The sequence below is a fragment of the Mercurialis annua genome, linkage group LG3 (genome assembly GCF_937616625.2).
Source record: "Mercurialis annua linkage group LG3, ddMerAnnu1.2, whole genome shotgun sequence".
NCBI lineage: Eukaryota > Viridiplantae > Streptophyta > Magnoliopsida > Malpighiales > Euphorbiaceae > Mercurialis > Mercurialis annua.
This window is the reverse complement of record NC_065572.1, coordinates 67,478,789-67,622,064: the sequence shown is the minus strand read 5'-3', so window position 1 is coordinate 67,622,064 and position 143,276 is coordinate 67,478,789. Positions and strand designations below refer to the sequence as shown.

At 32.4% G+C, this 143,276-nt stretch overlaps 13 protein-coding genes and 3 long non-coding RNA genes across 22 annotated transcripts in view; 10 read left to right on the top strand and 6 right to left on the bottom strand.

The window, feature by feature from the left end:
• Positions 1-3,548: 3,548 nt before the first annotated feature.
• LOC126675354 (uncharacterized) lies at positions 3,549-6,400 on the top strand. Of its 2 annotated transcripts, XR_007639736.1 has the most exons (3): positions 3,549-3,724; positions 5,261-5,345; positions 6,083-6,400. It is a non-coding gene; the product is annotated as an uncharacterized LOC126675354 (long non-coding RNA). The 2 variants fall into 2 exon arrangements; XR_007639735.1 differs by lacking the exon at positions 5,261-5,345.
• Positions 6,401-9,568: 3,168 nt separating this feature from the next.
• Positions 9,569-13,933, top strand: LOC126675356 (uncharacterized). Of its 2 annotated transcripts, XR_007639738.2 has the most exons (3): positions 9,579-11,257; positions 12,794-12,878; positions 13,616-13,933. It is a non-coding gene; the product is annotated as an uncharacterized LOC126675356 (long non-coding RNA). The 2 variants fall into 2 exon arrangements; XR_007639737.2 differs by lacking the exon at positions 12,794-12,878 and having other exon boundaries at positions 9,569-11,257.
• Positions 13,934-18,965: 5,032 nt separating this feature from the next.
• On the top strand, positions 18,966-22,391 carry LOC126675076 (polyamine oxidase 1-like). The gene is made up of 10 exons (XM_050369652.2): positions 18,966-19,147; positions 19,457-19,703; positions 19,795-19,944; positions 20,026-20,260; positions 20,350-20,493; positions 21,028-21,177; positions 21,269-21,523; positions 21,608-21,689; positions 21,779-21,895; positions 22,164-22,391. The coding sequence occupies exons 1-9, from the start codon at positions 19,039-19,041 to the stop codon at positions 21,847-21,849; spliced, it is 1,443 nt and encodes a 480-aa protein (XP_050225609.1). The 5' UTR covers positions 18,966-19,038; the 3' UTR covers positions 21,850-21,895; positions 22,164-22,391.
• Positions 22,392-46,037: 23,646 nt separating this feature from the next.
• LOC126674565 (uncharacterized) lies at positions 46,038-46,975 on the bottom strand. The gene is made up of 3 exons (XR_007639567.1): positions 46,655-46,975; positions 46,436-46,523; positions 46,038-46,259 (listed from the first exon to the last, which is right to left on the bottom strand). It is a non-coding gene; the product is annotated as an uncharacterized LOC126674565 (long non-coding RNA).
• A 3,925-nt stretch (positions 46,976-50,900) lies between these two features.
• LOC126671247 (uncharacterized) lies at positions 50,901-52,893 on the top strand. Its single transcript, XM_050365004.2, has 5 exons — positions 50,901-51,204; positions 51,277-51,522; positions 51,922-52,003; positions 52,224-52,438; positions 52,517-52,893. The coding sequence occupies exons 1-5, from the start codon at positions 50,966-50,968 to the stop codon at positions 52,635-52,637; spliced, it is 903 nt and encodes a 300-aa protein (XP_050220961.1). The 5' UTR covers positions 50,901-50,965; the 3' UTR covers positions 52,638-52,893.
• Positions 52,894-53,478: 585 nt separating this feature from the next.
• Positions 53,479-56,933, top strand: LOC126675070 (E3 ubiquitin-protein ligase SIS3). The gene is made up of 10 exons (XM_050369645.1): positions 53,479-53,775; positions 53,862-53,900; positions 53,975-54,041; positions 54,132-54,205; positions 54,692-54,830; positions 54,926-55,018; positions 55,223-55,288; positions 55,371-55,490; positions 55,973-56,086; positions 56,340-56,933. The coding sequence occupies exons 1-10, from the start codon at positions 53,747-53,749 to the stop codon at positions 56,709-56,711; spliced, it is 1,113 nt and encodes a 370-aa protein (XP_050225602.1). The 5' UTR covers positions 53,479-53,746; the 3' UTR covers positions 56,712-56,933.
• A 1,049-nt stretch (positions 56,934-57,982) lies between these two features.
• On the top strand, positions 57,983-63,659 carry LOC126673375 (protein EXECUTER 2, chloroplastic). The gene is made up of 11 exons (XM_050367498.2): positions 57,983-58,498; positions 58,861-58,977; positions 59,088-59,153; positions 60,796-60,902; positions 60,979-61,060; positions 61,348-62,052; positions 62,435-62,561; positions 62,647-62,810; positions 62,900-62,974; positions 63,109-63,201; positions 63,291-63,659. The coding sequence occupies exons 1-11, from the start codon at positions 58,175-58,177 to the stop codon at positions 63,390-63,392; spliced, it is 1,962 nt and encodes a 653-aa protein (XP_050223455.1). The 5' UTR covers positions 57,983-58,174; the 3' UTR covers positions 63,393-63,659.
• A 2,955-nt stretch (positions 63,660-66,614) lies between these two features.
• Positions 66,615-69,059, top strand: LOC126675149 (CASP-like protein 4A3). The gene is made up of 3 exons (XM_050369752.2): positions 66,615-67,218; positions 67,312-67,447; positions 68,575-69,059. The coding sequence occupies exons 1-3, from the start codon at positions 66,644-66,646 to the stop codon at positions 68,767-68,769; spliced, it is 906 nt and encodes a 301-aa protein (XP_050225709.1). The 5' UTR covers positions 66,615-66,643; the 3' UTR covers positions 68,770-69,059.
• A 12,001-nt stretch (positions 69,060-81,060) lies between these two features.
• On the top strand, positions 81,061-81,516 carry LOC126672897 (transcription elongation factor TFIIS-like). The gene has a single exon (XM_050366848.1). It carries the CDS (start codon positions 81,061-81,063, stop codon positions 81,514-81,516), a length of 456 nt encoding a protein of 151 aa, XP_050222805.1.
• A 324-nt stretch (positions 81,517-81,840) lies between these two features.
• LOC126673701 (protease Do-like 9) lies at positions 81,841-84,297 on the bottom strand. The gene is made up of 8 exons (XM_050367935.2): positions 83,740-84,297; positions 83,268-83,648; positions 82,994-83,185; positions 82,680-82,909; positions 82,498-82,590; positions 82,360-82,410; positions 82,180-82,284; positions 81,841-82,101 (listed from the first exon to the last, which is right to left on the bottom strand). Exons 1-8 carry the CDS (start codon positions 84,134-84,136, stop codon positions 81,994-81,996), a joined length of 1,557 nt encoding a protein of 518 aa, XP_050223892.1. The 5' UTR covers positions 84,137-84,297; the 3' UTR covers positions 81,841-81,993.
• A 432-nt stretch (positions 84,298-84,729) lies between these two features.
• Positions 84,730-88,786, bottom strand: LOC126673700 (protease Do-like 9). The gene is made up of 9 exons (XM_050367933.2): positions 88,116-88,786; positions 87,800-87,999; positions 87,532-87,712; positions 86,763-86,954; positions 86,398-86,630; positions 85,690-85,791; positions 85,557-85,607; positions 85,365-85,469; positions 84,730-85,242 (listed from the first exon to the last, which is right to left on the bottom strand). The coding sequence occupies exons 1-9, from the start codon at positions 88,624-88,626 to the stop codon at positions 85,144-85,146; spliced, it is 1,674 nt and encodes a 557-aa protein (XP_050223890.1). The 5' UTR covers positions 88,627-88,786; the 3' UTR covers positions 84,730-85,143.
• Positions 88,787-94,071: 5,285 nt separating this feature from the next.
• On the top strand, positions 94,072-97,999 carry LOC126674762 (rac-like GTP-binding protein ARAC8). Its single transcript, XM_050369267.2, has 8 exons — positions 94,072-94,478; positions 94,853-94,940; positions 95,055-95,164; positions 95,244-95,307; positions 96,762-96,826; positions 96,908-96,973; positions 97,242-97,339; positions 97,687-97,999. The coding sequence occupies exons 1-8, from the start codon at positions 94,374-94,376 to the stop codon at positions 97,724-97,726; spliced, it is 636 nt and encodes a 211-aa protein (XP_050225224.1). The 5' UTR covers positions 94,072-94,373; the 3' UTR covers positions 97,727-97,999.
• Positions 98,000-102,661: 4,662 nt separating this feature from the next.
• On the bottom strand, positions 102,662-108,848 carry LOC126674760 (uncharacterized). 2 transcript variants are annotated; one of them, XM_050369262.2, is made up of 4 exons: positions 108,365-108,848; positions 107,920-108,291; positions 103,460-107,843; positions 102,662-103,270 (listed from the first exon to the last, which is right to left on the bottom strand). In XM_050369262.2, exons 1-3 carry the CDS (start codon positions 108,503-108,505, stop codon positions 103,500-103,502), a joined length of 4,857 nt encoding a protein of 1,618 aa, XP_050225219.1. In that variant the 5' UTR covers positions 108,506-108,848; the 3' UTR covers positions 102,662-103,270; positions 103,460-103,499. The 2 variants fall into 2 exon arrangements, with proteins under 2 accessions (XP_050225219.1, XP_050225220.1); XM_050369263.2 differs by lacking the exon at positions 108,365-108,848 and having other exon boundaries at positions 107,981-108,072.
• A 5,893-nt stretch (positions 108,849-114,741) lies between these two features.
• On the bottom strand, positions 114,742-116,957 carry LOC126674763 (uncharacterized). Of its 2 annotated transcripts, none has more exons than XM_050369268.2 (4): positions 116,827-116,957; positions 116,449-116,668; positions 116,192-116,349; positions 114,742-115,039 (listed from the first exon to the last, which is right to left on the bottom strand). In XM_050369268.2, exons 2-4 carry the CDS (start codon positions 116,618-116,620, stop codon positions 114,932-114,934), a joined length of 438 nt encoding a protein of 145 aa, XP_050225225.1. In that variant the 5' UTR covers positions 116,621-116,668; positions 116,827-116,957; the 3' UTR covers positions 114,742-114,931. The 2 variants fall into 2 exon arrangements, with proteins under 2 accessions (XP_050225225.1, XP_050225226.1); XM_050369269.2 differs by having other exon boundaries at positions 116,449-116,636; positions 116,827-116,933.
• A 4,439-nt stretch (positions 116,958-121,396) lies between these two features.
• On the bottom strand, positions 121,397-127,895 carry LOC126674759 (uncharacterized). Its single transcript, XM_050369260.2, has 4 exons — positions 127,349-127,895; positions 126,666-127,037; positions 122,174-126,589; positions 121,397-121,974 (listed from the first exon to the last, which is right to left on the bottom strand). Exons 1-3 carry the CDS (start codon positions 127,520-127,522, stop codon positions 122,204-122,206), a joined length of 4,932 nt encoding a protein of 1,643 aa, XP_050225217.1. The 5' UTR covers positions 127,523-127,895; the 3' UTR covers positions 121,397-121,974; positions 122,174-122,203.
• A 14,640-nt stretch (positions 127,896-142,535) lies between these two features.
• LOC126674761 (nucleobase-ascorbate transporter 6) overlaps positions 142,536-143,276 on the top strand; it is a 6,015-nt gene continuing 5,274 nt past the window's right edge. Inside the window, exons 1-2 of one of the 3 annotated variants that reach the window (XM_050369266.1) lie at positions 142,536-142,628; positions 143,243-143,276. The exon at positions 143,243-143,276 is cut by the window's right edge and continues 113 nt beyond it. The gene's annotated coding sequence lies outside the window, so the exon portion shown is untranslated. Of the gene's footprint in view, positions 142,629-142,772; positions 142,906-143,006; positions 143,113-143,242 lie in introns of those variants that run through there. The other 2 variants (XM_050369264.2, XM_050369265.2) reach the window with 2 other exon arrangements.

Here is a 143,276-nt window from a genome sequence, read left to right as displayed (position 1 = left end):
TAATTATTTTTAGTTTTTTCATCCTTTAATTTATTATATTGTAAATTATATTTTTATTGGATAGAAATGAAATCTAAAAACCCAAAATTGGGTACAAATGATTTTTTTACAAGGTCAGGGTAAATAAAAAAAAGTTTAAGATGAGTTTTTTTAAATAATTAGGCTTTTTCTTTATAAAAAAATTAATCTTTTAAAAAGACTTCCTCAAACTCATTAGACAGGGGACTAAAATATTCCAAGAAATTATTAATTTAATCTCGAAGTTTTCTTGACGTAATCTTGAGGTTAAGTCATCGTAATTGTCCACTATTTTCTTTTGAGAAAATTAGGAAAAATACTCTCTTTTTAAAAATAATAGGATTTCCTACCTCAAAAAGAAAAAGATAGAGAAAATACCTCACCCTTTTACTATAATTATTTTTTTACTCTAAGACATATTTATATTATGATTATACCTATTTTTTATTATTATTTTACTCTAATCATATTTCTTTTACTCTAATCATATAATATCTGTCACTTTTTTTTCTCTTTCTCTTTCCTTTCTCTTTCTTCTTCTTTCTCTTCTCTGCTTTCTTTTTTTTTTTCGCCATTTTTCTTCTTCTTCTTCTTCTTCTTTATTCTTCTTTTCTTCTCCATTTTTCTTCTTTTTTTCGTCATCGTTCCTTCATCGATCCGTTGTCGCTCCGCCATCGTTTCGTCGTCGCTCCGCCGTTCTTTCATATTTGATTTTAGCCATTTTTTTCTTAATTCGTGGTGATAAATACAATTCATTTTAACTTTCAGATCTAAATAAATTAATCTTTATTTTTTTCAATTTTAGATCTAAAAAGCTGCATGAAAAACACTTTTATGATGAAAAAAACGATTTTCTGCAGAAAAAACGATTTTCTGCAAACAAAACAGCATCTGATTATCATATGAGTATCACTGCATTATCATCACATTATCATAACACTGCAGAAAAAATTATTTTTTTTATAAAAAAACAGCCTCTGATTATCATATGAGTATCACTGTATTATCATGTAGTTATCATAACATTGCGGGGAAAAAAATTCTGCATAAAATAATGTTTGATTATAAAATCGTTATCATAATATTATCATATTTCGTTATCATAACATTATCATATGATACCGAGATGATGATGTTTATGGTATCAAGATGATAATGTTATGATAATATCTATGATTATGTTATGATAAAACCATAATTGATTATCATGTCAGTATCAGTATATTATCATGTTGTTATCATAACACTGCAGTAAGATAACTAGATGATAATGAAATATGATAATGTTATGATAATATCTATGATTATGTTATGATAAAACAATATCTGATTATCATCTCAGTATCAGTATATTATCATGTTGTTATCATAACACTGCAGTAAGATAACTAGATGATAATGAAATATGATAAGATTATGATAATTGGATGATAACGTGCGCAAAAATATAATTACGGAAGGATTAATGATAATCAGATGATAACGGAGTAAAATCATAAATATTTTTAAACCCAGAGTAAAAACATAAATCTGAAAAAAACGTGAGGTATTTTCTGCAACTTTTCTGTGTTGAGGTAAAATGTGCAAATATTTTTATTTTTGGAGTAAATACCTAAACTTCCCTTTTCTTTTTCAATTCCCACACTCCAAAACAATGAAATTATTTTGATATTTTTTTTAATCACAAATATTTATAACACCAGCGGCATGATGTTTTTTTATTTTATTGTGAACGGCATGATGTTGAAAGATACATTATACTAATTAATTAGGTGTCTATTTACATATGCCTGCGGCCGTTTAGCCTCTACTTATTGAATTTTAGTATATAAATAATGTTATAAAATACGTGTAGTGACCATATGAAAACTAATAAAAATCGATTAACTTTTTAACTATTACTATCAAACTATTATCAAGTTAGCAAATCAGGTGATTTAATATTTAGATTAAATTTAAATTGATTCAAGTAGGTCGAATTTGATATCAATGATTAATTAGTATTGAGTTGATTTTGAATATTTTTTTTAAATTAATCATAAATAGTTAAACGGTTGGCTAGAATAGGTAGACTAGTTTGTGACGATTGAAATTGCACCATATCTTATATTTTTACGTTGTAATAGCACCCTAAATTGAAAAAATTAGACAATTTTATTATTATAAAGATGAAAATATTTAAAACAACTAAAATTAAGGGTTGTATTATACTTTTTTCTATATGGACAAATTTAAACAAGTATTTTAACTTAAAACATATTTAAATAAGCTCTTTTCTTTACTAATTAAAAAAAATATCAAAACTTATTCAACCCACCTCGCTCTAGCCGCCATCTTCCCCGACCCGTCACCACCACCTCGCTCAAGCTGACACCGACGAGCTGCTCATCTTCCCCATGGGGAAGACGAGCTCAGCCGTCCGGCGGCGGGTCGTGGTGTCGATGTCCAACGAAAGCGACGGAGTTTAATTATTTATATTTAATAATTTGTTGATTATTTTTTTTTCAATTTATAAAGAAGATTGTTTATTTGTGTTATATATAACATTAAATGTTATCTAGAATATATATTAAATATGAAGGATTACTTTTTGAATTTTATTCAAGTGAAAAAAATTCAATTTGATGTTTTAGGATACTATTGGGTGCAATTGACGATTTTATAAGGTCATCATGCTATCAAAAAAAAGAATAAAGATCGGTGGTTTGTGAGTCTATTAGCCATAATTAAAATGTTCATTTAATTGGGAATGAATTGTATTTTTTATCAAATGAAATTGATAAAGACAACATAAAACGCAAAATTACAATTAATTTAATTGTGTTAATTTTTCAATTCAATGCAATACGTATGTGCTTTTTCTTTATATTTTGTTTTGGGATTGGGATTCCCTCAAGTTTATTTTCAATTTGAGGGGGCCGTGTTCATGTAATACCCCGTATTTTTAAAAGTACCGAGTAAGATGCCACGCAGTATAAGTGTGAGAACTTAATCAAGGACGTCGGAATTAAGTTCGAGAAATAAGAATTTAGACCGAAGCGGGTTTATTAAAATTATCGTAAAATAATAAATTAAGTGGAATTTATTATTTGATAAATTGGAATTTAGCGGGACTAAGAAAAATAAATAAATTAGAATAAAATAAATGGTAAGTCCCGAGTTAATAAATTTTACGATAAAGTTCGTAAAATAAGTTTAAGGAGCTAAGATAAAATTTTATAGAAATTGGACGAAAGGACTTTAATTAAACGGGATTCGATTATCGGCAAAGGAAAAGGATATAAATAAATGGACCCGGATAAATAAATAATACGACGGAGTCCATTATTTATCGATAAAGAATAATCGTCAAGGTTCCGTTAGATTATGAAATACAAATTGGAGTGAAATTGGGAAATAGAAAGTTGAGGAATTAAGCTTTAAGAGGTGCTTAATTTAAGCACTTTAATGGGTATTTTTCCCATCAATTCAATGAAAATAAGACACATATTTCTCCACCTCTTAAATATTTCTCTAGCAAAAACTAAAGATCAAAATCTGAGATCAAAAGGAAATGAGAAACCCTTCTTCTTCACATCACCGAAACCTCCATCACCCTCAACATTCATCTTGCGCACCCACCACGGCGGAAGCCATATCTCGACAATCCGACCACCAAATTCAGCGATTCAAACTCGGATACGAAGCTAACACACCAAGGAACAAGGTAACCTCTTAATTTTGGGATTTGGTATTGATTTGGTTGATGTTTGCTGAGTTTAAATAACATGAATATTCTGCTCTATTTTTGTTGGAATTAAGTTGAGATTTAAGCTATTGTTTTAAGTTGTTTTTGGGTGATTCTTGAAGCTTAAGGTTCGGTGTTGTGAGGGAGTCGAAGCTATTATGTTGGGGTGTGTTTGTGAGGCTCGGAGTGAGCGTGTTCTGCTCAAAATGAGCAGAACCATTTCTGCTCTACAAGAGCAGAATACGTTCTGCTCATGAAGAGCAGAACGCATCTGCTCAAGGGAGCAGATGCAGGCCTGCTCTTAAGAGCAGAATGTTCTGCTCTTAAGGAGCAGATGGTGACCAGCCCTGCTCTTAAGAGCAGAGCTGGAAATGCAGTCCAAAGGGGACTGCAAAACGCAGTCCCCGGGCAGCCATAAGGGCTCTTTTGCGAATGAAACTGGACCCGAATTCGCGATTAAATTTACTCGGTTTTAGTTATCATAATTAGGTGGTGTTACATAGATGGAATATAAATAATTTAGTTTGAATTTTGCTGATGTTTGACGGTTGTTTGGTATGTTTGAAAGTTGGGTGAAAAACAGAAAATGAATTTCCAGAATTGGGTATGATGAAGGGCTGACTTTGAGGGCAAATTTGGGCATAAAGGATATGTCGGTTTTAGTTCGAGTCTTAATGAAAAATATAGACGATGTTATAGAGTATACGTATATCAATTTTGTTTGGGATTTATAAATGTAGAAAGTGTTAGTTTTTATTGATGAAAGTAGTAAGAAAAATAAAACAAATCTGAAAATATATTTTATCAAGCCATGAAGGCTGTTTTGAGTTTAAAAACGGACCTCGATCCGTAATAAGTTTTACTCGGGAATGAGTAGAATATAAAGATGGAGTTACATAGATTAGTTTGGAACAAATTAATTGTGGTGTTGTTAAGATAAATTAAAAAGTTGTTTAAGCTTGAAGTTGTGAGAAAAAAACAAAATTTTGCAGAAAATGAATAAAACTTATCAAGGGGCAAACTTTGGATTTTTATTGTGAGCAAACTATAAGTCGAAACAAGGCGAAGTCTTCACGGAAGTTGTAGACGGGGTTACAGATTATAAGAATGTCAAGTTTAATCGGGAGTCGGGCTGTTTTAAATAAACATTTTAATAGCCCGAAGTTGGTTAGTTAGCTAATTTTGGGAAAACTAGTTTAAGCTAACAAAATGTTAGCTCGTTAATTATTTGGTTAATCAATTAACGGATTGAGCTAAGATAAATTTTAAATTATGGAAAAGTTATTTATTAAATTATTTATCGATTTATCTCGATAATTAATTTAATTTAACTAAATTGGATAACTAATAAATAACATTTAGATTATTATTATTTATTAAAAGGAGTTATATTTTAAAAGGTTATCAATTTATTCCAAGGCAAAATAAATTGATTTATTCGCTAAGTAGTCTATAGCTAGAACACCTTTGGATTAGGATCCATTTTAATTACGATTTATTATCGTATTTTCGTAGACTCGGCGAGGCGACTACCAATAGGACGCGGAACGTAAAGAACGCGACATCGCTTTGCTATGACCGTAGTTTTGGATAGAAAACAGTGAGTTTTGCAATTTACTTTCGTATATTATTACTATAAGTTGTTAATTGTGTGGTAATCCATTAATTGCATTGCATATACATTATTACTTCATACTTGGGCAATTCATGTGAATGCTTTGTTCATAATATCGCTTGGATGCATTATTTGACATATTGTTGTTATTTGTAAGTTGTGATGTTTGCTTTAATGATCCGAGGAAACGAGCTACCTATTGGGCGTCAATAGGCTGTGTGATCACCAGTGTCCAGGTCAGTCATAGAATTAGTGTAGAGAGACGTTTGTATTTGAAAATGTTTGATATGAGCTCAATATACGCTAATCATGTTTGGGTATCGGAAAGGAGGATTATAATTTTGGTAGATACGAGGTAACTCGGTCGAACTATCTCGGGACCCGTATCTAGTGAGTAACTCGGTTGAACTATCTCGGGACTCACACCTTGGGATTAAGTAGTGACATGATGTAACTCGGTTGAACTATCTCGGGACTATGTCACGTGGTAACGGTAACTCGGTTGAACTATCTCGGGACCGTACCACTTGGATTAAAATGATTTGATATAATATTAATGGATACAATATGAGTATGATACGAATAGGAAATAGTATTAATTTAAGATTAGGGTTTCATCGGATCAAATATTGTTGTTTGTTTTAATATATGTTTATGCAATTTATATTTATAATATCTTAAGTAAATGCGAACTCACTCAGCGTTGTCTGACCCCCCAATAGTGTTATGTTTCAGGTGTATAGTATCAGATGTAACGGACTTCTATCCTTGTTCCAGAAGTCCGCGAGTACAGAAAGAAGGAACCAATCAGTAGTGCTGCAGTAGTCGAGTCCTAGAGTGTAATTATGTTTTGTCAAACGGTTTTAAATATTTTGTTTATACTCTGATATGTATAAAGGCTTTAGACTGCGCTTTTAAACCGTTTGCATATATGTGAGAAACAGGGCATTGCTTGATATGAGATATCGCTTTGTAAGACCCTGATTTCTAAAGATCGTCTTGTATCGTTTAAAAGAAGTTTTATAAAAACGTTTTGTGAATGTTTCGCGAAAAATTTATAGTGATTTCTAGGCTTGCTACGGGTTTCGGAGCTACCACTCCCATTCCCTAGCGCCGGTCGCGGCCCTCAATTTTGGGTCGTGACAAAGGTGGTATCAGAGCAATGGTTAGATTCATAGGCCATTGCTTATAGGTGATCATCTATACCTAGGTTTGACATTGTCACTAGGTTAAGATAGGAACTACTGCAGCTATAGGATTCGAGTCATGTCATTGATAAGTTCTTGTTTGTTTTCAAATCTTCTAACTCTCCTCGATAGGATGCGAGTCCATATGATCGATTGTTTTTTCAAACGTTGTTTTTTTTATAGAATATGTGTATGCGATAAGGACGCGTGTTTCATTTATGATAGAGTATGCATACGCAATGTGAATACGGAGAAGGACATGTGACAAATGGACTCTCACAAGCATGTATGGGCAAGAGGAGGCTCAGCCATATGTATTGGTCCTCGTATGCCTTGTCCTATCACATTTCTTTTAGTAGCTATGGTTTGGCCAATAAGGCAAGCCATTATGGCATAGCTGTATCGTATCAGATATAGATCGTTATCGAATAGACGATGCACTAGAAAGAATGAGAACCTAGGTGCATAACCTAAGATATTCCTTTAGGAAGGAAATAAAACGTAGAGAACATACATTGAAAGAGTTCGACATACTCTACAAAATGTCAAATATGCACAAATAACCTTAGCTATGCCCTGAACATAGCTTGATAGTATGTGATAGAAAGATAGAGAACGAGAATAAAATACACCAATAAGACAGATAAAAAGCCATATAAAGAAAAGTTAAAATGTCACAGAAGTTCCGATCTGAGTTGACTTATGGTGTTTACAAAAGAAATAAAGTTTTGAGATTTCCTTTAAAAGTATAATTGTGCACAGACCCAACATGTAGTATGCCATAGGAAGCATGAAAGACATGATTGAAAACACATTGCAGTATCAGCATATATGTATAAATATTTTGATATAAAACCATAATTTTACTCTGCATCATGCATTCGCTGATACGAGCAATTCAAAGAATTTTAAATAGCAACTCTTTAGTGATGAGAGGTGTCATCACTCTGATGCGCAATTATACTAAAGGTTTTGAAACTATATGATTGAAATTGTATTTGATTTGAAAAGAAATTGTTTTGAAAGTCCCGCGGGCAAAGTCAAATTGATTTGAAACGTAAGAAAACCAGATGGAATTTCCTGTGACACCAATATATAAACTTTAATAAAGAGCAATAACAAATATAAAAGATTGTACAAAGATAGTTTAATGGTGAACATAGTTCACACCTCATAGGTAGAACCTATGAAAGTAAGAATCGTATAAGGCAAGTAAGCCACCTCAAGAGTAAGAGGTGCAGTGATGATCAAAAATAACGACATCGGGATATATGATCGATATGGATAATAAACACGATGGTGCGAACTCATGGTACGCGAGTATATAAGCTCTAAAGGAAAACAAGGATATATACCGATAAATCTTAGAGGAAGCAAATAAAGTAAGAAATCTTTAAGGCTAGTAAGCTATATAGGCATCAAGGGATGTAAGGAAATAGGAAGGAAGGACTCAACAAAGGGGTTGAGCTATAACACGAAGATGTTATCGGACAGCTCGAAACAAAAGGCAATAAAGAAGGACACCCATAAAAGCTTGAACTAAGATACCTACAAAGAGCCATTCAAGTGTAAGGATGTATAAGAATTAAAAAATAATGGACGAAGAATATGAAGAGATCGATTAAGTTAATCGACATAGATAAGACTTAAACAACCTACGTATATTGTGTGACACTCGATAAAGGTAATCGAGGGATGGAATTAAAGACGTTATATAGAAAATAACAAGAAGATAAAAGAAATCGACTTCTATGTAGTCATAGACACATGGTGTCAAGAAGGATAGAGCTGATCTAAGTATAGGATCAACCTTACTAGTAGATGAGATGTCGGTAGGAAGATGAGAATTAGATATGCACAAGACCAAGGGTACAATCTGTCGATGAACACGAAAGAGTAACCTCCAACTCTTATAGATAGTAGAGGTGGGAGATATTAAAGAAAGAAGTACACGATGATCGCAAAACGTATTAGACGATCGCGAGGTACAATAAGACAAAGATAAGAACTTCACCGGACCATGGTAAAAGATTACAAGTCCTAAATTCACTAAAAATTGAAGGATCCAAAGGTAGTGTATAAAATAGAATAAGATGTATAAAAAGGATCAGAAAGCAAGATGTACATTGAGACGAGAAGTATAAAATGATCAAGAATCATAGTAAAGGAAAGGTAAGGATTTCATTGGACACTGGTAAAGGATACTACCAGTCTGCTATATACAGTTAAAATGAAGAATCTAGAGCTACGATATATCGTGGATAAGGACTCGATTCATATCGAGTAATGCCAGGCGGGCATTCCACTTCATGAGATTCATGAAGCTATGAAGTGCATGATTATTAGTGAAGGAAAGGAAATTCCTAACCACCATAAGACATGAATAAGAGTGTTGTACGAAAGGCCCTATAAATCTAACTATAAAGACAATAGTTAGTAAATGAATATTCAGGAGTATCGCAACAGAAGCGAAAGAGGAGAAGGTAAACATGTACGTGATTAAATACAAGGAGAAAGGAAATGCCAAGAAAGACGACGTCGGATGTCGATAGGCTCAAAAGTTAATAAGAAGCGGGAATGGAACAGAAGCTCATTAAGGAATAGTACAACTTAATGAATAAGAGCTAGGACTAAAATTAAGGTCTTGAGAAGCAAGCGAAAGAGAATCGATAGTACTATTATGGAATGATAGTTTTTGATGAATATTGAGAGAAGTAAAGAACTAAAGAACATAAGACAAGAAAAGACTCTAGTCCGGAATAAGGAATATGTATTAAGTAACAATTCGTCACAAAATAAGAAATTTACGGAAGAATGAGCTTTGAGATAAGGTAAAGGATTAACATTATACTCAATAAGAAGAGAAAAATTTAAGTAAATATTTCAGGAGATTAATGATCTTGCCAAGCAAGGCAACTTTGGTAAATATATTTGACAACGACTAGAGAGATAAATTCAGATATTAAGGATATGTTGAAAGAAGTTCAACTCTAAACGGAAGATGTAGACATGAAAATGAAGTATAAGAATACCAAGTTTAATTCTGACAATGATTGACTGGTTCTTAGTTCATAGGCCCAAACCACCGCCTACGTAAGTAATTAACGATAGCCCAGGAAGAGATTTCCGGGCCAATTTTTGACGCTTTCAGGTTTCAATTTCAACCCGAAATACAAAGGGAAGTTGTAAAAGATATTGTGAACTATACGAATACCATTTTCGTTCAGTGAACAAACATTTCTGAATAAGCAATTTGGACAGCCAAAGAGAACAAAAAAAAAAATCATCTTTTGGACAAGTTTAGGATAACTTGAAAAGCGTAAGTCAAAGTTAATATCGACAAGTGGTGGACAAAAGAAAAAGTTCAAAGTTGATATCTAGAATGACACAACCTGTATGGTATTAAGGAGCGAAAAACAGAGATAGGTTGATGAATGCCAACGCTTAGAAGTGAAAGGATATAAACTTATCAAGGCAAGAAGTTAGTAGACAATGAGATTAACATCTCGATGAGAATAATATATGAAATAGCTACGCGAGAACTAAGAAAGTTCGTGAAGGGATTAGTCATCTCTTTTATAACAAACGTTAAACATTGCCATATGATTAAGCAAGATACAAAAGAACGGAAGAACAAGACTATCTTTAAGGATGTTAGCAACTATTGTAAGATAAATCAAACACTTGATAATAAAGACGAGTAACTAGAAAACTGTCAAGAAATGACGATATAAGAAACTTTAAGGAACACAGTGGATTACAACGACGAAGTTGTTAGAACTTTATGATCCAGATAACGATAGTATAAGAAGTAAGATGTTAAATCTTTATGAGGAGCAATAAGAATTGCTAAGAAATGTAATATTTGATGGATAAGAGTATTGTTATAATTATGAAAATTCGAGGGCGAATTTTTATAAGGGGGGAAGAATGTAATACCCCGTATTTTTAAAAGTACCGAGTAAGATGCCACGCAGTATAAGTGTGAGAACTTAATCAAGGACGTCGGAATTAAGTTCGAGAAATAAGAATTTAGACCGAAGCGGGTTTATTAAAATTATCGTAAAATAATAAATTAAGTGGAATTTATTATTTGATAAATTGGAATTTAGCGGGACTAAGAAAAATAAATAAATTAGAATAAAATAAATGGTAAGTCCCGAGTTAATAAATTTTACGATAAAGTTCGTAAAATAAGTTTAAGGAGCTAAGATAAAATTTTATAGAAATTGGACGAAAGGACTTTAATTAAACGGGATTCGATTATCGGCAAAGGAAAAGGATATAAATAAATGGACCCGGATAAATAAATAATACGACGGAGTCCATTATTTATCGATAAAGAATAATCGTCAAGGTTCCGTTAGATTATGAAATACAAATTGGAGTGAAATTGGGAAATAGAAAGTTGAGGAATTAAGCTTTAAGAGGTGCTTAATTTAAGCACTTTAATGGGTATTTTTCCCATCAATTCAATGAAAATAAGACACATATTTCTCCACCTCTTAAATATTTCTCTAGCAAAAATTAAAGATCAAAATCTGAGATCAAAAGGAAATGAGAAACCCTTCTTCTTCACATCACCGAAACCTCCATCACCCTCAACATTCATCTTGCGCACCCACCACGGCGGAAGCCATATCTCGACAATCCGACCACCAAATTCAGCGATTCAAACTCGGATACGAAGCTAACACACCAAGGAACAAGGTAACCTCTTAATTTTGGGATTTGGTATTGATTTGGTTGATGTTTGCTGAGTTTAAATAACATGAATATTCTGCTCTATTTTTGTTGGAATTAAGTTGAGATTTAAGCTATTGTTTTAAGTTGTTTTTGGGTGATTCTTGAAGCTTAAGGTTCGGTGTTGTGAGGGAGTCGAAGCTATTATGTTGGGGTGTGTTTGTGAGGCTCGGAGTGAGCGTGTTCTGCTCAAAATGAGCAGAACCATTTCTGCTCTACAAGAGCAGAATACGTTCTGCTCATGAAGAGCAGAACGCATCTGCTCAAGGGAGCAGATGCAGGCCTGCTCTTAAGAGCAGAATGTTCTGCTCTTAAGGAGCAGATGGTGACCAGCCCTGCTCTTAAGAGCAGAGCTGGAAATGCAGTCCAAAGGGGACTGCAAAACGCAGTCCCCGGGCAGCCATAAGGGCTCTTTTGCGAATGAAACTGGACCCGAATTCGCGATTAAATTTACTCGGTTTTAGTTATCATAATTAGGTGGTGTTACATAGATGGAATATAAATAATTTAGTTTGAATTTTGCTGATGTTTGACGGTTGTTTGGTATGTTTGAAAGTTGGGTGAAAAACAGAAAATGAATTTCCAGAATTGGGTATGATGAAGGGCTGACTTTGAGGGCAAATTTGGGCATAAAGGATATGTCGGTTTTAGTTCGAGTCTTAATGAAAAATATAGACGATGTTATAGAGTATACGTATATCAATTTTGTTTGGGATTTATAAATGTAGAAAGTGTTAGTTTTTATTGATGAAAGTAGTAAGAAAAATAAAACAAATCTGAAAATATATTTTATCAAGCCATGAAGGCTGTTTTGAGTTTAAAAACGGACCTCGATCCGTAATAAGTTTTACTCGGGAATGAGTAGAATATAAAGATGGAGTTACATAGATTAGTTTGGAACAAATTAATTGTGGTGTTGTTAAGATAAATTAAAAAGTTGTTTAAGCTTGAAGTTGTGAGAAAAAAACAAAATTTTGCAGAAAATGAATAAAACTTATCAAGGGGCAAACTTTGGATTTTTATTGTGAGCAAACTATAAGTCGAAACAAGGCGAAGTCTTCACGGAAGTTGTAGACGGGGTTACAGATTATAAGAATGTCAAGTTTAATCGGGAGTCGGGCTGTTTTAAATAAACATTTTAATAGCCCGAAGTTGGTTAGTTAGCTAATTTTGGAAAAACTAGTTTAAGCTAACAAAATGTTAGCTCGTTAATTATTTGGTTAATCAATTAACGGATTGAGCTAAGATAAATTTTAAATTATGGAAAAGTTATTTATTAAATTATTTATCGATTTATCTCGATAATTAATTTAATTTAACTAAATTGGATAACTAATAAATAACATTTAGATTATTGTTATTTATTAAAAGGAGTTATATTTTAAAAGGTTATCAATTTATTCCAAGGCAAAATAAATTGATTTATTCGCTAAGTAGTCTATAGCTAGAACACCTTTGGATTAGGATCCATTTTAATTACGATTTATTATCGTATTTTCGTAGACTCGGCGAGGCGACTACCAATAGGACGCGGAACGTAAAGAACGCGACATCGCTTTGCTATGACCGTAGTTTTGGATAGAAAACAGTGAGTTTTGCAATTTACTTTCGTATATTATTACTATAAGTTGTTAATTGTGTGGTAATCCATTAATTGCATTGCATATACATTATTACTTCATACTTGGGCAATTCATGTGAATGCTTTGTTCATAATATCGCTTGGATGCATTATTTGACATATTGTTGTTATTTGTAAGTTGTGATGTTTGCTTTAATGATCCGAGGAAACGAGCTACCTATTGGGCGTCAATAGGCTGTGTGATCACCAGTGTCCAGGTCAGTCATAGAATTAGTGTAGAGAGACGTTTGTATTTGAAAATGTTTGATATGAGCTCAATATACGCTAATCATGTTTGGGTATCGGAAAGGAGGATTATAATTTTGGTAGATACGAGGTAACTCGGTCGAACTATCTCGGGACCCGTATCTAGTGAGTAACTCGGTTGAACTATCTCGGGACTCACACCTTGGGATTAAGTAGTGACATGATGTAACTCGGTTGAACTATCTCGGGACTATGTCACGTGGTAACGGTAACTCGGTTGAACTATCTCGGGACCGTACCACTTGGATTAAAATGATTTGATATAATATTAATGGATACAATATGAGTATGATACGAATAGGAAATAGTATTAATTTAAGATTAGGGTTTCATCGGATCAAATATTGTTGTTTGTTTTAATATATGTTTATGCAATTTATATTTATAATATCTTAAGTAAATGCGAACTCACTCAGCGTTGTCTGACCCCCCAATAGTGTTATGTTTCAGGTGTATAGTATCAGATGTAACGGACTTCTATCCTTGTTCCAGAAGTCCGCGAGTACAGAAAGAAGGAACCAATCAGTAGTGCTGCAGTAGTCGAGTCCTAGAGTGTAATTATGTTTTGTCAAACGGTTTTAAATATTTTGTTTATACTCTGATATGTATAAAGGCTTTAGACTGCGCTTTTAAACCGTTTGCATATATGTGAGAAACAGGGCATTGCTTGATATGAGATATCGCTTTGTAAGACCCTGATTTCTAAAGATCGTCTTGTATCGTTTAAAAGAAGTTTTATAAAAACGTTTTGTGAATGTTTCGCGAAAAATTTATAGTGATTTCTAGGCTTGCTACGGGTTTCGGAGCTACCACTCCCATTCCCTAGCGCCGGTCGCGGCCCTCAATTTTGGGTCGTGACAGTTCACGATCTATACCGTTCATTATAAAATGAACGGTGTAGATAAAAAAAGTACAATTTTAATCAAATTGATTCATTTTACAATAAACGGTGTAGATCGTGAACATGACCCCAATCTTTTATTTTGTATTTTCAATGAAATATTGGAAGGTAGAAAATTTAAAATTTAGTTTGTTAATAATTTTGAATTTTTCAGACCCGGATTTAAAAATTGAATTGAATATTAGACTTTAGAAGCTGAAAGATCAGTACAATTGAATCGATTATGTAAAATTGAATAAATTTCCAAACAAAATTATCAAATTAAGATAAATTTATAAATTTTGAAAGATATAAATAAATTTCCAAAAAGTTAAAAATATTTGACTTTTTTAAACCATTACGCTTTATTAATTGGGATGAACTAAATTGTAATTTTATGTTTTTGCAAACTTGGAACTGCCACGTAGGCATAACTAAATTGATCCTAAAAAATGGATAGAATTATAGCAAATTTATAAAATTGGGATAGATTAGTCAATTTTAAAAAATTTGGTTAAATTTATAAAAAAAAAAAAATTAAAACTTAACATTTTAGCATATTAGACTTATTATAAATTTTCAAAAGTTGAACATTTATTGTATATGTTAATTAGGAATTGAAAACATTTAGATTAAGATTAATGTTTTTTATATATTTTAAAATTTTGTCTTTTTTAATGTTTAGGAACTAGATATATAGAACCCTTTACAAAGTGAATTCAGTTTCGTTAAAATTAAAATGTTTTAGAAAATTAGTAATATATTCTTAAAAATATAGTGGTATATATAATAATAATTTTGATTTAAACTCTAAGTGTTGATTATCTATCTATACTATATATAAAAGCACGGATGGGGGGGGGACAGACAAATTTACCGAATAATCCTTTCTAATTTATTACTAAATAATGGTTGTATGGTCATTAACTAATTATTTATTTAATTTATTACTAAAGACATAATATGATTAGAATCCTAACTATAATAGAATTAGAGACCCAATTAGAATTAGAGTCCTAAATATAATAGAATAGAGTTCTAATTAAAAAATAACTATATTATTGGTTTAATAAAATATTAATATGCCTAATATAATTTCATTAATGAAGTTCAGTGTTCTCACAATCTTTACAAAAAATGGCCAATTTATGAACTTATCATTAATAGGTTTTCTTTTGTTCTCTATTGCTTTTATTTGGTTTTAAGGTTTATTTCTAGATAAAAATGTAGCCGATTTGTTTGTTAATCAAGAAAAAAATTACACAATTTTATATGGTGATTTCCCCAATTTTATTAATAATTGATTATGTGCCGTCTTCCTAATTGAATATGTGCCGTATTCCTAATTGATGAAGATTTTGTATATTATGATATCTTATTTGGTATATGATTAAAGGATATAAATTCTAAAATTATAGTATGTTATAGAATTTGTAGTGATATGATGCTATATTATCTCTCGGACATAAGTCTATAATTATCACAATATTATTTCTAATAAAAATATATTATACTGTAAAATAAACTATTTATAATATTTATAATTACTATTTTAATTATTTAATCATCTACAATTCTAATTAAAATAAATTATTTTAATAAAGTAATGTATAAATTATTATTTAATATTTATATTATAAGTAATTATAATTGATTATTTTTTATTTTATTTTTATAGTAAATAATTAATAAGTAATAAGTAATAAGTAATAAAATGTAAATTGACGAGTCAAATTATGAGCCACGTGTGAAACACGTAAAGCGACACTAGTTCTTAAAAACGTTACTATCACAATTTGTATATATAAATAAGCTGAAACATTGTAAATTACAACGGCTATATAAAGTGATTTATTATGATGGATTCTATGTAAATTCAATTGACAATTATATATAATGAAGTATGCACAGTTAGAAGGCGTACGGACTTATAGAAAACATTGGACAAAGGATCACTTCACTCCCTCAACTTGACAAAAAAATTCAAAAAAATCACTTCGAGGAAACTAGATCATTTCAACTCAAAAATTGACGAAACCAAATCAAAATTTTTCCTTTGACGAAAAGAGAGTGAGATTCTTAATTAAACACAATTAATCCTAATTAAACCTAGTCAATCTTAATTAGTTATAATTAGATCTAATTAGCCCTAATTAGATAAAATAAGAATTAAACCTAATCAAACCCTATAATAAGAAATTAAATTAAACCTTATTCTCTTCTCTCACCGTCGGCCTGTCTTCTTACTGTTGACGTCATCATACCACTGCTCTTTAAGACTGCTGCGATGAACAGTTCCAGCCGAGAACGACAAATCTAGGAATAATTACAGAAAAGGACGACAGAGAGAAACAATTAACAACAACAACCAGTCATGACAGAAGAAGAAAAGAAGAAGACAACAACATGATTAATGATGAGAAGAAGAAAAAGAAAAAAATGAGAAAAAGCGCTAAAAAGATTATAATTTAAAAAAGATAAAATTAATGAACTTTTAAAATTATAAAACTAATTGAAAGTTGGAAAGGATTATGTGCCAATTTGAGAAATAAACTAAATATAAGGGTCTTTATAATTATATTTTTATTTTATAATGGAGAGTGTAACACATGCAGGGAGGTGAGAGTGGAGGAAGGTCTTTTTGATACGACTTTACCAATTTCTAATTATCACTTAGCTTTTATTTTTTTTATTTCAGTTATCAAATTTTTATTTTTTTTCTTTTAATCACGAAACTTCAATTTATTTAATTTTTGTTTTTTTTAGCTAAAAATATTTAAGTAATTGCCATAATTTTTTTTATCTAAAAACTTATCATGTATACATAATTTGGTCTAAAACTCTCTTTCAAAATTAACTAATATATTGTGATAAGTTTTTAAAATAAAGGGTTTTCCAAATACCTGTTTTGGGTAAAGTATTTACACCATTTTAACTCATCTTTTTCTCTTATCCTACATTACCTAATAAGCTAACTTATTTATCAAAAATACTCACTATATAAAGAAGGCTTATCTTATTTTAGGTTAAATTTTTACATAACCACCTTTTTTCTCTCTTTCTTATCTTTCTTCTTCTCTCTTTTTTTCTTCTTTTTTTTTTTCATTTGATTTTCAGTTTATCTCCTCCGATTACTTTTCCGTTCGTCTTTTCCGTTCGTCTTTCCGTTCGCGCTACTGTTCGTCTATTTCCGATAGATTTTTCGTCGTTTCCGGTCGATTTTTCGTTCGTCTTTTCTGTTCGCGCTAGTCCGTTCGTCTTTTCCGTTCGCTATGGATTTCTCCACTCGTTTTTAGATTTGTGTAATTTTTTAGGTTTTTTTTAATGATTTAAATATTTTATAAATAAATTATTGTAGATCTATAATTTTTTGTTTATAAAATTGTTCTATTATTCATATAATTATTTATTTTGTCTTCTCTTATTCATAAATTTGTTTATTGCTACTGATTTTGTAAAGAAAATATTGATTTATGGTGCATTTGTAATAATTTTATAATATCTTTACGTTTTAGTGTATTTTTAGTGTATTAATGGTGTATTTCTGCCGTTTTTTAGTATATTTATGGTGCATTTACAGTGTTTATGGTGTATTTGCAGTGTTTCATGGTTAAACCACAAAAAACACTACAAAATGTAATAAATACACTACTTATACACTAATTTTACACTATATAAACACCATAAAAACATTATATATACACTACTGTTACACTATAAAAAATAAAATAAAAAATTCCAGGAAAAAAATCTATAAAAAATAAAAATTAACACTATATATACACTAATCTTACACTATATGAAAAAACTGCCGGTCGGTTCGGTTCAGTTGACCAAACCGAAAAAACTGAAACCGAAATCGAAAATCGAAAAAGGTATTTATGAAATTAAAAAAAAAAGGTATTTTTCGTAAATGAAAAAAGTCAGAAAAGAAAAGTCAAAACTTGCAATGTAAAGTTGTAAATAAAATGGCAAAACATGTATTTTGGAAAATTACCACTAAAATAAAATTAGCAAAATTTAGTTATTATATGTCAAAATCCGACTACCACTTAGATATTTTTGGCCTAAAGAACCCATTTGAAAAATATAAAGTTCATTGACCAAAAAAACGTTCATTGACCAAAAAAAATTTTCAATAACTGAAATTAAAAAAATAAAATTCAGTGACCTTCAAACATAATTATTCATAGTGCCGTCTAATATTTTATCGGCTTAATTACTTAAAAACCACTCACCTTGGACATATTTTTCGTTTATACCCTGACCTAGAAAAAAAATTCATTTATACCCTAACGTATGTGTTTATGTTTTACCTCTACCCAAGACACTAAATTAACCTTTTTTCATTAAGAAAAAAGTTTAAAATAGTTCTTCATTTTTAACCTAAACTAATTAGAGTTTATTTAGAAATGAATTTTTCTCTAAATGAAGGACTATTTTAAACTTTTTTTTAAATGAAAAGAGGTTAATTTAGTGTCTCGGGGTAGAGGTGAAACATAAACACATACGTCAGGGTATAAATGAATTTTTTCCTAGGTCAGGGTATAAACGAAAAAAAAGTTCAAGGTGGGTGGTTTTTAAGTAATTAAGCCTATTTTATAAATTAAACTGACATTGTAAAAATTGAAACCCACAACGTTTTTGGAATTGGCAGTCATGTATAATTATATATGCACCCCACCAGTCCTATTCCCTAATATTTCTTTTGAAAAGGTGTTGGACTTTTTTGAGATAACGTTATTGAAAAATTATTGTGTTAGAACAATATCGTTTGAACAAGTGATAATATATTTTAAATGGAAACGTGAAAGAGGAAATATTAAAATATGATTAGTCCTTTGGCAGGTGAATTACGAAATGTGATGAATTAAAAAAAGAGACATGTGAATATTTTCGGTTTCTTCATTTTGCTATTATAAATAGCAAACAATACATTGTAGCTAGCTACACATAACTATTTCAATTTACCATTTCAAAATGAAGACTTTGATAATGCTTCTTCCCCTTCTTTTCCATTTACTTTTGTCTGTAGCTTCAGCTTCATCGCCGTCTCCGACGGTCATTATAGTCGGAGCTGGAATGTCAGGTGACTATGAACTATGCAACATGCAAATTTATCGAGTTTTATGTTCCAACATTTTATTTAATCAACTCAAAATATTTTTGAAACTTCAAATTTATAACTCATTCGTATTTGATCAATATTTCTATTTCTGTGCAAGCTTATGAAGAAAATAAACATGAGTAGCTATTTTTGGTCTAATATGGCACATATTGATGTGACTGTGATTTAAGAATCTATATCTTGCAAATGTTGAAAATAAAAGATTCAAAATGATTTTAGTATGATTGTAATTTTAGTGGGCAATTTTGGATATTTGTACATTTTTTTCAGGAATATCAGCAGCAAAAACACTGCATGAAGCAGGAATTAAAGACATTTTAATACTGGAGGCAACTCCAAGGATTGGTGGGCGTCTCATGAAAACAAAGTTCAGCGGAAGCACGGTGGAGATGGGCGGAAACTGGCTGTTCACCGGAGGACCTGTCGCAAATCCTTTGATTGACATTGCCAATAAACTCAAGCTCAGAACCTTTTATAGTGATTATGAAAACATCACAGCAAATACTTACAAACAAGAGTAATTATTTATAAAATATAGTGCTCTAATTAGTTCTTTTTAAGCCCATCTTTCTTAATTGATGAAGCAAATTGTTTCGGATTTGTGGCAGAGGTGGACTATACCCAAAGAAGGAGGTGGATGAAGCATACCAAGTAGCAAGTGACAGGGATGACTTCTCCGAAAAGTTGTCCGAAAAATTATCTGCCAAAAAGAAAGATGTTGATATCTCAATTCTAGCAGCTCAGCGAATTTACAAACGGTATATAATAGCAAAAAGAAATTCATTTTTTTACTCAGAAAAATGTTAGAATCTTCAGCATAGTTGAATTTACGAATGCAGGGTACCGACAACTCCGCTTGAAATGGTGATAGACTTCTATTATAACGATTTTGAAGATGCAGAACCACCAAAATACACAAGTTTGAAGCATACGATTCCTAGAAATGAGTTAGTAGACCACGGGGAAGATTCATACTTTGTCGCGGATCCAAGAGGATTCGAGGTTTTGGTTCAGTATCTTGCCAAGCAGTTTCTTTCCTCTTTGACTAGTGATCCCAGGCTTAAGCTCAATAAGGTCAATTTCTTAACTTATTCTTCAGCTATAAATGTTCCTTCTTTTTCCTATTTTTTTTTTATTAAACTCGGGATTGACCGAATTTGAAGGTAGTAAGAGACATAAGCTATTCAGACAGTGGAGTTACTGTAAAAACAGAAGATGGTTCCACCTATAATTCAAAGTATGTTATTATCTCTGCCAGCCTTGGAGTTCTCCAGAGTGACCTTATTCAGTTCAATCCTACGTTTCCTGTAAGTTCAATTCGTTGTACTATCATTTTTCTTTTCTAGTTGATACGGAACATATGCATAACGTAAACAAAACTCTCAAACAGAACCGAAATAGAAAATTACAAAGTTATATCTTTTATAAGACTAAGTTAAAAATAGTATGCATGCATGGGTTTGATCTAGTGGTCTAAACTTCAGCCATCTGAGCGCTATGGTTGCGGGTTCAAACTCCAGCTACGCCTTTTCTAATAAATGAAGTGGTTGAGATTGAATTGCTGGCTATTATAGCCGGAACTGCCATATATGTAAGCTTGCAGGTGGTTCACATCCCGAAGTTTTACAGTCATCATGGGCTTGCGTTTGGGGGGGGAGTGAGTTCTCTTCACGAAAAAAAAGTTATAAATTTTAATATAATTATGAATCATATTTAAGCCGTTTGAGACTTATCTTTGAAATTGAAGAACCAACAAAACCACATTGATTTTTTTTTTAATAAGTTCCCGTGCAGCATAGCGCGAAACTAATTCCACTTTCTCACTCTTTGGAAATAATCAGATATGGAAAAGAATTGCAATATCAGATTTCAGCATGACCATATACACCAAGATATTCATCAAGTTTCCTTACAAGTTCTGGCCTACCGGCCATGGAACTGAATTCTTTCTCTACAGTCATGTGAGGCGGGGATACTACCCAATCTGGCAGGTACGTATCAGAAACGGAAAAAGAACACCATTTCGGGCTCAAATTTATACTATGAACTAAATAACACCAATTTGTTTTAATTTTTTAACAGCATCTGGAGAATGAGTATCCAGGATCCAACACTTTAATGGTGACAGTAACATCCGATGAGTCGAAGAGAGTTGAGCAACTATCAGATGGTGAAGTTGAAGCAGAAGTTATGGAGATTTTAAAGAACATGTTCGGACCGCACATTCCTAGGCCAGAATCAATACTAGTACCCAGATGGGGCATGAACAAGTTTTATAAAGGCAGCTATTCAAATTGGCCTGCTAATTATAACCAGAAGCGGAAAGACCAATTAGCGGTGAGTAGAATTATAATAAGTTCATAATTTTTAGCAGAAGTTATTGTTTAAAAAATATTTAATACTATGTTTTTAATTTTTCAGGCTCCTGTTGGTCCAGTATACTTTACCGGGGAACATATTAGTAATAAGTATATAGGATATGCTACTGGTGCTTATTTTGCAGGTTCATTTAATTCCCTCTACCAAACCTCTGCAATTTTACAATTTTAGTAGGTTTTAATTGTTTTTTGACAATGAAATTGGTATTGTCAGGTATTGATACTGCAAATGATTTATTAGACTGCATTAAGAAGAAATCTTGCAAAAGCAATCACCACATATGAGTAAAAGAAAAAAGTACAAAATGCTCGCAGCAAGCGTATTTTGAAGGTGAAACACTATTCATCTATATATTCTATGTAGCACGGAAACAGAAAACGCTGAAACGAACAAAAATGGAATAGCTGCATCTTTTTTTTTATAAAAACAGATTAAAAATATAGAGTTTTGGAGTTTCATAATCATTTTTTAAAACAGAAATACAATGCTGAGAAGTAGAACTCAAAAAGTTTCCGTGCAATTGTGTTCATGTAATTCGAAATAGAAATAGCACAGCTATGAAGATCCTAACTTGTGATCGTACTTAACTGTCATGCAGGTGAAATATCAGGGATCATAATCAGCAGAAGCAGGGATCTTATGATTTGCACATTTTATTTTTGTCAAATTATGTGCTAGGATTTTAGAATTTGCACCATTTTGTAATAATTTCCTGATACTTTTGCACGATTTCTTGTCAAATTATGTGCTAGGATTTTAGATTTTGGAAATGTAGATTGGATTTAAGAACTTCATGAAGCAGATTTGGCTTGGCTGAGTGCTTAAATTGTTTTGGTGGCAAAAACTTGTGATTTTTACCATTTACTTCTTCATTAACCATTTTAAGAATCATAACAGTTTATTTAAGGTACCATGAAAATAAATGAACAATAATTGTGCATCAGGAACAAGAATTGAATTTCGAAACATGTAATTGAGTAATTGGACAATCTGAAACAGCTTCTTATTCATAGATATATGATGCTATAGCTGAGCATTAGTGAGCAAGTCCATGTGTAGCAAAAATTCCCTTACGCATCCCGAAAGTTCCAAGCCGCCTACGAATAAGCGGGGGTGGGGGTGGAGAATACCTACTAGGACCGGATGGAGGAATCGGAACACCCTTAGGCAGGACACCGAAATTCCAATGGCTCGGCGGAGGTGGCGGCGTTTGATCTGAGGTACGTCTGCTGGGTCCTGACGGAGGAATAGGGACACCCTTGGGCAGCATGCCATATTTTATACGTTGAGCATTCTGAATGGAAGATTGAGCAGAACAAATGAAGAACAAAAGCACAGAAAATATACTTAGTGGACTAATTATTTTCATGATTGTATTGAATCTCGAATATTAGTGATTTAAGATTATTTATAGGCTAATAATTAACAAAATAAATAAGCCTATAAGGACATAAAATTTGAAAATATCTTAATTCAGAAATGCATTCAAAATATTATTTGGTCAATTGATTCATTCAGACAGAAAAGAAAAGGAATCAATTGATCATATTTTCTTACTTCACGGATCTCATGCTTAGTTGGTTTCTAAAATTAAATTTATGTTTCAGATTATCATTAATTAAGGTTACATTTTTGACAAAAGTTTACTAAATTTGTCTTCCCTCTATTGACCAAAAAAATATATGTATTCTTTCTTTCTAGTATTGTTTTTTGAATAATTCTTTCTATATATATATTCTTACCATTTGATTTTAAGTTAGGGTATTGAGTTAGAGTTCAATTTAATTCACAACTTAACTAATGAATTATAACTCAAATGTTATAAACGTTAACAATATTTCGTCAAGGTCGTGAATTCATTTCCAGACTCGCTCCCCCATTCTAATAATAAAAAAAAAATCACAACTACGGTTGTGGCCCTGATTTGTAGTCAAATAATTTTCCGAATTAATTTAAATGTTACCCTTGCATAAATTAAGCCAGTTTACTTTTTAGTTTTAGTATAAAATATAAAAATTAAGTCCATTTCTATTTATTTCTCAATCGTAAAAATTAATTTTATATAAAAAAATTAAATATCTAATCGTTTGCAAAACCATTGGTAGTCCACTGGAATTAAGGTTTTTATGATGTTGCGTGAACAACGCAATAGCTCAAGTATTTGGACTAGCCGAAAATGCTTAAAAAGTGCAAATGCCTAATACTTACACTAATATCTTTTTCATTTTATAATATAACATATAATTTTAAAATTATTGAAAATAATTAATTTAAAATACCAATGAAAATAACCTACTTGTAAATAAATTACTACTTCAATTACTAAATAGAGACTATAGTATAAATAAATTAAGAACTAAAATAACTTCCATATCTTATTAAAATAATTGATAAAAATACAACCAAAGATAAGCTATTTTTTTATTAATTATATATTATTTTAATTATTATTTGATAAATTTATGTATAAAATAATTTACAAAATAAAAATAACAAAATAGCTTCCATAACCAAGCAGTTACTTTTTATTCTTTTTACCATGAGAAAAATTTGAATCTATATAAATATTGTTCATATGCACAATTAGAAGATTGCAAATAAAATTCTCAAGGTGAGACGGTAAGACAGTTTTCTTAATTGAAGTGAGGACGTGAGTTCAAAACATACCCATCTATGCAGCCGTTTACAATTTAAGATTACGTGTCTATAAAAAAAATTGTAAAATAGTGCACCAACTTTTTATTCTTTAATTGAATTGAATATGCTCTGAGGTGCTATGCCATGATATGTTTTTTTTTTCTTCTGTAATTCCTGCTATAATTTTTTTCTTTTCTTTTTGGCAAATTTTGAGAATGTAGTGAAAGTGAAACTTTTTACCTATGTTTTGATTACTCTTCATATCTATATCCTAACATATAGTATAATTTAAATGTTAGTTTCTTATTTTATAGACTTATAAAAAAATCAAATATTTATTTTTGTAAATATTTAATTTTTATAAAAAATATTAATATATCTTCAATTTTGTTGTATATAACAAATTGACAAATTAATTGTCTAATATGTTTTTTTTTATAATTAATTGTTACATACCAAAAAATACAAGTTAATTTTAATTTTCATCAACATATGATCGTATATTTCATCATATTATTATATGCTAAGTTTCAAAAGGTCAATGTCAAATCTATGATCCATCCTTATAAAGAAGGAATACAATATAGCATATGATCGTGTGTCATTATTCGATTAGCGTATTTACAATGCCATGTTATTTTCACATGCTAATGTTATAATTTAATACTGACTTCTAAACTCCAAATATAATACTATATTCAATACTAAATTTAGCATATGCTATATTTTATGTAAATTTAAAATCAATTATAATATATGCTAAAAAAATTAGGCTAAAACCATTTAGAGGTCCTTGTATTATATCATTTTTGTTCAAAAAGTCCTTATACTATTTTTTTATTTTTCAGGTCCCTATACTTGGCAAAATTTCGATTTTTAGGTCCTTTTGAGGGACTGAAAGAACAAAAAAATTGTAAGTAAAGGGACTGGAAAAAACTAAAAAAGGACCTAAAAATCAAAAATTATGTAAGTAGAGGGACCTGAAGAACAAAAAAATAGTACAGGGGCTTTTTGAACAAAAATAATATAGTACAAGGGCCTCTAGATGGGTTTAGCCAAAAAATTATTATTACTTTTTTTTATATTATTCATCTTAAATTTTATGCTATTTTTTTATTTTTACGATCTCAATTGATTATGTATTTTAATAATAGACAACACCCGTATGTTAAAATAATTTATTTTCATATAACTCATTAACACTTTTAATAAATATTTTGAAAGAGCTCATTATTATATTAAATAAAAATAAAAATGTATATTAATAAAAAATATAAAATATACGATTGATTTTTATAAAATAATAAAAAAGTTAATAGATAATTATCCCAATAAATAATTATAACATTTTTTTTAACATTTTACATTGGAGATAAAATTAAAATGTTATACTAAATATAGCATTTTGTTATTTCTACATGCCAAATTTAGCATATAAAATAGCATTGCATTGTGTATGTTTTTAGAGCATCTCCAATAGTTTTTTTAAAATTGACAAACTCTTTAATTAAAGAATTTTATCAATAAATTAAAGTTCAATGGACTCTCTAAAATTTAAATTTAAAAAAGAGAGTGAAAATTGGCTCTTTACATGTGGAGAGCCATTTTCACTCTCTACTTCATTTTGAAAAAGACAAACTTTCAAATTTTAAAATAAGTTGATTATTTTTCATTCAAAATATAATATTTTAATTTTTTGAATTTAAAAACTGATTAAAATAAATCAATATTTTTAACATTTTTTAATTTTTAATATCATTTATAAAAAAGGGTTAATATTAATTAAACAGTCTATTGGAGTAAATTTAAATATATATCTCTTTATATTAAAGATATTTTTTATTTTACTAAATATGTCCTTTAAAATAAAGAGCACCATTAGAACTAAAAACACTAGAATAGCTAATCCCAAGGCATATATGTGTTGGTAAAACGCTCTTCTAGTTTAAGTGAGGTCGCGGGTTTAAACCGTACTCATGTATGCAGCCGTTTAAAATTTAGGGTCAGAATTTACCTTTCGCAGGAGATCTATACGGTTCGAGTGGAGAATAATCTGAATGTGAAAGGTTTAAAGATGTCGTCTCATAGTTGAGACCTGTTCAAAAAACCTCATGAATTCCGTAACAAAAAAAAAATAGCTGGCAAATCTTTTCAGCAATTATGTATCTATATACAACTAATTTTAACATAAATGAAAGTAAAAAAAAATGCTTTCAGTCTTTTTTTTTTTGTAAAATTGGACATTACTTAACTTTAAATAGGCTTAATCACAAAAAAAACGACATTTTAATCCCTTTTCACTTGCACCCTGACGTTGCAATTTTGTCTATATCACTCTAATTCGCACCTTTCGTTTCCAATTACACCCTAAAAAACTAAATTAACATTTTTTCACTATAAAAAATGTCAATTTGATCCTTCATTTTTAATTTATTTTCAAAAAAATATTTAATATACTAAAAGTGAAGGGTCAAATTGACATTTTATACAAAAAGTGAAGGGTCAAATTTGCTTTTTTTATGTGAAAAAGGGTCAATCCTGTTTTTAGGGTGTAATTGGAAACGAAATGTGCGAATTAGGGTGATATAGACAACGTCAGGGTGCAAGTGAAAAGGGCTAAAATATCGGGGGGTTTTGGGTGATTAAACCTTTAAAATAATAGTATTCCAAAAAACAAAATAAAAAAATAATATAATACATATTATAGACGTTTGATTCAAGTTTTCACTGCAGCTTTTATCTATATGCTTTTTGAAAAGTTATTTTTATATATTTGGTGAAGTGTCTTTAACATTTGTTATTAGCTTTTTGAATCTTAAACAAGTGTTCTTACGAAAAGCTCTGTGTTAAAGCTACATATATTAAAATATATTATTTTACAATGTATAAAATCATTTAGACTATTTTCATATGAACTAATTATTTAAAAATTATATGAAATTAAGTTATTTATGTTATAGTATCGATAATTAATTAATTTTTATATTAATTAAAAATTGATTACCTTTTTATATAAAATAGTTTTAAAATTAAAATTTTTTTTTCATAAAATAATTTAAATAATTTACTTATAATATAAAAAATACACATGCATTATTTAGCATATCAACATTAAAAATTCATCAGATTTCACTAAATAAGTATATTTATCAACTACAAGCTATCAATATTTGATAAAAGCTAAAAAGCTATCGATTATTAGCAACAACTGAATTTTTTTTTTAATTCATCAAATTTTATTAAATCAAATATGAAATAGTTATATTCGTAAGAAATATATAAAATGTTAAAAATCAAATCTGATGACCTGACATGGAACAAACATTTTACACTAACACGTGTTATGTCTGGTTCTCATATTTATTTACAAAAACAAAAAAATATTATTAAATTGTTTCGCTAATTAAAAGAAATACAGTCTTCCACCAAAACATCTTCATCACCCGCAAACCGATTTTTAATATTAGACAGTCATGATATTCGATTCAATTTCTGAAAAACCTTTCATAAAAATATCCCTTCATACAAAGGGGACAAACAAACTTTTCAAAAAAAGGACAAATAAAACTATCATAAAGATAATAAAATAAAATATTTTAAAAAACCATTATAATCGATAAACAAATCCATCTTTATTGTGGAAAAGTCTTGATCCATTTGCGGTTCTTAATTCACATCAAAATGGATTCGATATTGTAGACATCTTCGATAAATTTTAACCAATCAAATAAAGAATGTTTGACTATTTATTATAATTAATGAAAATAAAGCGATAAAAATAGTAAATGACTACCGTCAAGCAAAAATAATTCTTTAACGGTAGCCGAAAGAAAAATATGAAGAAAACTATAAACGTTTAGGGATTTGAAGTTGAGAAAGAAAGAGAGAGAGAGTTGTAATTTAGCAACAGCTGAATCTATTATGTGATTTAGTGGTTATAATGAATAATTATTTAGTTAAAATTAAGATCAAAAATGAAATTTGTGAATGTTATTGCTTACACCTTAGTTATTCGTTTTTACGAATTATAACATTTCTTTCTGATGCCAAACTGCCTCTTATTTATGTGTAAATGATGCTATATCCGAGCTTTAGTGAGCACATTCATATTTTAATGCCATTACGCATCATCTGAAAAACACCAAGCCGTCTTCCATTAACCCGAGGTGGCGGCGGTGACGGATGAGAGGTACGTCTGCTAGGACCAGATGGAGGAATTGGAACAGCCTTAGGCAGGTAACCATAATTCAAACGCGGCATCGGTGGCGCAGGTGATGGGTGTGAGGTACGTTTGCTAGGTCCTGAAGGAGGAATCGAACCACCCTTAGGCAAGTAACCGAAATGCAAATTCTTCCGCGGTGGCGGCGGTGACGGATTAGTGGCGGTACCTGTGCTGGGTCCCCTACTAATAGGGGCCCTGGCAGATTGAGCAGAACAAATGAAGAAGATCAAAAGCACAGAAAATATCGATAATGGACTCATTCTAGTCATTTTTTTTGTAGTTTGTGTAATGTTATTGATTTAAGACTATTTATAAGTTAACAACAGACTATGATTAGGAATTTGGATATTAGAATTTAGAATATTATCTTAATCCACAAAATGTATTCAAATTAATCTGTTCTCGGAGATATTTGCTCCCTCAAATATTTGTGTTGGACAGAAAAAGAATCAATGTTGGAATTCTTATCATTAATTAAGGCTAAAAAAAAGGGCTAATCTAACAATATTTGGTTATGACAGTTAAGGCAAATAAAATTATTCTCATCTCAAAATAGGGAACGGATTTTGGCGCTCCGCTCCAAACTATGCCCTCATGCGGAATGATTACGCAGTAATACCAATTTTAGAATTTGGAGATTCATAAAGGATCCAATAATTTTTTATATGAAATTATATTATTCTTTTTATTCTAAAATTGGTAGACACCATTTTAAATTTTTTTATTTCAAATTATAAGCACTATATTATTATTTATTCAAGTAATTGTCAAGTATACCATTATTAATTATAGTGAATATTCTAAAAAAATAAGAAAAATAAAAAAATTGTTATCTATACTATATATAAAAGCACGGATGGGAGGGGGGGGGGGACAGGCACATTTACGTTAATGTCCTTAATACTATTTAAATTATTAATCAATATTGACTATTCTACCTAAATATTAGCTAATTGAAACTACTTTCAATACAATTAAAATACTCACCTATTTTATAGAATTTTATACCATATCTACAACTACAAGCTTTTGAGTAATTAATTATTTTTTCCTATTACAACTTGAACAATTAGTAAATTGGTAATAATATCAAATATTCAGCATTGTCGTCCCATTAGTTTTATATATCTATCTATATTTGCAACAATACAAGAAAAATTACTAAAAATATAAGTACACACAATATTGATTAATGTAATTGTAGTGTATTAGTAAATTTTTAAAATATTAGTTGCTTTATTCAAATCAAATTCATGAACTCCTAATTCATCTCAAATTTCAGCTATATTATATTTTTAATGATTAATAATTATTTTATTCATAATTAATTAATCAATGACCATAAATTTTTTATAGTTAATCAATTAATAATAAATTAAAAAAATTATTAACATGAACATTTAATAGATGCAACAAATTTAAAGTATAATAACTAATGGTTTGAATTAATATGATAAATTGACAAATCACGTTACGAGCCACGTGCGTAGCACGTAATGCGAAACTAGTTATATTAAATGAGGTCAAACATAATATTTTTTTATATATTAACTTAGTTTATCTGGAAAACATAAATTTTTTAATATTTATTTATGTCTTAAATTGTCTATCAATTTACAACGGAGAAATTACTTATTTTTATCAATTATAATTTTTTTGTTATTACATAAATTTTGATTATGTATTACTCTTAGCATTCTACAATAGTTATTTTCTTGACAGGTTCTACAATACAGTCGACCCTCTAATAGTTAATATTCTATAAATTAATAATTCTAATAATTAATAGAAAATTGAGAGAACCAACTTCGTTCCACGTCGGATAATTAATAATTCTATTATTTAATAATTAATAAAATTTTAAATATAATTTGTAATACCCCAAAATATTTAAGTATTTAATTGGACCACGTGTCCAGTTTTGAGTCGCCAGAGTGACGATAACGGAAAGTCTTCCGATAAAAATAAGATAAATAAGTTTTAGTAGATCGGCTTTGAAAGAGATTATAGCAAAGACTTAACATTATATTTCAGTTCTAAAGTTGGAATTGAAATTCGAAAAGAAAAATGTCAAGAAAAGCTCGAAATGAGGTACAGGGACTAAAGTGGTAATTTAGCCACTATGACTTAAAATGGAAATTATTTCGCCAAGGTCCGCGAAATGTTTTATAGTATATGTGGTAAAAGTTTCGGGTCAATCGGAGACCTTTTAAAATTTGGACGCGGATACGTTTTGGGCTAAATTGTAACTTTTGAAAAGTTCAAGGACCAAAACGTAAATTAGCCAAGTTAGTCTCAAGAATAGAAATTCTAAGATTATTGACGGAAAATAATAATTTTTGGTTAGTATTATTTATTTGAATATAAATAATACATAAGTAATTAAGTTAAAAGGATAATTTAACCGTTAGGTTAAATTAGAAAGCTTAAAAGAGAATTGGTTGGAGTTAAAGAAATGAAGGATCAAAGTGGCTAATTAGCCATGATATATTAAGGAAGCCAAATGAATTAAGAAAAGAAGAAGAAGGAGCAGAAGGTTACAGAAGAAGGAAATGGCGATCGTTACGTTCCGTCGCCGTTTCGCCGTTTCTCGTCCAAATCGCGAGTTCTTTATATCGATTCGTCCAGAATTCGATTCTCTATAATCGTTAAGCTTTAAATCGAGGTAAGCTTGACGTTTTTATTGTGAGAATTAGTAAATTAGGGTTATTTCGTTTAAACGAATTAAATGAATTGTAATCGCGTTTCTATACTCGTTTTTGGTGAGATTTAGATTGGATTATATGTTAAAATGAAGCGTAAGCATGTCGGGAGTGTCGGAAAGCGGCGCAGCGCCCGGAAAATGACTTTTCCGGGGGCTGTCAAGGGTGTGCGTTCGCACACATTGAGTGTGCGATCGCACACTCCTTGAATTTTGGGGTGTGCGTTCGCACACTCATTGTGTGCGTTCGCACACTACCCAAATGTTGCCAAATTCAGAAACCCTACGGTCAGTTTATAGATTTGCCTCTTAGGAACGCCTCTGTCCAATTTTATCTCGATCCAACGGTTCAATTGGGAGAGATCGTCGTTTTACTAAACAGTGTCAGTGCGCAGGCAGCACCTGCGCATTGTCCTGAAAACTACTTGAAACTTCATCGGAATGAAACTAAACCCTAAAGTTTGAAGGTATCATACGTATTGGAATACGATTAAGAGATATAACAAGTATCTCGACTAAGTATTAGAATACGATTAAGGTTAAAAGTCGTATTTGAACTACGATTATATTAATCTAAGTTTATAACTTAGGGTTTTGATATTGAGCCTACGTTTATGGATTAAACGAACAGGTAACTCGACTAAGTAACTGACGTATCGACGAGCTACCAAGCCATTGGGCCGGAGTGGTTACGTGATTGGACAATGCATGGAGCTTACGCTTGCGGGATTATAATAATGCAGTTTTGGATAGCGGTCACTGTGAGTGGCAAATTTACTTTCGTGTATTATTAGTATAAAAGTTATTTTCTTATATTATGAGTATTGTTATTAAATATCTCGTGTCTATATGATTTGCTCGTATAAGCTGTTTTGTTTGATAGATTTGATTATATGAATGTTGTTGTATTCGTTATTTTGGAGATAAGTGTCTATGTGCGGTCGGAAGAGACCAACTACCTATTGGGTGTCAATAGGCTACATGATCATTGGTGAGTCAGTCTAGAGTACCTGACTTTATGATTAAGAGTTAATATATGTTTATGCATAATATGTTATGAGTTCGATACGAGAGTGAACTCGGCTACGGTGTAGTCTGGAAGTCCCCGTATCTAGTGGGCTGGGCCCACCAGTGGCTGGGCCACCAGTGAGTTGGACTCACACTTTATGATTTCGATACGAGTGAGCACTCGGCTACGGTGTAGTCTGGAAGTCCCCGTATCTAGTGAGTTGGACTCACACTTTTAAAATTAATAATGTTTGCTTATATCATAAATTTATATATGTATTAAGCGTATAACGCTATATTTTGATAATACTATAAGTAACTTGCAAACTCACTCAGTATTTTCCCAAATACTGACCCCTCACTCTGATGTTTGCAGGTAAGCAGAGTCGGATCAGACAAACCATCTCCATTGTGCCAGAAGTCATTGGACTTGCACAAGTATGAGTTCCTAGAGCTGCAGTAGTCAGTAGATATCAGTATTAGATAAACATTTGGATTTCAAATAGTTAGTTTTGAATGTAAACTATAATATGATATTTTAATATCTTCAATTATATTATGTAAAAGAGTTTTCTAAAAAGGTTTATATATGATATTATAATTTTAAATGCAAAAAAAAAAAATTAAATTAATAGTGGTTTTAGGCTTGCTACGGGTTTCGGAGCTACCACTCCCATTCCCTAGCGCCGGTCTCGGCTCAATAATTTGGGTCGTGACAATTGTGGTATCACAGCAGTTGGTCCAGTTACCTCTGCTATGATTTGTTTGTCGGTTAAGTAATCTAGGAACTACTGCAGCTATAGAGTTGAGCTTTGTCTGATCCCAGTTGTTTACGTTAAGTGTTTTGTGATAAGTATAATAGATTAACTTGTGAAATGTTTGGTTGACTTTCGTGACACGTATATACGAGATAAATATACGTATAATTTTGTTTTCGATAAGATGTGCTTGCATGATATGAGATTGATTTGTATGAATTGAATCGGATACATCGGTTGGCTTTGCTATCGATGTCAGACATATCCGATACATCGGTTGGCTTTACTATCGATGTCAGACGTATGAGATACATCGGTTGGCTTTGCTATCGATGTCAGACGTATGAGATACATCAGTTGGCTTCGCTATCGATGTCAGACAGATAGGATACATCGGTTGGCTTTGCTATCGATGTCAGGTATATAGGATACATCGGTTGGCTTCGCTATCGATGTCAGGCAAATAGGGTACATCGGTTGGCTTTGCTATCGATGTTAGACAAAAGAGATTAAGAATAATATGCTTTTTGAAAGGAAGTTTCTAGGAGAGGTATTGCCTCCTATGAATAGAATATAATTGATGTGAATGTGATTTGATATGGGTATTTAGCATCAGATAGCAGGAGAGATGTTATTGGATTCGATCGATCGAAATTTCAGAAAGAGTGAGAAGAAAGACTACAAAGTTATAGAAGTTGAGGAACTTTCCAGAAGCAGAGTTTAAAGGTCTAGAGAACTTACAAAACTCGAAGTTTATAACTTTTAAAAGTTATTTGTTTAACGATTCTAAAAGCATAATTGTGCCTAGACCCGTAATAGCCATTGATAATTGCCACGACATTGATAGGAATGCATCACTACATACATCAATTCATGCATTAATAGAACATGCATCATATGCATTATGTTCAGACGAAGAGGTGAGATGTGGCAACTCTTTGGGGATGAGAGACGTCATCACCCTAGTGCACAATTTTGCTAAGATTTAAATGAAATTTTTAAATGAGTCGTTTTATTTGAAAGAGTTTTCAAAGAGTTTTGTTTTTAATGTGAGTATACCTAGACCAAAACTCTGTAAAGGAAGTAGAGTGCTCGCGAGCAAGCTGTGATCTAGGCTATGAGGCGAATGAATATGTATAGTTGTGACAACATAAGATTTGTACCTCTAGCTAATGAACTTAGCCTTGATTAGACAGACTAGTATATGACTAGGATAATAGATATGTGTTCGGATAGTAAAACATATCTGATTAACAATGTATGATATGTATGCTATGTTTTTAATACTCTTGATGTTTGATTAAGTCCATGTGAGCGGAATGCTCACAAGACTTAAGTGATGATACGTAATCAAGGAAATCTAGGGAACACTGATTTTCTTGAATCCTGACCACGTAAATGCTTATAGCTATGATGATATATGTGTGTAACATATACAATGCGAGTATATGTTTTAGTAAATTGCTAAGTCTACAATGAGTTAGAATACTCAGAAGACTAGCAATAAACGACGTAATCGTAAAAGGTAAAAAGGGAAGGAGATATTCCTAAAGTCCAACGTACGTGGACAGCGATTAGTGGTGATGATTAGTAAGTGTTATATTTAAGGAATTTATAAGTATTCCTTTATATAATCGCTATACTATGAGCGAAGAACTGCGCAAACGCGTGCTGTTGCACAGCAAGTGTATAAGACGCGAGAAGAAGATCGAGGTAACAAAAGTGAATGCAACCCAGTCCAGTTGACCGGTAAAGGTCAGAAACGAAATGAAGGTCAAAGGAATACCTATAGAAACTTAATAGTGATAGATGTAAGTTAAGACTAAAGGAGTTTGACGGATCACGCGATATGCTAGATCCTCTAAGAGAAGTAAAGTAAGATGTTCATATACATCGAGCGAATGAAGGACAAATAGTATTGTTGATTAAGATGTGATGAAAGGTTTAAATCCATGATTAGTTTGACAAGCAATTAGAGCAGTAATAGATCAGATAGTATGAATTAAGTTTATGACCCGATTTGGGAAATCCTTTTTACTATTAGTTCTGATTAAAGATGATCGTGAAAGATCAAGATACTTAGATCAGAGGATATGACGAAAATGAATAAGTAAAGTATATAATAAGAAAAAATCAAGAGTTAAATAACAAGAACTGCAATCAGTGGATTAAGAGATGAAACTTCCACTTCAAGGTATCGATTACGAAATAAAATAGTAGACTGTGAAAGGTACAAAAGCAATGAATACTTGTGAAAATGCTAAACCTTGAACTTCAAGTTAAATCAAATAAAGAGTAAAGTGTATAATGTGATCGATAAAGGAGATGAAAGTAAAGTATGCCAAAGGTATGCAACGTGTATGATAAAGTATAAGGATGTAAAAGTAGATTATGGATAGGAAGAAACCAGTCAAGGTAATTAGAGTTAAGGAAAGTACGAACAACCTGCGTATGACGCAAGGGACTCGATAAGAGTGATCGAGGAAAAGAAAAAGAGAGAAGTCATATGGAGAATTGACAAGGAGATCAGAGGAATAGAACTCTATATAGTCACAGACATATAAAGATAAAGAAAGATAAAGAGGGCAAAGACATAGGATCGAATCCACTTACAGTTAAGATGTCAGTAAAGGTACAATAGTACAATATTGATCGACGTTCAGAGTACTGAAATAAGAAATATTAGATATGCGAGACATGATAAGGACGATATCAGCATAGGATCGGCTTTACAGATGGCCATGATGACAGTACAAATATGATAAGACGATACGTATATGACTGAGAGCATATTACATCGAGGAATTCAGATGAAGAAGGGCACAACTCTCTATTAATGATTGATGTTGTGAATATTAAACGCAAGTAGTACATGAGGTGCAAGATACGCTGAAGGGGAAAGTATAGAATGCAAGGAAAGATAATGAAGAAACCCGATAATAGCATAAATAAAGAACGCAAGAGAACACCAAAGGATCATAGCATTTAGACTATGAATCCTATTGGTTGACTAAGGACAAGAAGTCAAAGGAAAATTTCCAAGAAGTACATCTACGATATGAATAAAAGTAGGAATAACAAGTGAAGTGGAAAGAGCATGGATAGTAATGAGGAGTAAGCTTAACGCCATGTGATAATAAAGAGAAAGGATTTGGAAGTTAAGATCCAAACTAAGATTGAAAATTTGAAAGAAGATACAGATAAGAAAGAGTTAGTTTATGACAATAGATGCTAAAAGCATCTTTGAAAGTCAAAAGACGAACAATGTCAAGAAAACGACGGAGAAAAGAAAGGCGTAGGTGAAATGAGAAAGGATGATGAATAAAAGGGTCAAGTTTGAAGTAAGTAACGACGTCATCAGAGTACATTCTGATGTAAGTATATGATTGAAAAAGGATTAAGGCCTTCATTTGAGGTTTATAAGCAAAGAAAGCTTACCTGAGTATTGGTCACGCGCTGTCTTATTACAATAACGATTCAACGATCAATATGACCATCCTATCTGGCTGAAAACCAGATTGATGAAACAGATCGATGTAAGGTAAGAAGAGACAGGGAGTTTTAAAGAATAGTACGTCATGCATAAAGGAAATAAATCAATGGATATGCAGACAAATAAAAAGGTATGCGACATATCTAGATGCAAGAAGAAGGTTAAGTAAGTTTTACAAGAAAAGTGAAGACCTCATAAGGATACGTCCTGAGGATTCACCTCATGGATAACCATGATTAGTGATGATAGCGAAAGAATCTGCATACGAGAAATGAAGTAACGAGATAAAAAGAGATAACAGAAAGTGGAATAAGCTCCTAGCGCTACTATAGATAATAATCAGACAACGGCAATAGCCATACAAGAAAGACTACGTAAGTAATGAAACACGAGTTGTTTGAGTGTCCATATCACTCAACAAGGAATGATGATAAGATTAGACGATATCGGAAAACAAGATCAAGTCGTGACAACGACCAAATAGAGAAGATTAACGGATCATCTAAACGAGGAAGCCTAGTGACAAAGATTATCATCTTTGATAATAAGACGTCATTAAGACGCACTATTATTGGACATCAGTAAGAAGCTGAAAGTTCATTTACAATTATAAAAGTTTATAGCAATGAAGGTTAGATAAAGGACGAACACAAGGATTGTGTTATAGAATAAAGAAGAAAAGATCAAAGATAAGGTTGTCAGTGATAACTGACGTTAAAGTGTAAGAAGTACAGAAATTGAAATGATGATTTCATGCACCGACAAGTGTCAGTAAGACGAACACGGTATTCCTATTATGAATAAGAATTCTAGATGTAGATGGGATTAAAGTAAGAAAAGAATAAGAAAATTCGAGGACGAATTTTTATAAGGGGGGAAGAATGTAATACCCCAAAATATTTAAGTATTTAATTGGACCACGTGTCCAGTTTTGAGTCGCCAGAGTGACGATAACGGAAAGTCTTCCGATAAAAATAAGATAAATAAGTTTTAGTAGATCGGCTTTGAAAGAGATTATAGCAAAGACTTAACATTATATTTCAGTTCTAAAGTTGGAATTGAAATTCGAAAAGAAAAATGTCAAGAAAAGCTCGAAATGAGGTACAGGGACTAAAGTGGTAATTTAGCCACTATGACTTAAAATGGAAATTATTTCGCCAAGGTCCGCGAAATGTTTTATAGTATATGTGGTAAAAGTTTCGGGTCAATCGGAGACCTTTTAAAATTTGGACGCGGATACGTTTTGGGCTAAATTGTAACTTTTGAAAAGTTCAAGGACCAAAACGTAAATTAGCCAAGTTAGTCTCAAGAATAGAAATTCTAAGATTATTGACGGAAAATAATAATTTTTGGTTAGTATTATTTATTTGAATATAAATAATACATAAGTAATTAAGTTAAAAGGATAATTTAACCGTTAGGTTAAATTAGAAAGCTTAAAAGAGAATTGGTTGGAGTTAAAGAAATGAAGGATCAAAGTGGCTAATTAGCCATGATATATTAAGGAAGCCAAATGAATTAAGAAAAGAAGAAGAAGGAGCAGAAGGTTACAGAAGAAGGAAATGGCGATCGTTACGTTCCGTCGCCGTTTCGCCGTTTCTCGTCCAAATCGCGAGTTCTTTATATCGATTCGTCCAGAATTCGATTCTCTATCATCGTTAAGCTTTAAATCGAGGTAAGCTTGACGTTTTTATTGTGAGAATTAGTAAATTAGGGTTATTTCGTTTAAACGAATTAAATGAATTGTAATCGCGTTTCTATACTCGTTTTTGGTGAGATTTAGATTGGATTATATGTTAAAATGAAGCGTAAGCATGTCGGGAGTGTCGGAAAGCGGCGCAGCGCCCGGAAAATGACTTTTCCGGGGGCTGTCAAGGGTGTGCGTTCGCACACATTGAGTGTGCGATCGCACACTCCTTGAATTTTGGGGTGTGCGTTCGCACACTCATTGTGTGCGTTCGCACACTACCCAAATGTTGCCAAATTCAGAAACCCTACGGTCAGTTTATAGATTTGCCTCTTAGGAACGCCTCTGTCCAATTTTATCTCGATCCAACGGTTCAATTGGGAGAGATCGTCGTTTTACTAAACAGTGTCAGTGCGCAGGCAGCACCTGCGCATTGTCCTGAAAACTACTTGAAACTTCATCGGAATGAAACTAAACCCTAAAGTTTGAAGGTATCATACGTATTGGAATACGATTAAGAGATATAACAAGTATCTCGACTAAGTATTAGAATACGATTAAGGTTAAAAGTCGTATTTGAACTACGATTATATTAATCTAAGTTTATAACTTAGGGTTTTGATATTGAGCCTACGTTTATGGATTAAACGAACAGGTAACTCGACTAAGTAACTGACGTATCGACGAGCTACCAAGCCATTGGGCCGGAGTGGTTACGTGATTGGACAATGCATGGAGCTTACGCTTGCGGGATTATAATAATGCAGTTTTGGATAGCGGTCACTGTGAGTGGCAAATTTACTTTCGTGTATTATTAGTATAAAAGTTATTTTCTTATATTATGAGTATTGTTATTAAATATCTCGTGTCTATATGATTTGCTCGTATAAGCTGTTTTGTTTGATAGATTTGATTATATGAATGTTGTTGTATTCGTTATTTTGGAGATAAGTGTCTATGTGCGGTCCGAAGAGACCAACTACCTATTGGGTGTCAATAGGCTACATGATCATTGGTGAGTCAGTCTAGAGTACCTGACTTTATGATTAAGAGTTAATATATGTTTATGCATAATATGTTATGAGTTCGATACGAGAGTGAACTCGGCTACGGTGTAGTCTGGAAGTCCCCGTATCTAGTGGGCTGGGCCCACCAGTGGCTGGGCCACCAGTGAGTTGGACTCACACTTTATGATTTCGATACGAGTGAGCACTCGGCTACGGTGTAGTCTGGAAGTCCCTGTATCTGGTGAGTTGGACTCACACTTTTAAAATTAATAATGTTTGCTTATATCATAAATTTATATATGTATTAAGCGTATAACGCTATATTTTGATAATACTATAAGTAACTTGCAAACTCACTCAGTATTTTCCCAAATACTGACCCCTCACTCTGATGTTTGCAGGTAAGCAGAGTCGGATCAGACAAACCATCTCCATTGTGCTAGAAGTCATTGGACTTGCACAAGTATGAGTTCCTAGAGCTGCAGTAGTCAGTAGATATCAGTATTAGATAAACATTTGGATTTCAAATAGTTAGTTTTGAATGTAAACTATAATATGATATTTTAATATCTTCAATTATATTATGTAAAAGAGTTTTCTAAAAAGGTTTATATATGATATTATAATTTTAAATGCAAAAAAAAAAAATTAAATTAATAGTGGTTTTAGGCTTGCTACGGGTTTCGGAGCTACCACTCCCATTCCCTAGCGCCGGTCTCGGCTCAATAATTTGGGTCGTGACATAATTCTACATGAATATTAATTATTAGAGAGATTTTTCAAAAAAATATATAACAATTGATTATTTATTTGAAGTAATACTAACCTTAATTCATAAAGTGGAAGTTAAAAAACAATCAAATTATGATCTTTTATTGTTTTGAGAAATTTTAAAAGAAGATATTAGATAAATAAATTAAAATAAGTAAAGTATCTCTAGTATAAAAAATATTAAAAATTATTTTACTTTATAAATATAACTTTTTAATAATTGTTTTTTAGTTTGATATCAATTGATATTTTTTAAATTGAATATAAAATTATTTTTATTTTAAATTAAGTGATTGTAAAATATATTTAGTTAGTTTTTTTATAATATAATATTAATATTAGGTCTGTTAATATAGATATTTTAAAATATCTTCTATAATTTTTTTTATACAAATTCAATAAATTAATAATTCTAATAATTAATAAATTTTTGATCCACCATGTGTATTAATTACCAGAGGGTTGACTGTAGTTCTTTGTTCATGTTAATTAAATATATATTTTAAAAATTAAATGGTACATTTTTATTATGATATTTTAATTAAAATAAATTGACGATATTTTAAAGTTTAATTGTATTTCATATAATTAACATAAATACGGATATATATTTGTAAAATAATTTTAAAGTAATTTTAAAAAAACAAATAACTTATATTTTCAAATGTATAAACATAGAATATTCTTATACGACGAAGAAAATTATTATTTTAATTTTATTGTATACAAATAATTTGCAATAATTAAATAATTGTCATTTGCTCTTTAGGTGGCACTACTAGAAACAATGTAATTATCGACAGAAAAATATGTCGATTATTCATAAAAGAAATTACAGTTTTCTTGTATACTGAATTATCATGAAATTAAAAGTCGTTGAAATTTCATGTCAACAAATAACTACAAACATATTATTAACGACATTCACCAACATATATAACATATGTCAGAAAATATCGCAAATCGCACTGTTAGCAATAAGAGATATTATTAATGAACTTGGTCTGTTGGTAATGGGACTAAAGCTACTAACGTATTATAGTAGGAAATTAGATTTATTATTAAAATAACATAAAAAATATCTAAAAAAAAACATGATACTCCGTATTTTTAATACTAAGATGTAAATCATTAATTTTGAGTTATTATTTGTGATACCTTCAATGCATTATTGATAGATGTGCGAATTTACAGAGGTTTATTATAAGTTTTAATACAGAGTCGGACCGAAGATATGAGCTTCGTGTCTTGTTATGTGGTTCGGATTATAGTTAGATGCTCTTATTGAATCTGAATCCTCTTTTGATGGCTTGAGAATGACTTCTTTATAGGCGAGCGTGTGTTTGTTGTTCTTTTTAGACGTTGTGGAATTTATGTTCCTTGTGGGTTTGCACACGAGAAGATGGATCTGAAAGTAAGAAAGCTCAAGGAGAAAATACCAAAAGAAGTAGAAGAAAATAACAAAATGAGAAGTATTTATTTATAATCTTTTCTTCAAAAGTAAAGAAAAGGAAACTAAAAGGGCAAAATAGGTAGAAGAAGATGTAATAAATAGCAATAAAATAACTGCAACTACTACCAACGCTAGAAACGAGGAGGCACAAACAACCCAACCGTCAAAATGCAATCTAATAACAAGAGCAGAATACGTGAGAAAAGAGCAGAATTCAAAAAAAAACAAGACAATTGTAACGCATTGCCGGAAACTCCATAAATACAAATGACGGAAAAAATAACATACACAAGAAGAAAAAAAGAGAGGAAGGGGTCGTTCCAACTACTTTTGTGGCTTCTTTTGGTTCAGTTTAAACAAAAATGCACAATTAAAACACGCCACAAAATGGATGAAACGAGCCACAAAGGATCTCCAAAATCCTGACGATCACAAGATAAATATCAAAACCACGCTAACACATAAATGGAACGACAAAGCGATAGAGAAGCGGTAAAAGCAAAGACTGAGAAAGTAAAAGAAGAAACTGGACATACAAAAGTTATGCTGGAAAACCTAGGCATAAATACCTAGCCAACAAAATACTAAAAGGGGGAATTAATAATATAATAACATAAAAAACAAAGTAGTAGAGCGCCTAAGAGAAATCTCACATCGTACAAGAGAAGACAGACATGTTGGGAAGGCTAAAATAAGGCGCGAACCTGTCTGCCCAAAAGTACGACTAATCCTAACCAATACACACTATTCACCTTACCAATAACATCTACTAACTTAAGCTTCAGAGTGGTTACAGGGTCCGGAGACCCGCCACTTTCCTATTCTCTTTATGTTTATCTGATTTGCAGGGTTAAAGATATATGTTCAACGTCAGAATCTCATCCTTCTGTCATTTGATTTTTTATATATGTTTTTTAAATCTAAATTTTATTAGTTTGTTTAATAGGACCGTTACATTTTACGGTTAATATATATAATAAAAATTGGTAAATTTTATAATTACCTAAATACTATTTTAATCATATCATTTTATATCATTTTTAAATTTAATTAAAATATTGTGTTTTAATATTTGAATTTTGCACTTTAAATTTTAATTTAATATAAAATGTATATATAATAACAAAAGAATTATTATTAATTGGCAACTAATGGGTTTTAAATTTAATAAACTTAATAATGTTTTACTAAAGCAAATTGATTTCATAATTAGTGAATGTAAATCCTTTTTTTAATAATTTCATAAAAATTCACTAATTTTACACGTTTTTTTTTAAAAAAAATTTAGTCACGTCTTTTAAAACATGTCATAAAGATACACCAATTTTTTTTAAAAAAATCTATATACAGTGTGGAGATGACACTCATTCAATGGTGTAATTTGCTGAGGCGGAGGTTATTTTTAACCAATGAATGAGTGTTACATTAACACCGTATATGGATTTGAAAATAAAAATAAAAATTGGTGTATATTTATGATAAGTTTTAAAAGGCGTGATTAATTTGAGAAAACGTGTAAAGTTGGTAAACTTTTATGACATTACCTTTTTTTATAAATAACGATAACTTTAAATAATTTATATATATAAAATTTATATTTAAACTAATGCAATTTGTATGGTGAAGTTTTCATTTAAAACTAAAACACACACACACGTATATATATAAAAATAAACTAAAGCATAATTCAGTACTAAAAATAAATAAATATATGGTTTATTCAATTTGAAAACTCATGAGAAGCCTCCTTAAAAATAAGTAAATAATTAATTTATTTAACTTGAAAACTTGTGAGAATACTGAATACGTTAGAGAATTATAGATAGTTTGTTGAAATTGAAAATCAAAGCGAATTGTCTATTAACAAAATAAAAATAAATAAATAGGTGGTTTTGGAAATTTGAGAGAAGCTTCATTTTGTCCTTTCAATTATATAAGTGTATTGATATTATTATTTTTATTCCAAACTTATATGCATTCAATTAGTATTTATTAAAGGTTAAATTCATCTATAATGTCTTTGTATTATATCGTTTTTGTTCAGAAAATCTTTCTACTATTTTTTTATTTTTTCAGTCCCTCTATTTACTTAATTTTTAATTTTTAGGTTCTTTTATATTTTTTCAGGCTCTTTACTTATAATTTTTTTTGGCTTCCAATCATACAAAAAATCAAAAAAATCAAAAATTAGGTAAATATAAGAATTGAAAGAATAAAAAATAGTATAAAAACTTTCTGAAAAAAAATGGTATGATACAAGAACCTCCATATAAGTTTTATCTTTATAAAATAAGGGTCAGACATTACCCTTACTAGTTATAGTGTAATGTTTTGAAAAGAAGACAAAAAAAAAAAAACTATTGTCACATTAAATAATGATTTGTCTGATATATTTGTACAAATAAATTTGTTTTTCTAAAATAGTTTAAATTTTTTAGTATCTGTATTTTTCTTAAAGTTACTATCAATTTGAAACAAAATACCAATTCAGTAACAATTGAAGTACATATATGTGATTATAGTAATACATTAAACAATAAACTTGTGATTGTTACCACTTACATCTTTATTATCCATTCTTAAGAATTGTAACAAATTTTTTTTTCTGATATTATGGGAACAAATAGAAATAAATAAAGTTACATAAGGAAAAAAAAATATGAATATCAAAGCATGTATTGCAAGTATTGGACAATCCCAAATTGCTTCTTATTTATGTATAAATATTAAGTAATGCTATATCGAGCTTTAGGGTGCACGTTCATGTTGTAATGCCCTTATGCATCATCCGAAAAAATTCCAAGCCGCCTTCCGTTAACGAGGTGGTGGGGGTGATGGATCTGAGGTACGTTTACTAGGTCCTGATGGAGGAATAGGAACAAACTTAGGCAGGTAACCAAAATGTAATTTTGGCAACGGTGCCGACGGTGACGGATCAGCGCCAGAACCCGTGCTGGGTCCGGACGTAACAGGACCCCTGGCAGATTGAGCAGAACAAATGAAAAAGATCAAAAGTACAGAGAATATCCATAATCGGTTCATTCTGCTAGTTTCTTTTGGTTTATGTAATGTTATTGATTTAAGATTATTTATAGGTTAACAACAAACTATGATTAGGAATTTTGGATATTATCTTAATCCACAAATGTAGTCAAATTGCATGTCGTCGGAGATATTCGCTCCATTCAATATTTCATTCGGACAGGAAAAGAATCGATGCTGGACTTCTTATCATTAATTAAGGCTAAAAAAGGCTAAATCTTTGACAGTTAGTAATCTTACTATATTTGGTTATGACAATTAATCTTGTTCTCATCTGAAAATATATTTTTACTGTTTGTTGAATTGCTAATTTTAAACCTGTTATCCTAGTTTAGACTTTAGAGTACAATTTTTTCAATTTGTAGCCCTGTTTTCGTAATAAATCAATTTTGGATTGCCATAAGGCATAACCATATTTCTAAGTAAAAACCGAGATCAATATAAAGGTTAAAATTGTATTTTTGTCATTAATTTGTGTCCTGATAAAAAAATTCTAATGGTGCCAAAAAATCAAACTATTCGACTTTTTCATATATCTAAACATTTTAAAAATTATAAATTTATACAAATTTGATAAATTTGCTCCTACAATAGCAATTGAATATATAAAACTTTTTCAAAATTGAAAAGAAAAAGAATTATTAATTGAGAAGTCACATAATTCGAACAAATCAATTTAAAAAAATATCGAATCGATTTAAAATTAAATAGATTTTCAACGAATTAGCCAAATTGAAATATATTTACAACCTTTGAAAATTTTGAATATATCTTTTGAAAGTCAAAAACGTTTGGAATTTTAATACTGTTACACAAAAAAAAAATTAGAGCAAATTACTTAAAGGCCCCTGAGGTATATTATAATTAACAGTTTGATACCCTTTATTTCAAAAATCTACTTAATGGTCCCTCAATTTAAATTACGTTAACTAAGAGATCCTTCTGTTAATTTGAGGGACCAAATCGTTTAACGGATTGAAACTCGATACTAAATCATTTAAAAGTGAGAGATCAAATTGTTTAATCTATCTATAACTATCTTATATGTGGGAAGGGGGGGGACAGGCAAAATTACGATAATAGACTTCATTAAGGGTATAATTTATTATTAAAAAAATAAAGTTAATATAAAGTTAATTTAAATAAAACATACTAAATTAACTAAGAGATAAGGAGTTTAAATTTAAGTAGGAATGTAATTCTTATAATTTTCGAAAGCTCATTCTTTTATATGCCAATCCTTTGAAAGTGGGGCTATTTGCTTGGATTAGGGGTGTAAATGAACCGAGCCGAGCCGAGCTTTGGAGTGTTCATGTTCAGCTCGTTTAGCGAATAAGGTGTTCATGTTCGGTTCATGTTCGTTCGAGCTTTAAACAGGGTGTTCATGTTCGGTTCGTTTAAATTTTATAGTGTTCATGTTCAGTTCGTGTTCGGCTCGTGTTCGTTCGTTTAGCCGCTAAACGAACGAGCTCGCGAACAGGCTCGCGAACGAGCTCGATAAGAAATAAACGAGCTCGTTCGCGAGCTTGTTTGCGAGCCTGATTGATAAGCCTGTTCGCGAGCCTGATCGATAAGCTTGTTTGCGAGCTCGTTCGTTTAGTGGCTAAACGAACGAACACGAGTTCAACTCGTTCGCAAAACACGAATACAAGCTGAATTAGTTTTACCTAATAATGATTTTTTTTCAAACACATAATAAAATTTAAAGTACAACTGATAAATCCAACAAAAAATTATCTAAACATAAATTACAAAATACATAAACAACATAAAATTCTAAAGACAAAATAATGTAATAGATGCATTTCCTTCTTTTTCAACATCTTCATTTTCAGCAATATTATCCCAAACTGGACTTGTTTGTGAGTCTTGAGTCAATTGAATTTGAATGACACCCTCATTTATATTCGACATTCTGTTATCAAAAATCCATATTCAACTTTCAAACTCTATAACAGTTAAATTACAGGTATTAAAGAACAGATATTAAATAACAACATCTACCCTAATTAATGATATTATACAAATGAAGTTTTGATTTAAGTGTGGCTGAAAAGGGCATACTATAATAATTTTTTGCTGTGACATTACCTTGGAGAAAGGTAGTAATTATTCTCGTCTCTTTATGGACTTTCATTATAGGCATTTCAGTGTCCTTTTTTGCATTTGATGAACAGCCCTATTAAATGTAATGAATGAGTTATTGTTGATTTGTTTAGGACGAGTGGGTGATTTGTTTAAAAAGCTATTATAAATAAACAAGAAAACAAAGTAACAAAGGATTTCAAACTCAGCTTTCAAATTACTAACCTCAGGGAAGCAGATGTGGTCGGCGATGGAGTAGGGGATGACGAACACCAGAATTGCCGAGTAGAAGCAGATCGACACGAACAAAAGAGGCGGCCAAAGAGCAGGTTGTTGAAGGGGCAGAGACGACGAAGACCAGATCGTTGAAGGAGCAAAGGCAACAAAGAGCAGATCGTTGTGGTGACGTGAAGAGTCACCGGCGTGAAGCGTTATTGGCTTGAAGAAATTGAAGAAGAAACTGAATATTGGAGAAGCGGCGTGAAGAAACTGAATATAGGAGAGACATTAGGGTTTAGAATTGTAAAGTCTGTTTAGGTTATTAGTTTTCTTAGCATTTTAGGTTATTAGTTTCAAAACTACGTAGTTTTGATGTTTTGTTAAATATTAATAATTTTAAAATTTTAAAATATATTTATATAAATAAATTTAAATATGAGTTAATTCACGAACACTTTATCGAGTTTAAATGAGCTTGTTTACGAACTCTTAATCGAGCTCGTTCACGAACACTTAATCGAGCTCGTTCACGAACACTTAATCGAGCTCGTTCACGAACACTTAATCGAGCTCGTTCACGAACTTGTTCACGAACACTTAATCGAGCTGTTCGCGAACGTAAACGAGCCGAACGCCACCATGTTCATGTTCGGCTCGTTTATATTAACGAACGAAAAATTGAGCTCGAGCTCGGTTCGTTTAGAATCCGAACGAACATGAACCGAGCTCTTATCGAGCCGAACACCGAGCTTCTCGCGAACGGCTCGGTTCGTTTACACCCCTAGCTTGGATCAACAAACTATGGACGAAAAAAAAAATTGTAGTTTGTTTAGCAAATCTTGTCCATCTAATGAATTTAAAAAGGGTGTTACCGCATGCACTTAGCAACTAATTAATTAATTTGCATTTAATTAGTATTTTTTATTTCATAATAATGTAAATTAAATTTACTTATCACAAAATTGTTGTTTCCTAATTTATCAAGATAACTGGCATAACAATAAAATAATATCATTAATTTTAAGTACTCACTCAGCAGTTAAAAAATATAGTTAATAAGAGGTTAGTTTAAATAATACTAATATAAAGAGTAATTAATTAAGAGGTAACTTTACAGGGAAAAGAAGTCTAATTATACTAGATACATTGAGTTAATTTTAATTTAATTTAAACAAGAGTTTAGTTTTAACAAGGGACTATGTCTAATCTAATTGATTTTAGTGTTTATTAGAGTTTATAAATACCAAATAACCCCAGTGAAATACTATAATAGTAGTTGGAAAAAATCTTATCGTAATAACTTACAAAGAATTTAAGTTGAATAAAAATACCAAAATTCTATAAAATTGCAATTATATGTTAAGAAAAAGCACACATAACAAGAGTAAATATTTCATTACAACAGCTAGATGGGTTTGATATTTCGTTGGCTTACATAATTGGAGTATAACAGTCTTAAATTAATAGTTATCAGTTTTAAAACTTTACCTAGAAATTGATTAAATTAAATTCCATAATAAAAATATACAAACATAATAATTCGGAAAAAAATATTAAAGAAAATCTAGACTGATACTTAATTATAAATTTTTTAATTTTTTTAAAAACATAAATCTAATATTAAATTACATTTAAAATAATTTCAGTTTTAATAAACAAATTTAATTAAAAACAAAAACATTAGATTCAATAATTTAATTAATATTTAATATATATACAACGGGTCATATAAATATCACTTAGGTACTACACTTTAAATTTAAATAAATAAATCGTAATAATTTATTAAAAATCAAGGATTTAATTATTGTTTAATATATAATGGGTTTAATTTAAATATAAAAACATTTTATAATAATTAATAATAACTAAACTATTTTATTTAATTTCCTCAAAAAAAAAACTATTTTATTTAATAATTGAATTAAAAAATAATACATACAACGGGTCATATAATTGTCGCTCACGTGCGTAGTACGTGGCGAAACGCTAGTACTATATATAAAAGCACAGATGGGGGGGGACAGACAAATTTACCAAATATTCCTTTCTAATATATTACTAAATAACGGTTATATGGTCATTAACTAATTATTTATTTAATTTATTACTAAAAATATAGTATGATTAGAATCCTAAATATAATTCATCAAAAAAAAATCCTAAATATAATAGAATTAGAGTCCTAATTAGAATTAAAATCCTAAATATAATAGAACGGAGTCCTAATTAAAAACTAGCTACATTGCTGGTTTAATAAAATGTTAATATCTTTAATACAATTTCTTAGAACTCGGTGTCCTCACAATCTTTGCAAAAAATGGGTGCCAATTTATGTTTCTTCTCATTTATAGGTTTTGTTTTGTAATCTATTGTTTTTATTTGGTTTTGTTGTTTTTTTTTATTAATTTGTTTTGTTTGGTTCTTTTTTATGTGCTGCAAAGACCTTCTGAATTCGGAAAAAATAGATGTGGTGCAACAACTGAACAAAGATAAGGGCATAACACTTGATGATTTTAAGGTCATTTAAAATACATATGGCTAACTTTTATTTAAAATATTAATAGCTATCAAGTCTATTCTATATATCTACATTATTTATATATAAAATACGAAGAGAAGCATGTATTTTTAAATTTATATTATTAATATTTTTTTGATAATTGGTCATATTTTTAATGTTATTTTAACTATTAATATTATTAATCAATTAAATTAAAATCCTTATCCAACTCATAAATTAAATAAAACCTTCAAATAATTTCTAACTAATTTAATATTGATTATGAATCAAACACAATGATATTATTATAATATATTTAATTCAACTCTCATGAGATATTTTTTAATCCAACAAAACACTAACTAATTTAATTTTAATTATAATTTAAAATATAGTAATATAATTATAATTCATTTAATTTAGTATAATATTACACTTAATACTACTTTAAATATTAGTAGAATAAAATTAATAGCACCAATAAAATTATATTTATCTCTAATAAAAACTATAACTAATTTAATATTGATTATAAATAAAATAAATTATTATAACTATAATAAATTAAATTAACATGACGAGTTACGTTACGAGCCATGTGTGTAGCTAAATAATTTAATATTTATCATATATAAATATGTTGGTACAATTATAATAAATTTTAATTATATCATAAATTATAAATAAACGTCAATTAATATATCAATAAATGTTTGACGAGTCACACTACGAGCCACGTGTGAAACATATTAAATAATTATTAATTTATCTAAATATTAGCTAACTTAAACTACTTTTGATTCAATTAAAATACTCACATATTTTGTAGAATTCGTCTATTATATCTACCACTATACCATGATATTTATTAATTTTCTTTTACAAATAGAGTAAATCACTAAGTTTTTTGTTTTGAGAATAGAGTCAATTACTAAGTTTTTTTGAGAATAAGTCAATTACTAAGTTAATTACCTTGTATTATGTTTTTTTTACATTTGATCATTTTATGATACAATATGTTGTTTATACATATGATTTGAACAAATTGATTTGCAAATATTTATGATTAGAAAATATTTATAGTTTATGAAAGCATATGTGTTAAATCTGACTGGTTTTTTCTTCAAATAATCGATTGAAAGGAAAAAAGTTAGCTAAATAGAAAAACTTAACCTACATGCTTTATAACTCTAACCCTATAATAATTACTATCTTAATCTAATGAGAAAACTCTTAACTACTAACAAATTTGATGTTGATTATCAGTAAAATAATAAAAATAAATTTATTAATATACTATTTATTGGTATAATTAATAGTTTTAATCCAACTAATAAAAATATCTTATGATCCGACAAAACTATAACTACTTTAAATTGATTATAAATAAATATATTGGTATAATTATAGTAATAATTTTAAAAATTAATAAACTGAGGTATAATATTTATTACGAGTCACATAACGAGCCACGTGCATAGCACGTAATGCGAAACTAGTAAAATTAAAAAATGAGGAATCAAATCGTTCACAAAATTAAAGGTGGGGTACCAAATCGTTTGAAATTAAATGTTGAAATTAACGGAGGGACCTAATAGTTAACAGAATTAAAACAGAGGGATCATTAAATAGACTTTTTAAATAAAGGTTACCAAACTGTCAATTATAGTAGTATTTAAGGGACTTTAGCGTAATTTGTTCAAAAAAGTATGTTGATTTTTTCAGACTTCAAAACGACATGACATTTCTGTTTACGAATAAAGAATGGTCAGAATGTAGTCTCCCAAATAACAGCTAACCACCACCCGCCAAAAATGTTAACCACAGCGACCCAACCTCCACCCAACTTATCTCCACCTCCTCCTCCGTCGTCAATAACCACCGCCGCCACCACCACTTTTCAGAACTCTCATCATGGCCTTACTAAACCCATTGACCGCCGCCACCTCATCGCTGCACTATCCATCTCAATCTCTACCTCTCCACTATTCACACCAACGGTGGCCAGTGCCCGTGGCCTCTTCCAAATGCCACCTGTCCGTCTCAGCAATCGGTAATTGCTAATATGCTAATTAAATTTGGTAGCCAAATTGTTTGACTGATTTATTTGTGTGGGTGAGTGAAGGTACTACTTAGTGAGAGCTGGGGAATCTGAATTTGAAACTCGGGGGATTATTAATACGAACCCGGTTGCTAAAACTTCAGTTGATAATGGTTTGTCTAAAAATGGAAAGAAACAGAGTTTGAAAGCTGCATTACAGCTTAAGACAATGGGAGCTTGTGATAATGGCTGTTGGATTTGGCCTTCTATTACCCAGAGAGCTTATCAGGCTGCTGAGATTATTGCTGCTGTTAATGGAATCAGTAGGAGGTATTATTTTATTTAATCCATTAGTATGATCATTTTTTTATATTTATAATTGGGGAACGGAAGCATTCAGAATAGCAGAATTCTGCCTAGCGCTTATACCATTTGATTAATATGACCTTATTTGGTGTTTATTGTTCTTAGGTGATGTAGTATCTATATTACATGTAAACGAAAACATTAGAATTTAGAAATGATGTAACGGGAAAGGGCGAAATGCTATTTCTTATTAGAATAGTTTATGGGTATAAAGTTTAATTAAGAGGTGTTTGATAAGTTTTTGTGCAATATAGTGTAGTATTAAGAGTTTTTTTATTCATTTTAGTAAGAATCTTCTTTGAAGACTTGAATGGTCTTTGTTTTTCTTGATATTTTGTTTCAATGGTTTCGTGTTGATGGCAGTTATATAGTTCCGGAGTATAGCTTTCTCGATGCTCGTGGATTGGGAGCTTATGAAGGCAGGAGTTTGGAAGCTCTCTCGGAAGTAAGATTCCTTTGTCTTCGTTTTTGTAGGAACTTATTGAGACTTCTGAATTTTAGGTTTTAGTTTTTCCTTAGAAGTATTCTGTTCAACATTTGGCACTTGTAGATGTAGTGTAGATAAGATAACGGAATTGTGAGCTTTAGTTGTTACCGACAAATTAACAATTATGAAATTTGTTTTGTGAACATTATTTGAGGAGTTGCATGTCTGGATGGTTCAGGTGTATGAATCAGACACAATTTCTCCAAGAAACAAGCCTCCTCCCATAGATGACGGGACCCCAAACGAGAGTGTGTCAGATGTATTCGTTCGCGTGACGCAGCTTATGTCAATTCTAGAGACTCAATACTCTGAATCAACAGTCGTTATTGTCTCTCCAGATTCTGACAATTTAACCGTTCTACAGGCTGGTTTAGTAGGACTGGACTTTCGACGGTAATCAAGCGATCTTTACTTGCTAGCATAGTGTCTGCAAAGAAACATCATAATAGTATTCTTCTTCTGCTGTTTCAGGCATAGAGATCTCGCCTTCGGCCCTGGTGAAGTTAGATTTGTAGATCCTGGTAGTATACCAGCTTACAAGCAACCCGCATCTGCTTTATATAAATGCCTAAACCCACCAGTTTGTAGCTGAACTGTGTAATCTCCAGGCCTTCCATTTTAAGTAAAGCTGCTTCATCTGTGTCATTCAGAATCAGAAGTAAATGCAGATTATATTTAGGTTTGTAGTTTTTTACATTTGAAGATCTTTCTCGTATCCTGACAGATGCTGAATATCATTTCTGAAGTATTTCTGAAGTATAATCATGTGACAAATCAATAAATTAGCAAAAATTACCAATTTTGTACTACCATATTTTAGCCCTTCACTAAAGTGTCATTTGAACTAAGATTAGACTTTATTTGGTTGGGTCATTCCATTCCGGTTTCTAATCGTCCGGTTTAAAATGATTCGGTTTAGTTTGACTCAATCCGAGTTTGTTTAACTTGGTTATAAGCTTAATAATAAAAAAATCATTTATATGGCGGGCATCGACATGCCACGTCTTCGCCACATCAGCAAAATCGTGTCTCTTTTCAGGCATGGACATTTTTAAAACGATAAAATAAGATTCAGGCTAAAATCAGGACGTTTTTAAACGTTGGAATAAATTAATGAATTTTCACCAAACATTTAGCATTTTTTAGTCATTTGGCCTTTCAAAAATTTAAATTTTTTTTTTAAATCATAACTTTTTTTATATTTAATTAATAGAAATTTAATATTCAAATATTATTTGATGTAATAGTACCCAGTGACCGACCAATGACCGACCACCGCACTTTCCCGAACCTAATTACGGCACACATCAGCATTTTTATCTGACGTGGTATCCACAGTGAATCAAAAGCGATGCAATAAAAATTATCTAACGCCGTCAATTAACGAACCAAATTCCCAAAGAACATGACCAATTTTTTTTAACTGTTTTCACTTCACGTCACTGATCACCATTCTGTACAAAAAGCTTCGTTCTTTACAATTACATCCCCCTAAAAACGTTTCAATCCTTCAATTAAAAAAAACGTTTCTTTTCTTTACTTCTTTCCCCCAAAATCTTTAAATTCAGCAAAACAAATACATGAAAAAGACTTGGATTCGGGTCTTTTGGGTATCTGATTCGGAGCATCTTTTTTGTGAAATGAGGAGGAGGTTTTTCAGTGCTTACTGACACTCCTTTTAGGGTTTTTTCTTACTTAGTTATGGCTTTGAGAGGTGTTGATTTCAAATGGTAAATTGTAATTCTGAATCCTTACTTGAATTAGAATTGGTTTGATTTGTTTGTTTTTTCTTGAAATTAGTTTAATTTGTTTGCAGGTATGATGGGTTTTTCTTGTCCATGCTTGCAACTAGCGTGTATCCTTTTCTTAATTTCAATTGAACATTTACATTTTTTTGGGTAATTTTGTTGCCTTACATTCATGGATTAGAATAATTGTTGCAATCAATTGGAAAAGATATCATCTTTGTACTCACCCTTTGCATATATGGATCGTTGTAAGTCTTAACTTATTGTTTAGTTTTGTAGTTGAATGCCTATTATGTTTATCATTTATATAATTGGTTTCTACTGTTTTTGTTTTTCAGGTGGATTATACAACTGTTTTTATTTTTCGGCTTTTGATGTTCATTGATAATGGACTTGCTGCTGGAATGGGTTTGTAAGTTCTCTTTTTTAAGCAAAAATTCTACTAAAATATGTCTAGGTAGCACGTACATTTCATTCAATCGACTTCTCTTGTTTCAGAAACGAATCTCATTTTTAACATAGAAAACTTTAAAATAACAATGTTTCGCCGTGTGTATGCCCTAGTGTCTCGTTTCTCCATGTCTGTGTCCGAGCTACCTAGAAATATTGTATTGGTCAAGTTCTACATTAGCATTGTTGTAACTGAAAATGGGTTATGTGCAAGACTTCCATTTTATTGCTTTGCATAATGTCTGCCGTCTTACTTAAAGATATAGTGAAGTAGTTGGAAATGAATTTCCTTTATTTTGAATTGCTGCATCTTATTTGTGAAGTGAGCTTTTGGTTAGAAATTGAACTTTCAAACAAAGAAAATTCGTTTCTTTTACTTCCTCTAAAAGTTAATCTGGCTAGGTTTAGACAATTTTGCATACTAAGCTGTTCATGTCGTTTTTTTTAGGGATTTTGGTTGGCAACAGAGATATGCCCGTTTTTGTGGTAGAATTGTGGTTCTCTCAATTCTATCCATCCTGCTCTATCCGTTTCTTTGGGCTTGGACTATAATTGGTACAATGTGGTTCACAAGTGCAAAAAATTGTGTAAGTTCATTTCTTCTTTTACCTGATTATTTGAGAGGTTTGTCATAATTGCTGACATTATTAACAAAATAGATGGTGCAAATAACTTCTTGCAGTTGCCAGAAGAAGGTCAAAAATGGGGTTTTCTTATTTGGTTGTTGTTCAGCTACTGCGGACTCATTTGTATTGCCTGCATGTCCTTGGGAAAGGTTAGCATATCACCTTTAACATGTAGAACAGTATCCATTAGTCTTAGCTTAGAACTTGCAATTGCTCGTTGATTTTTTTAATAATTCTTTTTCTTTTTAATCTTTGCATCTATATTATCTTACCTTGGGAAATGGAAAATATGGTGATTCTTTCTTATTGCTGCTACTCATTCTTATCCTTGCTGTTTGAATTTTTTAAATCAGTGGCTCATGCGAAGACAAGCTCATCTGTTGCGTGCTCAGCAGGGAATTCCTATTTCAGAATATGGGGTAACATTTCACACAGCTGCAATACTTGAAAGTTGGTTCCCATTTGTTGTTTTGTTTAAGTAGCCTTCGTATGGTAATCCAGGTTTTGGTTGATATGGTCCGGGTACCAGATTGGGCATTTGAAGCTGCTGGTCAAGAAATGAGAAGCATGGGTCAAGATGCTGCAGCATACCATCCTGGACTCTATTTGACTAATACTCAGGTCAGTGCTGGTTATTATGAGGCCAAGAAAGTGCCAATTTTTCCCATTATTTCTGAGTGTTGACAATGTTGGTGTCCATTCTTGTAGCCACAAGTAATAAAATGTATGCTAAGGTTTTCCAAAATACATTTTACAGTTTCTTTATTATCATTACTCAAAGCTACAGCTTAGTTAGAGATAGTTGGCATAGAGTCTTGAAATGAATTAAATTTAGGCCTAATCACTCAAAAACCCCTCAGCTTTAGACTTTTTTTCAATTCCACCCCGACGTTGAAAAATTGTCAATTTTACCCACTTTTCGTGTCGAATCCAATGAACATTGGCTAGGTTTTGTTCCTTTAAGAATTTAGTAGTAATTATTTATTGTGTCATGCTTGATGGCATATGCTTTTGTTTTTTAGTTGAATTTAATGTTACACTTACTGTGAAATCATTATCAAGTCCAAATTCCCATGCTGTGTTCTGGTTTTGTTTTTTCATAGCGAGAAGCAGTTGAGGCACTTATTCAGGAACTCCCAAAGTTCAGGCTAAAGGCTGTTCCAACTGATTGCAGTGAATGTCCCATCTGCCTTGAGGAGTTCCACGTCGGGAATGAGGTAATGATTTATATTATCGAATTTTTTAGTAAAAGCATGCCATCTTTCCCATTGCTTCTTCATTTGCCTACTTCTCTGCATATGTTTATTCTAATCGGCTGCCTAAAATGAGGCATTATTTAACAAGGGAGAAGCAGTACAATGTAATCACTAATCACTGAAAATCTGCACAAAGGCACATGGAAGCTAAGTTTGAGTATTAGCCTCTTAAAAATTATAGTTTTGTGGAAATTTAGAAGTGGTAATTGTACAGGTCCGAGGCCTGCCTTGTGCTCATAATTTCCATGTAGAATGCATTGACGAGTGGCTTCGACTGAATGTGAAATGTCCACGGTGTCGGTGTTCAGTTTTCCCAAACCTCGACCTCAGTGCATTATCCGGTATTCGCACTGATCCTGAACGGCCTTCTGCGGCAGATGTGACTACCAACCGATATGTCAGAACCCAACCTTCCAGCCAGAGCTATCTGTTGAGACTGCAGGGTCTTCTCAGGCCAGTACGTAGCGAGAATACAGATGTAGATATTGACTTGGAAGCTGTTGAGCATGAACATGAAGCTGTGGCAGCTAGAGAATCTTCAGCAGGGAGCACAGTCGTTGGTCGGTCCCCTTCATCGCAGCACTAACCTTGTAGAAAAGGTAAAAGGATATTTGTCAATGGTCAATAGATTCTGACTGCAATTTTTGCAAACTTTAACTCATTGATTAAAAGGCATATGAACAGGAAGGGGATATTGACAGTTAACATGTAAAATGTGATATTAATGTTACTTTTAGCATATGGATTTTGTGTTGTACGAGTAGCAGAGAATGAAAAGGGTAAGAAAAATGAGCCCATATTAACAACATGTCTTCATATTGTCGATTTTAATCATTTTTTTCAACCACACCACTCATTTCATTTGACTCCTGGCACTAAAATGGAATTAATTATGCAATTTCTGTACTTGGTTGGCAATATGCACTTGCAAGTTGGGTCTCTTTGATAAGAATTCTCCAACCAACGGTCTCACCCTTTATTTTCATGTGAATTTAAAAACATATTTTAAACGAAAGTATTTTCATTTTTTTTAAGAGGTAGGAAGAATGTTTATCAACTAACATGGAGTAATATTACTCACTTCACTTGATAAAATCACAAATAGCTCTCAAGATTTCCAAGTCCAATTCAAATACCAACAAATTAATGAAAAAGTATCTTAATATATAACTCTCAGAATAAAACTTTAAATGGTATTATCTTTAAATAAAGAGTATATTTTATAAAAGGCTTAATTGCTTTAAATTTATGAATTTTAGAGTGTTTTTTAATTTTAATATTACAAATTTTTAGTTTTGACAATGTTGGACATTAACTTTTTAATTTTTTTAATTTAAAACACCGAACAACTTTTCGTAAAAAATTGCTAATATAGACATCAAAACAATGTATATTCCGGTGCGTACATTATTATTTTTTAAACAGAAAATTGCTAAAAAATAAAATGATAGTTCATATACTAAATTGGTAGAACTTAAAGTTCGTGTTAAAATTATAAAACCTGCTAAAGTTTGTGATTTTTAAAGCAATTAAGCTTTTATAAAATAAAAAATATCATATATATAAATAATATTTTTTAACATAAGCTTAATAAATTCTTAAATTACCACACATTATTTTAATTATTAGTAATTATTAAATAATATTAATTTTTATAATTAAGCTTCTCTTTTTTGTGTAAAAAATATATTAAAAAAATTGAAATAAAATATTAATAAAATAAAAAGTGAAGTTTGCCTCCTTAAAGAGTTCAACTAATATTTTATAAAAATTGAATATAATAGTGTTTTTATTTATTTAAAATCCATGGCACATGGAGTAATATGTTATTATAATATGAGAAGAAAAAAGAAAAAAAGAATTTGGTTGCTATCATTGAGATTGAAAATCCACATGCGCTTGTGGATATCCTAAGTCCCTCCTCCTGTTCTCCATCTTTATCCTCTTCTTCTTTAAAACCCCAAAATAGAACCCATCACCACTCCCACTAAATTTATCCAAAACCACCTCTCTTCTACACTAAAATTCAAAGATTTAATAACGGAAGGGATGACCGGAGCAAACGGATTGGGACTGGGTTTAGGGCAAGCTCAACACAGGCCCTTTTGCTGCATAGATTTCTCAGCTGCCATCAAGAAATCCAGCTTTGTTTTTGACACCAAGAAGCCTTCTTTTTCACTCGCTAATAATTTTAATCATAAGACCCGTAATCATAATTTGCATTGCTGCCGTTGTGTTAACAGTAATTCTTCTAGTAATACCACCTCTAATCTCGCTGCCACGTCCTCTTCTTCGTTGGGATGGGATTGGAATAGATGGACCCGCCATTTTTCTGAGATTGAACAAGCTGAGTCTTTCTCCTCTGTTCTTAAGGTACCATTTTGTCCTTTTTTTCCTTTTCTTGTTTTTGGGTTCTTTTTAAATTTCTTGTATTGTCTTGAAATAAGCAAGTTTTAATGTAAAGATGTAAACTTTTTGTTTGACTCTCTATAGCCACCAAAAAATTACAGAATTTGACTTCTGGGTTGTTAATATCAGTATGATTTATCCCAATTTGAATAACAACATAATCAGTGTGTTCTGATTGCTTATTAGCTCTTGGAAAATCTGAGTTCTTTGCATTATTTGTTGGAATTGGCCATGGTGATTTGGTTCAAGTGCATTTCGAATAATTTATGGCTTGTAAATTGCGTATTTGTTTATACTGACCAAGTTAATGTTTTTTTTTATAACAGTTCCAACTTGAAGAAGCAATTGAAAAGGAAGACTTCCAAGAAGCTGCAAAGTTGAAATCGGCTATTTTAGAAGCTACTTCTAAGGATAGTGTTGCTGAAATAATGTCTGAGTTGCAGGTCCAAAATCTATATTTTTCGCTAGAAATGTTGGTTTGGAACTTCAGTTGACACTTTAAGACATGTATGCGTAATATGGGCAGTTAATTTATTCTGTATTTTATATGCAGAATGCGATAGATGAGGAGCGATACCATGATGCTTCGAGGTTGTGTAAATACACTGGAAGTGGATTGGTAAGTGTTGTAAACCATGCTCACGGTCATCTCAAATACCTCTTTTCTTTTTGAGTTAATATCTGCTCCAAATTTGTTTCAAATGAATTTCTTGGTTTTCTGTTCTCGGCCATGATGGTTGAAATTGATAGCATTGAGCATGAAGTAAAATTAGGTCTCAAAATGTAGCGAGGACTTCACATTTTTCATGGTTCTGCCTATTTTGGCTTGCCACAGGGGTCAAAATACTGGTTTGTTTAAGGGAATCGCCAACAATGCACTAAATCCTCAATTTGGTGTGGAAAATCATCTCCAACAATCGTAGTTGTTAAACCCTATTTCTTTGTATTTGTTATACTATTGGGCCTTTAAAAATAGAATAAAAACAAAATTAAAACCCATAGAATCCTTACTAATAAATTACTAAAACCAACTCCTACACTCTTGTATTCAGAAAGATGTAGAGACCCTATATTTTGTATTCTATGTGAGACTTTTGCGCTTTAGGTGCGCCTGGTGTCTTTAACAACTATGTCAACAACACACTAAATTGCACAATATTTTAGCGTAACGCTATTTTTCACACTATTTGTTGTGTGAAGATTAGTGTTACCCTAAATAATGTGCAATATAGTGTATTATTGGAGATAAAAAATAGTTACACTAGTTTACTTTTTAAATTTTAATATGAAATTTTATGTTATTTTAGTAAATTTAATTTAATGTCTTTTAGTATTTAATAAATATATTTATTTTTTATTAATTTAAAATATATGGGCATATTGATATTTTTAAAATTTATTATTTATTTTATTATAAATAAATGGATGTATCTTGTAAGTATTGAATAAATCATGGGTGTAAAACTGTAATGTGTAAAATGTTTAAATAATTTATTGGATAGGAATATGCTGAGAATAATTTTTCGGTTGTAAAAATAGTGCAAACTGTTGGAGAATAAACATTGTGACAGATGAATTTTAGTGTAAAATTTACCTGATTTTAGTGTTAAAATTGGAGATGGCCTAAGTTGCCTAATTGGAGATGGCCTAAGTTGCCAAAATTGAAGACTAACTTATGACCTATATCGGAATTTGGTGATATGATATAGCTTTCATGAGCTTCCAAGTAACAAAACAGCAAGAGATGGATGGGAAACATGTTATTTTCTGGTTATTTTGTCAAGAAAAGGATCCTAGACTGGGACAGTGGATGAAAAGGGTCCATACTCAAGTCTCAACTAAGTTAAGGCCTACATTGAGTTTTTAAGACTCCTAAGTCCTAAGTAACTGCCAGACGAAAGGACATCTGCGACTTAATTTATTTGTCTAAGCCAGTATAAGAGAATGCAGTTGAGATGAATTAACCAGGCTCACATGTGTTATAACTATTAGAAAGTGGAACAATAGTACATATGAAACTTTTATTCCTTTATTGAAATGACTGACAGTTTAGAATCATGATTGGCACTCAGCTCGGCTATTTGACAAGTTTTACCGAGAGGGAGACTGATCTCATTGTCTTCCAACTATGTATGGTTACAATTTCGTTGAATTTTGTTTTGAGACTTATTTAGGTATATGAACTCGAAGTGTGGTTAGTTCTAACTGTAGAATCAAATGTTTGAAGTTTTGGTGAAAAAATATTTTCTTTCTGTTGACAGGTAGGTTGGTGGGTGGGCTACTCAACAGACTCTGACGATCCCTTTGGTAGACTGGTACGAATAACACCTGGAGTTGGCAGATTCACTGGAAGGAGTTTCAGTCCAAGGTGAGAGAATCTTTGCGGCTCTGATTGGTTTATTATGCATTTTACTTAGGTGTGCACTAAATACTGTTTGCTTCAGGCAGTTGGCTACTGCATCTCCAGGAACTCCAGTGTTTGAAATTTTTGTGGTTAAAGATGCCGATGAAAGTTATGTTATGCAGGTGAGCCATAAGTACTCATTTTGAGATGCAAATACAAATAAATTATGCATCTATCAAGCGTGTCCATAAATCTGAAATACATCTAATGTCATTCAAGGAGTACATCTGACATCGAATCAAAATTATGCCAAATATATTATGGGAATGACCAGCAGTAAAAATGTGATAGAGGTGTTAATGTTTTTAGCTTTGGATAGAAAGCCATCCTCCTATTAGCACAGAGTGTATTTCTATCATCTGTAGTTCTCAGTTTTTTTTTTTGTGGTCTTGTTTCTTACTGTTGACAGGTTGTATGTCTGCAACGAGCTAAAGGCACTACAACACTCTCTGCAAATTCACCTTCTAAATCTAGTAAAAACCCATCAACTTCTGAACTAGAGAAGCCATCTGCAGTAAATGCTCCGGAAAATGAAGTCAAGATAGAGAAAAGTGAGGAGAAAGGCATAAATATTGAGGGAGCAACTGAGGAAGGTATAAAAAATGTGATAAATTTTCTGAAAGATAAGATCCCGGGCTTGAAAGTTAAAGTCATGAATGTGAATGCTTCTGAGGAAGTCGTAGAGGATAATGATACTTCAAACCAGCTCACTCGAGATGATGAGAAGATAGCATCTAGTGATAATCCTGATCCTGAAGATGAATTGGGTGAGTTGGAAGAGATTCAGCCTGATGGGGTTTCCCTTGAAGGCGGTACTGATCCTACAGAAGATGGAAAAGATTTGGATATGAAACTTTATATTGGTGGAGTTGTTCACAATGATGAAGATATGCCTAATAAGGATGAATATGTTCGTCTTCCAGCAGAAATAACTAACGTAGAGAGAGATTCATTTGCACTAGAAGTTTCTGAGAAAAGTCTAGAGTACGACCGCAATGAACGTAAAGCATCAAAGATAAAAGTGGCAGCTATAGCAGCTAAGGGTGTCTCTGAGCTGATGCCTTCAGATATTGCAAGGGCATTTTGGAGTGGGGGTGATAAGGTTTCTTCAAAGGTGAGATCTTCTCTAGATTATTCCAATAAATTTAGGAAGTTGATAGAACTCATGTTGCCTTTTCAAAAGTTTATTTATATTTCAATTTTATAGATGTTGGGACTAAAATTGTCTACCGTCCACTTTTCTTGTATTATATCACATCATTACATGCACGAGAATCTCTGTTCTGGTGGTAGTAGTTATTTGGACTTGCTGGAATTTGGTAGATTACGATTTTGTTTTATCGTGTGTAAAAGCTCACCTGATTGATACCACAACTAATATATGGGAGCTATTTGATGTTTAAAAAAGATGTATACCGGTCAATTTCTATTCATATTTATCTAAGTAATATGTTTCTCTCGAGTGGAAGTTGATCAAATTTTTATTTTTATCTCAGGTTTCTAGGGATGTTCGTGAGATCGTCAAACTTGCTGTTAATCAAGCTCAGAAACAAACTCGTTTAGCAAAGTTTACAAATTTCAGTAGAATCACCACTTCCAGTAACAATTTTGATCCGTTTGACGGTCAGTTAATACTTTCTTGTTCCCCTTTTGATTTAAGCTATAAAGATGTATTGCTTGATGGCTTACCTTGTTGGTTGGGTTATAGGCCTATATGTCGGTGCTTTTGGGCCTTATGGAACAGAGGTAGTGCAATTGAGGCGTAAATTTGGTCACTGGAACGATTCTGATGATAAGTCCTCTGAAATGGATTTCTTTGAGTATGTTGAGGCAGTAAAATTAACCGGGGATCTTAATGTTCCTGCTGGCCAGGTTTGCATTTTCTTACGTGCTTCTCGGTTATAAAGTCATATGGAACTTAAATAAAATGCGTAATAATTGCTTACCATTTTCTCACTTAGGTGACTTTTCGTGCCAAAATTGGGAAAGCTAGTCGTAATCCTAACCGCGGGTTGTATCCAGATGAACTGGGAGTGGTAATTCATACTCATTCTTGTTCACTAATTTACTCTGAGCAAAAGTAGCCTTATGTTGGTTAATCTTTTGGCATAAGATATGAGCACTGCGTATCTCAAAGGCATTCATATATAGAACTTTTATTTCTGTCCAGGTTGCAAGTTACAAAGGTCAAGGCAGAATAGCAGAATTCGGGTTTCGTAATCCACAGTGGGTTGATGGTGAACTCCTCCAATTAAGTGGGAGGGTAAAAACATTTATCAATAAATTTTCCAAATATTACTATTTCTTTTGAACATTTGGATACGTTCTTACTCAATCGTCTATTTTGTTTAGGGCATCGGACCATACGTCAAAGGTGCAGATCTCGGATTCCTGTACGTCATCCCCGAGCAAAGTTTCTTGGTACTATTTAACCGGTTGAAACTACCAGAATAAGAAAATTGTGTCTCCAGTCTGATACGGCAAGAGGTGAGGCATCTAATAGTGAGGAGAGTAGTCTGTGTATATCATGTTTGAGAAATGCATGCAGATCTCTGTAAGCGCTTGTACTTTATTTAATTTTATTATTTTATGGGAGGCATTTTTTCTTCTATGCCTTTCATATATATAACCTCTGTATGTAAATCATATTTACAGATTTAGTTAAATATAAGGTTACTATAATAAAACATCATCTAGTGCATTTGTGGGTGTTTTAGCTAATTTTTTTGTCTTTCTATCAAACAATAATGGAATGATTTTCCTCGAATGAATCCAGTAACTCAGTTTGTCATGTAGAATTATGAATCACTTCATTGTTATCACGTAGAATTATGAATCACTATATATATGTAAGATATGGGTGCAGAGAAACTAAATATTTGGACACGAATACGGTGAAATGCTTTTATTTTAAGGGTTCTTATGTTAAAAACGAAATTTTATGGCAGAATCATGTCACCATGCAATTCCTTGCCGAAAAAGGCATTAATTATGAAAGAAAAGCAGAGATGAAGATTTTTGTGATGGCATCAAAAGTTTTTAAAGCACAAAATGTTGCTTGTTTCTTTTGGTTAAATTAAGGGACAGTGTTGTTGCTTTGTTGGTGTATGATGGAGATTGAAAGAGAATGATTTTATGCTTTTTCTCTTAGATATATTCTTAATCTTGAAATTAAAACCAATAGCAACAATGTTTAAAGCAGGGGGAGTGGGTGGGATTAGGATATGTTTCTTCTCATGTGGTTCTTCAAACATGCTAAGGAATTTAGGGTTGGCAATTCCAACACGGTTTCAATTATATATCTTGAATAAATTAAGTGCCCATTAATAAAAAAAAATAGATTTTATCCAAAATTTTGTTTAACTTGTTTAAAATAAAATATATTATTATAAGGTTACTAAAATTTGGTAAATAATAGATTAAATATTATTTAAATATGATCTTTAAAAATGTTGCAACATTAAAAACGATTCAACTTTTACCTTGAAAAAGTTTAATTTTCTAATGTAGTTGATATTATGTATATAAAAATAAAATTAGACACAATTTAAATGAAAAATACTAAAGTTTTAGATTTTATAAAAATTGTATATATTTAGATGTATTTATATGAGTATATTCAATTAACTAAATGAGTAAACGTTTCATACTCGACATTAGGCTAGTTAAACCTAATGAAATTGATTCTTTTATATATTTTAAACGGATTGATTTATTTATAATTTATATCAATATAAATTCATTTAACTTAATATCGAGTACTTTGGTTTAGAAGTTGACATCCCCAAAGGAATGTGTGCATTGTGGAGAAAAAAATTGCAAAAGTTAAAAAAGAGAGAATTATAGGCTTTGAGCTAAAAATAGAAGAGATTCTTAAATAGACTCGGTCTACCACGTTAACCAAAACTAGCCTATTATATTATGGCACGTTATTAAAATAGTGGCATTATTGTAATTTTGTTTATTATTATTTTACACTTTTAAATAGTAATATTACGATAGTGCCATTATTTTAATGACGTGTCATAATGTGATAGATTTAGTCTATAAATGACTGGTGACCGAATCTAATTAAAAATTTCTCCTAAAAATAAATAAAGAATTAGAATACCCTACCCACCTGAGCCATAAATATAAAGAAGCTAACTTTGATTATAAAGTTGTCTCTCCACTCAACCCTTTGCTCTGCTAATTAGTTTTGTGTTTGTTCCCTTTTTCTTTGCTCTCTTGCTTAACTTTCTTTACTTGTTAATCGACTAAAAAGCCAATGTGAACTTTAAGTTTGTGATTCAGATAAAATAATGCTCTTCATTTTTAGGTCAATTAATAATAAAATTTTATAATATGAATAAGTTTAGAAACTGAAATAATTTAATCTTATCTTTAATTTACTTAGAAATAGACGATATTGCCCTTAATTAACTAAAAAATAGAATTTATTATCCTTTCTTTGATTAAAATTGCTGAAAGTGAATTTTTTTTAATTCGCTAATTATGGTTTAGAGATCAAAATGATCCTTATAACATATGCTTTGCTATTCAGATATTAGGGTGTGACCGAGTTGAGTTGAGTGGGAACACTGCCAAACTCGAACTCGATTCAACTCTAAAATCTGAAGCTCGAAACTCAACCCGAACTTGATCGGGTTTCATTTTAGGAGTTCGAATTCGAATTCGATATAAAAATTGAGACTCGAACTTGACTCGATTAGCTATATAAATATTGAAAATTAAATTGTAATATAAAAATAAAGATATTATTATAAATATATAAATATAAAGGGTAAAAGGTGAATTAATTAAAGCTCTATTAGGCTCGTGAGCGTATCGAATCAAGTATTTTGGAGTTCGAATTTAACTCGAGTAGTTCGAATTAGAGCTTGAATGATATGGCTCAAGTTGATTTCGAATATTTTTCAAGCCAATTTCGAATAGCTTGTGAGTTGACTCGACTCGGTTACACTCTTATTCGTATAGTCCTTATAATTTCAAAAATATGCCTACATATATCAGTTTAGATCAAAATGGGCACTGTTGTAAATATAGAGAAAATATAGGGGCAAACATATAATTTGCATGAAATTAGTCCAACTTCCAAGTCTTATTAGTAGCGTGACAATATGCCCCCTCAACTTATAAGCAATGGCAATTAACACATAAATTAACTTTGTGGGCAAATTAGTACACGAATTTGGTGATTATGGGCAATTTGCCCCATTTTGGAATTTGCCCCTTTAATTTATGAATTAATTGTATCTTAAATTGGCAATTTGCCCCCTTAACTTGTAAATTAATTTGCCAATGAGCTATTTGCCATAATCACCAAGTTCGTATATTGATTTGCCAACAAAATTAATTTATGTGTTAATTGCCCATTGTTTACAAGTTGAAGGGGTAAATTGCTACTTAAGTCCTAGCAGCGTTGTATTATCTACGTGGAATCTTAGTCCTGTAAGTAAAGAGTATACTCTCCTGCACCATAACCCACATCTTCACACCAGAAGTCCAATAAAGTCCTGCCACGTCATGAAAGTTGTACTCTCTTAGACTAATCGTAGGGCAAGATGGACAGATTTACAGTAAATACATAGTAGACAAAAATATCCCCTGACTTTAATTATGCCACGTAGGTAAATGGTCCAACCAGTCAAAATAAATTCTTCCCATTAAATTCCACGACAAATCAGAAAAATATCAAAAAAAAAATGGAATTCAAATCTAAACCGAGAATTCAAATTCCGACCACCAACATGAAACGATCATCATCATCAAACTCCGATTACTCACACTTCGAGTCACCGCACTCACCGCTCCGCCTCAGTTCACCGCTCCCCTCCGACCAAGGCGACCTCCACGACTCCCCTCCCTTCGTTTCTCCAATGAACTCGCCACAAAAATCCCCGCCGCCGGTCAACAACTCAATGGCCATCATCGCAGTCGATAAGTTCACTCAGTGTACTCCTCAACCATCACCTAAACCGCCAGAACATGCTAACGGAAAAAGTAAAGCTCAGGCGCCTCCTCCGGTGACTGTTAATAGGGCAGTGAAGGAGGAGGGACCGACGGTGATGGGGAAGTATAAGGCGGACGGGAGATCGACGGTGGGAGTGGTGCAGAAGCCGGCGGGACGAAGCTCGAGAGGAGAGGAGAAGATGAAAGTGGGGGAGTTAGGGTTTAGAATTAGTGAGATTGTTTTGTGTTTGATTTCATTTTCGGTTATGGCGGCTGATAAGACTCAAGGTTGGAGTGGTGATTCGTATGATCGATATAGAGAATACAGGTTAATTAATTTAGGTTATTTGTTTTGTAATTGATTAAAATTAAATTAACTGAAGATAAAAATGAAGTGAAGTTGGTTGTTTTTTGTGGGCAGGTATTGTTTGTCTGTGAATGTTATTGGATTTGTGTATTCTGGATTCCAAGCTTATGATTTAAGTTATCATTTGGTCACCGGGAAACATGTGATTCGCCATCATCTCCGTCGGCATTTCACTTTCTTCATGGATCAAGTAAGCTAATTGTACTTTTTTATGGGCCTTCTTCATCCATTAGATGATGTAATTCGGCTTAATTAGACTGCGATTGACTGCCACAGACACTTCATTCAATTAATCTTTCCCGTTTCTGAAACATGTTAGAAACTTGGTGTTGCGGACACGAAATTTCATTTTTAACATAGAGACCTTAAATTAAGATTGCCGTGTCTCAGTATCCTGTTTCCCCATAGCTGTGTCCGTGCTACCTAGTCTTCATTGTCACAACTATATTTTGCTAGATGCTGTTATGGACTATATGTGATCATTCCTGATATGGAAATGATTTTGGAAATTTTTGTTTTGGCTAATTGCTTCATTTGAGTCTTACATGACATGAGAGAGCACAGCTTTTCAGTGTTAGGGGCTTACTGATTGTTTGGAAGTAGGATGGACCTGCATTTCAGCTATTTGAGGGTTAAATTAATAGCCTTTCATCTAAGCTCGGATAATTTCCTTATGGTTTTGGAGTTAAGCATAATAAAGCTTATAGTTAAATAAAACTTTCCTATCGCATGAAGAAATTTAGACTGACTGTTGGTCATAATGCCTATTGAATTTGTAAGGCGCTTGCCTGGTCTAGGGTTTAAAAGGCACTTGTATCACCTAATGTAGATGACAGCAATTTTCTGTTGCTGTAATTGCTCCATAAATCATGAGGCGGTTTGACCAGAGTTGTCATTTTGCATTATACAGAATTTGGTTAATATGTTAGTGAATTTTACCGAGTATTAGCAAGCCTTTCTAAAATATGGCTGTTCTTTGTGGTCCTTAAATTCTGGATTTTTATTAGATGCCCCTGGTGCTGATCATCAGACTTGTAATCACCTATTAGCTATTTAGGGGACTGAACAGTCTTTGATCTGTCGATCAAGGTTCTGAATGCATAGAAAGTCCGTCATATCCACATCCATTTGCCAATTAGGCTGCTATATATTTACTTGTCCAGTCACCAATTCACGGTTATATTGTACAAAGATGTTGGGGTTGTGAATTTCCATGGTTTAGACAAAATTAGCATTAATACTACATACATAATAATGATTATACATTTTTTCTTATGTATTTAAAATGGAAGCCTCCATTTGTTGGATGATCTGCAGATACTAGCATATCTTCTGATATCAGCATCGTCATCAGCAGCTACCCGCGTAGATGACTGGCAATCTAACTGGGGCAAAGATGAGTTCACAGAGATGGCTACAGCTTCAGTTGCGATGGCGTTACTAGCTTTTATTGCCTTTGCTGTTAGCTCCCTTATATCCGGTTATAACCTATATAACAATGGGTCAACTTGATTTATGAAACAATTTCATGTTGTAATTTATAGTGTTGTGGGGAAAGGAATCAAGAAAATGTCCAAATGGAAAATAATTTCTAAATGTTGTATAGATATATAGGTAAATTTCTTTTACAACTATTGTATTATTTTGATTTTAAATTTAGATAAAATTGTAAAATTTTGGATTTTTATAGGCTTTTTAGCAGTTACTGGTTTGGTGTAGAAGTAGAACATATATAATGTAACCTATCAAATCTCTTGTAATGTCATTAAAAAATAAAATAAATGAGATTTTTTAGCATTTTATTCGGTAGTTAATCTCGAAACCAAAAGGAAATCCCAGTTGTGTAAGGATTATAAAAGTATGAACCGCCTCACTTTCGCTTGGAAGAATTTAAAGAAACTACAAACGCTACTTACTCTAGTCTGACTGTCAACTCTCAAGGACATTCATCAATTTGCTTCATTTGTTTCTAAATTACAGAGCAAATTGTAGTGGAAAAATCAAGAATCAAAAGATATGATAGATTTGTTTCAAGTAGCATTGTCTGATTTCTTAGTCAGTTCTATATTTTTACTTGTCAGTCAAGTTAAATATTAGCGCTACTGTAATGGATAGTTAACTAATCTGCTAGTTTTTCAATTGAATTGTAATGTATAGTTGATTTATAATGTGTTAGTTTTTTCAATTGTATTATAACTATTTCTTGGTATATCATTCAATGTCCAAACTAGCTATATGACTAAAAAGCAATTGAGAAAATATCTGATGCCAAACGAAATCCGACTGACTATGTTCTGCTACCAATAAACAGCAGTAATTATGAAAACTACTCGGGTTACAAAAAGAATAAACAACAGATTCCGATATTTTTTCTCTTGCATCGGCAAGCACCTGCAAGAAGGGATCGACGATGATGATCAAATTTCAAAAGTTCATTGTAGTTTCTACTATGTTGGCCAAGCTCTAAAGGTTCTTCACTGGCTTGATACTGAAAGCAAGAGCCTGCATATAGGCACACACAAATGAATAGAAAGACTTGAACTAATTCAGCCATTACAGACTGCATTAATATGTAACATGCCAGGATACAAGCATTCCTGCTGATCGAGTCCCTGACATGGATAAGAGGGAGAGCTCATGGATCGATCTGCTTTTTCGGACGGAAGGAGCAATATCGAGTCCGCATTTACATTTTTAAACAAAAAGTTACCCGGTTTTTTAAATTACCAATGTCGCTTTACGTATTTCACACGTGGCTCGTAGTATTATATTTATATTGAACCAATAATTATTTTTATAATTATAAATTGTATTTAAGTATAAAATATCAAATGATTTAACATATTTATAGAGAATATAGATAGTTGAATATATTGAATAATAATTAAATTAGTAATTTATTAGACCTAGTTTATCTTAATTAGAATTTTAAATGATTAAATAATTATTATTAAATATTTAAAATAGTTTATTTTAATTAGTACTCTATACAAATTTTCTTGACATAGTATTATATATAGTTTATTTTAATTAGTACTCTATATAATTATCTTGACATAGTATTAATTATAAGTAGTTTATTTTAGTTAGTATATAACTCTAATAATTATTTCAATAGTTTTCTAATTAATAATTATATTTTATAAAGTAAACAGGACATTAATGTAAATGTGCTTTTCTTCCCTTCATCCGTGCTTTTATATATAGTATAGATAAAAAAAATAGTGGAGAAAACCCGCTGCTCTAGGATGAAGTTCGATATAGCCAGTGTCACGACCCAAATTATTGAGCCGAGACCGGCGCTAGGGAATGGGAGTGGTAGCTCCGAAACCCGTAGCAAGCCTAAAACCATTAATAATTTTTCGCAATTGAAAACATATTATTATATATAAAACGTTTTCAGAAAACTCTTTAAATAATATAATATAGATATTAAAATATCATATTAGAGTTTACATTCAAAACTAACTATTTGAAATCAATTTACCAATCTTAGATTGACAACTACTGACTACTGCAGCTCATGTAACTCATATTTGTGCAAGTCCAATGACTTCTGGCACAATGGAGATGGTTTGTCTGATCCGACTTCTACTACCTGCAAACATCAAAGTGAGGGGTCAGTATTTGGGAAAATACTGAGTGAGTTTGCAAGTTACTTATAGTATTATCAAAATATAGCGTCACACGCTTAATACGTATGCAAATTCCATACATAATATAAGCACACAGTAAACGTTCCTAATTAACAGACTCTATCAAAACTCTAATCCTTGATTCGCTAAACTTGTATAATCGAATCAACTTAATCCAAATGGTCCAACCCGGGAGTGTTCACACTCGACCACGTCAGTCGCAACCAATCTCTTAATCCCAAAGTGTGAGTCCAACTCACTGGTGGGTCCAACCCACTAGATACGGGGCTCAGGTTACTTAACCCAGTTCACTCTCGTGGGGCTCAGGTTATTTTAACCGAGTTCACTCTCGTATCGCACTCTTATCGTATGCGCATTTCGTAATCTCATAGACAATCTAGACACGCTAGAATGACTTACTGATAATCTCATAGCCTATTGACACTCAATAGGTATTGACTTCTATAGATCTCATACTAGCTATTCATATTTAAACAATGAATACAAGAACGTGCATAATCAAACTCATCAAGCACAATATCTTATATGAACAAATCATATAGATACAATGTATATAATAATAACATTCATAATATAAGAAAATGACTTTTATAATAATACGTGAAAGTAAATTGCCACTCACAGTGACCGCTATCCAAAAACTGCATTATTATAATTCCGCAAGCGTAAGCTCCTTTCGTTGTCCAATCACATAACCACTCCAGCTAACTGGCTTGGTAGCTCGTCGGTACGTCAGTTACTTAATCGAGTTACCTATACGTTTAATCCATAAACGTGGGCTTAGTATTCAAATTCCTAAGTTATAAACTTAGGTTAACATAATCGTATTTCAAATACGATTCTTAACTTTGATAGTATTCTAATACTTACTCGAGATATTCGTCATATCTCTTATTCATCAATTCTTAAACTTAGATTCCTTATATCTCGGAACCTTAATCGAACTCATTATGTTCGATATCCAAATTTCTTATTTTCGGGGTCCGTGATACACTTTTAATGTCCGACGTACTTAAAGTCGGAAAACGGGGTCATAGCGGGGCGAAATTATCGTATAAGTGCTTCACGTAAACTATGCGCCCGCATAGTCTACTTGCGCGCCCGCGCAAAGTACTTGCGCGCCCGCGCAAAGTACTTGCGCGCCCGCGCAAAGTACTTGCGCGCCCGCGCAAGTTTGTTACGCGCCCGCGTAACTTTGTTACGCGCCCGCGTAACACTCGCTCTTGGCCATTCCGACGTGCTTCCGGCGTGAAAACGTTCCAAACACATCCGAAACGCTTAATCTAAGCCCAAAACACTATAATCCAATTCTAATATCGATTAAAACGATATAATCGTTTCGTGGCCTAAAACTTTGAATCGATATAACTTAAAATATATCCGTTTAAACGGTAAAACGACAAGCTTACCGTGATTCGCCATTGAAATACGATCAATTCGAGCTATAGAACGTCGGAAACGGACGAGAAACGGCGAAGCGGCGACGGATCGTCACTTTTCCTCGCTCTCTCTCTTTTCTCTCTGGAACTATCTGTTCCTTTCTTTTCCTTTCCTTATGCCTAAGGAAATGTATATATGTTTTGGCAAATTTGCCCTTTTGATCCCTCTCTTCTTTAACTTAAACCATTTCTCTTTTAAACTTTTTATTTTAACCAAATAGCTAAATTATCCTTTTAACTCACTTTCATACGTATTATTTATATTCCAATAAATAATACTAACCCAATATTATTATTTTCCGTCAATAATCCTTTAATTGCTATTCTCGAGACTTAGTTGGCTAATTTACACTTTAGCCCCTAAACTTTTCAAAAGTTGCAATTTAGCCCAAAACGTATCCGCGTCCAAATTTTAAAAGGTCTCCGATTGACCCGAAACTTTTACCACATATACTATAAAACAATTCGCGGACCTTGGCGAAATAATTTCCATTTTAAGTCGTAGTGGCTAAATTACCACTTTAGTCCCTGTACCTTATTTCGAGCTTTTCTTGACATTTCTCCTTCTAATTCCAATTCTAACTTTAGAATTGAAATATAATATTAAGTTTCTCGAAATAATCTTTTTCAAAACCGTCCTGCTAATATTTTATACTTATCTTAATTTCTCGGAAATCCTTCCGATATCGCTACTCCGGCGATGCAACACTGGACACGTGGTCCAATTAAATACTTAAATATTTTGGGATATTACATTCTTTCCCCCTTATAAAAATTCGTCCTCGAATTTTCATATACTTTTCTTACTTTAATCCCATCTACATCTAGAATTCTTATTCATAGTAGGAATACCGTGTTCGTCTTTTAATGCTGGTCAGCGCAAGGAATCGTCATTCCAATTTCTGTACTTCTTGCACTTTGATGTCAGTTATCACTGACAACCTCACTTTTAATTTTATCTTTTTTGAACTTTTAGTTTCTTACTGCAATCCATTGGCAGTTCGTCTTAATGACGTCTTATTACTAAAGACGATAATCTTTGTCATTCAACATTTCCCTTATATGACGACATTAGTCGTATTCATATGTATCTACGATTCGCCGTTCTTAATTCTTTACTTTTGTAGTCTCTTCCATATGGTCGTCATCACGGTCTGATTCTTATTTGTCATTATGTTGGGATCTTTATCCCATTATCCACTATTCTCTTTTTGTCTCGTCATTTTACTTCTCGTATGAAGATTCTTTTGTTATCGTCGTTAATCATGGTTATCCATGAGGTGAATCCTCAGGACATATCCTTATGAGGTCTTCACTATTCTTGTAAGGCATGCTTAACCTTCTTCTTGCATCTTGATATCTCGTATACCTCTTTATTCGTTTGCATATCCATTGATCTATTTGCTTTTTCTTAAGCATGACGTACTATTCTTTGAAATTCCTCGTCTCTTCCTATCTCACGTCGATCTGTTTCATCAATCTGGTCTTCAACCAGATAGGATTGTCATATAAGTCGCTGAATTTTTATTTTAATAAGACAGCGTGTGACCAATGCCCATGCAAGCTTCCTTTGCTTCTAATCCTTAAGTGAAGATCTTAATCCCTTTTTAATCATATACTTACATCTGAAGGTCCTCTGATGACGTTGTTACTTACTCCGTCTTTGATCTTTTTATTCATCATTCTTTCTTGTTTTCCTTCTCAGCGCATCTTGTACATCGTGTACTATTTGCTTTTAATATCCACAACATCAATCATTAATTGAGAGTTGTGGCCTTCTTCATCTGAATTTCCCGACGTAGTGCGTTCTTAATTGTATATATATCATCTTATCGTATTTGTATTATCATCATGGCCGTCTGTAAAGCCGATCATATGCGGGTATTACCTCTATCGCATCTCGTATTCCTGATATTTCTTGTTTCGGCACTCTGAACGTCGATTACCAATTTAATAATGGGTCGCAATTCTTTTGCCTGAATTATCGACGTAGTGCATTCTCCATTACTTACATATCGTCCTATTGTACCCTTACTGACATCTTAACTGTCAGTGGACCCATTCATATGACTCTATCATCTCTATCCCCTTTTTATTTCTATGCGTTGACGACTACATAGAATTTAATTCATATAATCCTCTCGTCATCTTTCCACGTGACTTTCTCTTTTTCATTTTTCAATAACTCTTATCAAGTTCTTTGCGATATACGCAGGTTATCCGTACTTTCCTTATCTCTGTTTACTTTAACAAATTTCTTATTATCCACAATCTACTTTTGCGTCTTTATACTTTATCATATACGTCATGTACCTTTGGCAATCTCTTGACCGTACGCAGGAAGTCGGTAGAATACTGTCCCACTGGTAGTATTCCTTGTGGAAATGAGCGCATTCGCCTTCTAATCCGATCCAGAGCCACTTATGTCCAACCGTTGGCTATCTCTGCATCCTTCCTCAGATTGCGACATTTCCGTACATTGGACCAGAAATACTCGCTCTGGTACTTCTCGACATCGAGCTCGTCTGATAACTTTTATTTTAATGACCAATAGCCTTCATTAGACATTCTTTATCTAATGATACTTTACTGTATCCTGATTTTTATTCTTTGCGTTGTTATACTTCTATATCGTTAGCCATCTTGTGGTTCTTGAATTCTCTTGATTCGATCCTTCATACAGTTTATTAATCCCGAAGTGTATCAAGTTTAACTAATTAAACTTTATTATCCTCTTAACTATCATTTTTAATGGATACTATACTTCTTTCTGTATACATCCTTAACAACTCGTTCTACGTTGGTCTATGAACCCGTAGATAACTTATACTTGGAGTTATTAAAGTAATGTCTTTAAATTTCTATAATAACTCTTCTTCCTCGAAGTCCTCTTCCTGAGGATCTTTTTCTAGAAATGTATCAAACAAGTTTAATCATGTCTAACACATTTTAATCCTTCAAGGATCATAATCAATCTTCTACATCTATCACATTATGCACTTTACTTTTCATTTGATCTACTTTGAAGTTCAAGGTTTAACACTTCACAAACATTCATTACGTCTGTACCTTTCTCAGCCTATTATTTCGCTTCATAATTGATACCTTGAGGTGGAAGTTTCAACTCTCAATCCACCAATTGCAGTTCTTGTTGTTTATCTCTCGATCTTTCTTACCATATACTTCCATTATTCATTTTCATCATCTCTTGATCTAAGTACCTTGATCTTTCCCGACTATCCTTAACCGGAACTAATAGTCGAAAGAATTCCCCAAATCGGGTCATAAACTTAGTTCATGTTATTTGGTCTTTCACCGCTCTAATTGCATGTCGGAACTAATCATAGGTTGAACCTTTCATCGACATCTTCATCGACATTACTGTTGGTCCTTCATCCGCTCGATGTGTACGAGCATCTTACTTTACTTTCCTAGTGGATTTAGCATACCACTTGATCCGTCAAATTTTTTTAGTCTTCACTTAAGTATACTAACATCAAATCTCTATAGGTGTTCCTTTCTTCACGTTGATACTATCTTTATATCCATTGTCCTATCATTGGCACACAATTCCTTATATCAGTTGCTTTTACGGCCAACTGATTTATAATGACGTGGGGTTACTGCGGCACTCCCGATGCCTGTACATTCCCACTTTATCTTGTTAGGTTCCTATTGACCTTCATCGTATTTCTGGCCTTTGCAGGCCAATTAGACTAGGTTGCATTCGCTTCTGTTACTTCAATCTTCTTCTCGCACCTCATATACTTGCTGTGCAACAGCACGCGTTCGCCCAGTTCTTTGTTCATAGTATGGCGATTATAAAGAATATTAATGAATTCCTTAAATATATCATTTACTATTCATCACAAATACTCGCTGTCCACGTAAGTTGGACTCTAGGGACGTCTCCTTCCTTTAAGCCTTCTATGATTACGTCTCTTATTGGAAGTCTTCCGAGTGTTCTGACTCATCGTAGACTAGCCAATTGCCAAAACATATACTTGCGTTGTATATGTTAAACGCATATTACTATCGTAACTATAAGCATCTATGTTGACCGGATTCAAGAAAATCAGTGTCCCCTAGATTTTCTTGATTACGTAACGCATCTTAAGTCTTGCGAGTATTCCGCTCACATGGACTTAATCAAACATCATCAGGATCAAATCACATCATACATGTTCTATACATTATTAATCGAACACATATATCATTCTAACTGTGTCCTAGCCTTTTTAGTCAAGGCTAAGTTTATTAACTAGAGACACAAATCCTATGTTCTCACAATTATACTTATTCATTCGCCTCGTGGCCTTGATTGTAGCTTGCTCGCGAGCACTTCACTTCTGTAACAGAGTTCTGGTCTAGGTATACTCACATTAAAAACAAAACTCTTTGAAAACTTTTTCAAATAAAACGACTCATTTGAAAATTTCATTTAAATCTTAGCAAAATTGTGCACTAGGGTGATGACGTCTCTCATCCCCAAAGAGTTGCCACATCTCACCTCTTCGTCTGAACATAATGCATATGATGCATGTCCTATTAATGCATGTATTGATGTATGTAGTGATGCATTTTCTATCGATGTTGTGGCAATTATCAATGGCTATTACGGGTCTAGGCACAATTATGCTTTCAGAATCGTTAAACAAATAACTTTTAAAAGTTATAAACTTTACGTTTTGTAAGTTCTCTAGACCTTTAAACTCTGTACCTGGAAAGTTCTTCAACTTCTGGAACTTTCCATACCTTCTTCTCACTCTTTCTAAAATTTCGATCGATCGAATTCTATAGCATCTATCACGTTATCTGATGCTAAGCACACATATATATGACATCAAATCACAATCATACCAATAGTATTCTATTTATAGGAGGCAATACCTCTCCTAAAAGCTTCATCTCAAAAAGCATATCATGTATGCCTGTCTCATCAAACAACATATACGTATATACCTCGTATATACGTGTCACAAAAACAAATAAGCATTTCACAAATCAATCTGTCATACCGATCACAAAGTAAATCACACTAACAACTTGGATCAGACAAACCTCAACTCTAAAGCTGCAGTAGTTCCTAGGTTACTTAACCGACAAACACATCTTAGCAGAGGTAACTGGACCAACTGCTCTGATACCACAATTGTCACGACCCAAATTATTGAGCCGAGACCGGCGCTAGGGAATGGGAGTGGTAGCTCCGAAACCCGTAGCAAGCCTAAAACCATTAATAATTTTTCGCAATTGAAAACATATTATTATATATAAAACGTTTTCAGAAAACTCTTTAAATAATATAATATAGATATTAAAATATCATATTAGAGTTTACATTCAAAACTAACTATTTGAAATCAATTTACCAATCTTAGATTGACAACTACTGACTACTGCAGCTCATGTAACTCATATTTGTGCAAGTCCAATGACTTCTGGCACAATGGAGATGGTTTGTCTGATCCGACTTCTACTACCTGCAAACATCAAAGTGAGGGGTCAGTATTTGGGAAAATACTGAGTGAGTTTGCAAGTTACTTATAGTATTATCAAAATATAGCGTCACACGCTTAATACGTATGCAAATTCCATACATAATATAAGCACACAGTAAACGTTCCTAATTAACAGACTCTATCAAAACTCTAATCCTTGATTCGCTAAACTTGTATAATCGAATCAACTTAATCCAAATGGTCCAACCCGGGAGTGTTCACACTCGACCACGTCAGTCGCAACCAATCTCTTAATCCCAAAGTGTGAGTCCAACTCACTGGTGGGTCCAACCCACTAGATACGGGGCTCAGGTTACTTAACCGAGTTCACTCTCGTGGGGCTCAGGTTATTTTAACCGAGTTCACTCTCGTATCGCACTCTTATCGTATGCGCATTTCGTAATCTCATAGACAATCTAGACACGCTAGAATGACTTACTGATAATCTCATAGCCTATTGACACTCAATAGGTATTGACTTCTATAGATCTCATACTAGCTATTCATATTTAAACAATGAATACAAGAACGTGCATAATCAAACTCATCAAGCACAATATCTTATATGAACAAATCATATAGATACAATGTATATAATAATAACATTCATAATATAAGAAAATGACTTTTATAATAATACGTGAAAGTAAATTGCCACTCACAGTGACCGCTATCCAAAAACTGCATTATTATAATTCCGCAAGCGTAAGCTCCTTTCGTTGTCCAATCACATAACCACTCCAGCTAACTGGCTTGGTAGCTCGTCGGTACGTCAGTTACTTAATCGAGTTACCTATACGTTTAATCCATAAACGTGGGCTTAGTATTCAAATTCCTAAGTTATAAACTTAGGTTAACATAATCGTATTTCAAATACGATTCTTAACTTTGATAGTATTCTAATACTTACTCGAGATATTCGTCATATCTCTTATTCATCAATTCTTAAACTTAGGTTCCTTATATCTCGGAACCTTAATCGAACTCATTATGTTCGATATCCAAATTTCTTATTTTCGGGGTCCGTGATACACTTTTAATGTCCGACGTACTTAAAGTCGGAAAACGGGGTCATAGCGGGGCGAAAATATCGTATAAGTGCTTCACGTAAACTATGCGCCCGCATAGTCTACTTGCGCGCCCGCGCAAAGTACTTGCGCGCCCGCGCAAGTTTGTTACGCGCCCGCGTAACTTTGTTACGCGCCCGCGTAACACTCGCTCTTGGCCATTCCGACGTGCTTCCGGCGTGAAAACGTTCCAAACACATCCGAAACGCTTAATCTAAGCCCAAAACACTATAATCCAATTCTAATATCGATTAAAACGATATAATCGTTTCGTGGCCTAAAACTTTGAATCGATATAACTTAAAATATATCCGTTTAAACGGTAAAACGACAAGCTTACCGTGATTCGCCATTGAAATACGATCAATTCGAGCTATAGAACGTCGGAAACGGACGAGAAACGGCGAAGCGGCGACGGATCGTCACTTTTCCTCGCTCTCTCTCTTTTCTCTCTGGAACTATCTGTTCCTTTCTTTTCCTTTCCTTATGCCTAAGGAAATGTATATATGTTTTGGCAAATTTGCCCTTTTGATCCCTCTCTTCTTTAACTTAAACCATTTCTCTTTTAAACTTTTTATTTTAACCAAATAGCTAAATTATCCTTTTAACTCACTTTCATACGTATTATTTATATTCCAATAAATAATACTAACCCAATATTATTATTTTCCGTCAATAATTCTTTAATTGCTATTCTCGAGGCTTAGTTGGCTAATTTACACTTTAGCCCCTAAACTTTTCAAAAGTTGCAATTTAGCCCAAAACGTATCCGCGTCCAAATTTTAAAAGGTCTCCGATTGACCCGAAACTTTTACCACATATACTATAAAACAATTCGCGGACCTTGGCGAAATAATTTCCATTTTAAGTCGTAGTGGCTAAATTACCACTTTAGTCCCTGTACCTTATTTCGAGCTTTTCTTGACATTTCTCCTTCTAATTCCAATTCTAACTTTAGAATTGAAATATAATATTAAGTTTCTCGAAATAATCTTTTTCAAAACCGTCCTGCTAATATTTTATACTTATCTTAATTTCTCGGAAATCCTTCCGATATCGCTACTCCGGCGATGCAACACTGGACACGTGGTCCAATTAAATACTTAAATATTTTGGGATATTACAGCCAGGAAGGTCAAAGCGTGTTTTAAATTAGGCCAAATGTCGTAAAAAGGTCAAACCTTTCAAAAAAATTCACAAAATCGTGATCTTTTAATTTTGTCGATTTTGGCCAAAAATTGATTATTTGGTTTCACAAAAGTCCTGACCTTTTAATTTTGTCGATTTTGGCCAAAAATGGATTATTTGGTTTCACAAAAGTCTTGACTTTTCAATATATGTGCATGTCACGTAGGCGCCACATAGGCAAATTGAAATTAAATTGAGAGTTGGCCACAATTGAAACCAAATAATATGTATTTGGCCAAAATCGACAAAATTGAAAGGTCAGGACTTTTGTAAAACTTTTATTAAAGGTTTGGTCTTTTTACGACATTTGGCCTTTAAATTACTAAAAAATAAAAGTTCATATTAAAATTACAAAACAGAATAAAATTCATGGATTTTAGAGAAATTAAGCCTAAACTAAATTTATGGAAGTTTACTGCTTTGGGTGTAGAAGGAAAGGAAAATATACGTAGCCAATCAAATCCAAATATATGAGATGATTTAGCATTTTATTGGATAGTTAATCTTGAAATCAAAAAGGAAATCCTTAAACATGTAGACATCCGAGTTGTATAAGGATTAAAAGAGTATGAACCGCCTCACTTACCCTAGTCTATAAATACAACCGAGTCTCAAGCCATCCATCAATTTGCTTTCATTTGCTAATTACGTTTTTAAATCATAGAGCAAAGTGTAGTGAAGAGTTCAAGAATCAAAATATGGTTTACAGCGGAAGAAGCTATGAGACTGAGAAAGATCTCATAAATTTGTTCGAAGTAGCATTGTTTGCGTCAAAAGGAGCCGGCAAAAGAGATGAACGTCGATGCCGGCGTGCACTGACTCGCATAAAGGAGTACCCTCATCATCATATTTCTGCGCAGTTTCTTCTCCGCAACAAAATCGCCACAGGCATTATGTCAATGAGATCACACCTTGCCACAAAATCCAGAGGCTATCTCGTCAGATAGTTGCCATGTGGAAGACCAAGTTTTCTCATGAACCAACTCCCATCGCCCACAAACCTGCTAAATTTCAGAACAGCGGAACCAGCAAGAAAGTTCCAACGTGCAACAGTTCCGCCAGGGACAATTTAACGAAAGAAATATTAAAGGGTTTACGCATGGTGCTTCAGGAAACAAATAATATCCCTACTGCATGTGATCCGGTGAGAGTTGCTGCTTCTTTGGAGTCTGAATTGTTTCTCAAGTGGGGAGTCTTGAGTAATGGAAACCGTAATAAATACAATTCAGTCTTGTCCAAACTCAAAGATCCGAAGAACTCAGATTTTCGGACAAGCATTCTGATCGGGGAAATTAGTCCTGAGAGAGTAGTTTTCTTGAGCACGCTTGAGATAGCCGGTGATCTCCGGGAAGCCCGCCATCGAGCTCAAGTACTGAAGAAGGATCATCTCTTTCAATTCGACTTCTGATTTCGTAGTCAATTCTATATTCTTACTTGTCAGTCAAGTTAAATTCAAGCCCTATTGTAATAGATAGTTGATTAATCTGGTAACTTTTTAATTGAATAGTAACGAATAGTTGATTAATGTGTTAGTTTTTTCAATTGAAGTGTAATGGATAGTTGATTAATCTGTTAGTTTTTCAATTGAGTTGTAATGAATAGTCGATTAATCTCTGAGTTTTTTCAATTGAATTATTATTTTTACTTGGTATATCATTCAATGTCCACACTAGTTACATGACTAAAATGCAATTGACAAACAAAAAAAAAACTAATACCAGACAAAATCCAATTGAATATACTCTGCTACCAATAAACAGCAGTAATCATTTTTTTGATTTGAATAAACAGCAGTAATTATGAAAAACTACTCAGGTTACAAAAAATAAATAATCTCTTATCTTCTCTATGTTAAATTAATCCTTCTTATTTTAGTCTTCGCAGCCTAAGATATGAATGATTTAATATCGTCGGACATTGCTGAAGGTATGGAATTTGTTGTAAGAATATCTTCAGTAGCAGCCTTGGCAGGCTCGGTACGAAGAACTGCTATCTGTCAGGAGTAAATAAATTGTCAGGTTCAGAAACGTCAAATTTCAAACACATGGGAGGCGTGAGAGCGAGTGTATACCTGATCATGCTCCAATTCGAATTTCAAATATTCATCGGTACAACATTCTACCATGTTTGCCAAGCTCTTCAGGTTCCTCGCTGGTTTTCCATTGAAAGCCAGAACCTGCAATAGCAGTAGAATACGTTTAACGACAGGAAAACTTAAACCGATGCTCTCATTACAGATTGGATTTCTCACCTGAGTATTCACAATGTCTTCGTAACCAATATTAATATCAGCCACAAGTACCTGCAAGAATGCAGACAAGGAATAGTGTGAAAAAACAGATGATGAATAAGGTAAAAATTTCCACTTGTATCTGTAATTAAAGCAAACCTGAGAAACCACAACAATCTCCTCATCTGGGAATTGACGCATCGAGTTAACTTTGTCCATAAGCTTGACAGGACCTTCCATATCCTCACCGTACTGGAAAACATGCAAAAAAGAAGACGAGCATCGGAAATCCTGTTTATATGTTTGACGCACAGCTATATGAATGGGATGGAATTACAGACCTCAGAACGGAGATATGGAGCAGAAACGACTGCGAACACAAATCCTGAAACAATATAATAAGGTGGCATGCCTTGAACGTGTACCGGAGCAATGTGTTGATAAACAGCAAGTTCGATATCAATAGTTAAAACCTCAGAATCGCGGAGAATTGTAATTGCTGCACTATCGCCTGTGTACTTTTGCGAAACAAGGTAACTAAAACCTATCCGTTCTCCACGCCCAAACGGAACTGAAAATCAACAAGTAAGGGGATGAAGTGAAAATAGCTAGGCTTCAGGTGCTAGGTAAGACAATAGGCTTCAGATATTTTTACCTGTCCCATCATTGGCAATATCTATGCCATCAAAGCTAAGAATAATGTCAGACGGCTTCAGAACTTGAGATTCAGGAGTAGTGGGATCAATTTTTCTGATCCGAACACCCTTCTGATCATGTTTCATACCCATAGCCATACGCAAATCTGGATTTTCCATTTTCTGCCATCCAATCCCAAGCAATGGAAATCCTGCCACATGACAGACAACATAGTTAAGTCAAAATTGAATAAATTAGAACATAAACTAAGCAAGCTGATGAGTTTTAATTACCTGTATATGCTCCATTCTTCTCAAAATCTTGAATAAAGTGGGAGATGACTGGTGTTGGTATCACATACCCTATATTTTCAGCATCTGTATGACTATAGGACTGAAAAGCAATGCCAATGCATTGACCTTTATCATTAAAAGTTGGCCCACCCGAATTGCCAGAGTTTATTGCAGCATCTATCTGCAAGCCTAGAAGCTCAGTTGAACCGTGGGTATAAGATAGAATTTCAATTCTTGAAACAACTCCACTAGTCACAGAAATTGTGTCTCCCCCAATTGGATATCCTACAACCGTCACAGAATCCTGAAGCGCAGGCAATTCACCAAACTCAATTGCTGAAACTCCTTGCCAGAACTCATCATCTTCAACTGTTAGCATAGCTGCATTTTGTATTCAGGTACATGTCAGAAATTTTATAATCTCATTTGATTGCTTAAAAGGGAAATTAATATCAAGATTTGAAGTATTTACCTATATCGCATTCAGTTCCGATAGCAAGAACAGTAGCTAAATACTTGGTATCAGAGCCGCGTTTCTTGAGCTTAACTTGGGTGTAATGCTCAACAGAATGTGCATTAGTCAATACCCTTCTTCCTCCAATCACAAACCCGCTACTAAACGAACTATACTGCTTATTCCTCTGCCATGGCAGTGAATAATTTGGTTCTGTGTGAACACAAAATACTTTCACCACTGCGTCCATATCCGGTACCACTCTCCTAATCTCTCCAGCTACACGGGAGCCATTAACGTGTTTACTGTTGCTGCTGGTGAGACCGATGAGTTCGTGGTTTTTGGTAGTTTTAGAGGTGGATTTGGTGGTTGATATTTGAGTTTTAGACTTGCGGCTTCCTCTTGACTGTCCCATTGTGAAGTATTGTGAAGTAAAGTTTGTGTATTTGTTTGGTTAATCAATGTTCAATGATGATGAGAAATGGAAGAGGATTTGAATTTAAAGACAACGCATGAAGGAAGACGAAGATGCAGAGGAAGTCTTCCATTTATCTTTTTATAATTAATATGTATTCTTTCATCAGGTAAAGTTTGATTCTGCATAAAATAGTTATAAATATTGTTAAAGACAAACACCGATTAAATTCTGCATAAACTAATCAGAAATATGTTTTGTTTATGAAGAAGACCATTGACCACGTTTCTTCAACATGTGTGGGCTTATGCCTTTTGCTTCATTTGCAAGTAAGAGTATTATATAAATTTATAAGAGGACCTGATTCCATGCACAATGGATAATTTAATTGCTACTTCAAATTCAATAATCAAACTAAAAGTAGCTTTAGAATGATCCAAAAAAAAGTAGCTTTAGAGAGGCCGGTTGAAGAAGCTTCTTCAACATTTCAGATCAGCCACCATAAGGCCCTGAAGGATGACGATGAATCGACAAGACTATTCAATTTTTGGATGGTAAAAGCAGCGTTTAAAGATAAAAGCAAAGTACTCATATAATCAAATACCCAACTCAATCAGGATGTTAATAATGAGATTTAGAAGTAGAAATTACAGTAGCAATGATGTTTTCACTAATTCTCTATTTGAGATAAAAGAAGCTACAAATGATCGTTGATCAAATACTCAACTTGATTCCGCAAAATTTCTATGATAACCGGAAAAACACTTATATTTCTCAACCTATCCTTCATCTTCTTCTTGCTACAGGTAAAATACTCTTCTCAGAAAAAATTCTTAACTTTTAATACCATCTCTGGATGTGCATGTGCTTCGGCAGTTGCAAATATAAACCTAGCAGGTTCAACTACTCGAATTGTATACATATTTCTTCCTCCTAATCTTGAAAATGCTAGTGACAACAAGGTTATAATAAGACTAGTGCAATTTATGTATATTAAATCCCGGACTTCACTGTTTAAGGTCGTCTGACATTGCTGAAGGTATGCAATGTGTAGTGAGAATATCTACAGTGGCTGCCTTGGCAGTCTTCGTCGCGAGAACTACTATCTGCTCAGCAGAAAACAGAAAAGAAAAGGAGCTATAAATTTCAAAAACATATCCAAACACACATGTGCATTTTTCTACATGTGAGAGAGAGAAAGAGAAGGAGAAACAAAAAGTGGGTAAACCTGGTCATAATCCAAATCAAATTTCAAAAACTCATCATTGCAATTTTCTACCATGTTGGCCAAGCTCTTAAGGTTCTTCACTGGCTTGCCATTGAAAGCAAGAACCTGCATAGGCACACACAAATGAAATAGAAAGACATTAAGAGAATAGATGCTTAAACTAATTAAGCAATTACAGACTGTATTTCTCACCTGAGTGTTGACAATGTCCTCATAACCAATATTAATATCAGCAACGAGCACCTTCAAGAAAGTAGCCAGAACATCATACATCAGAAAACCGGCAAAGTAAAACATCACTTGCATAATAGAGAACGAAGAAAACCTGAGAAACCACAACTAGCTGCTCATCTGGGGTTTGAGGCATTGAGTGCAGAAGTTTATCCAAAAGCTTGACAGGAGCTTCATATTCGTACTCCTTGCCGTACTGAAGATGCATAAAGAACAAAATCAAATCATGCTAAGAGAATCGACACAACACGCAGCAAAGGTTGTAAAAATGTTGGACAAATGAAAACTAGCTGTGAATGGCGAGGAAAGAAAGATTCGCTTCAGAGTTCACATCTTTCATAGTAAAAAACTAATAAAAAATGTACAACTTAAATTAGTACTTCTGTTGCCAGTGTACCATAAAGAATAATCTCAAATGCAGTTCCACTTATGGTATAAAAGACCAAGAAGGACTTTTCATAAGACTTCAATATTAAGTGCATGTGTAAAAGCAAGCCATTGCACGACATAGCAAAAATACATGTTCAGGTTTGTTTATGTCTAATGCATCCTCCCTTAATACTAGCACATTATTAGCAGTACACTACTCGACAAGAAAAATTGCATATAAAAAGTTTGCTCATCGAGAATAAAGAATTGATGCCACTTCAAAGAAATTTGGCAAATTCAAAATTCCTCTATTTCAATAATTTTTCATACTGAGAATGATGAACATAAAGATATTGTTGCTGAACCGAAAGCAAAAGGTCACAACCTGCATGACACGAAGATACATTTACTAATTTAGGAGAAAGTAACACACCTCAGAACGAAGATATGGAACAGAAACAGTTGAGAAGACCAATCCTGCAATAATATAATATGAAGGTGGTCTGCCTTTGACATGTGATGGAATGAGCTTCCGGTGAGTTGTAAGTTTGATGTCAAAATTCAAAACCTCAGAACTGCGGAGAACTTTAATTGCGGCACCATCACCGGTATACTTTTGGGAAATAAGGTAGCTGAAACCTATTCGCTCTCCATGCCTAAAGGGAACTGAAAACTCAAGAAGCAAGAATATGAGTGCTGAGTCAGAGGAACGCAACATAAATACCTAAGTTTATGAAACTATAATTCATGTAAGAAACCAAATCTTCTTCAGGTTTCTGATAGACTACCGATACTCACCGGTTCCATCGTTGGCAATATCTACACCATCAAAACTGAGAATAATGTCTGATGGTTTTAACACCTTAGATTCTAAAGCAGTGGGATCGATTCTCCTGATACGAACACCCTTCTGATCATGTTTCATTCCCATGGCCTTACGCAAATCTGGATTTTCCATTTTTTGCCACTCAATACCGAGAAATGGGAATCCTGCCATGTAACAGATGACATTGGATTTTGATCAAAGTTCAGTGAAGCATGACATACAATGAACAGGAAGTTCTACATCAATTTCACATTACCCATGAAAGCACAGAAACAAACATACATATTTCATGAAGCAACTGCATCCTTATTTTATTAAGTGAAGGTAAACCAAATGGCATGTTTTGAAGTGGTACAGAGTGACTTGATTTAATGGTAGCTAATAGAAAAGATTACCCTCATCAAGGTGAACAGAGGCAAGCATTCAAGTAAGCTGGCTTACTTTAGATACAGAGTTAATTGTGTGCATTTTAAATTAGCTAAGAAAATCATTAAGGTGCACAGCTCAACCTGAGAAAAAGATAATTCAACCTTGCAGAAATAGGATGCATCAAGAAGCACAAAATAATGCATAAACTACACTTATCCCAGCTTGTCTTCAAATCATGAGCAGCGCACTCAAAAATTATAAAATAAACCATATCAAATATGAATATAGGCCTTTTCTCTGCCTCAAAAGCTATCCTACTCCATTTCTCCACAGATTTCATGAATGTGCCTATGGTTGTAATAAGTTAACTACCTGTATATGCTCCATTCTTCTCATAGTCTTGGATGAAGTGGGTGATGACTGGTGTTGGTATGACATACCCTATATTTTCAGCATCTTCATGTTTAAGGGACTGAAATGCAATGCCAACGCATTTTCCTTTGTCATTAAAGGCAGGCCCACCAGAGTTTCCTGAGTTTATGGCAGCATCTATCTGCAAAAGATGGGAGAGGCGTATAAGGGCATAGTTCAAGTAAATTACTCAATAAGAAAAAAATGAGTATCTTTGTAATGTTATAACCTGCAAACCCAGAAGCTCAGTCGACCCATGAACATAAGAAAGGATCTCAATTCGTGAAACAACGCCACTGGTTACAGAAATCGTGTCTCCCCCAATTGGATAACCCACAACAGTGACAGCATCTTGAAGTGCAGGTAATTGGCCGAACTCAACGGGTGACACTCCTTCCCAAAACTCATCATCATTCACCGTTAGCATAGCTACCATAACAGAAACATATATTAAAAACATACATTAATAGCTACCAACATTTATGCATTATATTCCGAATTCAATCAATAACTATAGATTATCATAAGTTAATAACTATAGTTACCAATATCACATTCGGTTCCAATAGCAAGCACAGTAGCTAAATACTTAGTATCCGAGCCTCGTTTCTTGAGCTTAACTTGAGTGTAATGCTCAACAGAATGTGCATTAGTCAATACCCTCCTTCCTCCAATCACAAACCCGCTACTACTCGAACTATACTGTCTCTTCCTTTGCCACGGCAATGAAAAATTCGGCTCTGTGTGCACACAAAACACCTTCACCACGGCGTCCATAGCCGGCACCAACCGTTGCGGACCAGCGACGCTCTCAGCAGGCAGCATTGAGAGCATCATTTCTCCTCCATTATTTGCCTGTGGCACAAAAGACGGAGACCTTTCTGCCTTAAGGCGTTTCTTAGGACGGCCACGGCCACGTGAGTGGGATTCGGCGGCATTGGCGGTGGTGGGTGAGGTGGCGGGACTGATGATTTCGATATTGGTGACGGCAAAAACATCGTCGTCGGTAGAAGGATCTAGGGTTTTGGATTTTCGGCCGCGTTTGGATTTGCCCATTTTCTGGTTATTTTTTATGAACGTTTGATTGTTAAAGAGATTTTGATTGCAAATTAGCGAAATTTGAAAGTTAGGGTTTTGAAATTTAGGTGCGAAATGAAAATTGGAATAAAATAAGGAACAGAGCTGAGAGAACAGTTGGTTCTGTTTTTTTCTTTTTCGTGCTGTTGCTGTCACTCTTACACTTGTTTTATTACTAGTCGTGCCACGTCAGCATTTTTGCAACTTTTTGAATGACTGTATCGTATTGCTATTCTTACAAGTTTATTATTAATTATTAAGTTATTATGCTCAACTTGAAATGGAATGGAACAACAGAAATGAGGAAAAAATATTGCTAACGGAACTGGTAGAAGTTGTTAAAAAAATTGAAAGTGAAATATTAAATTATTTAATTTTAAACAAGAGGTATCAAATTGTGAATTATGATATATGTGAGGATCTTATAATAAGTTGTTCTTAATTAAAATATATATGATTATCAATTAATTAAAAAAATATATGACTTAGGAAAAAGTATAAATAATGCACATCAATTTTAGATAATGTAATTTTTTTACAGAATTTAAGCATTAAATATTTGAAACACGAATAAAATAAATTTTCAATTAAACAAAAACATAAAGAAAGAAATTTAAAGTTTGAAAATAAAAAAATAATTAATATAAATTCACACAAATTATTGTAGTATTTTAAGAAAGAATCGATAAATCTTAATGTAAAATTTCTAATTATCCAAAAAGACATTACATTTCGATTCTTTTTGTTTATAATTTAAATTTTTCATAATCATTAATTTTACCACTTCTTTTAACTTTTAATTTAAATTGTAACTCTTTTTCAATTAGAATTTTTCACTCTATAAAGTTATGTCACTCCCATTTGGCATATAGTTTAAATAATATTTTAAAAAGTATTAAAAATTGAGACTCAAATGTGAACATTTTTTAAATGAAAAAACTTTAATTAGAATAATTAGATACAACTGAAACTGAAAATTGAAAAAAAAAATAGAAGTTGGAAAGATAAACAAAAAGTCAAGAAATTAGATATTTTTGAATGATTAGCTTTTAAGAAATACAGGGAATTGATAAAAAAAATTAGATAAATAATGTCAAAAGACTAGTTTAACTCCTCTAAAAATGAAAAATAAATTGTTTTAGTCATCCATAAAATTATTTTTGAATTTGGCCCTCCTGGATATCTCTGAAAAACGCAAGAGAGGGAAACTTCCACCCGAAACAAATTGTGCATGAGGTCGGGGTTCGACCACGACTTTCTCAGACTGTGGTTTGCCTGTTTAAAAAATGCGTAATAGTATTAGTTTATCCCCGCTAACAATTAACATAAAATAGATCTATTTATGATAAAAAAAATGATAATTAAATATTAAACTTTTCAAAATATTATTGTTAATATAAAAATATATTACAGAAATATACTCACTTTAAAATTACAATAAAATAAAATAAAATTGACATTTCTAAAATTACAACCAATTATGATCCACACTAGATCAGATATTACATAACTATACTATATTCGACTTTTTGTATAAATAATATCTAATAATCAATACACAAGAATATGAGAATCAAAGAAAAAACATGGTAGACAAACTTTTTTACTCAATATAATTAAAGGTTACATTTAATCAATCATTTTTTGTAGCTGTCATTTTTGCACATTGTAGGCTAAAGCTTACTTAATCTTTACTTATTCTTTTTAAACCCACCCTTTTATTCTCCAATAATTCCCATTTGCCTCACCATTTTCTTGCTTAAAAACTGCCTCTTTTCTAATAATTCAATACCCAACCTACCCTTTTGCTTTATGCCTTCTTTAAATTATTATTTTGCCCTTTTATTAACTACTTTTTATATAATTCATGGATTCCCCTATAAGAAGTAAATACTCAACAACTATGGATAGTGATATCTTGTACGACCAACTACATAATGTTAGTATATCATTTTTTACAAAGACCCGTCTAGATTTTATTTATGGATTAAAATTCATTAAATTTTTAAAAATTAAACGGAAAATATATAACATTTAATTGGTTGAGTCAATAAATAAAATATAGGAAATGGCTCCACGCAAGTTTAAAATCCTTCCATAGACCTTACTAAATGAGAAAGTTTTTTTAATATGTAAGTTTAAAAAGTAAATAGAAAACTGTTCAAAAGAAAAAGAAAGTAAATAGAAATGTTAAACCATGTTTGTTGTGCGTTTCATCCCATGATATATTTGTTTCTGATTTTACAAAACCTTCACTTTAATTATATGACAACTCATAAGAAAATTTTCTTCTTTCATATTATTTAAATTCCAAACCAAAGAATTTATTTTAGTAGTATTAATTTGTTTTTCTCCTTATAAATCTGGAAGAGTCATTAATTTAGACTCTATCTATTTAAAAAAAAAATTATATTGCTTTGGCCAGTACCAAAAACAAAAACAAAAACTTTTTTCTTTCATAATGAAATGAATAATGAAGTAATTGTAGACTAGACTCAACCCTATCATGGAATGTCTCTTTCAATTAGTCTTGCTAGTAGGTTTGAGACTAGAGTTCTTAAGGTATCCCCATTCTACAATTGTTTATTGAATTACAATTAGAGAAAAACAAAATTATTCATTTCACCGTACAATATCTTTGCCTCAAAAAAATTACATTATTTTATTTTAAAAATGTGTTAAAATATTTAATTATTTGCCAAAAAATATAAAAAAATAAAACTAATTTTTATATTTTATTTGTAGGCTTAATTGTTTAAATAATCACGAACTTTAGCATGTTTTGTAATTTTAACACGAACTATCAATTTTGACAATTCAGACACTAATTTTTAAATTTTTGAAATTTTATGCGCCAAATAATTTTTTGTCAAAATATATTGATGTGAAAGCTGGAATAATGTTTATTCAGGTGTCTATGTCAGCATTTTTTGACAAAAAATTGTTTGGTGTTTAGAATTGAAAAAAATGACAGTTCATGCATTAAATTGCATAAAAATTGTGTTAAAATTACAAAACGGGTTGAAATTCATAATTTTCAAAACAAATTGAACCTTATTTTTATAAAATATTTATTAATGTCGTCATAGTCTTTTAAAGTAATTGCGAATATATATAAAGAAATTTAATTAATATAAACTTAATTAATTATGAGTGAACCAATGAGATGTAACTCAAATGATATAAACGCTGAGCAGAAAAATGCTAGGTCGTGAGTTAGATTCATTCCACAAGCGCTCCCCCTTCCTCAATTATATATATATATAAAAAAAACTATGAGCGAGAGTAATTATTCAAAGTCAATGGATTTATGTTGTGGTCCTTTTGAATTCAATGGATATTATATCCCCCCTACATATGTTTTATTTATTCATGACAAATATGCACAAGCTTATGAGTATCTTTATAATTAACTTCTCCATTTTCTTACAGAACAGGCAATTTTTCGTACCCAAACTTACAAAAATTGTAACAAAAAACGCTTAAGTAAGAGATGAAGATATTTGAATTTTCATTTTATATTTGAACTAATCCGAATTGTTAAAAGGAGAAAATAAATTATATTTTACCTCTGAAGAAAGTAATAAATAAATGTCATATAAAACTATTTTTCTTACTTCAAGCTTAACAAATTATATTAAATGGAAATGAAAGATTTCCTATCGACATAATTTCCTTTTTGGTATTAAATTATTGTTGTTTTATATTAATAGTTTAATATTGGAAACATACAAATTTAAATAAAAAAATCATGATTATGATTTTTGAAATACAAAAATATGGTTTCACAGTTTAAGAAAAAAAAACATTTTTGTCTTTTTCAAAGACAGAAAATGGTTTAAAATTAATAAAATCCAAAAATATGGAAGCACAAATGATAACAAAAAAGAATAAAAATATTGTCAAAATAAATTCTAACATTTCAATTATATAGCGATTTACCAACGAGTTGTAGCTCAAATGATATAAGCGGACAGAAAATTGGTAAGATTGTTGGTTCAATTCATCCTTACAAGCGTCCCCCCTTCCTCAATTATCAAAAAAAAAATAGCGATTTAATTTTATTATTCAAAACGTTATAAAATGAATTCTAACTTTTTTATTTTTGTATTTTGTAGCCCAAAAACTTGCCCTTTTTTTAGACTATAAATGTGAAAGGTCAGAATTTTATTTATTTTTAGAACATTAAAATTTAATATTTCAATATATATCTAATCTGGTTATATGTAAAAAATTGATGGAAACTTAGATTATAAAATGCAAAAAAATAAAGAAGTTAACATTTATTTTAGGCTTATCCCTTTAAAAAAACCCTCACCTTTTACCTCCAATTTATTTGCACTCTCACGTTGCAAAACCACCAAATATACCCAAATTACGACCTTTCACTTTCAATTGCACCCTCAAGCATTAAAATGATCTCTTTTCACTTGTAAAAATGGGTTTATTTTTGTTTTAAATAAGTTCTATTTTAAAATATATGTTAAAATTTAAAGTATTGATTTGAACATTTTTTAAGTGAAAAGATATCAATTTCATACTTGAGGGTGTAATTGAAAGTGAAAGGTCGTAATTTAAGTATATTTGGTGGTTTTACAACGTGAGGGTGCAAATAATTTGGGGGTAAAAGGTGGGGGAATTTTAAGGGGATAGCCTTTATTTTATAATATTTTGAATAATTAAATCGCGGGAAAATTAAAACGTTAGTATTTATTAAGCCAATATTCTATAAAAATATGAATCAAAGTGACATTGATTGAAGTGGTATAATTCATAAAAATTGAAATGTAAAGACAATTTTAAGATTCTGTGGCAACAGAAACCCTATTATAATTAACAAATATCTTCCATCAAATAAAAAAATAAAAAATATCTTAACTTCTAAAGATAGCTATGCATGATAAGAGTCATTAATATTATCTTCAGGACTAAGAAAGAAAAATTAATTCATAAAAATAGAAAAAATTATATAAAAAACCCCCACTAAATTTAGCCTTCTTTATTGTAGATTTGCAACTTCTTTTTACTAGTACCAAATCTTTTTTTACCTTAATTAGTTGGTTGCTTAGTATCAAAAATAAAAGTTTACCTTAAAAGAAAATAAAATTTACTATTATTATTTTTACCTTAGAAGAAAATAAGAATTACTATTATTATAAATTTTATATTTAATTTCTCTTTGCTACATTATCTCCCATCATTAGTAGCTATCAACAAGAGCATCAAACTGTCTAAGTAAAATTAACAACAGCACAACAAAATAAAACTTAATTAATTATCATAACACTCCAATAAAATAATCATCAATAATTATCAAAAACTTGGAACACGCGCTTCACGCTCCAATGGTGAAAGACAATAAAAGCCAGAAAACTCTCTGCTTTTTGCTACAAATTAGAGTACTGTTTCAGTACTATGAGACTATAATCATAAAATTATAAAAACAAAATTTAAATCCAAAAACAAAAACCAAAACTTTCTCGTAAATCCAAAAAGTTTTGATATTTTTTTTGATATATATATACAGAGTGAATGATAAGTAAATTATGAATGAGTAAGAATCATGTGATTCACCACCTCTAAAAGGAGCTATATTAAATTTGTCTACCCACAAACCAAACCAAACCCTTTTGTTTTTTTGCAGTTGTTTTTTCAGAAGTTGTTTAACATTTTTAGTTTTAAAAGAGGTTTCTTGTTGTTTTTGATTGTTGGTTTTTGTTCCATCAATGGCTGCAAGTGCTTCAAGGTTCATCAAGTGTGTCACAGTAGGAGATGGGGCTGTTGGCAAAACTTGCATGCTTATTTGCTACACTAGTAACAAATTTCCTACTGTATGTTCTTCCTCTCTTTTTTGTTGGGTTATGAAATGACCAATATTTTAATATTTAGTGTAAAAAAGTTTCCTTTTTTTTTTCATTTTTGTTGGGTTTTTATGTGGTTTGTTGTCTGTTTGCTTCTGGGGTTTGATGCTTTTGATGTTTTCTTGAGTATTAAATTTTCTCTTTTGAACTTTTAGTTTCTGTGTTCTGTTTTATTTGCTGATAAAGTTGTTGTCTTTTTTGGGTTTCCAATTTTGGATGATCATCTGGGTTTGGTTTGTTTCCTATTTTGGACAGTTTTGATGTTTTGTGCAAAACTAACATGGTCTTAGAATAATACTATGGTTGATTTTGTTTTGAATTTTGATTGTTTTTGGGTTGATCAGGACTATATACCCACTGTGTTCGACAACTTCAGTGCAAATGTTGTAGTTGAAGGAATCACTGTCAACTTAGGCCTTTGGGACACAGCTGGTATGTTTATTTGTTCATCTTACATATTTGTTTTTTCCTTGCAGAACTCTTTTGCTAAATTTTGCTGCTAAATGGTTAGGGTATATGAGAGCTTATTTTCAATGAGTTTTGTAGGACAAGAAGATTACAATAGATTGAGGCCCTTGAGTTACAGAGGGGGTGATGTCTTTGTGTTGGCTTTCTCCCTAGTTAGTCGGGCGAGCTATGAGAATGTACTTAAAAAGGTGTGCATAATTTTCAGTACATCTGATCTTTTATGGTTATATGACGGATTGGCCTACTAACATATCATTGCTTGCACAGTGGGTTCCCGAGCTTCAGCATTTTGCTCCAGGAGTTCCGTTAGTATTAGTTGGAACCAAACTGGGTAAGTTTACTAGCTCTTAGTTCTTAAATATTGCTGTTTGTAATTAACTTTGTGGTTATCTTCTTGCAGTAGACATGAGTTGAGTATAGTGTGTCTAGATGCACCAACTAAGATCCGTTTTCATTTATGTTATTGGATGACAAGGAAGGACATCTTTCCATCCAACTCCATTATAACCTACTAAAACCTGAACGAACACATGTAGGTGATGAAATGTTATAAAAACTTTTTCTTCAGATTGATTTTGCAGTCCATAAGAAGTATGTTTAGATTCTATCTGCGAACCACGGATGCGTGAATCAACTTAAACATGCTTTGCCTTCTTCTTTGGAATACAAATGTGATTCTTTGCAATTTAGTAGGTATAAGAAAACTGAAATATGAAAACTAATTTGGTACACAGAATGATTTCTCTAGAAGAAGCTGTGATAATTAGGAACTAGTTTTTTAGACGGTCAGAATTTTCGAGTAAGAGTGACATGTTAGGCTATAAGCCTACTACATATAGAGCTGAAGCCTGCCTGCCTCTCTCTTGAGTTTTGGAAAGAGAAGAACTGATGTAACAGGATGAAAATAACTGTCATATTTGACTAGTCAAGAAGAAAATATCATTTAAAGTTTCCTAGAGTATGATTTTGATTCTTCTAGCTTCTTTTATTGAGAAAACCAGGTTGAGGTTTTTTTTGCATAGTAAGATATCTAAAACTTTTTATGTATGATCTTTAGATTCAGTGGGGGAATCATCCTTCGATCACAAATTTAGGATAACTCTTTTATCCCTTTCTTGTTTGTATTGTACACATTAGGACCCTTCCACTTGAAGGCAGTATCGTATTTCACAGCTTGTAAAAGTCGAAGTTGAGTAATTTAGGGTACCATTGTAATGATACTGAGGTGATCAGAATTATGCTATTCATAATCTGAAAACCTGTTTTGGGCAGCCTTAAAAGAATCACTGGCAATAGTCATAGTTGATTGAACAAGATTCTGAATGGCTTTCAAATTATAGTATCTTCCAAAAGATGGTCATCATTATTAAGATGTCCAATGCTTATGGAGCTAACCATTCTTATGGTGAAGAATGTTGGTCTGAAATGACATGGCAACGAAAAATGCTTATGCAGAGAAGCTTTTTCTTGAATAATTCAGTCAATCAGATGTACGCTTATATATACAAGCTTATATCTAAAGAAGCATATAGAATGAAAGTCTAGTGCCTTTTATGCTTCTTTAAGTAATTTGCTACGAACTGAGCAATTTATACTGCCTTCCGTAGCAAGTGATATTTTACAGAAAAATTGCTTTACCAGGATGTCTTGATCCTTAGATTAAAAAATAGCTTCTCATCTACACAATTTTTTAATTCTTCATACATGTAGGAATTCCAAATTAGCCATGTAAAGAATTCTGAACTTTTAATTCTGATGGATGGTACTATATACAATGACATGTAGATCTCCGTGAGGACAAGCATTATTTGGCCGATCATCCTGGATTGGTACCTGTAACTACTGCACAGGTGTAGTTTCTATCCAATCGATCCTCAGGACTTTTCTTATGTTAATCATTTTCTTTATAAAAAAATTTCATTCACGTTCAGGGAGAGGAGCTTCGCAGACAGATTGGTGCACTATATTATATTGAATGCAGCTCAAAAACTCAGCAGGTTTGTAAAAATATAGCAAGACAGTTGATGCATAAGGAAATTTGCGTGCATTTTAATTGAAATTAATGTTTGGTCTGAATCTCGGATACGAGATAATGAGATTTTTCCCAATCTCACTCGATGATTGTATACTTAACGTTAAATCTAGGATAGTTTGCTTAAATCTTTCTCAAAAGTTTTCTAGTCATTTGGAACTTAACTCTCTTCCTGAATGCTTGGCTAAAAACTGTGTTCTTCTATGACCAACGTAATTCTTATGCTATCGCAGAATGTGAAAGCTGTTTTTGATTCGGCAATCAGGGTAGTTATCAAACCTGAACCAAAACAAAAGGAGAAGAAGAAAAAGCCAACTCGGGGATGCCTATTGTAAGTAACATTGTTTCTATCACTTCTAAGATTTGGTCTTCCTATTTTGAGTGCCTTGTATGTGAAGTTCCCTAGCATTATGTGTGTGCAATCCGCTCATCGTCATATGCTTTACTTTTGTCACAAGTTTTGATCTTACATTTTCATCTTCTTGCAATTCGCCTTTGCTTCTATCCCTTTTATGATCCCTCATTGTATTATATAGAATCCTTTATTGTGATCAATTATTATTTTATTTTCAATATTTGCAAAAGTAATATAGGCATGGGTCTCTTGAGCTATACTATTATGTTATTTTGTCGAATTTATTAATTATCTTATCCTCTCGGCTTGCTGTTAATTTGCAGAAATGTCTTCTGTGGGAGGAGGCTCGTGTGCATGAGATGAAGCACAGCAAGGAATTCTCAATTGAATGTTTTGACTGCAAATATAAGATTCGTTAAGCTGTCTGATTTCTGAGGATTTGATTTACAAAACCAATAGTCTATTTAAATTGCGGTACAGCATGCTTTGAATGTCATTCATTTGATGGCAGTTATCAGTTTCCAATTTTTATATATAACCAATAGTTGGAAAATTATCTAATATTTTTGTATACACAGCCTAGATGTACTGGTATTTTTTGAAGCTCCACTGCACTATCTACAAATTCTTTCACCATCCATAGTAATTATATGCCTGTTCAGTTCATAATAGAAACTTATGTTTTTAGCAACTTTTTTTGGCTCCATTCAAAAAGTCATTGTCAACTAAGAGTCCCATCTAACATTACATGTAGTTTTATAGGATTATGTTGGCCATAGTTCATCCAACTTCACATGCTCCCTTCAACCAAAAGTCTTCATCAAATATTACCTAACAAATCCTTTTGGTCTATTGTAACGAGTTGGAATGTGTAAAAATCAAAGCGAAGTGGACCAACAAATTTTGTTTGGTTAAGTTCTGTTTTGAACACAAAATGTGTTAGATAAATTATAATATAAAGCATACCTGATCAAAAATCGACTAAAACGACCATTTTGGTTTCAAATTTCTTAAATCTTCAGTTTGAATAATAAAAAGTTAGAAAATTTGATTTCAATTTATGCACACCGCCTAGTGACGGGAACTTCCATCATCCACTTTCTATTGATAAAAAATACATGAACCCCGCCATTTCCTGAAAAATTTGCTCTCAACTTATGTACATTCTTCTCTTTCGTTTCATTTCTACTTATAATCAAGCATACAGTTGCATTATAGCTACAAATTTGAATTTAATAAATTTAAATTAAGCATAAATCATTTCCGTTAAAGAAAAACAAGAGAAAAAAATGTCCTTCAGTTTTGTTTTGTTTTTTCAGATACAATTTCAAATTTCAAATCAGTTATCAACCGTCAGTCGAATCATCCTGGATGATATCCAGATGCCTGCTATTATATATATCATCAAAAGATAAAGAGGAAATTAGGCCCAACACCTCAAAAACTCTAAATAATCTCACAGATACCGACCCGCGTATTTACTTGCAAAAATACGACATTCTCCTTTTTTATATCTTCTTTACTTTTGTACTTCACTTTTTTACTCTTCAATTATTAAAAAGTATGATTTCTTCTTTCCGTAATAGATGCACGACGCGACGCCTATATAGAAACCTTCAACGAATATCTTCTCTTCTTCTTTTTCATATTCGACTTCTCAAATTATTTGATCCGACACCGATGGCTTCACAGCACTCCAAAGAGCCTGGGCTGAGGATATTTTTTGCATTGGCGGTGCCGCTGGTGGGGAATACTCTATCGGCGATAGAGAAATAGATGGTTTCAGAGCAAATCCGGTTGGAGAGAAAACAATCCATATTCGGTTTAGGTTTATTGGCCTGGATGGAAATGGGTTTTTTTGGATTTAACGGTGGTGCTTTGTTTTTGTGATGGAGTGATTTTTGTTTTCCAATGGCTGTGGTGGTGGTCGTGTAGCTGTTTCGATTTGGGTCAATAACATCTTCTAAGGCTCTAGACTTATATTGCAGTGGTTTTTCATCCATCCGCTTTTTGAAGTGACCATTTTTTTGATAAGCATCTTAAAAATGTCTTGAGTCAAATGTAATTAGGGACTCTGATTTTTTCCTAAGAAAATATTTGAGCATTGAGTGTTAATAGTTTCACTTTTCTACAGGATTCCATCCATATGTTGGCCATTATTATGATTTTTTTTCAAACTTTTTTCGATTTTTCTATTTAATGTAGAAGAAAAGAGTTTTGTGATTTTTTTTCCTAAGAGAGATTCAAATTGGAAGAAAAATGGAGTCTCCGGCCGAACGAAAAAAATTGAAACGTTATGTTTTGTGATTTTATTTTATAATTTATGATTGTAATGATTTCGTTGTTGGTTTTCCAATTGTTTACTAATAGTATACCAATAAATTTAATTTTAGTAATACTATTAGTAACATTTTGTTAGCCGTTGCTAAATTTATAATTATTATTTTATGACGCTCTTGATTTTTTTTATGTATTTTGTTTTTCATTTATGTTTCTGTAATGGTTTTATTGTTGGTTAACCAATAATTTACTAATGGTACACCAATAATTTTAGTAAATTAAGTAACAGTAGGTTACTAAAGGTAAAATAGGGTACTCAATGGAAAAACATTTCAAAAATAGTAATGAGACTTTTTAAATGGAACATTCTAAAATAGAATATGGGACTTCTTAAACGGGACAGAGGGAGTAGTAAATTTGGTTTTTAAGTAAACCGTATTGCATATGACAAGTATAATATTAATTATTGAAATGGAAGTATTTTCAACATGAAGATTATTTATAAAACTAAATCGATAGTAAATTATTAGTAAACCATTCCGCATCTGTCATGCTCTAATGTATTAAAAACCAAATTTTTTAGTAAACTAATAGTAAATAGTTTGTAACTAACTTATCTTTTAGTAAATTTGATTTTTAAGTAAATTGATAGTCAACTAATGTATTACATATGATAAATATAATAGTAAATCAAATTGTATAAGGATATTTTTCTATCTCTTAATAGAACTTTAAGTGTTTACTAATAGATTATCCAATTGAAACTAATAGATTTCCAAGATTTACCAATTTTGTATCAGTATACTATAAAAATATGTGTACTATTAAGATAACCAAGGTTTTCAAAAAGGTTTAATAATAGATTTCCTAATATTCACCGATAATAACACAATTTAAATCGGGATAATATTGCTTTATGTTTGTTACTAGGTTACTAAAAGTTTACTAAATAATTACCAAATACTTTTACTGATAGGTTACACTTTCAACTATTAGATAACACAAAGTTAACCAACAAAAATTATTTTACACCCTTTAACATTGCTATAGGTTTACTAATAGGTTACCCAAAGTGTCTTAATAGAATACCAAATGTCAATTACAACCAGTAGACAAATTGTGTAAGGATTTTGATTTTTGTAAATTCACCAGCTGTTTAGTAAACTATATGTATTTTATTTTTTTTATAAAAATTATCAGTAACTATTTTTTTTATAGTAAAAATTTATCCTTAGTAAATCGATAGTAAACTGTTAGTAAACTAACTTATTTTTTAGTAAACCGATAGTAATCCGTTAGTAAATTTGAAGTAAACCGTAAATTTGATTAAGAAATACTGATGGTAAATTAAGCAATACTTCATTTTAACATTTTATAATTTAAAAATAAAAAATTAGAATTTGATTTTTAAATAAACAGATTAGTGAACTTATAGTGAACCCATGTTTAGTAAACCGTTAGTAAATTGAAATCGTATTAAATCGTTAGTGAACTAACAAATATGTTTAGTAAATCGTTAATAAATTTGTTTTTAAGTAAACTGATAGTAAATTTATTTTAATTATAAAATAAAAATAATAAAATTAAAACTAATTTATTACACTTTTTATAATACTATTTGGTAAACTAATAGTAAATTAAATAATAATTTATCTTAATATTTTATAATCTAAAAATAAAAAAATAGTAATTTGTTTTTAAGTAAAGTGATAGTTGACCATTAGTAAACTCTTAGTGAATTTATAGTAAATTGTTAGTGAACTTTATAGTAAACAAATGTTTAGTAACCATTGATAAATTTATTCTACATTCTAATAAATTTTATAATAGTTATTTTTTATGTAAATCGATAGTAAGTCATTAGAAGAAAGAACATGATAGTCATCCGACCCATCTTAATATTTTTCTGGAAGCAGTAAACTCGTTAGGATTCAGAAATAAACAAAATTCAATCAAAAATATCTTAATCATGAAATTACACATAATTGTACCAAAAATTCAAAATTAAAGTACTAATAGTGTACCAAAGCCAATTTGTTGGTAAGCAGAACATCCAACTGACCTGCATGCTCGACAATATCCTTTCTCTTTCTTATAGAGACATCATGGGCAATCTCAGCACAATAAGTCTTGTTGTGCATCATCAAAATTATTCATTTCCTGCTTAAAGAACTCACTGACTCCATCAAAACTATTCAATTCAGATCACCAAATTGCATAAATTTTCTCTAATTTTTTTTCTTAATCTCAAGCTTTTTCAGAACAAAAATGGCGTTAACAGTACCAAATCTAATCAAAGAAAAAAAAATTCCCATTCAATTCACATTCTTGGTATTACTAATATGCGCCACTGTCTTCTTATCAGCAAACAACATAAAATTCCCTTCTCACTCTCCGATCTTCAACAATCAAATCAGTCGCCGTCTCCGATCTCAAATCCGCCGCTAAACAACGTCGCACCGCCAACAACCAGAAATGTCGATACTAATCATGATTGTAGCAGTGATAAGACTGTTAATTATCATCGCCATCTCAAACAAATCGTACTTTTCAAAACAGAAAATTTATTTTTGCAACAAAACTCTAGTCAAACTGTAAATTTCAATTAATTTTAGTCAATAGGTGCTCTTGAGAATATTTAGGTGTTTTGGGGATATTTGTCTAAAAAACTCAAAGATAAATTAACTTTAAAGCACATACACAAGGGCTTTTCTTTTAAAGAGGTTAGTTCACTAACCCATTCTCATTCCAAAATACGTTCGGAAAAAAAAAAGAATTTGGGTCCAAAAGTATAAATAATTTACTTTGATGCACTGGACCACTGTATTGACACCAATTCTGAATGAGAAACATACTGCACGTTGAATGTGACCCTGATGGAGTGGAGCAATAGAAAACAACCAAACAAACCTCGACATGGAACCAATCTTATAACTCGTCCACCAGAGACGCAACCAACCCCGTACAGACGAACCTGCAGTGTTTTAGCACAGATCTTGCACAAATAGAACAGACATGTATCGTGAATAATCATCGGCATTTTGGGTATAAAAAAACAAGAATGCTCCAAAATTAAGTTGACAGGAACTAACCTTCAATTTATCGAGATACAATTTAAAACTCTAAAGCAGATATCACCTGCCATTTGAATCGTCCTACATGTCCAGCTGCTTGCTATTTTATATATATGTGACTAAAGGAAAGATGGGAGGAGCAAAAATGAAAAACAGATAAATTAACATCAAAGCACATACAAAATGACTTCTGTTCTAAGCAGTTCGCTAACCCATCCTTAATCCTCAGAAACGTTCTGGGTCCAAAGTATGAAAAAAATTTGTTGCACTAAACCCAGGAATGGGCACCAATTCTGCGCTGCTGGGAAACACAAACTGCATTTCTGACAGTTAACATATCTACAGAGGGGGAAGTGAACAGCAGGCACCCAGCACAAATTCAAGCTTGCAGACCCCAAACAGATTCCTTTTAAATACAATTCCTAGTCCTCTAAGGCTGGGTTCCAGATGCTGAATGACATCAAATAACTCACTTACCACCCATCCACTGAAGAGCACGAGTGAGATGACAGCCTCTCAGAGTTAGCAAGCATTATCCCAAGAGACCCGAAAACTGAAAAAACAAAAAACAAATAAGAATCCAGTTAACAATTACGAAAAACTCATGCACCAAAAAATACAATCCTCCCACCAAAGCTTTGGGTGGAAGGCATCAAGTGACATTAACATATCAATCCGGTCACACAAGATCTCAAGGTAAACAAATTAAAAAACAAAGAAAACAAAAAATACCAAAACTTACAGTAGGTTGATAGATCACTAGTTTGCACCATTAAGCATCTCTATCGCCATGATGGTTGCTTATAACCTTCCCACCCATTCTCTGGCTCTTTCCTCTTAGAAATGCCACCACCTGCCACTTGATATATCCTTGCCTGCTCATTTGCAAGGCCCAGCGAATTGGCAACAGACAATTGCCTTGCCACTATAGACGGAGTCTCATCTCTCCCTTCCATGTCTAGACCTAGAGGCCCAGCATTGAGATCTAGACCTTGCCTCCCCCATTTTCTACTACTTTCTGTTCCGGCATTATTATTACTATCTGGAAAGCTAACAACGAAAGGCCTTGTATACTGGGATGGAACTGCACCAGCAGGCGCTAATACTTGAGAATGCACTGCAGGAAAGCAAAGTCTCCCACCAGATGATGAATCCACATATGTTGACGAGCCACCTGAAAATGTAGCTGCCGGTAGAGGAAAGTTGGTCCCAAAAGGAAAGACAGGATATTGATATGGCGAGCCTGGAAAGGGTACTGCAGGTGCTGATGACAGCACTGGCCCTCTGTAGAGGTCAGTATTGAATTGGGTGCTTCCTGTAGGAGCCAAAATTCGCTGAGGCCCACCAGGTGTAACCATTGGGAAAGGATGCTCTCCTCTTTCCGGCAAGATAGATTGAAAAGCAACAGCTGGATAAGAATTCACTTGAGAAAACCATGACGAGAAATTCCCCATCTCTGCATTGTTTAACCGAAGGCCAGATATAGATGGCTGGGAAAGCATACTATTCCTGGTGTGCTGGCCAAATGGAGATAGTTCAGCCTTTGCCTCATCCACAAGGGGCCCATCATTCAAGTCAAAGTCTCTGCGGACAGTTGACTCTCCATTAGGAACAGGCACTGAAGATGATTTAACTCCCTGAAGATGTGCATCTATTCTAAGACTGTTACTTGTTAAGTGATTAAGCATATCATATGGCCCCTCCACTCTATTCAAATCAAGATCGAGTCCCCCCGAGCTACGTGCAGCTGTAGAAATCACTGATTGATCATATTGCAGATTAAGATTATTAGACAGGTCAGCTACAGAAACAGATCCTCGAGAAGCCGAATCATCGAGGATTCTTTCGTCTGGAATATTCAAGTCAAAATCCAATGGAGAGCGACCAGGCTTAGCAGCTGCTGCACCAGAGAGAGGGCTATTGCTGGTACCTACAGATATCTCCAAAACTTTTCTAGGTTCGGCTGGGCGGAAGGCACTTGTGGCTGCTGATCCCTTCCAACCAAGCTCCCCCCTGTTCTTCAACAAGTCCTCCGGAGGAACAAATGGCCTTTTTGCAGCAGAAGCCACAGTGATTGAAGTAGGTAAGGCAACAGAAGCAGAAGACACAGGTATATGCGAAAGACTAATCAGTTGAGTAGTAGTAGAAGATTCAGGGGCTCTTGAGTTACTTGGATCCCCGTCTCTCCCGTCATCAGCTTCATTAAGGTCAAAATCCATTTTTGCTTCAATAGCTGATCCTCCTGCCGCACCAGCACCAGATGTACTTTCTTCAGCTTCATCAGTGGGATTGCCAGGCAACTTAAGACCTTTAGACCTTATTTCCTGCTCTGACTCAGGAACAAGGACTGAGAAAGCTTTAGGAACAGCCAGGCCACTGCTATGTTGTTTTTCAGACTGATTTCCATCTAGACTCTCTTCCAGAGACTCAGCACTATCTTCAATAACAGCTGAACCAACATTACAATCCGCAGCAATACTACCCTTTTCAGTAGGCCGACTCTTGCCATCTATTTCATCAGCCTTATCAGATTTCATCTCACTACCAACGACTTCAGACACCTTATCTTTTCTAGAAGCAGGAGTTAACACATCCCCGACAGTTCCTCTAGCAAAAGCAGAGTGTGTCATTACAGGAGGTTTTTGCTCTGCTTGCGCGGGAATCTTCAACTCTTCATTCATATTTCTATTGTTCTCACTATCTATTGCCATTGATGAGCAAGATCCTTCAATAAATCCATTCCCACCTTCTAGACCGGCAACATGAGACTCATTTTCACTTCGAATACAATTGTGTAACCTTTCTTTTGCATCGCACAAGTCATCTGCGTTTACTCTGATATCTGTCCTTTCCTTCCATGCATTTTCTGCACTAGTTGATGTCTTATCTAAAGTATTTGAAGGGGGTAAAGTCGCTGAAGTGGCTGGTAAAGATTCTTCTGATTTCATACAGCTTTCTAGACAGGGTTCTGCAATTTGCTGAGCATCCACACTGGAAGAATTTGAATGTCCATTAAGCACCTCTGTTGGTTCTTCATTCAAACATGAAATATTTTTAGCTTCAGCATCTTTAGGGACTGAAATACCTGTAATACTACCCCGCTTCTCATGTGCATCATCAAAACCATCTACACATTGTCTTCTGTCTTGAGTAAGGTCATCACCGGGATATGATGTCAATCTAGAGTCATTGCTTGCACAAGAATGGTCTACAACAGTGGTGTTTCTTTCTGGAGATTGATTTGGAGAAGCAATATCAGATTTGGAAATCTCCCCAGCAGCCACACTGGCAAGAAGGTTCATTCCAACATCATCTCCAGCGGTCATTGAGGCATTCACTTCGGAGTACTTCACACAACTTTCAATCAATGCATTCATGGAGCTAAAAGAACCTACGTGCAGTTTCCCTGATTTATGTTCATTCCCTGATGACGAAGAAGCAGCTTTGAAAGCATCTGCTAATTTCCTACCATCATCACCAATCCTACAGTTCTCTTTATCAGGGACAGTGGCAGGAGACACCCCCCCTTCATCAGACCCAGCAAGCACCTCCTTGAAATCATTACTTTGCCATGACTCGTTATTAACATCAGAGATAAAATTAATTCGATATCCATTATTCTTTTCCTTCATGCTGTGATCAAACTGTTCACGCAGTGGAGAAGAAGCCCTACTATTCATGACTGAAGGGTCTTCAAAAGATCCTCCGCTTGCACTTTGTGCAGGACTACGACCCCTATTAGGGATCTTAACAATTAACTTGTGATTCTCAGATACAGGAACATCAACTGCCTTTTCACATGTCATACTGGATTGACTTCTAAAGGAAGTACCCCTGCCTGGTCCAGTCTCCTTTTGGATACCAGTTACAGCCGCACCCTGGTATCCATTGACAGCTTTGCGGTGCCGAGAAGAACTCCCAGCGGTTTTATTTGCTGTCATTGAAACAGCCGTAGAACTCCTTGCATCATCCTTAGCAGAAACTCCGCCAGATTTGGGATGATCACTGGAATAAGATTGACTATTGTTATGGGACTGACAAGAACTGCTGCTTTTATCATCCCTTGTTACTGTCAAAGCAGGGTCAGAAGCACTACTACCAGCAGTATTTTGGGCAGGCCCTTCTTTGAAGTTGTTAGCCACAGATACTGAAGATTGTACTTGTTTCACTGATCCTGGAGAGACAACAGATTTGGACATAGTCTCAATCTGGACCACCTTCACTGGAGTATTTTTTAAGGCAGAAAGTTGGATAGCCGGACTTTTGATTGCAAGCTCTGCAGATGCACCAGAACCAGAATGTTTGTTCACACCATGAGAGATCTCAGGAAGACGTGATCTTGTTGCCCATGATACAGCCTGATTAGAGCCAGACCTTGCATCCATTTCAGCCTCAACACGTTTCTTCCACGTGTCAACAAGGCTCCTTGCTTTTTTCTGAATTTCCAAATTCTTATGCGTACGCAGATGATTCACAGACTTTCCTATGTTACACATTTGCAAAGCATGAAGATTTACGGGAAGTTTGTCAAGAGCACGAAGTAAAACTAAGAGAAACTCCTCAATTGCTTTATCGTTATCCTTGTGACTGCTAACATCACCAATCTTCCCCTTATGAACCTCCTGCAGCCACTCATCAAATACAGGCAAGCCCCTAAGCTGCACAAACTGATTAAGGCAATCAAACTTATCAGTGGCAGCTATTACACCTGCCAGTATGGATAGACCTGCCAAGTCTATCTTTTTTTCATTTCTCTCGGTAAGCATAAGTTGCACAAATTTCTCAACACCTTCAGAATCAACAAGCCCTCCTTTTTCGGTAAATTTAGCAATCTCATATTTCCAAAAGCTTTCAGACCTAAAGTACCCAGAATCACCATCATCTAATTTTGAATAACGTTCTCGTTTTACAGAATCAGTTCCCTGATCGCCCCGTTCCCTTTTCTTTCCCTTAACTTGAGATGGAAACGATGAGGCACTGTTTTGTACACTATCTGAACCTAGCTTTACCTGTGAAGTTGATGTCGGACCATTCATTGGCTTTGACGAACGCCCACTATGCGGCACTGTTGCGTGCATTTCTATACGTGTCTTACACAATAGCTGATCTACTTCTTCTTGCCGCTCCTGTTCAAAAGAATGTCAACCACCATGATTTATCAATTACTACAAATCAAGAGCAGAAAACACTACTAACACTTACATTAATATAATCTTGATCAGTTAGCCACCATAAACACTTGTTAGTAATGTCATAAACTCGCCTGCAAACAAATGCGCAAAACCCCGATGGAAGTTCAAGACCTGTAGGAAGGAAGGCAACTTTACACGGATGGAGTAAGGATGCAGCAGGAATCTCATCCTTATGAAACGAATAAAATACTTCGTTCGGCTCAGCTTCCGAAAGGAGGCCTTTGCCGAGCTTAACTTCAGCTGGTCGATAAAGCCAATTCACAGTTAGCTTTAGCTCGTTCTCTTTACCAGTACTCAGCCAACGAATTATTCCGATAAAAGGAGGGGTATCTTGTGGTGGTTTGAACAGAGCACAATCTCCTACGCTGATCCTACGGCCATCCTGCTAACCGGAAATCGTGTAAATATAAAATAAGACATTGTAAAATCATTTCATACATGGAAAATAAATGTACCTTTAGAAATGAAATACTTGAAGAACTAGAAGAAGAATACGAAGCAGCAGCTGAGCTTACAGCACGAGTGGAATCTGTCCACATGTGCCGGCGGTCTCCACCTCCGATTTTCCTTTGCTCAGATACGCTCCGGCCATGCATAATAGCCTTTTTCCTGCATTTTCCCTTCTTAACCCTACCATCAATCCCACCGAAAACAATTCCACCAATTCTCCAATCAAAAATCAGAAACCCTAATTTCACTCATTCGATTGAATTCTTGTACTTCTGCCTCTAATTCGCCCGATTAATCGATCAGAATCCACCTCCGGTCGCTTCAATTTGATAGACTTCGATCTAAAGACTCAAAATTTAAGTGACGAAATGCAAATCTTAGAGAATTTTTTGTTAGTTTTCTAAAGAGAGAGAGAGTAATCGAAGAAAAGTGAGACGGGAGAAAAAGGAAAGCTTGTGTTTGGGTGCTACTTGGGTCTTGGGTAGAAACGAGACGGGCTGCATAATTATATTTCATATTTAAATATCTGAAAAATAACATCTATATAAATAAATTAGTTTAATATATATATATATATATAAAAAACAATTGCAATATGATAATTATTTAGAAAAATGTATTTAGTGAAATAATTGGTAATAATTATGAAATTTATATGATTTTTTTAAATCAACGAACAAGATTTATACTCCCTCCGGTCTATAATATTTGTCGCATTTGGCCATTTCACATAGATTAAGAAAATAATAAATATGTCTTGATTTGTGTATAGTTCTACTAAATTGTCCATACTAATTACCACTTGTTTTATATTTGACTAGTTTTTTTAACCTTACAAAGTATTTATTGCTAGGGATAATTTTAGAAAAATAGCAGTTAATGCTTTCTTAAAACTCTAATGTGACAAATATTATGGACCAAAAAAAATTCTCAAATGCGACAAATATTATAGACAGGAGGGAGTATATATCTGCTCAAAAGCATATCAGTTACAAATATAAGATTCAGGATAAAATTCGATAACCTGATATAGAACAAGACATCTATACTAAAAATATAAACACCACGATCGCAGGTCGTCTTATTAATTTTAAAAGTTGAAATTCTATGCTGGAGCTGCATAAAGCTTTTGATCCATCAAGGTTCTGCAACCTGCAAATCTGAATCACCGCAAAGATTGTTGAAGCAATACAATCTACAAGAAAGAAGCTTGAACCACTACAATAACTTAAATTGAATTAAGAAACCACAACTTGATTGGATTTGCCAAGAATGAGTACAATTGAACGCCCCAAAACAATAAGCCTTTGATCCATCAAGGTTCTGCAACCTGCAAATCTGAATCACCGCAAAGATTGTTGAAGCAATACAATCTACAAGAAAGAAGCTTGAACCACTACAATAACTTAAATTGAATTAAGAAACCACAACTTGATTGGATTTGCCAAGAATCAGTACAATTGAACGCCCCAAAACAATAAGGCCTTGATAGAATTCGCTAAAAGAGCACCATCAAAATATTTATCACAACTAAAAACAATTATTTTTTTGATAATTAGGGAGGGGGAGTGCTTGTGGGAGGATTTGAACCCACGACCTTGGCATTTGCTGCCCAGCGCTTATACCATTTGAGGTACAGCTCGTTGGTAACTAAAAACAATTTTAAAATCGGAAAAACTTACAACCAAAACCAACTTTCGGGCAGATAAATTTATTCAAAAACCCGAAAAAGGAACATAAAAATATAAAAAGAAGGGCGAGCAAACGATAAAATTCCGGTCTAAAATCGAAAATCATCGTTTTCTATCTAAGAAAACCAAACAGTGGAAGCGGTGGAAAAAAAAAGGAATTTTTCTCTCTCTAGCTAAACTAGAGAAGATAGAGCTCCTATAGATCATACGCACAAAATATACTTGATTTGTTTTTGCATATAGATAATTGTATCATATACTCGAATTTTAGTTATTTAATCACTTTAACTTAGATCATAGCTATTTGGCCTCTCAAATCTACTCGAATGTGTTAGTAAAAGTTTTGTTCCTATCACTTTACACATGCGCATTTTGTTCCTATCACTTTACACGTTTTCTCATTTTAGTAACGCCGTTTAAAAATTGTTATTTTTATACACCAATTATCAATTTTTATCAAATCCATGCACTGTTCAAAAATCTGGCAAAAATTGTTGACGTGTCACTATTTGATTTATTATGACATGTTATTATCCGGTTGCCAATTTTCACCGGATTTTTGAACGGTGTATTAATCAGAAAAAAAATTGATAGTTCGTGTACGAAAATGACAATTTTTAAACGAGGTGGTTAAAATGAGAAAAAGTGTAAAGTTGATGAATTTTTATGATATTAACCATTAAATCAACTATGTTTTATATTCAAACTATGTAAAATTTTATAATGTATAGAAGTTTAACTTTAGATGGTCCTTAAACACATAATTATTAACTGTAATAATATCAAAATAAATAAACTTTGATGGATAGTTCAACAAATTTAATCATAATACTATTTTTTTTTTGAAAATTGAATATAAGACCTTACGCGAGAGAGTCACGTGAATATAATATATTCAATAACAATTTTACATATTGAAATGTGATCTCTGCACGAAATATAATGATTTATCTCCTTAATTTTATTAATTATAAGCAACAATTAACTTTTGGGTACTCCATATTATTATATTTATTCTATTATTCAGTTTATCTTTAATATCATCTACCAACATTTTTTTATATGAAAAGTTGAAACATGCACATTTGAGTGATTGACATTTTATAGTAAGGTCACTTTGATAATTAATACATCATATGTAGACATTCAATTTAACAAATAAACTTTAATAATCAACCATCTACAACTTTTAACACAACCACTTAGATAACTAACATTATTCAACACAAAAACATTTAATTAAATAAAAATTTAAGTATAAATTATAAATCGTAACCTTTATTTATTGTAAGTAAGCACCTTTAATTGGTTTGTAAATTTTTATAACACTTTAATACTATTCGAGAATCAAAAAAATATACAAATTAGAGTTTCATATTTAATTAAAAATCAATATGCAACAGTTACAAAAAGTAAATTGCCGAATTGCTCGTGATCGACTCTATTTATCTATTATCTTAAGTTCACACCTCTCTTCCATTTTTATTATCTTTTATGCTTGTTGGTTGTCGTTTTTCTCAAAATTTAAGCATAAAACTCATAAAATATAGAGTTATTTATATTGAAGGTTAGATAAAATAAAGGCCTAATATCTTAAAGACATCTGACCTTTTAGTCCCTCTTAACATGGCGTTGAAAATTGGTCATTTTATCATATTTGGCATTTTCTCATTTTAATTGTATTCTTAAGCATTAAATTGACCTTTTTCATTTAAAAAAAAATTAAAAAATTTCTTAAAATTGACTTTTATTGCATTAAATTGACCTTAATTAAGAATTTTTTTGAACATTTTTCAAATAGAAAAAATATCAATTTGATACTTAAGGATACAATTGAAACGAGAAAATGCAAAAGAGGATAAAATTGATCAATTTTCAACGTTATGATAGGATTGAAAAGGGGCTAAAAAGTCTCTATATTTATGAGTTGTATGCTTAAATTTTGAGAGAAATGACAACCAACAAGCATAAAAAAATAAAAATGGAAGAGGGAGGTGTGAACTATTAGGATTATAAATAAATAAATAGAGTCGATCACGAGCAATTCGGTAAAAGAGTGATCTTAACTTTAAATGAATATAATCACACTTTAATTTATGTTCATTTATGTAAACAAATAGAGGAGTTTGAGTTGAACTCGTTAATTAGCTCATAAATGAATAAGTTCGATCTCAGTTCGTTTAATATTTAAACGAACGAGTTCGAGCTTAGCTTGTTTACCATTTAAATAAACGAATATGAACTAGATTTAATCGAACCAAGCTCAATTTTGCTATTTAAATTTCAAACCGAACTCAAACATAACAAGAACACTTCATTCATGTAATGAGTTGAAGATAGTATGATAGAGTTACCCGGTTGTGAATGATAGGGCATGTAATGAATATACTATCATATCATGTCAGAATATGACTGGACTAGATTGGGTGATTAATTAAAAATTTCTGTTGACTGACAGACTTTGATTGGGATGTTGTTACGTGCGGGAAATTTTGTTTGATAGAGGAGAAAAGATAAAATGACAGAGTTGGGATTTGATGGGTGCATGAAAAAGGGTAGAATTGTAAATTGAGATGTAAGGGTGGGGGCAGCAGAGGACAGACTGAAACTCACATCACATGTGGGAGCAAGATGATGGAGAAGTTAAGGTTGTCCTGACTTGTTCCAACATGACACATGGGCAAAGTAAGAAAGCAAAAAGCAACTTTAGGTCCCTATAGTATATAATTTTTATACTTTTGATCCTTAAACATCTATATTTTTAGTTTATATATGTATTTTTAAAATGAATGTAGTATTATTAAAAGTAAAAAAAAAATACACAAACACCTTATAATGAATGGACTCTCCTTTAGTCCTTTTATTATGAAAGTTTAAGTTAAACTCATATTCCTCTTTTAACAACAAAACTCAAATGGAAACAACATCAGTTATCAGTTAGGACCATAAACCTAATATTTAAAAATGATGTGAAGTATTTTTATAGGTCTGTTTTTGCTGCCGAGACTCGCTCTTCAAGACGCAGTCAAATAGGCAATTCGCCGCAAGTGGCACATGGTGGATTGTAAATCTGACTCCCATGTTGTGATTGATTTCTACAATTGCAATAATAAATTGTAGATGAAATTTTAGGACATGCTTGTAATATTCGATCGTATAACTTTTTTCCATATTTGTAGAGCGAAATGCTGAGTTAGTAATTCTACTAATATTTTGTATAATGAGGGTCCTCTTGAACTGATTCGGATTTTATATTTTGATCTTTCTTCTTCTTAATAAAATTCTCTTTAAAAAAATAGAAAAAAATTAAGTAGCAATTTTCACTCCTTTACTTATAAACAATAAGCAATTAGCACATAAAATAATTTTATGGACAAATTAATCATAAATCAGTGATTATGGTCAATTAACTCTATTTTGACAAATTAGTTAACAAGTTGAGAGGGCTAATTAACAATTGAGAGGGAAATTAATTTATAAATTGAAGGAACAAATTGCAAAATTGGGATTAATTGATCATAATCACAAACTGTATAATTGATTTGCTCACAAAATTAATTTATGTGTTAATTACTGTTTACTTATAAATTAACGAGCAAATTGCTACTTAAATCAATAGAAAAAGGAAAATGTTATTTAACCCAACAAATTATACCACCTTCAATGTCTCTCCTTACGTGATAGTATTTTATTTTTCCAATTTCCCTTAAAAAATGTATATTTCAAAAAACAACTTTTAATCCCTCCACTGTTACTGTCACGTCAGGTGAATTGAAAAAGTTGAGCTAAAAAAAGATTATATAGCATTATTAAAAATAAAAAAAAAGGTAAAATGAGGTCTACTTTTTTAATCTTTGAACTATGAAGAGAAATGGACTGACTAGGACGCACCAATGTCTACAAATTACTTCAAGGAAATTTGGAACATACGAGGGCTCGTTTGTTGATAGCAAAATCTATAACGGGCCACATTAAAGTCCTACAAGAATATCTTCTTTCAAAAGTTTGTCCAATAGAAACGTGTTACTGTATTGAGAGTTTCTTTGTGTCCTCTTGCTTTCAAATTTAAATAATAAGATTCATAATTTGGAAGTGTTGTAATGTCACAATCTAAAATGTTTCATCCAATGTCTCCCTTTAGTATGGGATGCATATTACTTCCAAAATGATATAAATACACAATTGAATTAAACTAGTTATTTTTTTATATTTTTTTTGTTTAATCAAATTTATCAACTAATTCAGTTTTATACTTTCAACGACTTTGATTAATTCGGTTGACTTTGATTAGTTCGGTTAAATTAATCTGATTACGTAGGTCAATTCGATCAATAAATAATATGATTACTCATGGATAATTCGATTCACTTCTTTTTATCCGTGTAGATTCGCTGGAATTATGACAATCCGAATTGTAATTAATATTCAATGCAAGTGATGCTTGCATATCTACAACTGTAAAAAGTGGAAATAGATGAGAAACGCAAAAGAAGCTGGCCTCAAGAGGGTAGTTACCTTGACCAGTTTGTAGTGGAAAACCTCGATGAAAACGACTGCTAAAACCCGATAGGCTGAGGAGCAAATGAAATCGATCCCATGGAACCTAATTGGATCTAAAAATAGTGTTTTAAGCAGAAAAAGACAACTGTAGTACCCTATCAAAGAAGAAATTTTGACAAAGAGCACCCAAATAGAACAAAGTCACCAGCATAATTAGTCCTAATTATGTGTTGGGCAATGTAATCTCCAACTAAACTTATCATGAACACAGAAAAAGGTTTGGAAGTTCATCATCCCACAGGATACGGCTACGCATCCAATAAAATACAGCTACATCACACCCCATAACTTTATCAGAAAAAGAGACCAGTTCGGAGGTCATCACAACGCGTTTATCATCCTCTTCATCTCAGCAGATCGCCTGGGATCTGGATCCTCAATTGCTCTCTCAGTTAGTACCTGCTTGATTCGACACATCGACTTCCTCACCTGCATTTTATGATTCGCAAAGAACATAATAAGCAAATGGATTCTAATAAGCTAAATAGACACAAATAATGTTGACCAAGATCGAGACTACGATAAACACAGTTGAAGTAGAGGCAAAATTCTAAATTCCATATTGGGTTTGTCCTTTCACAATAAGTTATAACACGTTAAAGCACTTTCTACAGCACTAATCTTGAGTCCTTGACACTAAGATGATGCAACACCATATGGAATCAAATCCAACCAACAATCAGTTAATATCCTTACACCTCAGGTTCATTATCCCAGTTTTTCACCCAATGAAGAGGTAACCTTGTATGACTGCTAGAAACAAGAAGTAAATTTGTTAAGGTCATTAGAGCACGCCATTTGGAATGTGCACCTGCCAGGCAGCCAATTGTAGGTAATAGATCTATTATATCTAGCACAAATGAATCTAGAAGTAACAGGTTATTTATTTAGATATGCCTTTTGCTAAAGTTTTTTGTACATCTATTCTTCTAGTGTTTCATTGAAACCTGCACCCAGAAAAGCACTAATAATTACTAACATTGTCCTGTAAAATCTCTTTAAACCTTTATTTGCTACAGTCTACGAAATTTCTTACAACTGCAGTTTTTCCTGCCCGCTTATCCCCTATAAGGACTAATTTAGTATTTGGAAGTTGGTTGAATGCTTGTTCACTTCTATTGTGATTTCACACTGTGGTATCCTTGCAGATATTTGGTACAATTCCCACCCAAACCAAAACGCTTTTGTATGCTTTCTTTATGATTGATCTAGTCTGAGACTGAGCAATAGCATACTAAGCAATATAGACACTTCCTTCAATCAGCATTTCCCGTTATGGAAACACATCGGAAACTTGGCGTTTTGGACATTAAATTTCATTTCTAACATAGCAAACCTTATCATAACACTGTTCCGCTGTGTCCATGTCCGAGCTACATAGAATTGGCATATTTACCTTTAGCATTTCACTTTTTGACAGTGATTTATCATCTCATTCAAAGCAACTATAGACAGTGAAATCCCAAAGACAGGCAAAGTAGTTACAGAAAATTAAAGATCAAAGACGTGTTTCAAAAGTCAAGAGCAGCCGTATCCACACCACATTTCCAAATAGAAGCAAGGAACTAACTAGAAGAATACCTTGGGTAAGCGCTCGGGATGTGGAAATCGGAGATTCTGAGAATGAAGCAACTGGCGTTGAGTCATGAGCATGTTTTTCTCCTTGAAGAGAACATACCATAGCTTATTAAGATCATCCCACGACTTAAGACGCAATTCAGAAGCTTTCCAACTTCGACCTAGTAAAATTCATAAACCAAAATAACCATGTAAATCATTCACATAAATTCTTAGCGACATTAAACGAACGGGGACTGTGAGATTGAGAGAGTGACTACCATAGACAATTGGTTTGTCATCATCTCGTCTCCGATCAACTTCGAAGAACTCCTCGATAGGGTTACGCGCAGCCGGAGTTGTAGAAGCAGCAGCAGCAGTAGCAGAAACAGAGGATTCAGATATAGCAGTAACATGAAGTGAGCATCTCCGTATAAATCTTGTCAAAAACATGATTGATTAACTGATTCTATAACAATCAATTGGTAATAATAAGATCACCTGCGCCCATAAATATTAGGAATTCAATAAAACAAACAATTTCACTCAATCAACAGAACACTCAATTCGTTCAAATCGCATTTTCTATGGCCGGAAAAAAGAAAATTACGAAACCCTAATAGGTAAGGTCCAAGCGCAGAGCAAGAGAAATGGCATACCTTAGGCTATAATTACGGTGCCGGAAAACACTACTCGAATAGCTGCTCCGGCTGTGCTTGAGAAAAAGGGTTTTAAGAGAGATTTTTCCCTTGCTCTTACTATTTTATTCAAATTAAAATGAGTGATTTTAATTAGAAGGCTTAATTACTTAAAAACCACTCACCTTGAATTTTTTTTTCGTTTATACCCTGACGTAGGAAAAAATTCATTTATACCCTGACGTATGTATTTATGTTTCACCTCTACCCCGAGGCACTAAATTAACCTCTTTTCATTAAGAAAAAAATTTAATTTTTTTTTCATTTTTAACCTAAGCTAATTAGAGTTTAATTATAAATGAATTTTTCTCTAAATGAAGGACTATTTTAAATTTTTTTCTAAATAAAAAGAGGTTAATTTAGTGCCTCGGGGTAGAGATGAAACATAAACATATACGTCAGGGTATAAATGAATTTTTTCCTAGGTTAGGGTATAAACGAAAAAAAAGTTCAAGGTGGGTGGTTTTTAAGTAATTAAGCCTAATTAGAATAAAGGGTGGACGCACCCCCTAAACTTATGACACGTAGTCATCTAACTCAATTTATATTTTTTTGACCAATTAATTCCAAAACTCGTCATTTTTGGATCAAATAATCCCATAATTATATTTTTAAAACGCGTAAAATACAAATCGGAGGTGAGGGATATAAAAAAGTAATTAGATACTTCTTTAATTGTTGCGATATAATTATCCTAAATTTATTTTTTGAAATAAAAATATAAATTATGGGATTATTTGACCCAAAAATGAAGAGTTTTAGAGTTAGTTGCTAAAAAAAAAATTAAATTGGATTAGATAATCATGTGTCACAAGTTTAGAGGGCGCGTTGACCCTTTATTCATTTTAATTATGATAAAATTACAATATTTTCGATATATTCAATTTTTTCAATTTAATATAAACAACAAAATTATTTTCATTTTTTTGTCAAAGCTAAACTTCATTAAACGAAAATGATATATATACAAATAGAAAATGACTCCTCAACACTAGGGCCGATAATTTCCTACATGACCAGTTAACACGACACGACGCGAAGTTAAACGAGTTCGGGTTGAATTTATATGGGTTTGGGTCATAAACGGGTCAACCCGTTTATGACACGGTGAAATAGCGGATAAAACTCGCCTAATCTGTTTAAAACACGTTAAGACACGTTTAAATTTATTTATTAATTATAATAATTATCTAAATTATTATATGTGACTAAATATACTTTTATAATGCATATCATTTATTAATTGTTGTTGTTGTATTGAGATTTATGGTTATTTTGGAGTTTTGTTGTTTAATTATACTCATTTAATTAAAAAGTATATTAAAGGGGTTAAATGGCTCATTCATAAACGTGTTAAACAAGCTAAACATGTGATCTGTTATCACCTATTTTGATAAAAAAAATAAACAGTTCAACACGTGTTAACCCGTTTAATAAATGGATCAGGTTTGGATTTGATATTTTGACACGATTAGTTAAACGGGTCGGGTTCGGATTGAGAAAAATTATCTATTTTTAAATAGGTACACAACACGGTGACACGAATTGTCGGCTCTAAACAAAAGGTTATCTCATGAGTAAATTATTTGAAATTATCAATCCTCGATCACTTTATCATTGTTGTTTAAACTTTAATCTATTTATTCGTTTTCAGTTTATATTAGTCTAATTATTTGAGTTAGTTTACTTCAGTTTTTAATTAATTTACAAAACTCCATTGATTCTTCTATTTAGCCAATTAAAGAATAATTAAAATTAGTTATTTAGTCCATTGTTTTTGTGGGATCGATACTTAGTTTTTCAAGTTATATTACTTGCGCGATATCGTATACTTGCGATTATTGGCCAATAGTGGCTTTGATATATTTGATGAACTTTAATTAAAAGAACTTGGTGTTGTGTACCAACAATATCATATCATCGTTTTTATCTTCAGACAAATAGAGAAACCGCTATCCACGGAAACCCGTTTTCGACATTATTTTATTTTTTCACTCCTTTAAATTGCACACATGAAATCAAAGAGTCAGGTGAGTAAGCGAAGCAGCAGCTAACATAAATAAAGAAAATGAGAGAATCTCATCAGAACTGGATGATGTTGAGACATCCCACGATGATGAATTTATCAACAAATTATTCTTCAGCCAAATTATTTTCATTTTCACTCTCTAAATTTTGCATTGAATGACCCTTAAATACTCTCAAAATTACTAAATGGATACGATAAATAAAATAAATTGTGAATAAGAACTTTTTATCTCATAATTATAGAAAAATATTAATGATTTAAAAGATTAATTAGCTATAGATATTATGATTATTGTTTTGTTTAAACATCCATACCTAATTTTTTTGAAAAACTAATTTATATTAACCAGCAATTTAATTTAATATTAATGAGCTATAATTCAAATATTATAAGCGCTTGATAGTAAACTGCTAGGTCGGGAATTTAGTTTCTCCTATAAGCGTTTTTCCTCTCTAATCATATATATAAAAAATTAATCTTTGATTGATAATATTAAAATACATACATAAAAGCTTTTTAAATAAATCAAATATATTTTTATTTTTATGCATTTAAATTTTGTTATTGTTTTCTCTTCTATTTCATCATGTCTTGGGATGATTGAAGAATAGTTTCAGGATTTATACTAGTTATTGGTAGTCTCACATTTATCAAAATGAATGGTATATGAGATCTAAAAAAGAAATATATGAAATAGATTACGATGAAGCAATATATTATATATCATGCCATATGTTATGTTCTGTATACAAATGCAAACCCATTCCATTCAATCAAAACAAATGCTAAAACGAGCTACTTAGATGTGGATTAAAAGGTACATTTGCTTAAAAAGACTAGTCTCGCTTTGCGTGCTATGCACGTGGCTCGTAACGTGACTCGTCAATTCATGTATAATTATTTTAAAACAAAATTAAAAAAATCAAATTAATTTTTTTTGTAAATTTACACATAACTAACAAAGATTTGGATAATATTAATTGCGTTGTTAGTGTAGTCAAACTAAAAGATTGATATTCCTATTAATTTGAAAAAAAATTAGCTATTTTTTCTATACTCAATTAATATTCATCTATCATGATACAATTTTATTTTAACTAAAACTCTAATTATAATAATTTTTTAGTAATTAATTAAATAACTAATTTGTTAATGACTATAAAACCGCTATTTAATGTAGATTAAAAAGGATTATTCGGTAAATTTGCCTGTCTCCCCCCCCATCCGTGCTTTTATATATAGTATAGATAGATAGATTAACAATACTTCATAAATAAATTAAAGATTAGTTACATTTAAAATTTGAATTTTTTGCATGTCATTTAAAACATTGAACCTCATATGTCCTATACCTGTTAGATTTGGCACTGTATAATCCAACTTTACACCCGATTATTCGAAGTTCGTAATAAACTGAAATACAAATTAAATGATACGTCACTAGCATCATGGATCAGTAACAGGACAATATCGTTTTAATTGCACACCTAAAAATAAATTAAATATTATTGTTTTCTTTACCTTTTCCTTTTCGATCTATTTCTAAATCTGAATTTGAAAAAAATCCCTGGCCGCCCACAAGAATTTCTAAAGAAAATTATCGTCCAAATAAATTATGTGGACCAACTCTTGACCCCAGCTTCGTCATCCTTAAAAAGTTACTGTAGAAACATTTACACCCATAAATTCCAAAGGCCGTGAAATTATTTGGATTGCTGCCAATAGCTGTGAAATGAGGATCCTTACTAACATATTACATATGCAACCAGCTCGATGTGCAGAAGCTGTTGTGGAATCTAAAATCTCACTTATTTTCCTCTCTACAAGTTAAATTATTTATTGTATTTTCATTATTATTAATGAAAATTTAGCCTATGACAAAAAAAAAAAAATTGCATCCACATGCCTCCTAAATTAATCATCAATTGTATCAATATTTATACAATTCACAGTTAGGATTAGATCGAAGAAGGGGAAGAGAATTAAGGGGAAACAAAACAACGCAGTGTTTTATTAGAGTGTCAATTCATCACTAATCCACATTGTCGGTGACATGTCATCCCGATTAGCTGGAGAACAGCTTTCAGCTTTTCCTCCGGTTATCCACATGGACTCCGATTGGCGGGAAAACAGGATTGGAATATGCAACATAAACTTAAAAAAATGATGGAATGTAGAATGCTACATTTTAAATGATACAAACTCGAAAGTCGAGATTTGCATAAGAGATTTAATATGCAAAGAATCCTAAAATTGAGTACGTGGAATTCCAACATCATTTAACAAATAAAACTATTAAATAACTCATATTGTCAGAATTCCACTCCAAACAATTGAAACCCAGACAGTAAAATCAGGAAACGTTTGCTCTGACAAATCTTGAGCCTTCAGTCTTGAAGGCAAAGACATGATCGCCACTTCTATTCACCACATGAAAAACCATAAACCACTTGTGTGTACAATAAAAAACCTGCATTGTTTTGTAATAGAACTAACACAAAATGAAGCAGAAATGTATCATGAATACTCATCAACATATAGAGTACAAAAAACACAACTTAATATTCTAAATCAGATTTCACCTGTCATTTGAATCATCCTACACTGACATGTCCAGCTTGCTTGCTATTTTATAAATATATTTTGATAAAAAGAAGGATGGGAGGAGGAAAAAAAACCAGATAAATTAACATCAAAGCACATACAAAATGGCTTCTGTTTTCAGCAGTTCGCTAACCCATCCTCAATTCTCAGAAACGTTTTGGGTCCTACAGTATTAAAAAAAAATTGATGCACTAAAACCCCAATATTCTGTAAGGCTGGGAAACACAAACTGCATGCAGCTTTCCGACAGTTAACATATCTACAAAGGGGAAAGTGAACAGCAGGAACCCAGCACAAATTCAAGCTTGCAGACCCCAAACAGATTCATTCCTTTTAAATACAATTCCTACACCTCTAAGGTGGGGGTCCAGATGCTGAATCACAGCAATTAACTCACTTACCACCCATCCCTTGAAGAGCACGAGTGAGATGACGCCATCTCCGAGTTAGCAGCCATAATCCCAAGATAACCGAAACTGAAAAACACAAATACAAATTCAAAATCACATTACCAATAAAGAGAAACTCATGCACCAGAAAATGCAGCTCCCATCAAACCTTTGGGTGCAAAGGTATCAAGGTATATCAACATAGCAATCTGACTAAAAATTCTTACGCAAAATCTCAAGATAAACAAATCCAGAAACAAAGAAAAGAAGGAAAAAAAATTCTTACAGTGGCTTGATAGATCATGCGTTTGCACCATTAAGCATCTCTCTGTTGCCATGATGGATGCTTATAGCCTTCCCACCCACCCTCTGGCTCTTTCCTCTTTGAAAGGCCACCACCTGCCACTTGATACATCCTTGCCTGTTCATCTGCAAGGGCCTGAGAATTGGCAACAGATAATTGCCTTGCCACTATAGATGGAGTCTCATCCCTCCCTTCCATATCTAGACCAAGAGGACCAGCATTGAGATCTAGCCCTTGCCTCCCCCATTTTCTACTACTTTCTGAGCCAGCATTATTGCTACTATCTGGAAAGCTAACAACAAAAGGCCTTGTATACTGGGAGGGAACTGCACCACCAGGCGCTAATACTTGAGAATGCACTGCAGGAAAGCAAAGCCTCCCACCAGGTGATGAATCCACATATGTTGACGACCCACCCGAAAATGTAGCTGACGGTAGAGGAAAATTGGTCCCGAAAGGAAAGACAGGATACTGGAATGGCGAGCCTGGAAAGGGTACTGCAGGTGCTGATGACAGCACTGGCCCTCTGTAGAGGTCAGTATTGAATGGGGTGCTTCCTGTAGGAGGGGCCAAAATTCGCTGATGCCCAGCAGGTGCGACCATTGGAAAAGGATGCTCTCCTCTCTCCGGCAAGATAGATTGAATAGCAACAGCTGGATAAGAATTCACTTGAGAAAACCATGAAGAGAAATTTCCCATCTCCGTATTGTTTAACCGAAGGCCAGATATAGATGGCTGGGAAAGCATACTATTCCTGGTGTGCTGGCTAAATGGAGCTAGTTCAGCATTTACCTCATCCACAAGGGGCCCATCATTCAAGTCAAAGTCTCTGCGGACAGTCGATTCTCCATTAAGAACAGGCCCTGAAGAGGATCTGACTCCCTGAACATGCGCATCTATCCTACGACTGTTACTTGTTAAGTGATTAATCATATCATACGGCTCCTCCACTCTATTCAAATCAAGATCGAGTCCCCCCGAGCTACGTGCAGCTGTAGAAACCACTGCTGCATCACGTTGTAGATTAAGATTATTAGAAAGGCCAGCTACAGATCCTCGAGAAGCCAAATCATCAAGGATTCTTTCGTCTGGAATATTCAAGTCAAAATCCAATGGCGGGCGACTAGGCTTGGTAGCAGCTACATCAGAGAGAGAGCCATTGCTGGTTCCTACAGACGTCTCCAAAAATTTTCTAGGTTCGGCTGGGCGGAATGCACTTGTGGCTGCTGACCCCTTCCAACCAAGCTCCCCCCTATTCTTCAACAAGTCCTCTGGAGGAACAAAAGGCCTTTTTGCAGCAGAAGCCACAGTGATTGAAGAAGGTAAGCCATTAAAACCAGAAGATACTGGTATAGGCAAAGGACTTATAAGTTGAACAGCAGTAGAGCATTCAGGGGCTCTTGAGTTACTTGGATCCCCGTATCTCCCATCATCAGCTTCATTAAGATCAAATCCCACTTTTGCTTCAATAGCTGATCCTCCTGCCGCAAATGATGAAACTGCACCACCAGCACCAGATGTACTTTCCTCAGCTTCATCAGTATCGTTGCCGGTCAACTTAAGACCTCTAGACCTTACTGCCTGCTCTGAGTCAGGACCGAAGATGGAAGAGGCCTTGGGAACAGCTGGGTCACTGCGATCTTGTTCTTTAGGCTGATTACCTTCTAGACTCTTTTCCACAGACTCGACCCTTTTATCCATAGCTGCGGAGCCGACAATACATTCAGCTGCAACACTTCCTTTTTCAGTAGGCTGACTCTTGCCATCTGTTTCATCAGCCTTTTCAGTCTTCATCACACTACCACCAACTTCAGAAACCTCATCTTTTCCAGAAGCAGGACTTATCACATCCCCAACAGTTCCTCTTACAAAATCAGAGTGCGTCATTGCAGGTGGTTTTTGCTCTGCCTGCCCAGGAATATTCAACTCTTCATTTAAAATTTTAGTGTTCTCACCGTCAATTGCCATAGATGAGCAGGATCCTTCAACAGGTTCATTCCCACCTTCTAGACCGGCAACATCAGACTTATTTTCACTTCGAAGACTATTGTGTAACCTTTCTTTTGCATCACACAAGTCATCCGCATTTGATTTAATATCTGTCCTTTCCTCCCATGCTTTTTCTGCACTATTTGATGTTTTATCTGTAATCCTTGAAGTGGCTGGTAAAGATTCTTCTGATTTCATACAGCTCTCTGGGCAGGATTCTGACCTTTGCTGAACATTCATACCGGAAGAAGTTAAACGTCCATTAAACACCTCTGTTGGTTCTTCATGCGAACATGAAATAATTTTATCTTTTGTAACCAAAGGAACTGAAGTGCCTGTAATACTACCCCGCTTCTCACATTCATCATCAAAACCATCTACAAACTGTCTCCTGTCTCGAGCAAGGTCATCACCTGGATATGATTTCAATCTGGAGTCATTGCTTGCACAAGACTGCTCTACAGCAGTGGTGTTTCTTTCTGGAGATTGATTTGGAGAGGCCATATCAGATTTGGAAATCTCACCAGCAGCCACACTGGCAAGAAGGTTCATTCCAACATCATCTCCCGCTGTCCTTGAGGCATTCGCTTCAGAGTACTTGACACAGCTTTCAACCAACGCATTCATGGAACTAAAAGAACCTTCGTGCAATTTTCCTGATTTATGTTCATTTCCTGATGATGAAGAAGCAGCTTTCAAAGCATCTGACAATTTCCTCCCATCATCATTAGTCCTGCAGTTCTCTTCATCAGGGACAGTGGCAGGAGAACCATCCGCTTCATCAGATCCTGCGAGCACTTCCTTAAAATCATTGCTTTGCCAGGACTCATTATTGACCTCAGAGATAACATTACTTCGATATGCATCATTCTTTTCCTTCATGCTGTGATCAAACTGTTCACGCTTTTCTGCAAGCACAGGAGAAGAAGCCCTGCTATTCATGACCGAAGGGTCTTCAAAAGATCCCCCGCTTGCACTTTGTGCAGGACTACGACCCCTGTTAGGGATCTTAACGATTAACTTGTGATTCTCAGATATAGGAACATCAACTGCCTTTTCACATATCATACTGGACTGAGATAATTTCTCCGCACCCTGACTTCGGTGAAAGGAAAACCCCCTGCCTGGTCCAGTCTCCTTTTGGATCCCACTTACAGCCACACCCTGGAATCCATTGACAGATTTTCGATGCCGAGATGAACTCCCAACGGTTTTATTAGCTGTCATTGAAACAGCAGTAGAGCTTCTTGCGTCCTCCTTTGCAGAAAGTCCCCCAGTTTTGGCATGATCACTGGAATAAGATTGACTATTGTTGTGAGACTGACTAGAACTGCTGCTTTTATCATCTCTTGTAGCTGTCAAAGCAGGGTCAGATGCCCCACTAACAACAGTATTCCGGACCTGCCCCTCTTTAAAGTTGTTACCCACAGATGCTGGAGATTGTACTTGTTTCACTGATCCTGGGGAGACAGCAACAGACTTGGCCATGATCTCCATCTGGACCACCTTCACTGGAAGATTTTTTGAAGCAGAAATTTGGATAGGTGAACTCTTGATTGCAAGTTCTGAAGATGCACTGGAATGTCTGTTCATGCCATGGGAAATCTCAGGAAGACGTGGTCTTGTTGCCCATGATACAGCCTGATTAGAACCAGACCTTGCATCCATTTCAGCCTCAACACGTTTCTTCCATGTGTCAACAAGGCCCCTAGCTTTTTTCTGAATTTCCAAATTCTTATGTGTACGCAGATGATTCACAGATTTCCCTATGTTACACATTTGCAAAGCATGAAGATTTACAGGAAGTTTGTCAAGAGCACGAAGTAAAACTAAGAGAAACTCCTCAATTGATTTATCATTATCCTTGTGGCTGTTAACATCGCCAATCTTCCCTTTATGCACCTCCTGCAGCCACTCATCAAATACAGGCAAGCCCCTGAGCTGCACAAACTGATTAAGGCAATCAAACTTATCAGTGGCTGCTATTACACCTGCCAGTATGGAACGACCTGCCAAGTCTATCTTCTTTTCATTTCTTTCGGGCAGCATAAGTTGCACAAATTTCTCAACACCTTCAGAATCAATGAGCCCTCCTTTTTCCGTAAATTTAGAAATCTCAGATTTCCAAAAGCTTTCGGACCTAAAGTACCCAGAGTCACCATCATCTAATTTTGAAGAACGTTCTCGTTTTACAGACTCAGTTCCCTGATCTCCCCGTTCCCTTTTCTTTCCCTTAACTTGAGAGGGGAAGGACGAGGCACTGTTTTGTACACTGTCTGAACCCAGTTTTACCTGTGAAGTTGATGTCGGACCATTCAATGGCTTTGGTGAACGCCCACCTTGAGGCACTGTTGCATGCATTTCTGTACGCGACTTACACAATAGCTGATCTACTTCTAATTGCCGTTCCTGTTAAAAAGAATGTTAACCGCCATGGTTTATCAATAAAATAAATCAAAAAGCCCAAAACACTACTAAGACTTACATTAATGTAATCTTGATCGGTTAGCCACCATAAACACTTGTTAGTAATGTCATAAACACGCCGGCAAACAAATGAGCAAAACCCTGATGGAAGTTCAACACCTCTAGGAAGAAAGGCAACTTTACACGGATGGAGTAAGGATGCAGCAGGAATCTCATCCTTATGAAAGGAATAAAATACTTCGTTTGGCACGGCTTCCAAAAGGATGCCTTTGCCGAGCTTAACTTCAGATGGTCGATATAGCCAATTCACACCTAACTTTAACTCGTTCTCTTTACCAGAACTCAGCCAACGAATTATTCCAATGAAAGGCGGCGCATCTTGAGGTGGTTTAAAAAGCGCACAATCTCCAACGCTGATCCTACGGCCATCCTGCTTGCCAAAAAAACAAAAACCATGAACTCTCGCAATCGAACACTCAAATATACCTAACGGGAATGTAAAATTATATCTTTCAAGAAACCCAGTTATACACATTAACTTATTTCGCATATGTCAAAACATACCTCAAAATAAAATCATTTTTGCATATATATAGGAAATCAGGCCCCTCTCTCCCAAATTCTACAATCCCCAAATTTCATATTAATTCACTAACCAATCATGTCTCTGATTCTCATCAATCACATAAATCTCAAAAATTAAACAAAAACAAAATCATTCGATATGCGAAAATTGCGTACCTTCAGAAACGAAATATTTGAAGATACAGAAGAACACGACGAAACGTCACCGGAACTATCAACGGCACCACCAAAAACAGAATTAAAATTCACAACACGTGTGGAATCTTTCCACATGTGCCGGCGGTCTCCACCTCCTTTTTTCCTTTCCTCACAGACCCTCCCGCCATGCATAATAGCCTTCTTCCTGCATTTTCCCTTCTTAACCCTACCATCAATCCCACCCCTCCCTTCTCTTAATTATCAAACCCTAATAACCTACTAATCAAAATCCCCAAAAACAATCCTCCAATCAAAAATCAAAAATCACAAACCCTAATTTAACTCATGCGATCGAATTGCCAACACTCCGCCTCCGATTGCCCCAATTAATCGATCTGACTCCACCGCGATCGCTTCAATTTGATATTCTTCGATCTACAAAATCAAAATTTGGGAGAAAAAAATGCGAATCTTAGAGAGAGAAAGGCTTGTTAGTTTTTTTTAGAGAGAGAAGTCGAGACGGCAAAAAAAGAAAAGTTGTGTTTGGGTACTACTTGGGTAGAAACAGAAACGGGCTGCCTTCTTCTTTTTTTATTGGGCAGATTGGTCAGTTCGGGCAGCTGTATGATAGCGTTACCTAAATTTTTATTTTTAATTTTTTTTAAAATGGAATGTTAATTTACATGTAATTAATTAACTGTTCTGATCTAATAAAAGTTAAATTAATAATGCATGTTAAATCAACTGATTAGCAACTAATCAAATTTACTATTTTCTATAAATAGCTAAAGTGACAATCTATCTAGGCAACTAAATCTCCTAATTATGGTATTTAAATACCTAAATAATTAATTACGAATTTTTTGTGAAATTAACTTGTGGAATATATTTAGCTATCTAGAATGAAATTTCAGTTTTATAAATACAGTTTGAAAGTAAATAAATGAAATAAATGCAATTTTTTTCAAACAGACTTTTGATTAGTTATAAATTATTCAAACTTTAAATTTAAATAAAGAGAAGATCATGGAATGCTACTAACTAATGAAAAATAGATAACTGTTTTTATTTGGAAAAAAAATATAGTAGTGTTATGAACTTTTTAAATTTTGTTATTCTAGTGTATAAGCTTTTATTATATAAAATAATCTTTAATTTTTTTTAAAAGTATCAAATATGTGATTTTATTTTTATTTTCAATCGGAGAACTAATAACATTACAATTTTTTTAAAATGTATTAATATAACTTGTCAATCTAATTCTATAAAAATAAGTGTAGTATTTTATACTCAATATTAATTTTTTTAATATGACATCAAAACTTAAACAAATTAGAGATTTATTTTCATATTTGTGACCGAAAAATGGTTTAAAGGGTGTGTTTGATATAATTTAAATTTTAAAATATCAATTTCAAAAAATTAAAATTCAGATAATAAAATATTAGATTTAAAAATAAACTAAAATTTCAATAAAATATTTTTTTGTTCTTTAATTTATTTAGTAAAGTTTTAAGAAAATGAGAATTTTAGTTTTCTCCATAGATAGCAAAATGGACACTGTTGAACTCATGAGTCCTATAAAACAACGGGCCTTGAACTGCAATTTAAATTATATGGGCCGAGCTTTCCATCCAAAGCATATATGGGCCAAGCTAATTTAGAATCTTACTCTACTACATCTACGGCCCATTACAAATTTGAACCATCCAAAATGCATCCGCTTCCGCCCATTTTATATACCGTCGGCTGGTGGTTCAACGATTCTATTTAGAATATGTTTAAACAAATTTTTAAAAATACATTTATATTTCTAAAAAAGAGTATATTAATATTTAATAAGTTTATTATTTTATATAATATTTATGATCAACTATGATGTCATAAATTTATAACAATAACAATCCATTTAAACACAGTTGATCATACAATCGAAATATAAATTTTTAAAAACAAATATTAAAAAAAACATTAATCGTTGTTGAATTTCATCTCACAGTTTAGAATGTAAATACTAACATCATGGAGTTGTAGAATTTGACAGTAATTAATATTTTTTTTTGGTTCTAATTCAGTTTGAAGAATTGTGTAAAACTCTTCTTGAGTTTTTTTTTTTGACGAGAAAATCGATATATATTAGATCAAATCAGAAGCGACAACAGTCGTAAGAAACTCAGGAAAATGGTTAAACCATTCCTGATGACCTGACATGGAACGGGCGTAATGCGCTAGAACATGCGCAGCCTGATTCGCAGATCGCCTTACATAAACAAATCATAAATTAGAAAACTGCTTCGCTAACTCCACACAATCCATAATCAGAGGATCATTATCATCTCGAAACTCTTCTTGAGTTGATAAGCAGAAAAGAATTTAAAATTATAACATTAATTTATGAATAATGAATGATAGTATTAGTGGTCATGAATTTGATGATAATTTATACTTGGTGGGCTGGGCCTCAATTAGGAAGTAGAGCGAATCCTCAATAAGTTATGGGGCGATGACAAAAGTACCTAAAATTTTAAAAATATTTACAAAAGTACCAGTAAACTTTTTTTATTTACAAAAATACGACTGATTTAAAATTAATTACAAAAGTACCAAAAAATAAAAATTAATTACAAAAGTACGATTTGTATAATGTCGGTATAATTATGGTATAATTTTGGAATACTAAAACTATAAATCAGATAATTTAAAAATAATATTTGGTTTATTATTGGTATAATTTCAGTATATTTTTGGTATATCGATTATAAATTTTTATATATTTTTTCTAGTTGATAACATGTATATTTTTTTTTATATGTACTTTTCACTATAGTTGGTAATAAACCAGAGAATTTGTATATTGTTGGTATAATTTCAGTATATTGTTAGGTTAATATTTAGTATGCGATGTGGTGTAATGTTGATGTAATAATAAAATTTCAGTATATTTTGATGTGTACACTTTCGGTATACTGTTGGTATAATTTTGGTATATTATTAATTTAATTTTTAGTATACGATTTGATGTAATTTTGGTAAATTTCCATTTAATATTAATAAAATCTCAGTATGTATAATGTCGGTATAATTTTGGAATAATGTTGATATAATGTTAGTTTATTAGTATACTGACATTATACCCACAATATACACCGTATGTTTGATATTATTTTTTATTTTTTTGTACTTTTGTAAATATTATTAATATTTTTGTAAATGAAAAAAATCAACATGTAGTTTTGTAATTATTTTCATTTTTTTTGGTAAATGGTGTAATTTCCTCATAAGTTATCTGACTAGTTTTTCAGCCCAACAAAACAAACACAAAATAAGCAAAACCTAACCAGTATTCACTTTAAAGAGAACGTCTACAATGTGTGATTATTTTATTTGGTATTACTTTTCGTGCAAGATATGTGATAAAGTTTTTTAAATGTCAGTAGTAGTGTTGGATATTGTTGATTGGGCTGCCAATTAAGATAGGATTGGACTTTTGAAAGGGATACACGTGTGCATTAATTCTATTCTTTTTACAATATACATAAAATGTTCTAACGAACCCTGACTATAAAATGACACTATTAAATTTTTTATATTTAAATTATTCTTCATTCGAATAACTTTTTAATTTCATTAAATTAGCACAACCGAGTGTTTCTTGTGATTTAAAATAGTAGTAACAGGAATAGTAAGGTAGTAAGGTATTAGTAACTGTGGAAAAAAAAGGTATTAATAACTGTATTAATACTGTTTGCATGGGGTTTTATATTAACATCCACATTAAGCAAAGAACTAGAAGTATCCAGATTAAGAATATATAACTGAACAGAATTAATATGCTTATTATTTTGTTGAGAAGGACGAATATTCTTTCTTTTATTATTGCTAGTTTGATTAGATTTGACCTTTTGAATTTTAGAAATATACCTTAAACGATTTTCCACAGTAATATAGGCTTCACTTATTTCAAAAATATACAATTTCTGAAACGTATATTTCCTGAATAACTTTCCGGAAAATTATATTTTATTTTTAATTAATTAAAATTTAAAATAAATATTACTTTTTTTAACAGAGATAGAATTACACTATTACAAACAAACTATAGATATACTACTATTTACAAATTTAATCGCCATTCACGTCATCCACATCGTTTACGTTGAATACATCGCTATTCCGAACTCGCCAAACATGGCGGACGATGCCGCAACCGCTTGCTTCTGACGCTTCGAGCCTTCCTCCAAATATTCTTCAATATCTTCATCTTCTTTTGTCCATGAGGGGATTCGAACCCACGCCCCCTTGGACTTGATGCCAATAAATATTACACTTAATAATTAAATTGGCTAATTAAATATAAGGATATAATACTATTTTAATTAATTTAACTAGGGAAGTAGAACTTACCTAGGTTTTGCTAGAAAATTCCCTAGTTAAAGGGAAGTCAACTCCTTAATTTCCCGGATAGTAGATTGACAAAAATGAACCAAGTGAAAAAAAAATGCTATTTCCCGAAAAATTAGACTTCTCTAGTGAACTTACCCCCAACCAAATGAGACCTTAGTATTTGGCTCAGTGGGAGTGTTTGTCTTACCATTTTTATTGGTTTGCTCCTGAATAACATCCTCTAATTCTGCAATAGAATCAAATCTTGACCCGGAAGGCAATTTACTGTTAGAAATATTTGTTCTCTTAATAGCTGAATTATATACCATCTTGATCAGCTTTCTTCCTCCGTTGAGAAACCTGCATCCAAGGGCCAAAACGGGCTTCTTCTGCTGCCTCCGACGACGTGGTGGCGGGCTTTCTTGAATCAGAAATAAAAACATCTGCATTGATAATATCTGGGGTTTTTTTTTCAAATGATAATGGGATTCACGATGACCATCACGTCAGGAGTAGAAGTAGATGATAGGAAGGCCGTCATACTCGATCCGTTAAATTTTACCATCAACCATAATTTTAGACATCAAAGGCTTGGTTAAGTCAAGGGAGATAGCTAAACGAGCAAATTTCACTCTTTCTTTAACTTTAGTATTAAAATCGACCCGAATGACATGGAAAATTGTCTTCGCAATAGCTCTAAGAATATGATTGTGGTAATACTGGATAGACAGCCAAAAAAGCGAACTCAAGCAGTAACAGAAGTAGTCGTAATATTATCTGAGGAAAAGGAAGGATTCCAAGGTTGAACCGTAAGATAATGACCAAAAATAACCCAAAGACCCCCCGATAAGGCATTGATATAGTCATCCATAGAGTAAAATCTGACCATAAAAACGTTATTGTCAAGATCAATAAGATTGGGATAATCTTTAGGATTCCACATCTTCATAAGTTTGTTTAACAGAGTTCTATAGTCAATTATTTTGCCTAACAATCGGACAATAACACAATCACTGGGTCCAACAATAGCTTAAGAGGGGGGTGAATTGAGACTTTCAAACTTTTTCTGCTAAAATGTGATAAGCTATGGAGTTAGTTTAAGTAAATAGAGTTTTAGTCAGGCCAAACTAATCAAATATGAGAAATTTGATAGCTTCCAAGAGATCAACTAAATAGCTATAACATTAGCTTAAGTTGATAAGTTCAAGCGAAGATAAGTTGTTCAAATATTAAGGATTTGACAAACAAGTGAGATCAACTTATAAGCTATTAACTCAGTTAGAGTTAATGCAGACTAGTAAAGATAAGCTAATCAAATATGAATGATTTGCGAGCTTATCAATACAAGAGACAAGACTAAGTAAAATGAAATTAAATTATGCTTTTAAAAATTTCTTTAGATAAACTCTTTTTGAAATCAGTTTTGTGATTAAGCTAATTAAAACAAAAATGAAAGCATAAAGCTGAGACACCATATTTTATAGTGGTTCGACAATCCTGCCTACATCCACTCCTTAGGGATCTCTATCCTTAAGTACTATCTCTACTACGGGGTAGAGATAAAGTCTTAAGAATACAACCCTAGTTCTATCCAGAAGTTAGTTTGTAACTTACAAGCAGATTTGTCAGCTTTAGCAAATTATTTTCCTTTGAGATTATAAACCTAGATCTACACAGAAATTAGTCTATAACTCACAAGTGTTTACAGATATTTGGTGGTAAAAACTCTCACTCAAAACTAACCCTAATTTCTTTGAGATGGATAACCAACTTATGAAGCACAATAGTGGTGGTGATAGAATTTTTCTTTTGATGCTCCATATTTGATAAATGGTTGATGAAGATGTATATATAGACTCCAGGAATCTTCTAGAATTAGGGCTGAGTCCTTTGCCTTGATTCTTATCCATAAATGCAAGGTGTGCAAAATGCCAAATGGATGAGACTCTTGTCAGCCGAGCTAATCAGATCAAGTTGAGAACATCTTGTTTGGTAGTGACCTGGACAGTACGAGGTACAGTGTGCCAGTCTAATCTTGTCTTCTAACTTGATATGTTGAAGCGAAATACTGAAATGCCATTTGATGTTTTTGATTGCTCTTCAAAGTGGAATGATTGTGAACCTTCTAGAATACGGGCCTTGCAACACTAAGTAGACATATTGGTGAGCTTTAGTTATGATCAAAATTAGGGCTTATGGTAAAGGCCTTTAGCCAACAACAATATTTCATGTTCTGAACGATAAAATTGTGAACTCTATCTGATAAATTGATCATAAATATTCCTCTCGAATCATCAATATCAACATTAGCATTTGAGGCAAAAGCCTCCTTCCTCAATCACTAATTGGCTTAGATTGTTCCTATCAACATTCAAGAGTTAATCCTTAAAGAAAACATTATAAGGAATACGTTCCTCCGGTGCAAACTCTTCGTTGAAAGACTCTACTTTTATGTTAGTGTTGTCATCAGAGGGACTAGAGCCGTTCGCCGGATGCATTGTTACTTTTTTAGTGGCATTAGTTAGGAGTTCTTTAAGAGAAGACAAAACCATCAGTCATGGTCTTTTTTTTATTATTTTCCAAAGATTCTAACATTTTAAGTATGTAGAGAAGATTGTAAACACCTTATTAGTTTGATATCCAAATGATGTGGTAGAAAGTTGTGTTATATAATTATTCTGCTGATAATGCTTGAACTAAATACACATTAAGACAATATCTTGGTAACAAGGACAAAAGAAAGAATGAGAAATGCAGTATTAAGTGCATAGGTATGTGAAAGAGAAAGTTCAACCACTCATTCACTCATCTATAGAGAGATAAACAAATGGCACCAAACAAACACATCCATATATCCCCAGAATCTGAAAAAGGGCCAAAAAGGTCATATAATTTTTCCATCTCTTGTTTTATTCTCAATCTCAGACACCTTTTTATCTTTGTTTACTTTTTAAAATGAATTTCTTTCAATTACGTCCAATAACAACCATAATTACCATCATTTTAAAACCATGATTTTGCCTCCATTTGCTTTTTTTAATTATGATTAGGTGTAGATGATATTAAAAGTTGCACCAATATGATTTTGACATGTATCCAATGGCAAAGAAAAAGAAATACAGCTGCATGCATATTAATAGAATAGATTAGATGAGGACAAAAATTACATAGCTATCATTTTCCCTTTGTTGTTACCTTTTCATATGTTGACAAACTTGGGCATGGACCAATCATTCCATTCATGTCCAACTTTTAAGGCTAAATTTTGCATATGGAATCAGCCATGTGGGTGCCATAATGCTAAACAAACATATAATTCCATGGTTTTAGTCAGTGTTTTAAGACTATTTTAAGAATGTTACTTCAAGTTAGGGGTGGGCATGGACCGGTTAACCGGTCTATGAGGGTAATTTGTAAACCGATCCATTGTAATACGGTTTTTAAAATTAAAAATCTAAACCTAAAATTTTAAACGGTTAACCGGTAAATTGGTTAACCATAAAAAACAGTTCGGTTTTTCGGTTTTGCGGTTTTTAACCATATAACCATTAGAAAAATTAAAGACAAAAAAAGATATATTTTTAATTCTATTTGATTTTTAGCAAACAAAAAATAACTATAGAAATTTAAATTATATTAAAAAAATATAAATCTAAACTATCTTATAAATAGTTAAATCAATGCAAATATTTAAAACTATTATTATTTACAAATAATTTATGAGTAATATTAAAGCTAGGTTTGTATTTTTTGAATTGTTTGTAGTGTTGTTCACGTCCACTTTCTACTATTTATAGACTTAAATATTCCTATTTTTGTTAAGTAAATATTTTAATAAGGAAAACAAATTTCTTTTACAATATTTTCATATATAAAATCTCCTAAAATATATAAAAATATTCCTAAATAAAATATATGTCAATATATTTTTATATTTAGATTTTATTGTGTATATTATAAAATCAATATTATTTTATAGATCATAAAATATATCTTATTAATTATTAAAAATATATGAATATATATATATAAACCGGTTAACCGGTTAACCACGGTTTTTAGAAATCCAAAACCTAAACCTAAACCATTAACCATGAAAACTAAAAATCAAAACCTAAACCTAAACCGTTGGACCGGTTAACCACATTTTCCGGTTCGGTTTTCCGGTTTCGGTTCGGTTAATCGGTTTGACCGGTTTTTTTGCCCACCCCTACTTCAAGTGATTCGATTATAAATTATGAATCAATTAAGTTTAATTCTTTTCAAAATTAGTTTTTGATCCAAAAATCATAAAAAATTATAAAAATTCAACTATTGAACCGACTAAAGAGTAAAAATAACAATATCACTATTCCTATGTGTATTATGCACAATTACTATATAATTATTTGTTAAATAATTTATTTAATTATTTGAAATTATATAAAAAAGCCTTTTATTCATTAATTAATTAGAAATTAATTATGCTATGAAATAGTATAATTATTTTAATTGTTATTTACATATTAAATTATGAAAAATTTATTACAATTTATTATAATTAATTAGTATTAATTTTTATTTTATTGCTTGATTTTAATTTTATATTAAAATGAATTGAAACATTAAGTTAATTATTTTTATATTATTTTTATTATTTTTTTAATCAAGCTTTTTAACAATACAAGCACGTAAAGATGACATAAAGTAACTTACAAATTAAAAGAAACAAATGATTTAGTGAAGTTTGCAATTAATCTAATATACAAATAAATTCAGTAATTATTTTCAACTTTTCAAATGTGATTTTAATTGATGATTTTTTAAAATATCATTTTTAATTCATTATGTTAAGGCCAAATAGTATAACAAGGCCAAACCTTTCACAAAAGTTTTACAAAAGTCCTGACTTTTCAATTTTGTCGATTTTGGCCAAAAACTGATTATTTGGTTTCACAAAATTCCTGACCTTTCAATTTTATCGATTTTGGCCAAAAATGAATTATTTGGTTTCACAAAAGTCCTGACCTTTCAATATTTGGCATGCCACATAGGCGCCATATAGGCAAATTAAAATAAAATTGAGAGTTGGCCATAATTGAAACCAAATAATTTGTTTTTGGCCAAAATCGACAAAATTGAAAGGTCAAGACTTTTGTGAAACTTTTATAAAAGGTTTGACCTTTTTACGACATTTGGCCTTATGTTAATATGGTAGTAGTTGCACGGTAAAAAATCATAATATTCCAGATGATTTAACATTTAACAAGCAGCCTATATTAAATATACAAACAAACTTATCGAACATAAGTGACTTACACTTCTGGAAAAAAAGACTTACAAATATATGAGCAGATTATTATGACATTTTTCATATTTAATATAATCTACAGTTTTAGTCTATTTTGTTTAAAAATTGAATTATATAATCTCTCACTTTTATTTTTATCAACGATTTAGTCCTTCTATCCATTTTGGATATTAGTCAATGAAGTCAATGAAACTATATGGCCCCTCACTTTTGTTTCTCAATGATTTCACCCCTCACTTTTATTTTTGTCAACGATTTAGTCCTTCTGTCCATTTTGGATATTAGTCAATGAAGTTAATGAAACTATATGGCCCCTTACTTTTGTTTTTCTCAATGATTTCACCCCTCATTTTTATTTTTGTCGACGATTTAGTCCTTCTGTCCATTTTGGATATTAGTCAATGAAGTCAACGAAACTATATGGCCCCTCATTTTTGTTTTTCTCAATGATTTCACCCCTCACTTTTATTTTTGTCAACGATTTCATCCCTCATATTTGATAATTAATTTACCCATAAATCCTTTGACTTCGTTGACTAACACTAAAAATGGATGGAGGGACTAGAATTTTGACGGAAGTAAAAGTGAGGAGCCACATAGTTTAATTTTCAAACAGGAGGAATTAAAGTGTGAATTATGTCAAATGTGAGAGGTTTCATAGTTATTTGCTCATAAGGTTAAAATAAATACGATTCTTCAAGAAATCCTCAATATGTAAATATAAATTATCGCAAAAATTATTGAAATCAACATAAAAGTTTGAACCATCACAGAAATTTGAACAATCAAAAAAATTTGAACAAATTAAAGATAATAGTAAAATAATATAGCCGTCAAGAACCGGTGTATGTCATAGCTTATAATAATAAAATCACGATTGAATTTGAAAAACAAAAACACATATAACAAACTATTAGCATAAACAAAGTAACAAACAACAAAACTAGACAAATCTCTCTAAGAAGAAATATTACTCCAAATTACACTCACATAAAAATGAAAAAAAAAACAAGCAAAAACCATAAATTATCGCCTCACCGCCCTTAAAATTGAAGTGGTGGCGTTAAAAGAGGGAAAAAAGAGAGTAAATGAAGTCTAGATTGCTTTTCTCTCTTATTTCATTTCTTCACAAATTGGTTTTATTTGTAATAATTAATAAAAAAAACAACAAAGAAGTACATATGCATATTCATTGCTATTTTTATTTAAAACTCAATTAGCACATCATTATGAAAACAAGAAACATTTCCATAGGCCATAATGCTGCAAACATATGCATTTACTTTAATGTGTAGGTGACATAAATACAACTCAAATTAAGGATATACTAATTCATTGCCTTAATGGAACCCTAAATATGTTCTTATAAATGATTAGCAGCTCTATGGAGTACTTTCTATTAAAGATATTTTGTCCATAAAAATTTAGATATCAATTACAAATGCTCAACTTATATCTAATCAAATTTTAATTGTTACTTTTTTTATTTTTAATCATTATATATATTTATATCTAATATTTTTTACATATAAATAAAGTAGAGTAACATCAAATCCAATTATCAAATAATTTACTAATTTTGAATTCAAATTAATTGAATCAAATTTAAATTTGATAATTTTTTAATTTTACTCAATTGTAGTTTTATATTTGTAAAAACAATTATAGATAAAGAATGAGAAAACAGAAAAGTTTGAGCTATTTTAATTTTCTTAGCAGAGTGGGACTATTTTCAATTTTTCATGAATGACGGTCAAAATGGATTTTTGGTCATTGGTCAAACATTACCCAATTTAAGCTGCCGTATTTTTCAACTCCTTGTTTTTTTTAAAAATTTCGGTACATCATCTCTCAGTCTCACTTACTTTTCCAGAATTAAGTTTTCTATATAAATTATTTAACAATAAATTTAAAATTAAATAAATTTTTATTATATAAATTTTTATGATTGAGTGAGTTTGCTTCTATACATGTACAAATTAAAGTTTACTTTTATTTGATTAACAATTTTTTATTTTTAACAATAATTTAACTGTTTTGTGTATTTTTTTTCAATATATAAATTAAATTGTTTAGTATTTATAACAAGAAAAAATATAAAATATAAATTAGAGACTAGAGATTCATTCGATTAAAATTAATTTTTTTTATTTAAAACTTTTTTTGTTTTATAAGAAATAATATTATTATTTATGATATAAAAAATATTTAAATTTATTATTATATAAAAAACACTTCTTTAACCCCTCTTTTTCTAACTTCCTTCGTACTATAGGTAAATTTAACTTATTTTCAGGTAAGCATGACAATTATATGGATTATTTTTGGAATAAAGAAGTTCAATAACTATATTGTTTCTCTCAACCAATCATAAATAGGATACAAAAGATTACTTTCAAAAATATTTATTTCTCTAAAGTTTTATTTGGTTAATAAAATAAATAAAGAATAAAAATTTCATTTCGTTCATATTTATTGTAATACTAATAATTTCATGATGTGTATTCTGTTCATTTTATATAACAAATACTACTCTCTGTTGTTTATAATATTTGTTATTTTAGAATTTCATAGAAAGCATTTATTGCTATATTTTTAAATTTATCTCTGTCATAAATAACTTAATAAGATTAAAAAAACTGAACATAATAGTAGTACTAGTAATAAATATGAACAATTTAATAAAAATATACATATTTATTATTTTCTTAATATATGTAAAATGATCAAATGCGATAATATTATAGCCGGAGCATCTTTTTAAAATAAAAATAAAAATAAAAAAACATTTAGTTCATTCCTGAAAAATAGCTATTTTGTTTAATGAGTATCTCATTATGTGAACATTGTTTTATTTTCTCTTTTAAAAATGAGGTAATTTACCAATGAGCTAATACCTAAAATTGTATACACGCTGAGTAGCACACTGTTAGTTTGTAAGTTTGATTTCTCCTATAAACGCTCTCCCTCCCTAATTATAAGAAAAAAAAATTGAATTACCTTTAAGTTTTTTAATTCACATTTTAATTGTTCAAACATTTAATTAATAACATAGTTATTTTTTCTGTTACTTCTGCATATGAACATTTAAAATTTTAATTTCTATTGTTACATGGCATGTGAGAATTTATTTTTTATTATGCAACGTCCGTGGCAATTTAACTTTTGTACATGTATTGGCATAGCTAGGATATTTAGTTTGGGCGAACTATAGAAAATAAAACCTTAATCTGCAGTTTTTTTTCATATTAATCAGAATATAATTTTCTGTTAAATTTTTTTATGTCTTCGATCGACTCCGACTACACTGAATGTGCAACTCTGTGAGTTAGAGGCTCTGCCACTGTATAGAAAAGGGTTAAATGCAAATTCATACACCAACTTTGACCTAATTTGCAATTACAACATAAACTTTTAAACTTGGCAATGTCGGTAACCAACTTTCATTTTTTGGCAAATTGGTACACCGACCAATCATGCAATGACACATGGCGGTATATTACAATGTCCACGTTAGTGTTTTTTGAGTTTGGTGTATCGATTTGCCAAAAGTGTAAAGTTCGTTACTGACATTGCTAAGTTCCAAAGTTTATGTTGTAATTGCAAATTAGGTCAAAGTTGGTGTATGAATTTGCATTTAACCCTATAGAAAAACAAATTGTGAAGTTAAAAGATAGTAGAATTATTGGTGCCCTCTAAAAAAGAATCAATTCTGAATTCACCCACCTTACACGACAAATTAACAGCTGAATTCATGACATTGCTTCCAAATAACTACAAATTCATGACATCAGGCTGGGTGAGTCCCCTTTACAATTAAGAGAATGAGAGAAAAAGTAAGCCAAATACATAAATTTCAATGTTCATAAAAATTAAAACCTGGACCAATTTGCTAAACCCTAATCAACAACTAAACTAACAAAATAATTAAAATTCGATCGATTTAAACACAAATTAATTGCAATTTTCTCATATTAGTTCGATATTCTATTACAAAAGTAGCACGCACTTATCTTGATTCAAGTGATATTTTCAGCTTCGAAAATGTGTTGAACACTAAAACGAAACTATATTTTTAACATAAAAAAATTCTAAAATAAAATTATTTTACTATGTTCGTGTTTAACTGTTTTGTTTTTTCATATCTGTGTCTCTGATATCTGGTAAAATTATTTGCAAGTGTGAAAAAATATTGAAAAGGGATTGGGTAGTGCCAGTTGTATTGTATGCGTGAGGCCGAAGGGACAAACGGATTGGGGCACTGATTTTTGGATTAAAGACAGGGAATGTGTCGGCGCTCCATTTTTGACCCTATTTTTCCTTTCCTCTACCAATCATATTCCCTCTTTTCCTACTCCTCTTCACACCTGATCACCGCACCAATTCAATTCACTATTTCCCCACATTACCCTCACTCAATATTGGAAAATTTTCATTTCTTGGATAAAACAATTTTTAAATGCCCATTCTCCAACGAGTTGTTAATAGTACAAGCTTAAACAATAAATATTAAATTTATAGATTTATAATCTTCCATAAACGCTTTTTTTTTTAATTATCAAAAAAATAAAATTGTATTGTCAAAACTTGCTATATATATTATTTAAAATGATATATTAAATATAATATAAATCGATTTGTCCGTAATATCAAATAGTATAATTCTAATTATTTATTAATTAATCTAGTTTATTAATTTTATAAATTGAAATAAATATATTTAAAGTGTATTTGGTTTGATATATATTGTTTCCATGATTTCACTTGATTGATTCAATTAGATTATTTTAATAATTTTAATTGTTTAAATCAGAAAGCAGATTTTCGTTTTTTAAACCAACCTATATATGTTCGAACAAAAATGATTTTTGACATAATTATCTCGATTTATAATTTTTTTTAATAAATTATTATTTGATTAAACTATTTATAAAAAAGAACTTGTAGTATAAATAGTTTAATAAATAAAATAATTCATTTTAAATTTTTGAGTAATAATTTTCAATATTTAGTTGTACTTGTTTTAAGACATACCCACATGGGCAAGCTCCAACTTTTCCCAAGGGTCAATTCCGTCTTTTAACGCAGAAGAACGTGCATTATCAAAAAAAACCAGCTGCATCCATCTCGGGATGTTAATTAAATTTAGGCTAAACCCATCTAAAAACCCTTGTACTATATCATTTTTGTTCAAAAAGTCTTTGTACTATTTTTTTGTTCTTCAGGTGCCTGTACTTGACAAAATTCCGATTTTTAGGTCCTTTTGAGAGACTGGAGAAACAAAAATATTGTAAGTAGAGGGACTGGAAAAAACTAAAAAAGGACCTGAAAATCTAAAATTATGTAAGTAGAAGGACCTGAAGAATAAAAAAATAGTACAGGGGCTTTTTGAACAAAAATGATATAGTATAAGGGCTTCTAGATGGGTTTAGCCATAAATTTACTTACCAATGAATTGATTCGACACTGCCAAAATACTTACAAAACGACGTAGTTTTCCCATCACTCACATCAAATTCTATCTTGTCTACACCAATTTATCACTGTATCTTCTTCAAGTTCCTTGCAACATAATATAAACTTGAAAGCAAACATTTAAAATTTACACTCTTTAGTGATAAACTGGTAGGTGCACTTCTAAAAAATAAAAACACACCATTTAATAATGCCTAGTATGTATATTAAAAATTTTTAATTAACTAAAAAATATAGTAGTATATTTATTTCTTTATTTTACACTTACATTTTTTTGGGTTCTTTCTGTTTATCTCTCTATCAGCTGAGGAAATTATTAATACCCTTTACTTCTTGGCACAATAATTAGTTTATTGACTTTGAAAAGCTTGCCACTTGAAAATTTTTCTTTCTAGCTTTTCAAGAATCAATATTGTTAAAAGAAAAGGTACTTTTTTTTTTCTTTTTTGGTTTTTGTTTCTTGTTTCTTATCATTTTCCCTTTTGTTTCAATTATTTAGACCATTATTTTTTTAATCTTTACTGTAACATACTCACTCTCACACTTTCATTTTTTGTTTCATTTATAGTAGAACTTTTTTTTTTTGGGTTGGTTTGGTTCTATATAGCTCAAGCTCTGGTTTTTAGTGACTTGAGTGAGTTTTTATATGTATTACTGTGGCTATCTCTGAGATTTGGGATCTGGGTTCTACTTAGATTTGGGTATTTGTGCTGCTTTTTACTACATTTTTTCACTTCACTGTTTGATTTTCTGTGTTTTTGTAGAGAGAGAAAGCTTTTTGCTGTTTTTCTAGAGAGA

What these genes read in the sequence shown, in the direction of transcription:
- LOC126675070 (XM_050369645.1), top strand. Translation starts at nt 53,747, where the DNA reads ATGGCTTTGAGAGGTGTTGATTTCAAATG. An exon ending in CTTGCTGCTGGAATGGGTTT is followed by an intron (nt 54,206 to 54,691) that starts GTAAGTTCTCTT and finishes CGTTTTTTTTAG; the next exon opens with GGATTTTGGTTGGCAACAGA. An exon ending in TCTATTTGACTAATACTCAG is followed by an intron (nt 55,491 to 55,972) that starts GTCAGTGCTGGT and finishes GTTTTTTCATAG; the next exon opens with CGAGAAGCAGTTGAGGCACT.
- LOC126671247 (XM_050365004.2), top strand. Translation starts at nt 50,966, where the DNA reads ATGTTAACCACAGCGACCCAACCTCCACCCAACTTATCTCCACCTCCT. An exon ending in GTTAATGGAATCAGTAGGAG is followed by an intron (nt 51,523 to 51,921) that starts GTATTATTTTAT and finishes TGTTGATGGCAG; the next exon opens with TTATATAGTTCCGGAGTATA. An exon ending in GTAGGACTGGACTTTCGACG is followed by an intron (nt 52,439 to 52,516) that starts GTAATCAAGCGA and finishes CTGCTGTTTCAG; the next exon opens with GCATAGAGATCTCGCCTTCG.
- LOC126675076 (XM_050369652.2), top strand. Translation starts at nt 19,039, where the DNA reads ATGAAGACTTTGATAATGCTTCTTCCCCTTCTTTTCCATTTACTTTTG. An exon ending in GATACTACCCAATCTGGCAG is followed by an intron (nt 21,178 to 21,268) that starts GTACGTATCAGA and finishes ATTTTTTAACAG; the next exon opens with CATCTGGAGAATGAGTATCC. An exon ending in TACTGGTGCTTATTTTGCAG is followed by an intron (nt 21,690 to 21,778) that starts GTTCATTTAATT and finishes TGGTATTGTCAG; the next exon opens with GTATTGATACTGCAAATGAT.
- LOC126674762 (XM_050369267.2), top strand. Translation starts at nt 94,374, where the DNA reads ATGGCTGCAAGTGCTTCAAGGTTCATCAAGTGTGTCACAGTAGGAGAT. An exon ending in ATGAGAATGTACTTAAAAAG is followed by an intron (nt 95,165 to 95,243) that starts GTGTGCATAATT and finishes TTGCTTGCACAG; the next exon opens with TGGGTTCCCGAGCTTCAGCA. An exon ending in CCAACTCGGGGATGCCTATT is followed by an intron (nt 97,340 to 97,686) that starts GTAAGTAACATT and finishes GTTAATTTGCAG; the next exon opens with AAATGTCTTCTGTGGGAGGA.
- LOC126673701 (XM_050367935.2), bottom strand. Translation starts at nt 84,136, where the DNA reads ATGGGACAGTCAAGAGGAAGCCGCAAGTCTAAAACTCAAATATCAACC. An exon ending in TATTGCCAATGATGGGACAG is followed by an intron (nt 82,910 to 82,993) that starts GTAAAAATATCT and finishes GTTGATTTTCAG; the next exon opens with TTCCGTTTGGGCGTGGAGAA. An exon ending in AGATTGTTGTGGTTTCTCAG is followed by an intron (nt 82,411 to 82,497) that starts GTTTGCTTTAAT and finishes GCATTCTTGCAG; the next exon opens with GTACTTGTGGCTGATATTAA.
- LOC126673375 (XM_050367498.2), top strand. Translation starts at nt 58,175, where the DNA reads ATGACCGGAGCAAACGGATTGGGACTGGGTTTAGGGCAAGCTCAACAC. An exon ending in AAATAATGTCTGAGTTGCAG is followed by an intron (nt 58,978 to 59,087) that starts GTCCAAAATCTA and finishes TTTTATATGCAG; the next exon opens with AATGCGATAGATGAGGAGCG. An exon ending in ATGAAAGTTATGTTATGCAG is followed by an intron (nt 61,061 to 61,347) that starts GTGAGCCATAAG and finishes TACTGTTGACAG; the next exon opens with GTTGTATGTCTGCAACGAGC.
- LOC126675149 (XM_050369752.2), top strand. Translation starts at nt 66,644, where the DNA reads ATGGAATTCAAATCTAAACCGAGAATTCAAATTCCGACCACCAACATG. An exon ending in GATCGATATAGAGAATACAG is followed by an intron (nt 67,219 to 67,311) that starts GTTAATTAATTT and finishes TTTTGTGGGCAG; the next exon opens with GTATTGTTTGTCTGTGAATG. An exon ending in TCACTTTCTTCATGGATCAA is followed by an intron (nt 67,448 to 68,574) that starts GTAAGCTAATTG and finishes GATGATCTGCAG; the next exon opens with ATACTAGCATATCTTCTGAT.
- LOC126672897 (XM_050366848.1), top strand. Translation starts at nt 81,061, where the DNA reads ATGTGGAAGACCAAGTTTTCTCATGAACCAACTCCCATCGCCCACAAA.
- LOC126674759 (XM_050369260.2), bottom strand. Translation starts at nt 127,522, where the DNA reads ATGCATGGCGGGAGGGTCTGTGAGGAAAGGAAAAAAGGAGGTGGAGAC. An exon ending in CAAATATTTCGTTTCTGAAG is followed by an intron (nt 127,038 to 127,348) that starts GTACGCAATTTT and finishes TTTGGCAAGCAG; the next exon opens with GATGGCCGTAGGATCAGCGT. An exon ending in CCGATCAAGATTACATTAAT is followed by an intron (nt 126,590 to 126,665) that starts GTAAGTCTTAGT and finishes TCTTTTTAACAG; the next exon opens with GAACGGCAATTAGAAGTAGA.
- LOC126674763 (XM_050369268.2), bottom strand. Translation starts at nt 116,620, where the DNA reads ATGTTTTTGACAAGATTTATACGGAGATGCTCACTTCATGTTACTGCT. An exon ending in TGACAAACCAATTGTCTATG is followed by an intron (nt 116,350 to 116,448) that starts GTAGTCACTCTC and finishes GAATTTTACTAG; the next exon opens with GTCGAAGTTGGAAAGCTTCT. An exon ending in ATCCCGAGCGCTTACCCAAG is followed by an intron (nt 115,040 to 116,191) that starts GTATTCTTCTAG and finishes CATAAAATGCAG; the next exon opens with GTGAGGAAGTCGATGTGTCG.
- LOC126674760 (XM_050369262.2), bottom strand. Translation starts at nt 108,505, where the DNA reads ATGCATGGCCGGAGCGTATCTGAGCAAAGGAAAATCGGAGGTGGAGAC. An exon ending in CAAGTATTTCATTTCTAAAG is followed by an intron (nt 108,292 to 108,364) that starts GTACATTTATTT and finishes TCCGGTTAGCAG; the next exon opens with GATGGCCGTAGGATCAGCGT. An exon ending in CTGATCAAGATTATATTAAT is followed by an intron (nt 107,844 to 107,919) that starts GTAAGTGTTAGT and finishes TCTTTTGAACAG; the next exon opens with GAGCGGCAAGAAGAAGTAGA.
- LOC126673700 (XM_050367933.2), bottom strand. Translation starts at nt 88,626, where the DNA reads ATGGGCAAATCCAAACGCGGCCGAAAATCCAAAACCCTAGATCCTTCT. An exon ending in TGGAACCGAATGTGATATTG is followed by an intron (nt 88,000 to 88,115) that starts GTAACTATAGTT and finishes CTGTTATGGTAG; the next exon opens with CTATGCTAACGGTGAATGAT. An exon ending in CTGAGCTTCTGGGTTTGCAG is followed by an intron (nt 87,713 to 87,799) that starts GTTATAACATTA and finishes CATCTTTTGCAG; the next exon opens with ATAGATGCTGCCATAAACTC.